Consider the following 144,179-nt stretch of genomic DNA (forward strand, 5'->3'; position numbering starts at 1 on the left):
AAGCAATAAAAAATTCATTACTAAAATATTTAAGCCTCCCCAAACATTGCTGAAATATTCAGGTAACTGAGATGACAAATAGGCCTCTAGTTTGAAATATTTACCTTTCTTTTCCTTTCAAGGAGAAGGTCAGCACCAAATGTCTAAGGTAATTGATTATTTACTTAGAAGTAAAAGAAAAAGAAAACAGAAGGAAGAGGAAAATAACCATTTTTTTGTAACTTCAAAATGAAATCAATAGTAACCTAAAGAAAAATGTACATCAATTGGCAGGGTGTTTCATATTTCAGTCCCTCTTTCTCCTTAGCACAAATGGGAATTGTGATAGTATCTACTTCTTACAATTCACTTCTCTCAAATACTTTTTCATAATACCTGCTATAGCTGTATTTTAAATCAAAGTTTCTCTTTTTTTATGAGTGTGTCATCTCTTCTGTTCTCTTATAAAGAAATTTGTCATTAAGTTTAGGACCCACATGCATAATCGAGGATAATATCACCCTGGAAAATTGACTTGCTAAAAAATTTTCATTTTCCAATGAAGTCACATTCACAGGTTCCAGCTGCTAAGAAGGACATACATTTTTCAAGGGTCACCATCCAACCCACAACACAATGGTTTAGACTCTTCAAATACTTCCAGTCCCATCATTCTCCACCATCTTCACAGCCCGAGTCAGTTCAAGTCACCATGGTTCCTCGTCTAAACTCTCGCAAACATTTAGTGTGTGTGGTGGGGGTCCTCTTTATGTTTCCCTATGGCCGATACTACATAGTAACTAGGCTTGTCTTTCAAAATGTAGATGGAATTGTGTCTCTACCCTCCTAAAACCTGTTCAACATTTTCCCTTCAAATATAAAACCCAAAGTCCCCAGCACAGTCTCCTCTATGGCTTAAGTGTCTCAGAATCCTTGCTCTTCAGTGCTTCAGTATAAAGAGGCACAGGAGGCTTTTCAATCACCAGGGCATTGTCCTCGTGAAAGCAGGGCACCCATTTAGAAGCTGGGCAGATGCTGGTGCTATGGTCTTGAATGTCTAGAGAGCCTTCATCCAGTAACTGATGGAAGCAGATGCAGAGATTCACAGTTGAGCACTAGGCTGAGCTATGGAAATCCTGTTGAAAAGAGGGAGGAAGGATTACAGACAGGATCCAGTGGTGTCATCAATCACAAGGGAACCCACAGAAACAATTGACCTGGGCTCATAGTAGCTCACAGACTCTTGACCCATAGCCAGGGAGCCTGCCTGGGACCAACCTAGGCCCTCCGCATATGTATTACAGTTGTATAGTTTGGTCTGTTTGTAGGGCTCTTAGCAGTAGGATCAGAACCTGTCCCTAATGCTTGAGTTAGCTTTTGGGAACCTATTCCTCATACTGTGTTGTCTCACCCAGCCTTAATGCAAAGGGAGGAGCTTAATCCTACCTCAACTTGATATGCCATGCTTTGTTGACACCCATAGGAGGCCTGCCCCTTTCTGAACAGAACCAGAGGAGGAGTGGATTTGGGGGGTGCAGAGGGTAGGGAGTGGGATGAGAGGAGAAAAGGAAAACTGTGGTTGGGATATAAAATAAATGAAAAAATTTAATTGATAAACATAAAAAAATACTACACATCAGAATGTAGAGAATACCCAAGTTATAAAGGCAAAGCTAGAAATTGAATATATTTTTCCATGAAGAAATGATGAAAATGTAATATGGTTGATATGGTGATTACCAGTTGATCATACTTAATATATATGTGAACAAAAATACCACATTTTACTTCATAAACACATATAAATATGTGTCAATCAGAAATAAATATAAATGAAAATGATTTAAACACCATGAAATAGTACATAAGAGACTATGGTTCAGCATCTCTAGAAATGTGAAATACTGATACACACACACACACACACACACACACACACACAATTCGATGTGTATGGATGCTTTGCCTTCATGTATGGTGTACACCACATGCATGTGTGGACTCTCCATAGGCAGAAGAGGACACCTTCTAGATCTGGAGTCCTAGGTGGTTATTAGCTGGGTGGGGTCTCCTGACTGAGGATTCTTCTGCAAAGAGGTTTAGAAATCTTGGCTGCTGGGCTTATGTGAATGCTCACAGTGTCCTTCCCTGTCTCTTTTGATTGTTTTAGTTTGGAGTCTATTTTTTTTAGACATTAGGATAGCAACACCTGCTTGTTTCTTAGGTCCATTCGATTGAAAAATCTTTTCCCAACCCTTTACTCTGAGGTAATGTCTACCTTTGTGATTGAGTTGTGTTTCTTTCATGTAGCAGAAGGGTGAGTCCTGTTTTTGTATTCATTCTAATAACTTGTGTATTTTTATAGGTAAATTGAGACCATTGATAATAAGAGATATTAATGACCAGTGATTATTAATTCCTGTTATATTTGATTTTGTTGTTGATGGTGGTAGTGTTTGTATTTTTGATGATAGTTATTCTGATTAGAGTGGATGGTATCTCAAAGCAGTTTTACTATGTATGACGATGCCATGCTGAAACCCACTACTCTGTGTGCCAATCTAAAATTTAATTTTAAAAGGAAAAAGCATTCTACAACAATTTGAAAAATACTGATTTTCCAGTCTGGCTGTGTTTAAACATTGAAATGGACTTTTAGAGAAAGCATTTTAAGATCTTCTATGTATAGAAGAACCTTGGTACAATCCTATAATGGGGATGACAAAGGATTCTTCCCTCTTATCTAGTGAATACGGTGGGTACACCTCACTTCAGACTTACGAACACAAATTATAGAAATCTATTTGCTCATTGTCCCACAACTGGACTTTTGGCAGTATTCAATTTCTTGACAAAAAGTTGTTTTTATCCAAAACACTATAAAAGATTTGGTTGCCTACCTTTCTAAACTCAGGGACTGTGATACTGTGGGATTCTACACGGACTACTGTTTCAGGGCTATTTGATGGTGGTGGTCTCTCTGTAATTAGATTCAACTGTGGTAAGGGGAAAAGCATTTTCCTTTCATTCTACAATACAAATATAAGCTATTTAGACTCTAAATGGAGGGTAGACTTGTTGTTTCCTGACATTTAGTATTTTGTGGAAAATGTAGCATTAATAAGTATTTTTGTAGCAGTGCCTCAAAAATGGCAGTTGGGGCAGAATTTCTGGTTAAGCTAATAGTGTGTAGGCTACTAGCTGATATGCCACAGATATCATCAATTATGTGCTACCTTCAGGATAAGCCAACCCAAAGGAATAATAGCAGCTTATGGTTACAATGCCTGCATGAGTATACACGCCATTTTGAAAAGAGCAGGCTTATCCCCTTGTGGTTGCCTTAACAAAGTAGCTGTCCAATGAATCCCTTGAACCTATGCATTGGCTATAATTTATTAATTTAAACAATTCTGTGGTGATTCCCATGGGATGAAAGTCCATCAAACAAGCATTATGGATTCAATTCTATCACATCCTAAATTGAAGTCACAAAGCTGAGTTCTCCCAAATGGTGGTTTATCTGGTTTGTTTGGGAGTCATTAGTGACAGATTAAACCCATCTATGACTTCATTATCCAATTGCCTGTTTAATCAACAATATCCTTTTATTACTAAAATCAAGGGAGTCATTGTTTGTATGAATGATCCTCAAACTTGATTACCCATGGGTCATCAGGGGGAATCTGATGTCCACACTCATCCAATTGGGCACATTAGTATCTCAGAGGGTAGGATGCAGATTAGGAAATGCATTAACAATTCCCTGGTGATTCTATCATGTAGTTGGAGTTGAGAAGTACTAAATACAAAAGCATTGTTAGATAACAATATAATTTAATAATATTGATAATAATAGGGAATACTCACCATATTTCTACTATGTATCAGGCAACAGTCTCCCATTGCCATAAATTATATCAATATTATCTACTTTTTATATCTTTTTATATTGTTATTTTGATGTTGCAATTAATACTGGAATGCCAACATTCCAGTCCTCTTCATGTAATACTGCCATCTTCATTTTGAGCTGCTGAAAGTAAGGCACAGAAAACAGCTTGGTTAAAGTGGGGCACATTTTAAGTGAGTCATGCTTTTTTTGCTCCACCAGTCTGGCTGTGAAGCCCTGTTGTTGCCCCTCTGTTCTTACATCTCCAGGGATGTAGCTTGGCTGCCTTTACAGCAGGCGCTCCTGGAATACTCACATCAAAGGTTCATTCCCTGTGCTTCACATATGGAAATGAGTGGAGGATGAGAGAAGCCATCGGACACATGCCAGCTTTGATTGAAACCTGCCTGGTCTGACGCCATTTATAAATTGTTCTTCCCTGTGAACAAACCTCTTTCCTTCTCACCTACACTCTCAGGGTCATGGAAGCTGAGAATCACTTCCTTGGAAACCTTTTTCACACGACTTGCTTCTTTTTTATACACGAATTGAAAGTTGCCTTTCCCACACCCATGGGCCTCCCATTAGTGTCCTTGACCACTGGGCCTTGAAACACTGAGAAGCGAACTGGCTTTTTATTTAATTTCTCTCACTCTCACTCTCTCTCTCTCTCTCTCTCTCTCTCTCTCTCTCTCTCTCTCTCTCTCTCTCTCTCTCTCAACAATTCTGTTTTACATATCAATCCGCCAACTGTTCCCTCTCCCTCCCATGCCCTCCTGCCCTCCATCGACCCCCCCACATCCATCCACCCACTCCCCAAGGATAGTGAGGTCTTCCACAGGGAATCATCAAAGTCTATCATATCATTTGGGGGAGAGCCTAGGCCCTCCTCCATGTATCTTAGTTGCAATAGTATCCCTCTGTAGGGAATGGGCTCCCAAAGTCCATTTGTTCACTAGGGATAAACACTGGTTCCACTGTTAGAGGCTCCATAGACTGTCCAGGACTCCTAACTGGCACCCACATTCAGAGGACTTGGTTCGGTCCAATGTTGGTTCCCCAACTTTACAACTAGGGTCCGTGTGCTCTCATTAGATCAGGACAGCTGTTTCTGTAGGTTTCTCCATCAAGGTCTTGACTGCTTTGCTCATCCCCCTTCCCTCTCTACAAATTAATTCGAGGAGTATGGCTCACAAACTGGCCTTCTAAAGCACAAGGTGTGGAATGAAGAAGAAAGGAGGTATTCTAGACTTAAGAAGTGGGGACTCTTACTGCCCTTTCTATTTGGGATCTATAGACATCTTCATTTTAGGAAGATGCCATATTCCAATAAGGTCACAACATTGCATTTAACATGCCTGTTAGATGCCACTTGTTAGCAATGCAGTACACTGAAGAGAAGGAACTCTTTATTCTTTATAAAGCTGATGAGCCTCACTTGCTGCACTGCCTGAGATCCTTGGAAGACAGCACCACATACTGCCTGCCTGGGAGCTCAAAGTACTGTCTTGTTTAAGTGGGACTTGCTTTCTCACCATTGTAAGGTCAAAGGAGATCAGTGCAAACATGCACAGGGACTGATATAGTTATATCCACATGTGACATATATGTTCACAATGCCTTGTGAGTGATTGGCTAGCTTTTCTGACATGGGATCCCCTCTGACGATCTTCAGTTAATACCAATGAGCTGCAGCCAAGCTGCTGCCAGCAGAGCTCAGCTGTGATGCCTGGAGTCATGTGGGGACGCCGCCAGACCTTGAGCAGAAACCCACTTCCCCTTCAGCCTGGGAGCAGGCAGCTGTGTAATGTTTACTGAAAACAATTCAGTGCTTTAAAGCTCTTGATAGGTCTCAGATAAGGGCTCACTCACTGAGATACCATGACTTTCACACCCCCTACGGCTAGATGCCTCTTCCTGTCCCCCCTGAGGTGTCTCCCAGATTCTGGGGCCGGAGATTAAACCACCAGCCAGGAGGGTGAGAAGTCTGGAAAGAATTGTATGTAGATGGATGGCAGAAGTCCTTAAAAAGGGAAGCTCTTTTTTCTTGGAGAGACTTCTCCTGAGAGCTCTCTCCTAAGCGGACTGGGGTCTCCTCCTAAGCTGACTTGGGAAGCATAAAGTTTTTCTTAAAGCAACCGACCGGTCTCTGTATCATCTATCCCGACCACCTCGCTACATTCTCGGATGCAGGCCGCACAGCAGGTGCGACAGAGTCAGCCTTCTGCGAGGCAAACAGAACAATTACTCAGTGTAACTTCACACACAGTATGCCATTCATGATTATGGCTTGTCCTTTGGCCTACTCTTAGATGGTCTGTTAACTGGTTTCTTTGCTATGCTTTATATCTCAACTTTAAGAGCTGGGTTTCTATGTCCACTTTCTTAGTACTTACCTTCATAGTCTAGAGTATCTCATAGCCCTAACCCAGACTAATGACCCTTTCCTATTCTCTCAAGACAATTCGGATTCTGTCATCCAAGTCCCTAATTTTAGCTTCCAGACACCTGCTCCCTGAGATCAATGAAAATTATTTTTTTCATGGTCCTTCTCCTGTTGTCATGATATCCATCAGTTCATGGTCCTATGTTGGCCTATTTTCATGGTAGCCATTGTTTCACGGCCCTTCTTCTATTGCTATGGCAGCCATTGTTTTGTGGCCCTACTTCTATTGCCAGGCTGCTGTGGTCATCTGAGATTTTCTGAATTTTTTTTTATTTTATTTTTTCCTACTGTTATTTGTTGCTTTAACTTTGTCTATTGGTGTTCTCTATCCAGACCTACATCATGGCCATTTCAGTCTGAGGTATGGTAGCCTTCTCTCCACTTAAGCTAGGGTTTTTAATAACTTATTTATATCCATATAGAATTTTGTTTTTACTTAGCTGTGTCACATACTTTTGGTTATTTTCCATGCTTCTATGGGGGAAATAGGTGTAGTTGAATTCTTTGCTAAAAGGGGTCAGTTCCTATTTAGTATATTATACAAGCACCTTATTTAAAAAGAAAAAAATTGGGCGGTTGAAACGGCTCAGTGGTTAAAGAACATGCAGAGAAAATATGACAACCTTGAGCTTCACGCCCAGAGTCTGGAAGCCCCAGTGGAAGAACAGAACCGGCTCATGACTCTGACATCTACTTGTTTAGCCTTTGGAATTCTCAACTCCACATTTACATACTAAAGAAAAAGTTAAAGAGAAAATCTGCAGGCATACAATGATTCTTAGGGTACCAATACCACAGAACATCACTGCCCATGCACACTGTACTCCTCATCCTTTCCAGGACCACTGATGAGAGCCTTCAATACAGGCTCATTATTCACTTTACCATGTGACTCTCCTCCTTGTGGCTTTGTCAAGGTCATTTCCCAACTAGTGTTCATTCTTCAGGCTATGACTGAGAACTAGAGTGTCACCGGGTCCGTTCTAAATGAAATCCAAGGGCAGCAGGAGAGATTGAACATTGATGGATTGATTCTAATGAGCCTCTGAGTTCAGCAACCTTGCACTTAAGAACATTCAGGCTTCCCTATTTCACCAGAAAGTGAAAAAGGCTCTGCCACCCAGAATTATCACTTCATCCTTTTATTCCTAATATGTAATATTCCATGTGCCATATTTCATGATACTCGTAGTGGCAGGAAATTACTAACGGTCCATTGAGAGGGGCTTTAACAGGACCAGAGATAGAATGCACTGCTATAAGTATTAAAAGGGAGAAATACATTTTGGCAGGGGAGGAAGGGCTGGGACAAAGAGGGGAAACTGGGAAGGATAAATAGAACTGAGGATATGGGGGAGAGGGCTCTGCAAACACCAGGGCCAGCAGAGTGCTGATCTCCGTGAGGAAAGAAAGAAATTCCATACATCACAACTCAGTAGCTTGAACTGATTCAGACTTCTAGAGTATGCCACCAGATGGTTTATTTTAGGCATATTTAGGCACAGCACATTTCTGGGGAAAAGTTTCCTGATGATAATTCAATACTATTTGTACAGCAAAGCTTGAGACATGTTTGCCTTGAAACTTTTTCATAAAGTACATATAACTTCTTCCATAAAATGGCTCCTATTGACTGAAAACCAAGCTCAAGATAAGGGTCTAGGGAGAATGACTAAGATAAACATAAAAGTCTATGGGGCTCAGGAGTGACTTGTCTCTACTGATAGCATAGAGGTCATCTAGGCTCTCCTCTATTTGTAAAGTACTTGTGACATCTCCCATAAAGATGGGTCCTATTGACTGAGAAATGATGTCAAGATAAAGGTCTAGGATGGAAGAATCTGGGATAAAAATTAAAGTCTGAGGAAGTCAGTTGTTACCTGACCCTGGTCAGAAGGCTATAACATCCATTTCCAACCTTCTAGGTGGAAAATAGGTTATGCATCTCTTCTGTTAAAGAGACACCTTTGTATGTTTAACATTTCTGTTTTTCCCAGTGCTTATTTGTGTGCACAAGGACCTTATGCCCTCTGCATGAAAAATTTCCAAAAAAAGTTATATGGAAACCTACTACCTAAGGAGCTTCCTAAAATATGTCTATATATGTTGGGAGCGATCATTGTTATTTAGAACCTCTTGTAAATATTGTCAGTCTTTTTTAAGAATAGTCCATCCCCTCCCCAGCTTCCTAATGAATAGAACCTGGCCTCACAGGAATAGCTGATAGCAATCTACAGTTAGGTTCCTTAACCCTCCTCCTTGCAATTAGGCTACTTAGCACTAACACCTCTTCATTCCTGCTGCTCAGCCTCAGTGGTGGTCTGCAACTATCAACACTTCTTGGTACTGACCAAGAACACTCCTCAGCTGATTACTAGGCAATGACCCCTTCCTTATTGTCCTACATCCTACATGCCCCTACCTCATTTCCTCTACTTAAGCCTGTACAGAATTCTCATTAAACAACAGCTTGATCGGAAGGTCTGTCTTGCTGTCCATCTCTCTAGTATTTCTTGTCTCATTCATTCCAGGTTCCCGTGGGCTTGAATCCCGCTGTGCCTTGCTGGTCAGGGCACATATACATACAAAAAAAACTAAGAATGGAATTATTCAATAGGGGAGCAATAATGCCTCTACTAGATACCAGAGACTAACAAATGAAAGGACCTGTTCAAGGGATGCATTTCTTCCTTTGGACTTATTGGCCAATAAGATCACACTGACTCCAGAAAATTAGAAGCTATTGTCAATACTCTTGGTTGCCCTGCAGAACACGACAGTAAAATCCTACTACTGAAGATACCACATTCGTAAGTAACAGAACATGGAAAACCAAGCTGCTACTGACATAGAAACTTCATCCTTATTGGCTACCTTTTGTAGTATTAGAAAGTGATGGAGAGAGAGAGAAAGAGAGAGAGAGAGAGAGAAGAGAGAGAGAGAGAGAGAGAGAGAGAGAGGGAGGGAGGGAGGGAGGGAGGGAGGGAGGGAGGGAGGGAGGGAGGGAGAGAGAGAGAGAGAGAGAGAGAGAGAGAGAGAGAGAGAGAGAGAGAGAGAGAGAGAGAGAGAGAGAGAGAGAGAGTCCATTTCTGGGGAAAAAGTCACTTAGTCCTGTTAATATTCTAGACCAATTTATTAGAATTTCTCTCAAAAGTCATGGTTTTAAAACCTCCACTTTCCTTTTGAGGGGAATTGGGAATTTGCACACATCCTGGACTTCAGATTGCCAGAAGATTTTCAGATACACTTCTTTAATTGTGTTGGATATTTTTTCTTATGCTTTATACAAAAGCTATTTCCAGCTCCATGTAGAATCATAGGCCAACCCAACTTAACCATTTAATTCTATAACAAATCTACTCACTGCTGAACATATCTTGTCCAGAATCCAAGGATCTCTTTGTAGTCATCAGCAGAGCTTACTTATCCCAGACAGGACTTCTCCACGACTCTTGTGCCCAAAAGAGGTGAAGACAATTTATATGCAGGGCTGGTAGATTATGAGATGTGAATAGTTACATACTTTCTAAATTTTCTCTAATTGTGTCAAATTGTCTGAAAGCCATTTACCTGGTGCAGTTTGAATGTGAGATGCCTACCTCAGGAGCACACATTTTGGTCTCTGGTTGGTGGCAATTGCTTTAGAAGGTTATGGAACCTTCAGGAGGTAAAGTCTTCCTGGAGGTAGACCTGGATGTTTTACAGCTTGGCCCCATTTCCTATCTACTCTCTGCTCCCTAACTCTGTATGCAATTGACCTTCCACCTCAGGCTCCAATCTGGACTGTATCTTTCCAAAGAAAACCTTCTTCCTTCCAGCTGCTTCTCTGAAGGTATTTGTTCATCTGGCAAGGAACTGACTGTTGCACCTACTTTATCTCATTAAGGCTCCCCATTCAAAAGGGTTTTTTTAGAAGTATGATTTGAATTAGGCCATCAGCTTACAACACAGCATGTTTAGAAATGACTGCTATAGAATGCTCACTCCCATGATATAATTTACAGTTTATTTAATACAAAAACTAACAAGGTAAATTCCTAGAAAAATCTTGACCTCTGCTAGCCTGAGGAGGTAAACAACAGATCACATGTACAGGAGTAGAAAAACTTGGAAGATTCTCAAAGGCTCCTGTCAAATATATGTAAGCTAAATAGTTGCTTGGGGTTAGAGACTCTGACCAGGTGAACTACAGGAAGCAAGAGGTGTTGGCACTGTTGAGCTCCCTGCAAGCTTCTCCAAGGTGGCAGTTCTCAGGCATTCTCACCTGTCATCATGGGCTTTCTGGTGATGAACCTGCTTTTGACTTATCCCTCTTCCTAATGAGTGACCCTTCACCCATACTCCTGTTAGTAATCACATATTAATTCACAAAATTGTACATGAGCAAAATCATTACTTTGGTCTGTTATGGGTTCCCTTTTTGCAGTACAGTTGACTACGTGTTGTGCCATTTCAGGAAAAATCTGTTCCTCAGTTGCTATAGCTTCCCATTGTCTAGATTTACAGGTGGAATTATCTGCTTAGCTTTTGGACCAACCTTATGTCATCTCCCTCTTTTTTCTCTTGTTTTGTTCATTTGTGTTTCTTAGTTAGTAGTCAAGACAGTGTGGGCTGGAATCCTCCCCCCCCCCCCGTGGGCTGGAATCTTAAAAGATGAATTACCTGACCTTCTCTGTGTGACCTGGAATAAATTCCAGTTGAACTCTGTCTTACCTTTTCATCTGTTAGATAAGAATAGCAAAACTTCCGTGGAACATTTTTTTCACACTGCAAATATCCATTACTGTCATTGTTAATAAAGGGCTGTCTGGCTGATGGCTAGACAGGATTTTGGGGCCAGAGAGAATGCTGGGGAGAAGGATAGCAGAGTTAGCAGACACAGAGAGAAGCAAGATGAATATGTTGGTTTGAAAGAAGGTATTGCTACATGAGAGAGGGTAAGTGGAAATGTGGGTTAATTTAAAATGTAAGGACTAGTAACAAGTCAGAGCTATTGGTTGATTAATTATAATTAATATTAAGACTCTTTGGTTATTTGGGAGTGGCTGCTATGGCACAGTGAAATTCCACTTACATAAAATGTTCCCCCCTTTCCTCTCAGTATTTCTTTTTATTGAATTTTTTTCTTATTCACTTCCTTCCTTGGTGTTTATTTGCATCCATTTTTATACAGATTAAATATTTTTAAATTACTCTTTTAAATTCTTTGCCTGGAATTCATTTAACTCACTCTCAATGTAATCAATGTCTATGAAACTAGCATTTGGTGTTTTCTTGTTTCTTTTATCTCTGCATTGGGACTTGCTCATCTGTCATTATATCACTGGGTGGATTTTTTTAAGTACCAACTATTCCATTTCGGTTGAGGTATTCACAATCCTCATTTTAGATTATATTATGGTATGATTGTGGTTTCATTCCTATACAGATCCCCTAGAAAATTGAAGAAAGAAAAGTAGATCAAAGGACAGATTTGGGATATTGTTGGTATTATCAGATATTGAAAAAAATAAAGCTAATAAAGTTATATTTTTGTGGGAAGTGCTCATTTTCATAGGGCTATGGTAGTCTCTATCTGTATTCATGTCCACAGTCTTCACAAAGCTTCAGACCAGGCCAGTTTGGATATAATGATTATGTGGTGGTGGCAGAATTTTGATAAATTCAAGAACTGATTTCTCAGATTCTGCATTGTACTTGTCACTAGCTCAAGCAGTAACAGGGCTTCTTGGGGTATCACTCCAAAGATTGGAAGACTGTTCTAAAAATGTTTGTTTAGACTATTTTTCATATACATGATTTGCCAATCACTACATACTAATATTTATTTCCCTTTCCTACAATAGTCATAATTGGTGGATATTTTTAAATCACAGGTGACATATGCATTTTTTCAAGAAGATAATATCATATATGTTCTCATCTTTTATTAGTTCTTTGAATACTTCATACATAATAAATAAATTTAGATATGATTAGCACGTTTCATCTCTCAGGAGGACTAAGTTCTCCAAAAGGAATGAAGATAATATCTAATTCCTAGAGATTTAGCGTCAGTCTGAGTTATCTGGAAAATCAAGGTAGGACCAATATCACTTTGATGAGATCTTTGGAGTCAAAAATGAAGGAATAGGATATGAAGTATAGCCTGAATAACTTCAGCAGTTAAAAAAACAAACAAAAAGCTAGTGTAATCCTGTATAGTTCTTAGGATTATTTTATGGTACAAAACCTGATAAGATTTCATTTAAGTAGGCTGAAGGATGCATTTTGAAGAGCTGGTTGGTCTGGGAATCTGATTCTGAACAATTTAGGATTGCTAGCTAAGACACCACAGGTACGGCTGGACAATGTAGACATCCATTAGCTATTTTTTTAAATTCTACAATAACTGACATAGTGTTTAGAGTCTGTCATAGTTAGTTTCCAGTTGCTGTGTAGACACCATACCAAAGCAAATTACAGAAGGAAGAGTGTATTGGGACTCAGTTTCAGAGGATTAATTAGAACCCATAACTGTCATGTCAGGAAACATGGCAGCAGCCAGGCAGGCACAACATGGCACTACGGCAGCAGCTGAGAGCATACATCCTGATCCAGGGAGAGACAGCTAACTGGGAAATAGTCTGGGCTTTCAAAATGTCAAAGCCCAAAACCAGTAACACACTCATTCCAACAAAGTCACACCTCCTAATCCTTCCCAAACAGTTCCACCAACTAGGGACTAAGAATTCAGGTACATGAGTCCATGACATCATTCTCGTTCAAACCACTACAGAGTCGTTTTTTAAAATATGGACCAGTTACTTATTTACTTATTTGGCTTTGTATTATTGCCAAGTACTTCATGCTGTGGCTATTGGCTACTATTAGATGTTGGTAACTGGAATTTAGGGATTATGCTTAACTAATTATAAAGAACTTTCTGGGTTCATGTAGGTTTTTTTGCCTACCAGTCTTGTCCTATGTTGTTTAGGGTCATGCAGATCATATGGCTTCACTTGTTAGCACTGAGGACATTTCCCTTTGTAATGACCCCTTTTTGTAAAAATGTAGTCTCATTAGATTCCAACTTTGGGTGACTCCAGGGCCTCTCCTACCCAAAAGATGGTGACTTCTAGAACACTTTAGAAAGCCCAATTATCCTTTAGAACTGGCTACTAGAAGCAGAGTTGAAAACATTGCTTGTTCTGTTAGCCCCTTAGTCTTCAGAGCAGACTTTAACCCTCAAGTATGATGGGTAAACACCCAGAAGGCCTGTTTCTCTAGTTGTGAAGAAGGAACTGTGCCTTTTAATTCCAGTTGTATAGCATTTAACAAAAACTTGACAAAAGTGGCTTTTTCATAACAAGAATTTTAAAAAATTTGTTTTCTATGTATGAGTGTTTTGTCTTCATACACATGTGCGCAGTGCATGCACACCTAGTGTCCAAAGACACAGAAGAGTATCTCCTTGTATTTAACTTAAAGGAGTTGTAAGCCTCCCGTGGGTGCTGGGAACTGAAGGTGGATCCTCTGCAAGGACAGCAAGTGCTCTTGACTGTTGAACCATCTGTTCAGCCGGCAAATAGCTTTTAAAGTACATATTGTCTCTGGTAAGACTCAATTTTCTGGTTGGTAAGGGAACAATGCAACAGGAAAAAAAGGGGGGTCTAAGATACTTTATTAAAGAGAGAAATCACTTACAGGGGAAGCTGGGAAGCACTCTGCTCTCTGAAGCACACCAACATCCAAGAGAGAGTTTTTTCTTTCTTTCTCATCTTGTATCTCTCACCTTTCCCACATCCCTCTGTCTACGCCCCTTAGGACGTGGACAGCATCTCAGGTATGTGAACTCTCCCCTACATCTGGTAGTTAAAAGTCCATCAAACGCAGTAAAAAAAAGTAAGTATTTTCAAAAAGTACAAAATCACTGAGTTGTTTAATGTTGAAGGTTTTTTTTTTTGTTTGGTTGTTGTTTTTGAAAATACCATTAAGAATGGATCAATATTTTAGGAAGCCATTATTACATCTTGATCTGAGGAACTTTTAGCAGACTTATTCACAGTGTTTTTTCCCCCTGTGAAACGGTGTTTCTTTGTGTAAAAGGCCTGAAACTCACTGTGTAGATCAGGCTGGCCTAAAACCCACAGTGATCTGCCTCCTTCTACCTCCTGAGTGCTGGGATTACAGGTGTTTAATTGCCACCACCAAAAGGGGTAAATTGCCATCATGCCTGGCCTCAAACTTTTTAAAAAACATATTTTTTTTAGTTTGATACTATTTAGATTAGAAGTAGCTTTTTACTTTACAATTATCTTTTATTGATTATCTGGGACTCTCACATCGTGTACACCGATCATACTTAACGTCTAGTCTTCCCATATCCATCCCTCACTTCCCCTCTGACTTCCCCACAATTCACTTGGGAATGGTCAAATCCCTGGAAGCCAGCCATCTAAAAGAAGATGAGTCTTTCTCTGCCTGTATCTGTGCCAGAAGCCAAAAGAGCTGTGTAATGGCCTGAGCAGGGTCAGTTCCTCTGTGCCCACACCACAACCTGTACCACAGAGTTGTGGGCCAGCAATGGGTGGAACCAGCTCCCCCACACCAGAGCTTGCACCCCTGGTGAAGCATGGCTTCAGGCGGTAGCCCAAACCACAGATATTCACACGTGGTTCAGTGGTAACACAGATGCAGACAGCGACACTGCACTTGGCCATATAAGGACCACTGACCCACTCATGGTCCTTGGTGGTTGCACAGGCTGTGAGCTGTCGCACCTGCTGTGCGGCCTGCATCCAAGAATGTAGCGAGGTGGTCGGGATAGATGACACAGAGACCGGTCGGTTGCTTTAAGAAAACTTTATGCTTCCCAAGTCAGCTTAGGAGGAGACCCCAGTCCGCTTAGGAGAGCTCTCAGGAGAAGTCTCTGGCGAAATCTCTGGAGAAGTCTCTGGAGAAATCTCTCTAAGAAAAAAGAGCTTCCCTTTTTAAGGACTTTTGCCATCCATTTACATACCATTCTTTTCACTTCTCACCCTCCTGGCTGGTGGTTTAATCTCCGGCCCCAGAATCTGGGAGACACCACAGGGGGCAGGGACAGGAAGAGGCATCTAGCCGTAGGGGGTGTGACAGTCATGGTATTTCAGTGAGCAAGCCCTTATCTGAGCCCTATGAAGCTTTAAAGCACTGAATTGTTTCCAGTAAACATTACACAGATGCCTGCTCCCAGGCCGAAGGGGAAGTGGGTTTCTGCTCAAGGTCTGGTGTCCCCATAATTCACCCCTTTTTATTTTTAAATGAGGCACTCCTGTCTTAGGTTAAGTAGGGTCACCCTCCCTGGCCCGTCTTTGGGGGACCTTGAACCCCTGTTAGGTGGGAGTGGGTCTTCCCCACAAGTTGCCCGTCATAAGAGCGCCCCAACTTTAAAATCATTTGTAATAAGGCTTTATGGCTATCGGGATTGCCATGGGCTAAGGCACTTTAAACTCAGCATGAAGCCAGAACGCCTACTGCCACTGTTACCATTCCTAGGACCCCAACTGACATAGCGCCTCTCTGTCACCTGCCCATCCCCCCCTCCCATCTGGGCCATAGCATTCTACCACCAGCCTTTCTTTGCTACAAGGGTGATTTATAGTTACAATTTGACGGTCAAAACAGTGATAAAGTTTACAATTATTTTAAGATCTACTTAGAAAAGCATTAGAGAGTGCACTTGCACAGATACATTAGGTATAATCATTAATGTTACACATGTAGTATTATAAAAAATATAAACAAGAGGCTTGTTACACTATTTACAGAGTACCAATTTGTTCCTGTGGTGATGTAGTCTGTCGATTTAATGTCAGTAGTATCAGCCGAACATGCAACCCGAGTCAAAGTCTTTTTGTCACACCAGGACAAACCATATTTCTCCAGAAAAACACATTGTGATTTCAAAAACAGGAACTACCGAGTCTGATATTTTAAGTGACCATGTCCTGTTCAAATACTGAAAAAAGGCTTTTGCCATTCATCACAGTCCATACCAATGTCCAAATGTTTTAAATGGGTCTTTTTTCCCCCAAAGGGAAAAGCTGACAAAATGAATTCTGTTGTTTTAAGGTGTATCAAAGGCTAGCTGCTAATCTTTCAGTTTTGTTGGCTTTGGGATAAAAACTCACGGGTCCAGGAGGTTGATGTAGCAAGCCTGATGAGACACTGGAAATCTCAAACTGTTTTATTTCTTTCTCGGGCTGTAGATTTGATGACATCAAGGGTCAGGAACACTGATTTAGGAGATCTCGAACTGGCTTGAGCAGGCTCCCACGGTCTCAGGTCCAGTTTTTTCTGCTCCATGCATCTCACCAGATGTTGTGACCGCTACTGAAGCTTTATTCTTTTCCTGTAAGAAAACACAAACATGCCCTCGACCCCAAATTAGGGTCTTCTCTACTGTCTAGTGTATGGATGTTTCCATTTGGCCTGAGTAATAGTTATTTAACTTTCATTATGTTAGAATCTGTCTGAAGCAGATTCCTCACTGGCATTTATATTTTATAAATATTTAAATGAGGAGTGGATTATTTAATGAATCATGTGGAGACTGGGGACATTACTCCCTTTTATTTTTAAATTTTGTTTGAACTGTTGAAGTTGGACCATAACAGTAGAAGGATTTGTCTACCCTCCTTAGTCAACTATCTAGGTAAATTGGGATCACTATTTAAAGTATTAGTAGATGTCCTTTAAAAGGGACATAACCATTAAGTACCTTTGAGAATCATTTAAGGATTGTAAACTATACTATGTCCCAAATAGTCCTTTTTTTTTTTTTTTTCTAACCTGTAGCTCTCACTAGCTGACAAGGCCTAATTTGCATCTACACAGACACCTTTGGGGGTGGGGGCCTGCCAAAGCGGCAGGACAGTTCCCTGAAAAAACCTCTCTTTCTCTCTCTCTCTCTCTCTCTCTCTGACTGGCTCTGAGGGCTTAACTTGAATTTTTTTGTTAAAATATTAACCGACTGACTGGATGTTTCTTTTGGCTATATCTAAATCGATTTAGGTAGTTTTCAACTGTTTGAAGGGATTTAAGTATCCCTTTAATCATATCCAAGGCAATTAGAACAGTTGCTTTTGTCAACATTCACGCATTTACATTTCACACTTCATACATACTGACGTGGCCACGTCCATACACACAGACCATGCATACATATCTCTCCTTGCCTAGGTTATGATTAGTTTGTTGAACTGAAACTTCTTTAACAGAACAACTCCAGTCAATCTTTTAATTAAAACTAAAGGTTGAAAAAGTCCTGTATGTCCCTCGTCATTTCTTCATTAGAGAAGTTTTGAGCTACACTCAGGGGCTACAGCCATACCCACTCCTTGTAATTCTGTAGATGCAAAGTGGAAAGGCCAGGCTTTTGCCAAAAGTTTTTAGAGATGACTCACAAAATTCAATAACCTACCCTATATAAATGTAACCAAACATTTTTATTTTATATACCTTTGTCTTTTTCTTTACTGAATACTAATACCTCATTTATTAACTTTACCATTTTTTTTTTACCCATCTTTAATCTATCCTCCCATTGAGGATGATCCTCCAATCCACCTTCCAACTGAGGGCAACTTTTCATCTTAGGTTCCCTTGACCTTTGTTAGGTGAGGGCCTAGACATTTAATCTAATCCACCCTTCAACTGAGGGTGATCTCTTAGGTTCCCTTTTTTCCTGACCTTTTTCAGGCAAGGGCCTAGAGATTTAATCCAATACCCCTCCAACTGAGGGCAATCTCTCAGGGTCCCCTTACTTTCCTGACCTTTGTCAGGCGAAGGCCTGGAGATTTCATCCAATCCACCCCCCAACTGAGGGCAATCTCTCAGGGTCCCCTTACTTTCCTGACCTTTGTCAGGCGAAGGCCTGGAGATTTCATCCGGTACCCCCTAGCTTGGTACCCCCTTTTTAATACATACTTACTTATAGCCTTACTTGTTGGCCAGTCTTTTAAATCTCTCAGTTTTCCTTTACTTTCCTGACCTCAGTGGATCAGGTGAAAGACTGGAGATTTCTTATTTTACCCTCCCTTTTTTTTTTTTTTTACTGGGTTTCTCTCTATCCTTTTGGAGGCTGTCCTGGAACTTGCTCTATATACAAGGATGGCCTCCATCCTACCTACCTTTGTCTCTCGAGTGTTGGAATTAAAGGCATATGCCACCAACACCCGACTCTAAAGATCATAGTGAACATCCTTCCAATCTGGGATATTTAAGTCTCCCCCAGTAATGAACCATGGACTCGCACGTTCAATCCATTTTAAAAAGCCTTCCAAGGTTTTAGACTTTACTGTAGTCCCATGTCCTTCAAGTAACTTTTTAATTTGATACTGTAATTTGAGCTTCCCAGAACTATTCCCCATGGTTTCTTTTCTTTTCTTTTTTTTTTCCCCAATCTTTCCCTGGCCAGAAAAAGAGACGAACCCGCTCACTTACCTCGCTTTCATGATCTCGGTGGGATCCTCCAATTGTCGCACCTGCTGTGCGGCCTGCATCCAAGAATGTAGCCAGGTGGTCAGGATAGATGACACAGAGACCGGTCGGTTGCTTTAAGAAAACTTTATGCTTCCCAAGTCAGCTTAGGAGGAGACCCCAGTCCGCTTAGGAGAGCTCTCAGGAGAAGTCTCTGGTGAAATCTCTGGAGAAGTCTCTGGAGAAATCTCTCCAAGAAAAAAGAGCTTCCCTTTTTAAGGACTTTTGCCATCCATTTACATACCATTCTTTCCATTTCTCACCCTCCTGGCTGGTGGTTTAATCTCCGGCCCCAGAATCGGGGAGACACCACAGGGGGCAGGGACAGGAAGAGGCATCTAGCCGTAGGGGGTGTGACAGTCATGGTATTTCAGTGAGCAAGCCCTTATCTGAGCCCTATGAAGCTTTAAAGCACTGAATTGTTTCCAGTAAACATTACACAGATGCCTGCTCCCAGGCCGAAGGGGAAGTGGGTTTCTGCTCAAGGTCTGGTGTCCCCACAGTGAGCCTCGACTTGACCTCAGACGGTTACACATGCCACTCACGTCGGCATGGCACCCTGAAGCCGTAAAGCCTGAGTATGTCACCGAGACCTCAGGCAGCATCACAGATTGCATATGGCCTCAGGTGGCATTGTGGGTTACAGTGGTCCTTCAAGGAGGTCCAATCCAGCAAGTGGACCTTTCCTAATCTTGGGCCTCCATCATTGCCCAGAGCCAGGGTCCCATGGCCAGATGCATCATCTTTCTTTCCCACCTCCCCATGACACATCTATCTGTTCTTTGTAATGTGCCACCGATGCCCTGGGCCACACGACTGGGGTGGAGTTGGCTGTCTTGAACCCAATCTTTGTCGTTCTCTCTGTTTTCATTTTGGAGTAATCCTTAACTTGTAGAACAAAACTATATTTTTGTTTTATCTAAAATATTTGTTAAGGCAAAGAAAAAATTTCCTTTCATCAGAAATGTATCTGTGTAGCTGTGATTATTTAATATCTTTCTAATATTTGTTGGTTTCTTTCTGTCTTTTCTTTACAACAATTTTGGTGTAATCTGAGTTTTTAAAGTCATAATAATCTACACATAGGGCAGGTCTGACGACCTTTTTGTTTTTTTTCCATCTACCTACAGAATCACACTAACATTTAAAATACTAGCTAGCAGGTTTACTCCAACACATAATGGGCATTGCCAAGACAAATTGCACACATCAGGTTCTTCTACCTTACTTGAAATCATTTGTTCAGTAACTTTGAAAAGCAATAAAAATATCAATGTTTCATGTCACTTAACCAGGTTTTCTTTTAAAATTGGGAATAAAAATAAATCCTCATTTTGGAGGATACTTATGAACAGTGAATCAATGGGCATCCAAGGGGACTTTGCAATCTAGGAGAAACAGAAAGAATGGGACGTGCTCCTGTAGAAAGTATGCCTTCTACCTGAGTCTTATAAAAATACTAATGAGGCCTGGAAAGATAACTAAGTGGTTAAGAGCACTGGCTGCTCTTCCAGAAGTTATAAGTTCAAGTCGCAGCACCCACCGGGCACCTCACAACTGTCTTTTACTCCAGTTCTAGGGGATCTGACACCTGTACACAGACATACATGCAGCCAAAACACCAATGCACATAAAATAAAAGTAAATAAAAATTTAAAAATAGAAGTGAATGATTAGGTATCCTTCTGACACTTGGGGTCCTGGGAATCACATGTAATGCATCTTGTGTAATTCTGGAACTTTCTTGACCAATAGAAGCCAACTTCAACAAGCATAGCCCAAGGAATCACATGAAATGTACTTTGCTCAATGCTGAACATTCTTGACTTGTGAGAGCCAAGTTCTGTAAGTAAAACCAATCAAGCATTGTGGCACACCCCTCTCATTCAAAAGTTTCATTTATTCAGAATTGGGTGTTTAGCACGTTGTTTTATTCCAGAAATTTGTTGGCTGTTAGATGCTAAACTCCTTTTTTTTTTATACATGGGAAAAGTATAGCTGAATGATTCAGATGTAATATGAATTTTTCTTGTTAAGCTATGAAGATTTTCTGTTAAGACATGAGGATCATTACTTTCTTCAGAAAGGAAAAACAACAAAACAAAAGCTTGCATGCCTTGGCTGATGATCACAAGAGAATATCTATCTGCTCCCTTTCGGGACCCAGACTCACTCAGCAAGCATTGGATGAGTGTAGCCTCCCTGTTAGAAGGTTAGCATCTGCATTAGGTTAGCATGGAGGTACCAGAAGAGAGAAGTACCAGTGAAGCTGGAGCAGGTGACCTGAAGCTCATCTAAGGCACATAAAGCCAAATATAGGAAAGAAGAAGAAATCTCAAAGGACATCATAAGCATAAAGGGACAGGAAATTCCATGGGTTCACCCTAAAGAACATGATGAATACAGGGTAAAGATAGTCAGGATGGGGCAGAGGGTCTAATGGGTTTTGGTATTTTCTTATTCTGCACTCCCTTTGGCTCCTTCTCTTTAGCTGTTTGTGGAGAGTATGCACACAAGAAACACAGAGTGTAGATGCAAAGATAAGCAGAGTTATTGTAATATAGTGCAGAGTACACATGATATCACATGAGCGCATCAGTGGGTGGCTAGATAATGCCTAAGGAGACATTGTGCTAATCTATGTTCTAGACAATACAGGCAAATTTCTGAATTCTTCAGTTCAAGCAGCCTTTTCTGAGGGACTCTGTCTTGTATAGGTGATTGACAAGCCTATCTGATTTGACTCTTCCAGGAGACATCTTGTAAGCCTCAGGGCTCCTGGAATGAGGTGTAGATAATTTGTTTTTGTTTTTGATTTTGGTTTTCTGTCAATGATCTTCCAGGGATTTCAAGATGTCGCATGTCTTTCCTCGACCAGAAAGGACTAAGGTCCCGTTCCTCTGAGCAGTAATTAGCATTCTGCTGTTTTGGTTCCCCATGCCCTCCAATCGTGATAATATCCAATCAGATAGTAAGCTACGGTTTTGTCACCAATTCTTTTCAATAAATTTTTATTTAAATTAGAAAAGATCTTATTTTACTTATCGATCCACCTTCTCATGCCCCACCACTGACCGCCCCCCCCATCCCATACCCATCCACTCCTTAGGGAGGGTGAAACCCTACATGAGGGATCATCAAAGTCTGTCAAGTTATTTGGGGCAGGGCCTAGAACCTCCCCTGTGTATCTAGGCTAAGAGAGTATCCATCCATGGGGAACGTGGTTCCGAGGTCCGTTCTGTGCACTAGGGATAAATACCTGTTCCTCCACCAGAGACCCTATAGACTGCCCAGGCCTCTTAGCTGACGTTAACGTTCAGGGGACCTGGTTCGGTCCTATATTGGTTACCCAGCTGTCAGACTGGGTCCATGATCTCCCATTTGCTCAGGTCAGCTGTTTCTGTGGGTTTCTGCAACTGGATGCCAGGATTCAGCTCAGTGCTTAGCCGTGTATCTCTGCTTCTGCTTCCATCAGCTACTAAATGCAGGCTCTAGGATGGCATTTAAGGTAGTCATCAACGTCAATAGAGGGGAAAGGTATTTAAGGTACCTGCCCCAACCCGCGGGACCAAGTCAATGTAGGACAGGAGATGCGGAGAATGAGAGCAAGACAAGCTGGCTCATCAAGCTCTGTTTATTGGGAATTTGTACAAGCTTATATAGTGGAACGGGGCATTGGGTGGGGCAGAGGTTGTTAGACAGGAGGTGCTGAGAAGTGGGGCAGGGGGCTGTCAGAAGCAGGAAGCATTTGATAAGTGATGAGCAGAAGATTTCACCAGGGAGTCAGGTGTTAACGACACATTGTTAAGGGATGGGTTATCTTTTTGGCACCAGGCCATCTGTGGGAAGGCACCTGAGTTTTGGGAAGTGCCTTGGGGTGAGAAATAGAGATTTACTGTGACCTGGCACTCAACAGATACCCTCTCCACTATTGTTTAGATTCTTAGTTGGGGTCATTGTGGATCTCTGACATCTCCCTAGCGCCAGATTTCTCTTTAAACCCATAATGGCTCCCTCTATTAAGGAATCTCTTTTCTTGCTCTCCTCTGTTCATCCCTTGACTCAATCTTCCTGATCCCTCATGTTCTCCTTCCCTCTCCTCGTCTTTTCTCTTTCTCCTCCCTCCCTCCTCCCTCACCGTGTGCTCCCAATTTGTTCTGGAGCTCTTGCCCCTTTCCCCTTCTCTCAAGGGACCATGTATATCTCTCTTAGGGTCTTCCTTGTTTCCTAGCTTCTCTGGAGGTGTGGATTGTAGGGTGGTAGGCTGTTAATCCTTTGCTCTATGTTTAATATTCGTATGTGAATGATGAGTACATACCATGTTTGTCTTTCTGTGATTGGGTTACCTCACTCAGGATAGTTTCCTCTAGTTGCATTCATTTGTCTTCGAATTTCAGGATTTTACTGCCCCCCCCCGCTGATAATACTCCATTGTGTAAATGTACCTCATTTTCTTTACCCATTTTTTAGTTGAGGAACATGTAGGTTGCTTCCTTGTCACCAGTTCTTTACATGCTGGTCACCATTCAGAACAGAGAACTGATTCTTCTATGGGAAACAAGCATCCTTTCTCTAACTCAATACAGTCTTCTTTCTAGGACCATTCATACTCTGCTTTCTTTATGACACATTTATGCTTTTGTCTTGGTTAGATTCTCAGAGCACACCTTCTATGCCTATTCATTGAACTATGGATATTGATATGGATATGTAACCATTCTGCCTTACTGAGAGGGTCAGAGGCTGGTAAACATTTTCTGTAAAGCATCAAATAGGAGATATTTTCCATTTCCATTGCTCTTCCACAAATGAGCAATTAATATACAATTATTGTGCAGAAGCAGTGTAGACAATGTGTGAATTAATGGCCAGAGTTTATTCTAATAAAATTCAAAAAAATTTTAGACCCCCATTCCCAAAGTTGGATGGAATCTTAGATACCTCTGGGAATATAACAAGATTTATATCATCATGAGACTAGGTAGGCAAGGAAACTGAAGACGCGTCTTGGCAGCTGTTTCCTGATGGTCATGATGCTCTCTTGTGGGTAGCCTGGGAACTGCAATGAAATCCTAGTCAAAGTGCTAAGAGAACTTCCTCAGTTGCCACATGTGCACACTAAGGAAGGCTTTGCATACTAAGAACTAGCTCTCTCCTTTCCTTTCTCTCTCCCTCCCTCCCTCCTTCTTTCCTTCTTTCCTTTTTTTTTTTTTTTTTTGAGATAGGGTTTCTCTGCACAGCTCTGACTGTTATTGAACTAGCTTTGTAGATCAGGATGAACTTGAACTCAGAGATTCCCCTGCCTCTGCCTCTCTGCCTCTCTGCCTCTCTGCCTCTGCCTCTCTGCCTCTCTGCCTCTCTGCCTCTGCCTCTGCCTCTCTGCCTCTGCCTCTGCCTCTCTGCCTCTGCCTCTGCCTCTGCCTCTGCCTCTGCCTCTGCCTCTGCCTCTGCCTCTGCCTCTGCCTCTGCCTCTGCCTCTGCCTCTGCCTCTGCCTCTGCCTCTGCCTCTGCCTCTGCCTCTGCCTCTGCCTCTGCCTCTGCCTCTGCCTCTGTTCTGGGATCAAAAGCTTTAGCTACCCTGCCTGTTGCTATCTTTATTTAGAATTTCATTTGCATTGTGTGTACTGACTCTTCTATCAGGAAAAAGTACCTTAAAAGGGAGAACTGATCCATGATTTGGGGGTGGGGACAACCTTACTTCCATGAATATACCTTCTCATAAATATTCATCAAAGCCCTCTTTTATAATAGCTATATGAAATTTCTCACTGTTAGCCACTCTGGTTCAGCTGCCTGGAGTATGTTGTCACTTTGCCAAGTGAACTTCTGCTTAAAGTGTATGTTTCTCAACTGATTTTTTTTCCTTAAAGAAGACAAGAAATGAGAGAAAATCGAAGGGACACTAGCCCACTCCAACATGTGGTTCTGGCAGTACTTGCCCTTCTCCTGGGTTTCCTATGTCTTGCTAAAAACTGTTAGATTACATTCCTAAAACTATCCCCAATGGTCTATTCCCTTATCTGACCATTTCCTTCTCTTGAGGCTGACTACCAAGGTCTAACAGAGTATTTAAATCCAGTCATCAGAAGTCCCCTTTGACTCACCTAATTAACACCCCCAATTAAAATTAAACACCTCATCATAACAGGGGGTTTCCCATTTTACCTTAAAAAGAAAAAAACAATTTGCCTAAGTGCCTTATCTGTCTCCTCTCTATCCAGAGGCAGTCTTTTGTCCTCCAGGACAAATACCCCTGCCCTCTTCTCTTGGTTTCCTTTCCCTTCTCTCCCATCCTGTACCTCCTGTCTTTATCTCCTATCCTCTGCTCTTTGTCCCTGTGGGGCAAATAAATTTCATTTGTGCTGAGAAATTGGTCTTGGGGGTCCCCAAGCTGATATTTTCCTTTTGAAAAGTGTGGCCCTTTAGCAATCAAAGTCCAGAAGGGGAGGAGACAGAAGGTAGAGCTTAAAAAAGGAATACAGAGGGCTGGAGAGATGACTCAGCAATTAAAAAACTCATTGCTTTTGCAGAGGACCAGGGTTTGATTGCCAGCACCCATATGGTGGTTCCCAACCATCTTAACTCCAGTGTCACAGGATCCTATTCCTTCTCACCTCCGCAGGCACTAGGCACTCTTATAGCTCACATACACACATGCAGGCAAAGACATTTAAACACATAAAATAAAATTATAAATCTAAAGATTTTTAAAAAAAGAATATAAAGAAATAAATGGTAAAATGCCCAAGATATAGTAACAGATAGTACATTCAGAATTCAAGAGGATCAGAAAATCCAAATAGGATTGCCAAAAGAAGTAAGCATGAATATACATGCCCTGTAACTAGCATAGCAGGGATGTAGATATTTTGGAGATATACCGTGCCCCTAACTCTGGGTTTCAGACTGCTAAAACAATGGGCCTCGAGAAACTATGATCCCCCCAAAAATCTTGTGCTGGGAGAGGAGAAAACCAAAATCCTGGACTAGCCAGAGATTGATAACTGGATGACCACCTTCCACAAGAGACAAAATGGTCAGTGGTGAGCAGGCCCATCTGTGGGCTAGGGGCCACTCAGATATACACTACTCTGTCATCAGTATCATGCCAGGACCCTGAGCACAGACTGGGACCTCAATTTACTTCTTCCCAACTGGATCCAATTGAATAAGTCTTTTTCTCTTTTCACTATTATTGGGCTCATTTAGTTGTTTTGTTTAGAATGGGTGCTTGAACCTAGCTTGTCAGGACATAGGCTATGATCCCAAATCTGGTAACACCAGCAAAACTTCTGAAAGTAAAGGGCAATAAAGTCTTAAAATAATAATAAGAGATGATATCACATCTGCAGGAAGATCAATCCAAGTAGCAATAGGTTTCACCTTAGAGACCACAGAAACCAGAGTGAGGTAAGAAAGTTTTTCAAATGCTAGGGAAAAACTTGAAAAACCTTCCAACCCGGACATAGCCAGTTAAAATGTCTTTCAGAAATAAAGGGAAATTTGGGACATTCCTTAGTAAAGACAAAAGGAATGATTTTGTTTCTAGCTTTCTTAAAACAGACAGCAAAAGAGAGTCTCCTAAACACAAAATAATATAAGAAAGAAAATTATCTAGGGCCAACAGCATGGCTCATTGAATAGAAGCAAATACCTAATGACTTGAATCTGATCCCCAGACTGATCCCACAAGGTGTACAGAGAGACAAGACTCTTGAAAGTTATCCTCTGACCTCCCAGTGCTTTTGTGTGTGTGCACGAGTATGTGTGCATGTGTATATTGTGTGTGTATGTGTGTTTGCATGTGTGGGTGTGCATGTGTACATTGTGTGTGTGTGTGTGTGTGTTGAAAGAAATTATTCAATAGGAAACCCTGGCATGAAAAGAAAGAAGAGTAGACATAATAAGAATGGGAATAAAGTTAGATTTTTCCATTTCCTCTTAAAAGTCTTGAATTTTTTTAATGTATAGGATCAGGTCATTCTAAATGGCTGTAGAAGAAATACTTGACAGTTATATTTATAGAAAGCTAAAGCTAAGATTTTTATATTTGGCTCAAATTGGTACACAGACACCAGCATACTGTGGTAAGTTATAAATAAATAATGTAACTACTGATTACTTTTGGGTTCTCTATATAGTCCCACTGGAAGGGTACCCCAACTTCAACACCCAACTACTCCACTCAGCTTTAAGAAGTCAAATAAATCAACACTCCAATCCCTTAAACGGCAGTTAGGGCCATAGGGGAGAAGGATGAGAGCAGAACATGGAAACCAGATAGGCAGAGACCCAAAAGCAGCAAGGTCAGAAATGTTCTTGGTTCTCTAGTCAGCCATGCCAGTAAGGAGCTTGGATTCCTAATCTTCTGTATGAACATCTTGTCTGGAGGCTTTGCATGAGGGGGCAACTAGAACGTCAGTCCAGATACCAGCCCCTTCTATTGCAAAGCCTTGGAACTAAATCTCTAGGTTTTCATGGAAGAAATAAGTTGCATCCTCCTCAGTTTTGGGCCATTTCTTAAATGATTTTAAGGTGTGGTTTTGTGTGTGTGTGAGTGTGTGTGTGTGTGTGTGTGTGTGTGTGTGTGTGTGTGTTATAGTAGTATGGGTAGCGTTAAAGGTTTTCTTTTACAATTTAAGAGTACCAGAGATTCCTTTTGAGGCTCTTCTTAAATGCCTTTCATTAGGCTAAGAACTCCAAGTGATGACCCTGATTTCACTAAAATGGAATCACCCCAAAATGTATAAGGCATGGTGACCAGAAGTATGTTGGGAAGGAGAGGGCTTTATCTCAGCTTACGGCTCTCAGGTCACACTCCATCACTGAGGGAGGTCAGGACAGGAATCTGAAGGCAGGAACTGATGCAAAGGCATGAGGAGTACTGCTGACTGGCTTGCTCTCGCATGGTTTGCCCAGCTTGCTTTCTTATGCCATCCAGACTTACATGCCTGCGGCGGCGCTGCTCACAGAGAGCTGGGCCCTCCCTTATAAGTCACTAATCAAGACAGTATTCCCCAGACTTGCCTATAGACCAATGAAGGAAGCATTTTCTCAACGGTTGTTTCCTCTTCTCTGGTGACTTTACTTTGTGTCAAGCTGATTAAAAACAAGCAAGCAAGCAAACAAACAACTAGCCGGGACAACCTGACAGATTCGACAAACTTCTCAGTGCTTCCTATAACAGAACTGCAAACTATATCCATTCCATAAGCAGCTTGTGTTTTTTCATAGTGGTTTCATCAGTAATAGGCCAATGCTGGAGACAACCCAACTGTTGTTACAGTAAGTTTCTGGGTTTGTTTGTACTGTAAACCGAAAATTTCTGAGTTTGTATTGTACTATACATAGTTGAGACACGGCAGAGAGAAAAAAATCTGAGCATATGCCCGAGACCCTCTTTTTATTTGTGACTGCAGCCACTATTCTGTAATTATTATTTCAATGCAGAAAATGCTTAACCCCGTTTTTCCATGGGTAGTTATGACCCATCCATGATTGCACAAGAGGAGAGCCAAGAGGCTTTTATAACCTCTACAGCAGGCAGCAGGGTGGCTCTTGACAAGGAAGGATGCTGCATGATAGCTGCTTTGCAAAGGAGACAGCCCTCTAGGGGCTGGGGAGTATGCGGAGGGGCGGGGTTCAGCTCAACTAGGATCCACAAAACTGAGGAGCAAGAGGCGCCAGTTACCAGGCGCCTCACGAGGCTCTGTGAGGTTTCTGCAGTTTCTGAGGACCCCAGCGCCTGGCTGGGAACTTTCTTAGAACTGCCAACTGTTTGGCGGGCAGCGCTGCCTTTGCCTTGGTCACTGCCAGCTTCTCTCGTGCGGCTCGCACCGCGGCATCGCTTCTCTCCTCCTCCTCCCCGGCCTCTGTGGAGCCCAGCATGCAGTGGAACTTGACCTCAGAGCAGCTCTCTGAGCTGCTGCGGCTGCACAACCTGACGCGCGCACAGTTCATCGCGCGCTATGGGCTGCGACCACTGGTGCTCACCCCGCAGCTGCCCGCGAGAGCCAGGCTGGCCCTTCTGCTCGCTGGCCTGCTCATCTTCGCCCTGGCGCTCTTCGGCAACGCCCTGGTGGTCTATGTGGTGACCCGCAGCAAGGCCATGCGCACGGTCACCAACATCTTCATCTGCTCCCTGGCGCTCAGCGACCTGCTCATTGTCTTCTTCTGCATCCCGGTCACCATGCTCCAGAACATCTCTGACACCTGGCTGGGGGGTAAGGAGGTCCCTGCTCCCCTTTCTGGCTGCCTTTTGTTTCTTCACCAAGAAAATCCCTGAATTCTCAGAACTTAACCTGCGGGGCTTACTTGCTGAGGAGGGATTTGTTTCTTCTGTTGGGGCAGCATCCCTTCTTGTCCCGTAGATATATTGTTTGTGGTAAGACTTTAAGTGCAGCCCAAGGGGTGATTCTTCACTCACATCAACTCCCCCTCATAACTACACACGACACCACACACACACACACACTGTTTAAAATAATTAAAATTTTAGAAAAATCTTTCAAATAATTAAAAAATCCCAAAGGTAATTCATTTTTTTCTCCTTTCCCCCAACTTCCGTCCCAGTTGCTTATGTAGTTTCCAGACAGGTTCTTGCATGTATCTGCTAATTCACAGACTTAAAACCATCCACAACAAATATACACTGCAGAAAAAGGCCTTGTCTTAGTTCTTTCTCGAATTTGTATTCATGAATTTATAAAGGGAGAAGGAACAGCACACATGTCCCCTCTTGACTTAAAGGACAGGGGTAAATCAAGGGGTAGAGATGGCACGGAAACGATAAAGACAGGCGTCAAGAGAAGAGCAGTGGTTGGAATCTAAAGACAGTAGGACCGTGGGGCCTCCAAAGACCTTTAGCAATGTTCTCCCCACTGCTTCCAGGCCACCTTGGACAGGAAGTCCTAATTCTGCCTTGCTTTCATGAGTGGCTGTATCCTGAGGGTGCTTTAAAATTCTCAGAAAGTGGTTGTAAATGCATGAGAAATGGATCATTATGACTTCTCATACTGCCATTTCTGCCCCTTTAGAATAAGTTCTTTAAACACAGGGAGCCTCTTTTTTTAATCTCTTCTTATCTACCACTAGGAGATACCAGAGAATGCTTTCATCAGTGCTGATTTTTATTAATTTGAGTTGCATTTATTGTTGGGGATGAGTATACTAAATTGCTGTCATTTCACCTATGATGTATTTTCTAAAAGGCATCAAATAATGAGTACATAGCATTGAGTTAAAAGTATTTCAGGGTCTAGATCTTTGTAAATTTATTATAGATTAAAAACTTTTTGTGCTCTCTGACAAAACAATTGAATTGGGGCATCCTAGAGCTACCCACTACAGCTAATTGCATCAAATTAAAAGGAGAAATCAGGACTGTCGAATTGAATGTGCCTTTTGAGAAGTTACAGAGTTACTACTCTTCCTACTCATATACATAATTAGGAACATATTTGTTCTACGGTGTAGTTATATTGTCATTGTGACCGTGAGCACAAGCAGCAAGCATCTTCACTGACTATTGAAGGACCAGATACTACTTCTGCCTCTAGCATCGGCTAACTGAACATGTCTGTGTCCCAGTTTTTAAATAATATGCTAAAGTAGACTGAGATAGATCCACTTCAAGAACTGTTGAGGGATGATGCTCAGAAAGGTCACAGATCTCCCCTAAGACATCACAGGTAGGCAGAGCTTTCTGCCTCTCGTTCTTCCTACTCTGGGGAGGACATGTCACTTTAGCATCTAAATACTAATCAAAGGTCATATGTTGCACTTATATTTTATAGGGATGGTGGAAGAGTAAACTATGTCAGCAAAAATGGTTTGGAAAGGGTGATTACCCCAGGTGTGGTGTTACACACCTCTAATCCCAAGACTGAAGGAGGTAGAGAGGCAGGGGGATTTTATGTTTCTGGAAGTCTGGGTGGCATGGTTAAACTCTGTCTCAAAAGCAGAAACAAGGTAACCAAGTGGCCATGTCATGGAAGTATGAGTTACTAAGAAGTATTTAATTATGAGTGGCCTCTCCTTATTTATCTAGGACAAGACTTATGGAATAAATAATATTCCATATATTGAGTGACTGACAGCAAAACTTGAGAGTAGAAGAAATGGCCTACAGAGGGACAGGTCCTTGCATGTTATAGGTTAGCACAGTATTGAAAAATTCCTTTGAAAAAATTAACAACAGACAATCAAATGTTATAAGAGTCAAAAGTTAATTCTTAATTTTATTCATTTGATTAAGTTATTGAGAATCTGCTATATGGAAAACTATATTTCCTTGATAATATGAAAATCAAATAAAGCTTTTCCAGACCCTTGTGGGGCCTCAGAGAATAGAATATACCCCAAGTGAGCCAAGACAGTAGTTAGTATTGTGGTGGGAAAAGTAAGAAAAGATCCTAGCTAAACAAGGGACCTCTGACCACAGGCTATGAGACCAGAGACCACAGAGGGCTCCCAGAAAGAAAGGAAACTTGAAACCCACGAGTAACTGTGTCAACAACTGCTCCCTTATCTTGAGAGAACTGGGAGCCAGACAGCCTTTTGCCCTACCAGTTGTAAAACTTTTAGCTCACAAGATGTGACAATTAATTTTGCCTAACCAGGTGACAGTTACTGCCTTCTTCAAGGCCCTTCGTTTCATGATAACCTTGTATGGAAGCCATGTGTACTAAGTAATCTATGTAACCATGGGAACCTTGCAAACTGAGACTCTTCTTCTCCCTTTCCCCTTTAAAAGCTTCTCTTTTTGGCTGGTTGGCATCTCATCTCCCCTCCATGGGGTGAGATCCAAACTGGCAAGGTTGAACAATTAAAAGAAATGTTTTGCTTTTGCATCAGAAGAGTTGACTCCTTGGGTTACTCTCTGGAATTCTGCAAACCTGGCACAACAGTATTTAGAAGAAGACCCAGTCTGCTCTTGGAGCATGGGAGAGTTGAGAAGGCTTTCCTTGGCTATGTTGTTTGAACTGGGTCTTGAAGAATGATTTGGATTGTTTTCCACTGAGAAGGATGGGCTATGCTGTAGGAACATGGTCAATCTAGAATTTGGGGAGAGGATGGTCTGATGTTTTAAGAACTCCATTTAAGGCATTTCAGGAATACACAGCTGATCTGTGGGAAATAAGAAAAGAAGGCTACAGTACCTGGGGAGGAAAATATGTTATGTAAAAGTCTAAAATATAAAAATCTCTCAAATGCCTTTAGAGATGAAGTGTGACAGACAGTGACAGGAGACAGGCTGCTTCCTGGAAGGGCAATATAGCCTCCTCCAGAGCAGTGGGCCACGTTGTCACATTTTCTAGTGTGATCACTATTTCCATTTCTCTTCCTCTCGCCTTCCTCAAGAGAAGCCATGAACATACTGGCATCTCACTCAGATTTAAGGAGTAAAATGCATTTGGGTAAAATAAAACACCTGTATAGCCTTGGCCGTACATAACCCACACGCTTTAAGTTACGAATTTTGTAAGACTCTCTTCTAGACGTTTTTTGACAGCAGTAGCCTGTGAATGACTGTCTGTCCTTCAAGTTTACTGCTCTCCTATCCTAGTTTGCTTTCCATTGCTGGGATAAAACACCATGACCAAAAGCAATTTGGGGAGGAAAGGCTTTGTCTTACATATCTGAGTCACAATCCACCGTCAAGGGGAGTCAGGACGAGAACTCAAGGCAAGAGCTTGGAGGAAGGAACTGACGCACGGAGCATAGAGGACTGCTGTTTGTTTACTAGTAGGTTGCTCTCTGTTTACTTATATGGCCTAAGAACATCTTCTCAGGTGGCACTGCCCCAAGGTTGATCCCTCACATCAGTCTAATCAAGAAGATGCCACAGTCTAATCAAGACTTGCCTGCAGGCAATCCGATAAGAACATTTTCTCAGTCAAGGTTTCTTCATACCAGACAGCCTTTGCTTGCATCAAGGTGACAAAAAACTAAGGAGCACATTTCCCCTTCCAGAGACCACAGTACTTACTAAGTGTTTTACCAAGCCCCTCAGGTGATACGTGTGCCCCTGGAAGTTTAGTAAGCACCCCGATAAGTAGTTATTCTCAGACCGGCCTGCATAGAGACTCTCCTTTCGGGATCCTGGATATTGCCTGTGTCAGACCAAGTCCAGACAGTAACTCTCAACTGAGATCCAGCTTGCTCTGACCTTTGGAGCCTGTGGTACCCAGCAAGTACCCAGGGATTGTGCCAGGATGTCTTGTTGGGGGCCTAAAACTATCCCTAGTGGGAGTATTTACACCATAGAAATCAACAGCTACAAATTAGGCCTGCAAAACAGAGAGTCGAAGAGATGAAAACACTAGACTGTCTCTCCTATCACATCACTGAGCAAAGACACTGTTACCACCAATGGCCACTGAGTCAGTATATTTATAAATATGAGTTTATTTGCCTGAATCTCATTCCTTGGATGATGCACTTGATTTGAAGCAGTTACATTTACTGTTCAGTAGAAGGTGAGCTGGTGTGAAATCCTCTTTATCAATTTGCTTCCTTAGCTGTTGTCTTTGGCTCACTCATCCCCTCCCTAGGAATGCTCAGAGCTAGCAGGAGTGGTGCTTTTCTGCTCTGGGTACCTTCAACAGCATATGCTTATTTCCTTTACATTGACCATAGGACTGGGGTGGACTGAAATGGGCCTGGCAAGGTCTCTGTGCTTTCCTATGGACCAGTTTCGTCAGATGCCAGGGCTGAATTGGCCTGTAACTGTCTCAGGACTTCACATTCACCAATCCTTACCTTGAGACTCTTCATATCATCTCTTCTTTCATTTTCTATCTTTCTTTACACTGTGTTAGAGATCCCTCTACCTTCCTCAACCAAACATGTTTTGTGTCTAGCTAAATTCAGAAGAATTGCTTTTGCGCAGACCAATACTCCAGATCTCCTTTCTCTAGCTTTTATTAACTTCCATATTCCATTTATTCCCTTTGCATTTCAATACCCTTTTATTTTTAATCCCTTTGTCTTAATGCATGGCATGGGAGGAGTGTACCGGCTCTTCTTCAAGATTTATTTCTTTGTAGAGGCTGCTGTCAGGCTTTGTCTCTGGCAGACTGTAGACTCAGTGCTAGTCTTTCCTTGAAGGGGTAGTCTTGCACCTGATCTGCAGCAGAGGCATTTACACCCAGATCTCCTCTCAGCATCCAGAATTCCCCTCCTACTTGTACTTCTGCCCAGTCTCAGCTATAATCACTGCTGCACGGATCACACAGACATTTGGCACTTTGCATGTACACTGTAGGTACGAGGAAGCAATGCTCTTGTGAACTAGTAAGAAGGGGAAGTGTTCAAGAAAGAGAAAGGAGATGGGGCATTTGTGGTGGTCAGGGTTCCCAGGGCACAGTGCTGGAAGGTAAGGAACAGGACTCTGCAGAGAGTATTCAGAGCCTGGTGTGGAGACTGGGGACAAGGGTGGGTCTAGGAGAGAGAGGCCACTAAGGTAAATAAAAGCTTAAGGCACAGTGGGACTGTTCTGAAGATCTTTAAGAAGGAAATCAGTTCTAAATCCAGCTACGTTTTATATTCTAGACATTGACAAGCTGGGTGCAATGCAGACCAGGGCCTGTGCAATCTTTTGAACAGACAGAGATCAATGGCTCCTCCCATAATCTTGTGTGGAAAGTAGCAGCAATTTTTTTATGGTAACTGGAAAACCAACTAAAAGCAATTTCACAAAACAGATAAACAAAAAATAGAGGTTCCAAAAATGTCCTAAGTGATGGTGGCAAGCTCACGGGAGTGCACATCACAGATGGTCTCTATTTGGGAGGTGCTTGTAGGGAAGGAGAGGTAGGATATCGAATTTCCCTTTGGCTGATCTGAGAATCCACACTTAAGGAATGGTCTTAATCTTGACAACACATAGAACTCTTTGAGTTTTACAAGGTAAAGATACCTAGTTCCCACCCCTAAAGATGCTGAATTAATTTGTATGATTGTGAATGCTGCTACCATGCTTTTCAAAGTTCCAGATATCTGAAACCATTATAATTTACAGCTAAGATTGAGAACCATGGAGGTGTGTAGATACCGATGGTACAAACACAGTTAAAATAAAGAAATGATGGCTGCAGTGACTTTAAATGGTCCTGTCCACATGTACCAGCAAGGTTTTGATTTTAATTTACGTAAGGAACAGAACTTAAAACTGCTTGTAAAATTCAGAAAGTACAAAGGAGCCCAGAAAGATTCATGGCAATTGCATTGCATGCAGTTATACCCTTATTGAAGCCCTTAATCTTTTTGTAGTCTTTCAAGATGACTTTGGAATACTCAATTCAGTCTCTGACCTCTCTACACGTGCATACATTGGTGAGCATATGCCTATATACACATGCACACACATACAATACACACCACATGTATATCATATGCACATACCACATGCCATAATCCCCCCTTACACACATACACACATGTAAGCCTGCTCACATAGACAGGTTGGAATTCTAAACACATGAGTAGAATCATTATTTCCCTTTCTGGAGAACATGACTTCATTACAATTGAACACACCTCATACCAACGATTTCCAGTCTATTTTAACCACCACAGCCACAGCTACTGGTGTAGGTGAATGGTGAAGAAGGATGACCCCCAGGCTTCATCAGAACAGCACCTGCCTCTCTTGTTAACAAGCAGAGCCTTGTGGGTGACTTTATGTGAGGTATGTAAAAGGGCTTTCACTAAACGGGAGAGAAAAGGAGAGGGGAAAAGAAAGTGTTAGAGCACAGTGTACTGCATCAGGTTAGTGTTTAGAAGTTGCATGACAATGAATGTTAACATTTGTTTAAAAAGTTAATGCTTATTAAGTAAGTGATATTAATGAAGAACCTATTAAGAGAGAAAGTCTGACACTTTTCTTCCAGCTTTGTTACTGGTTTAGGGATTATAAAGCATCAGTTATATTGGCTACAATTCCTCTCTTTCTGTGATATTTTGGAAGTTTACATGTGGTGAAATTGTTGTAATGTCAGGAGTACTGTAGGTTTTTCTTTTTTAATGTAGTAATGGAAGTGCTGGTAACTGTTGGAAAACAGTCCAGCCTTTTCTTTTTAAGAGAAGTGCTAAAAAATGAAAAAATGAAAAAAATCAAGAGACATTAGGAGTTACTCTGGGTGGGAAGTGAGGATGTGTCATCTCATGAGCCCCTGGGTGCATTTGCTAGCATCAGTCTGGCACACATTTGGAAAGAAAATGGCGTTATCATTCAAGCGCGTCACTAAATTTTCCTGAGAGATGGAAGGGCAGTGGCAGCCACAGGGATTTATTTGGGAGAGCCTCTCAACAAGTTGGATCAATAGTAGTTACAGTTCCCTCATAGGGAAACTCAGCAATGATAACGTCTCAAAGATTTCCTTGTATACTGAACTTGTGCTCCACACTATGGAGCCCTCTTTTCAGACATCACTCCGGTGTTCTCTGATGGTGATGAGCTGGAGGAGGGATAGTGGGGAAGGCTGGTCTCACTCCTACTTGAGAATCTTTGGTAGAATAGATAGAGTAGGCAGGGTATCTTTGTCATGGCACTCTGGATGACTTTATTTATTCAGACTACACAGGCTTTACCATCCAACCTGAGTCTTCACAGAATTCCTAGAGATGCCTCCTGGAGTAAGACACTACCCAAGATGGTTTCTTATCCCTTTCTTGTGGGAAACTGTTTCCAGCCATCTCCCTACTTTGGGTTAAGTTGATCTAAAAACTTCTCCCCTCAGTACAGGCTATACAAGGGTATGGGATGCTTGGCTTCAGTGTGCTCTGCTCCAGCAGAGTGAATCATGGACTATGTTACTGGTCCTCTTGATCTTCAGGTTTGCTGTATTTCTTTGAGATCAGGCACACAAAGAGCTGATACAATGTAGATATTACTTATTCTTTCTGTGTAAGTAATAAACTCTCTGAATCTAGGTGGTTTCATGAATGTGGGTTCATCACATTAAATGACTATATGTATGGCAAGTGTGGCGAGCCAAGCTAACAGCTGCAGTGGAGACATGTGTGACCCCATCAGCTACCAACTTCCTAGAGAGTGCTTGACTGCTGGACAAGAAGTTTTTCTGGAGGAGGAGGATGTGCAGGGCAGTCCAATTGTCACGTGCATCTGTGGGGATGAATTCAGTTGATGGGGCTCTAAGATCTTTGAACATGCATACATTATCTTTATTTTTGATATTCTTCTTCATAGTCCAAGTTCCAAAGTAGGGTATTTGAGGTCAAGATGGGCCCATGTCAACCTCTTCTGGTCTGGGATAGGCATCACTCTCTGTCATTCCTTTTATGTTTATGTCCTCTGTGATGGACAGTTTTCCTGACTGCTTACTCTGCTGAGGCATCATGGTAGATGGTGGATGAAGTTAGGCCCAGTTCCCTTTCAGTTTGTGGTGCCAAGAATGATGCAACAGAAGCTGTGCTCACATCCGTTCACATCTGAAGACCGCTGGTCCCCAGTGACTAGTAGTGAAGTGCTCAGGTACAAGCTTCCTCTTTTATGTGATTTCTCCAAACTAAAATTTAAATAGAATTTGTTCATTCTTACTGCGACTGAGTTTATAAGACATTTTTGCTCATACCAATGAAACTGTAAGACATTGTGTAATGAAAATCTGAAAAGATGGTGTGTCTGTACCTTTCCTGGGAGAAAGACAAAGACAATGTGGTGCAGGAAAACGAATGTGTCCCGTGGAATCACACAGCCTTTGCTGACAATTCTGTTGCCCCATTCGTTAGTTGCTGTATCAACTAGAGTCTATAATAAATGTCTTGCTTTAAGTCATCCCCTATTAGAGGACAAAGCAGAGAAGAGTCATATGATAATGCTTAACACTGCCCCAGCAGTGTTAGATGAAGCTGCAGAAGAATTATATGGCAAAGAAGTAAGTTGTACAACTTGCTGAAATTTAGCAGAACATATTAGTACCGGATTTTAACAAACCGGTAAGAGTTGCACCTTGGAACTGGAGAGATTGCTCAGTTGTTACAGTTTACTTGTTCTTACAGAGGGCAGGAATTGGACTCCTAGCAACCGTGTCAGGCTGCTCACAGTCACCTATAACTCTAGCATCAGGGAATCGAATCCTCTCTTCTGGCCTCTGAGTACCCACACACATGTGGCACATGCATTCATACAAACACACACATACACACGATTAAAAACAGAAAACAAATCTTAAAGGGTTATATGTATTTTTCACCTACAATTCTCTTTCAAAGTCAGGTATGGTGGCTCATGCTTACAATTCAAGCACTTCGGAGCAAAGGCAGAAAGATTGATGCAAATTTGAGGTCATCCTGAGTTATTGGGTGAGACATTATCGAAATAAATAAATAAATAAATAAAGTCTTTAGTATATGTATGAAAATAAATCAATACTTTAAAAATTATTTGAAGGAGTAGTTTTTCACCTGATCTGCAGCAGAGGTATTTACACCCAGATCTCCTCTCAGCATCCAGAATTCCCTCATCATGCCTTGTACTTCTGCCCAGTCTCAACTATAATCACTGCAGCATGGATCAGACAGGCATTTGGCACTTTGCATGTACACTGTAGGTACGAGGAAGCAATGCTCTTGTGAACTAGTAAGAAGGGGAAGTGTTCAAGAAAGAGAAAGGAGATGGGGCATTTGTGGTGGTCAGGGTTCCCAGTGCACAGTGCTGGAAGGTAAGGAGCAGGGCTCTGCAGAGAATATTCAGAGCCTGATGTGGTGAGACTGGGGACAAGGGTGGGTCTAGGAGAGAGAGGTGACTAAGGTAAATAAAAGCTTAAGGCACAGTGGGACTGTTCTGATGATCTTCCAGATGGAAATGGAAAATCAGTTATAATTCTTGCTGCAGTTTAATTTCTAGACATTGATGAACTAAGATGGATCCAGACTTGTTTGTACTGAGAAACGACAGCACAGTGCTGCTGCCATTTGTTGCAGAGGCAGTGGCAGATCCCTAGGGAAGGGTAATGGAGTGGGCTGCGAAGGCTTTGCTGGGGCTGACACCGCTTTGGTAATTAATACCTGCAAGGCTCAGCTCGTGTGATTTTCCAAGTCACCCCAGACTGTAAGGATAATGTTGACACACCAGATCAGCATAAAGAGACCCTGCTGACTTGTTACCCTGGCTTTTAATTCAACTAGTCACTTGTGACAACACTGTCTCTTTTCATTATGAGCACATACCGTTATTTTTCTGTGAACATCCTTGCTGTCTGATTCTTGGCCTGGAAAGGAGACAAGGTCTTCTCACTTTGGCTACCAGGTCCAGGGGTACTGTGACATAATGATGCTGGTCCCGTGGTGTTGACTGCTTTTCTCCATAATGTATGGATTTTTCTCAGTCTGGACAGTCACAGGCCATGCTGTGCACTTCAGAGCAGAGGGACGACAAGAGTGACAAGAACAGTCAGCTCTGCACAGAGAGTTTACCATGTACTAGGTACATTATCTTCATTTCACGGAAGGGAAAAGGATGCTCAAATATACCGTTTTATCAATTATATGTTCTGTGTAATAAACCACTTAGAAATAGGGTGATAAATGAAACCACTGTTCACATTATGCAGGGCAGCACGGTCATCTTGGCTCAAATATGGGTTCTTACACTGGTCTCTCTGGTATCACTCACCAGACTACATTCAAGTAATGACCTGTTAGGCACTTGTTACATTAGATGTCCTAAGCAAGGGACAAACCATCTCTGCTGCAGGCGATTTCCTCCATCAGGAGAGCCCAGAGTTCTTTTCATGGAGATACTTCAAGGAGGCTAGCATAAGGGCTTTCACCACAGGGTCTTTCATTACAGAATTAGAAGTTTCACTGTGTCGTCCTGTGACAAAGAAAGTCATATTTCTGCTGCAGATTCAGAGATCTGAGAAACCTGCCTCTTCATGAGAAAGGTAGTCAAATCTACAGATGGAGGGTGGAATTTGTAGCCTGCTATCCCTCTGTCTTACAGTAAATGGTCTATGTGCCTCCAGAAGGGAAGTACTGATGCCAGGATTTGAACCGCAAGAGTCTGTTTCATTGGGGTTTAACCACAGTGGCTTTATTAGAAAGTTCTCTCATCTCAGTCAACTGTGTTTTGTCAGCTGCTGCAAAGCTGTCTGTAATTGTTCTGCCCTTTGCAGTCAGGTGCTAGCTGTGGACCTAGAGGACAAATTCCTGAAATGAAGAATTTCCACATTCTTAGAAACCTTCATGAAATGGTTTTCTGTTGATGTGCTTCTCTTGACCCTGCTCAGGCAGGGATCCCAGCATTTGCACATGTCTGTATAACTTTGTGCTAATACAGACACAGAGGTAACTATGTGCTAGTCAGTACATGATACTATATACTTGGTTTTTAAGTGTTTCTTTACTGCAGCATCCAGAAATAATGAAGAATTTATTTTTAATGGTGGGTATTTCATTGGATTAAAAGCTAATTTGAGTATCACCACGAGCCTGATTCAAGTAGTGACTTCCTCAGTAGGTTCTGAGGAAGAAACATGAGTAGAGTCTGAGACTTTCTTAACGGTAAAGTAACAAATCCTTGGAAACTAGCAATGGCTACTGTTAAAAAATCAGTATTTAATGAAACAAAATAAAATCTGGTTGAATTTATATTACAATACAAAGTTTAGTAAGTTGGCAAGATGCTGGCAAGGAGCTGGTTGATTTGGTGAACACATTCAAAATTCCAATTAAACTTACATTTTTAGTATTGAGGAAATAACACATCTGGATAATTTTATGACCTTATGATTATTTGCTTCTCTAGTTTGCATTCTACCCCCCAACCCCCGTGTGTAAGTACCTTAAGGTCAGAAGCAGGTCTGTTTAATCTAACAAGCCCATTAAATAGTTCTTAGCATAGACCCTAGAAACTTATTCAAGTAAATTAATGAATATCATTTTCTATTATAATCACATCTGAAGCTCTTGTGGGATCTGTATTCATTTCCGTGATGGCAGATGAAATTACACCTACTTTTCCTATATTTTGTACAGGCTTTATTATGTTGTGAGGAACAAAAATTCAATTTACTTCAAGTAATTGATGTCATGGGATGGCTTATTTTGTGGCAGTCATGAAGGAGGCCAATGTCTTTTGAATATAAGGCGAGAAGCAGATAGCTGTCATGGAAACTGAAGTAGAACTCAAGGTAACAGCTCCATGAAGCTCCGCAGAAAGAATTCACCATCTCTAGGCTCAGCTGTCAATGCAACTTTTGCCCTCCTCTAGAGTGAGCTGAGGGCTACTTATTAAAGTTGATTGCTTTTTATCACCAATTTCTACTCTTTTGATTTATTTGCTTTGTTAAATTTCCTAGCTTCTGTTTTCCCTTTTATTCCTGGAAGGTTAAGTAAATCTGTGCCCTCAAGAATTTGCTAAAGCACACTTTAAATTCAACTAAATGTGGTTCAATGAACAACACTAAGTAAATTAATTGTACTGTTTAATTATTTATTGAAAGGAAATTTACAGGGCTTTCAATTAGTTTCTCACCAAAATATTTTTTTTTATTTTTAACCTTGCTGAAGTCCTTTATTTTCTTATTTTTTTTAATTTTAGAAGCATTCTTATTTACATATCAATCCCCCATTCCCTTACCCTCCCATCCTCCCATGCTCCCCACCGACCCCCCCAACCTACCTCTACTCACTCCCTAGTGACAGTGAAGCCTTCCACTGGGGACCATCAAAGTCTGTCACATCATTTGGGGGAGGACTCAGGTCCCTCCTTCCTGTATCTGAGCCGCAATAGTATCCCTCCATAGGGAATGGGCTCCAAAAGTGCATTTGTGCTCTAGGGATAAACACTGGCTCCACTGTTAGGGGTCCCATAGACCTCCCTGGCATCCTAGCTGGTGCCCACAATCAGAGATCAGAGGGCTTGAATTGGTCCAATGCTAGCTCCCCAGTTTTACAAATAGAGTCTACATGCTCTCACTAGATCAGGTTTCTCCAGCACGGTCTTGGTTCCTTTGCTCATCTCTCATCCCTCCTCCCTCTCCACAACCGGATTCCAGGAGTATGGCTCAGTGTTTAGCTGTGGGTGCCTGTTTCTGCTTTGATTAGCTCCTGGATGAAGGCTCTAGGAATGGCAATCAAGGTCTTTTTATTTTTTTTAATAACACAAATTTTTATTGATTCTTTGGGAATTTCATATTATGCACTCCAATTGTACTCACCTCCCAGTCCCTCCATATCTGCCCCTCAGCCCTGCAGTGTCCCTCTCAAAAGAACCCCCCCCCCCCCAATTACTTAAAAACAAACATTGGTCCTCCATCTTTCCCATCTCTGGAAGCCTTCTTCATTTGTCCTAGTGGAATTGGGAGCTACAGTATATCACAAGGTGCACCATATACCCTTCTGTCCAGGCAGCCCCACCAGCAAATTTTCATTTTAATGAGTCGTTGGTCTGGTTCAAGGCCTTTGATCTGTGGAACACCAGAATCACCAAAACACCCTCACCAAAACTCCTTTAGGATATCCTGCATCAATGATTCCACAGGACCAGTCCCTTCAGGCACTCCAGCAGGTCATAGATGGGATAGATATTAGAGTGGGCCAAGCCAAGGCGCAGCTGTGGGTCTGGGTGGTAGCTGAGCTGCTCGGTTCAGGCCACTGAGACCACACCTCTCAGGTGAGGGGCAGAGCCAGCTCTCCTAGTCCCATGCCATTGGGACCAACGCTCCCATACCTGTGGTGAGGCATAGGGCCATCTCTCCTGCTTGGGGTGGGCCAGCTCTCTCATGATGGACATGACTAGCTCTCCTGCTGTAGTGTGCAGCAAGGGGCAAGGCCAGCTGTCTTAGGACCAGTGAAGGGTGGGGCCAGTTCAGCATAGCCCTTGGATTTCAATGTGCATTGTTCCTATGACCACCTGTATCAATTATAGAAATTTCATAAAACTACTTCCATGTTGGCACATGGAATTTGGTGTAGCTCAAATCTGTGTTCCTAGGGCATGGTCACTCAAAATGACTCCAGAATAAACTCTCTCTTATTTCCTTAAGATGAGAACTATGGTCTTAGCACCAACATAACAAACAGTACCTCATGTCATCAAGTATTAATGCCTATCCAAATTGTGTTTTCTGTGGCCAGTAGTGCCTAGCAAAAGTGCCTAGCTTTTCTAGCTTTTCTAAAGGTTAAGTAAGGCTGTAAGATTGCTGGAGTTCAGGAGGGAGATTTGTACAACACAGTACTGTATACCTCTTTCCATTCTTTGTTTCTCTTGAGAAGAATTGGATTTCTCTTCCTGGGATAACAAGTGTTTGGGGGAGGGAGTCAAAGGAGAAAAGACACTCAGGAAAGGAAGGTTGATGAAAACATAGAGCACATAGATAGTCAAGGCACTGGAACACTACTTTGTATCCGAGTAGCTTTGGTTTTAAAAACACTTGGGCTTAGAAGATGCTTTCTGGGAGCAAGTAAGACATCTCAAGTATATCTTACATTTTCCTTTTATTACATGATGTGGGTTTCATGAGTCAAGAGCTTTGAGACCGTCTTCACCTAGAACATGTTTAAGAACACATTCTCAGACATCATCTACATTTCACCCAATTCCCTGAGTGTACATGGTCAAGTTTTAGAGCAAATGTTTCACTTTGCTTCTGAAGACTAAAGGGCAGGTTGTTTTTCCCAGTGCATAAGTGACCATTAGCTGCTTTCTCCTGGCAGATCAATGTGACTGCATATTTCCTTGGCTACAACACTGTACTGAAGATTGGTTGCTGTAATAATTAGGACTTTTTGCTCTCAATATCTACTGTCCCACATCATTTTGTCAGAGGTTGTTGTAAACTTTAATATATAGTGTGTCTGTGTCTGTCTGTTTTGCTTGTTGTATTGTTAAGTAGTTGTATTGTTAACTTTCAGATTACTGTGACAAATAAGCAAATTAAGGGAGGAAAGGCTGGCTTGTGTTCACAGTTTCGCTCTATCATATCAAGGGAGGGTTGTGTGGTTGGAATGTGCAGAATAGCTTGTTGACATCCATGCATATCATGAAGTAGAGAGTCCAGGGGCTTGGCTACAGCCTTCCAAGCTTACCCTAGTAGATTTTGTCTACCAGTTAGGCCCCCAATCCCAAAAATTCCACAACCTCCTAGAACAGTGCCAGCAGCTTCAGACAACATGCCCACACACAGGAGTCTCTGGAGAACTTTTTCACATTTAAACCCTAGCGATGGGTAAAAATGTTGTCAGCGTAAATGTAGTCTTTATGGAACTCGTCACTCTGGTGCATATGTTCATTGTTCACCACAACAATTAAATGCCTGGGACTGAGTGGTGTTCATAGGAAATCATTTTATTTTACTTGCCATCCTGAAGGCCCAAGGACCTACATTTGGAAATGGTGTTCTTCCTCAGAAATTCTCCAGATGAGGTAGGATGACACTGAAGTGTAGGGGATATTTGTGTATGTGTGCATGCTTGTATCTCTCTCTCTCTCTCTCTCTCTCTCTCTCTCTCTCTCTCTCTCTCTCTCTCTCTGTGTGTGTGTGTGTGTGTCTATTCTGTGACCTGTCTCTCTCCCTCAAGCTCTCTATAGTCAGCCATGGAGACTTCACCCCATGACTTTATGGAATTGCAACCACCTAGGAAGGCCCCACTTTTATATACTATAGTCTGATTTGTTCCACCTTCTCAATACTTCATGATTAATGTGAACTTGAGCATGAGGTTCAGAAGGGACAAATTACAGCTTGTTGTAGAGAATTATCATTTCTCATAATTATAATTAAAGAGATGGAGTGTTTTTTCTCCATTCTATAGCCTTTATGCAGGTGCTCAGATTGGTGTTCAAGAGATATTATCAGAGTATATTCTTCTGAAGATGTTCTGATGGACAACAGTAATCTGGATCAAAGAGTTTAGAGCTAGGAGTTATAATATGTTAAGAAGTTAGGAAGTCTTTTGAGGCGCATTAGCCATTCTAAAAAACAGAAGTGTTCAATAACAGAAACATCAAAGAGCATATTCATGCAAACTTCTAATTATAAATACATATTGCTACATATTTGCTATGATTTGAACTTCAAATATCCCCCAAAACACTGGCTATGTATTAAAACTTGATCATCAGGTTGTCATTCTTGGGAGATATTTGAACCTTTTTGAAGAGGGAGCTAGGGGAAGGTCTTAGGCCACTGAAAGCATGACTTAGAAGGGATAGTGAGAGCCCAGCCCCTTCTTACTCTGTAATTAATTTTTCTGGCACAAGGTAAGTAGATTTGTTTTGCAATATGGGCTTGTTTGCCCCAAAATCAATGTAGGGGAAATTTTTCATGGTCTGGAAGCTTCAAAATGAGCCCAAACAACCCTTTATCTGTTGTCTTAGGCATCTGTTCGACTCTAACAGTTTGGGTGATATAAAGCTGGCTAGCACTCCTGTTTGCTCATATACCATGGTCATATTCAAACCCCAAAAGGGAGTTAGCAGCAAATTAGATGTGTCGGTGATAGTTCAGCAGGAGACACAGCCCAGAATTGCTGGCAGCAGTCTGCAGGAGTTCCTTTGACCTTTATAGACCTCCACTCGGTTGAAGCTGCTTTTTCACTTGACCACAAAAAGTAATTTCAGGACAAGTTAATGTGAAGCAGATTTGGAGTTTATTATGAATAAAATTTAATAAATGATTTTTTATTAAATTAGAAACAAGCTTGTTTTACATGTCAACCACAGTTCTCTCTCCTTTTCCCTTCCTCCCCTGTCCCCCACCAGCTCCCTATTCCATCCCCTTTCTGTTCCCTAGGGAGTGTGAGGACTTCCATGGGGGATCTTCAAAGTTTATTATATCATTTGGAACAGTGCCTAGACCCTCCCTCGTGTGTCTAGGCTGAGAGAGTCTCCTTCTATGTGGAGTGGGCTCCCAAAGTCCATTCGTATACTAGGGATAAATACTGATTCACTACCAGAGACCCCATAGATTAACCAGACCCCCAAACTGACATCCACATTCAGGGGGTCTGGAATAGTCCTATGCTGGTTTCCCAGCTATCAGTCTGGGGTCTACTAGCTCCCCCTTGCTCAGGTCAGCTGTTTCTGTGGGCTTCACCAGCCTGGTGTTGACCCCTTTGCTCATCACTTCTCCCTCTATGCAACTGGATTCCAGAGTTCAGCTCAGTGTTTAGTTGTGGGTGTCTGCTTCTGCTTCCATCAGCTACTGGATGAAGGCTCTAAGATGGCATATAAGGTAGTTATCAATCTCATTATCGGAGAAAGGTATTTAAGGTAGCCTCTCCACTATTGATTAGATTCTTAGTTGGAGTCATCTTTTCCAGACTGCTGTCTTCAGGGCTGTGAATGGAACTGACAGTACAGCCCGGATCGGACTCTGAAGGGCGTGTGTGGACTTTTGGGGAAGCTAATTACCCAATGACTTTAAAGATGAGACAGGAACACCAGGTCGTCTCAGGAGGGCTCCCAGTGAATACTAAGAAGCCAGGTTTATTATTGAAGTATCGCTTTAAGTAGCTTTCCAAAAGCAGGGATAATAGCAGAAGACATCTATTATCATGTATATAGGGTTGACTAGGAAACACTTCCTTTAATCCTAGAGATGGTCCTAGAATTCATGTACAAAAACCCTCAGACATTCCTTAACAAACGTCTCATTGGTTCCCAGGCGCGTCCCAGTAGCCCTCATGATGGGTGTGGGGCTTAGGTCTATTGTCACACAAACCAGAAGCCAGGCCATCAGGAGGTAACCAGCCGACATCTAAATGACAATAGGAGATTCGAGCTCCTGGAATTGAGCTGAGGCCTATAACAGAAATATCATATTCAGGCCCTGACAGTTCCCCCCTCTTAAATTAATAAAATGATACCTGTGCTTCTGCAACAGGACAGATGACTGTGCCTGTCTTAGGCGGACCTCTTCAACCTACCAGAGGTTACCTATCATCGAATCACACATTCCATCATGTGTTTTTTGTCTTAGGCCCCCTGGAGGCTAGAAAACCTTACCGGTCTTTGTCTAAACCAGCCTCTGTAACAAAATATGTTATGGGGGGTGGGGCATAGTTCAATGCCATATGCCTTTAAGCCAGTTTTTCAAAGGGAGCTCACCAGTAGGCTTGATAATGCCAAGCAACATCTATGTTGTCGTGGCTGTAGTGATCTCTTGCAAAAGGGAGTAGATGAACCAAATTAAAATGGCCTTTTGAAACTGGTGTGGGAATGCTTTGAGTGCCTTTTGCTATGTCAAAGTCTAACTCTGCCTTTCTAAACACATTTTACCCAAAGACTTATAAGCTACACATCATATTGCTGTTAGAGTGAGCTCTGACCTTTTGTAACCATAACCAATTGTGTAGTATAGTAAAAGTTGCAAACATCAACAATTCTAGTATGTATATCAACCATGAACATAAATTTAGGTTGGTTACAATTCAATCAAAGGACAATAAAATGTTCTCATGTCGTGTGGAATGCAAACAACTCCACAATTCTAAACTTTTTTCTTTTTCCCTGTCTAGAGTCCAATGTCCTGTGAACCTTTTTCTGTTTCCTTCCTAGAGTCCAATAAACTGGGAGCTTTCTCCTTTTTCTTGTCTAAAGTCCAGTGCTCTGCTGGTTGTAAAATTCTGATATCAGGTTTGTAATATCACAGTCCTTGAATGTTAACTGTAAAACTTTTTGTCCATGTCATGTTCAAATACCGAGAAAGGGCTTTTGACACTCATCATGGTCCACATTTGTGGCCAGTTGTCCTAAATGGGTCCCTTTTCCCCAATGGGAAAAACTGGCAAAGTGAGTTCTATGTCTCCAGTTGTGGCAAAACAACAAGTTGCTAGTCCTCTAGTTCTTTGTCGGCTCCAGGATGAGGACTCACAGGTCTGGGAAAGTCGACCTGTCAAGAAACTGGAGTTCTGGAACTGACTGTCTCCTTTCCTCCTCAGGCTGTAGCTTCGATGACATCAAGAGTCAGGAACACTGGTTCAGTGATGATATCCAGGCTTAGGAACATTGGTTCAGCGGGTTTTACTCAAGCCACTTTGGGCAGTCTCCTGAGGTCTCAGGTCCAGTTTTCCTCTGCTCCACACATCTCACCAAATGCTCTGGCAATTAACATGCTTTATTCTCCTCCTTTGAGAAAACACAAACATGCTCTCCACCCCAGATTATGAGGGGTCCGGTCCCTGCCATTGTCTGGTGCATGGGTCTCCTCATTTGACCTGAGCAAAAGTTGCTCGAGTTCATGTCAGAATTTGTAAGCAAAACATTTTAAACTGACTTATTACATGTTTGGTGACTTCTCTGGTTTGTGGGGTGGCCATCAAGAAACCTGAATATGAGTCAATTGCCACATGTATATATTTTAACTTGTCAAACTCTGCAATGTGAGTCGCATCCATTTGCCATAAATAATTAGGAAGTAGGCCTCAAGGGTTTACTCCTAAATTAGTCACAGGTAATTCGTGGGCACACTTTGCATTGTTTGATGATTTGGCAAGCAGTCTCTCTAGTTAAATTGCTTTCTTAGAGTTTTGCTATTCTGATGATGAAAGTTATGAGACTGCTATGCTCTCTCTACCTTACACAAAGTGACAAATTTTGTTAATCTATCTGCTGATTCGTTCCCTTTGAGTAGTGGGCTGGGAAGGTTTGAATGTGCTCTAATGTGACCCACGAAACATGGCAATTTTTTTAGATGAATTGTATTTTGAATCTGATCAAACAATATTCTAACCTGATCATTACTGGTTCCTATGCACGGAATTGTCTCTATCATTTGAAGAGTCTTAAAGATATAGTGACTACCAGTATACACATTAAATGAATCATTTACTAGGAACAGAAAAACCATTGTGACAGCTGATAATTCAACTATTTGAGCTGAAGCCAGAGTTGTTCGTTCTATGTATTCCTTTCCATCTATAACATAAGCTGCTCTTCCATTGGAAGAACCATCAGTAAAAACTAACATAGCAATTTTTATAGGACTGTTCCTTATAATTTTGGGGAATATAAAAAGATGCATTAGTCTATGAGCTGAAAATTATCAACTCTCCCTGAAAATTGAGCAAAAGCGATTGCCCATGAATCACTGTTCTGAAATAACCAATCAACTTGTTTCTTAGTATAAGGGATATGTATCATACTTGGTTTTCTGACAAAATATCTCCTAGATTCCATATGGCACTTCTGTACCATACAGGCCACAGTTTCAAATAAGGATTTAACACTTTGGCTGGGGAGACAGGTAGGTGCAACCATAGCAATGTTCCCTCCTGCCACAGAACAGAAGTTGGACTATGCTTCATGGGGAACACATAAGCTTCCCATGGTTTTGCATAGTTGATATAACATATCTGTTGATGCTGAATCGTATCCTCTAACTGCAGAAGGGCTTGTCTACCCTCTTCGGTTAACTGTCTAGGTGAACTGGGATCACTGTCTCCCTTTAGAATATCACTCAAAGGCTTCAAATCACCAGTAGGTGCTCTTAAGAAAGGAGTTAACCATTGAATATTTCCCAACGACTTCTGAAAATCATTCAAAGACCATAAGCTCTTTTCTTAATTTATATTTTTTATTTAACTTTTTACACATGTCACTCTCAGTTCCCTCTCCCTCCCCTCCTCCCCATACCCCAATCCTCCCAATCCCTCACTCCCACTCCATCCCCCCTCTGATCCCCAGGGACAGCAAGGGCTTCCATGAGGGATTTTCAAAGTCTGTCACATCATCCCAGGAAGGGCCTAGGTTCTTCCCCATTTGTTCAGGCTGAGAGAACATTCCTCCACATGGTATGGGTTCCCAGAGTCCATCTTTTTTAATTTCTAATTTGTGAGGCCTAATCTCTTTAGGATATAACATATGTCCCAAATATTGGAAAGGTGACTGTCTCTGTACCTTTTTAGGAGCAATTATTAACCCTGCTCTGGCAAGACTCTGCTCCAGTTGTCTATATGTCACAAGCAAAACCTCTTCATACTCATGGGCAAGCAAGATGTCATCCATATAAGGGACAATACAGACCTGTGGAAACTTGTCCCTAACAACCTGTATTGCTTGAGCAACAAACTTCTGACACAATGTCTCACTATTTGCTATCCCCTGTGGCAAAACATTCCAATGTACCTCTTCATGGGTTCCTTAAAATTAACTGATGGAACACTGAATGCAAATCTATGACAGTCTTGAGGAGTCAAGGGATGGTATAAAACAATATTTTAAGCCTACAATAATCTTATAAGTACCCTTTGGTATAGCTTCGGAAATAGCAGTCCTGGCTGCAACATTCCCATTAACTGTATGGTCTCATTAACTTTTCTCAAATCTTGTATCAGTCTCCATTTCCCTGATTTCTTTTTAATCACAAAAAATAGGAGAAGTCCATGGGGAATTAGAAGGTTCAATATGACCACTGACCAGTTGTTCCTGCACTAACTTCTGAGCAGCTTGTATTTTTTCTTCTGATAGAGGCCACTGATCTATGCATACCAATTCATCATTTTTCCACATAATAGGGCCCACAGAAGAGTGTAGGCTTCTCACTGACCTCTGCTAAAAAATGCCCTCATTCCACTCTGGGATATCTCTCACTAGGTAAGATAGGATCAACTCTCCCCTCACTCTCCCTTCCTAGTTCTTGATTGGGCAACAATCTCTGCTGAAACATCTGATTAGTAACAACTGCATTGGGGTTATACAAATAAACTCCCATTCGGGCCATAACATCTCCACCCCTCCTCATCTCTCCAAGAGAGTTCATTGCTACTCTGCTTAGGATTCTCAGTCTGACCAATTAATTACTTGTAGCTGAGTAATAGTCACCGTTTTTTGGCCATGTCAAAGGCTACTGACTGGCTGTAATAACTCACCTGTCATGCCAGTGTCTAAAAGGCCGGAGAAGGTCCTGCCATTTATATATAAAGTAATTTCTGGGTGCTGCGGACCAGTAGCTTGCAACCAATAGGCTTCAGATGAGCCAAACCCTTTCTTATGTCTCTTAGTCTGGTTATTTGTCTTTTCCTGGGGGAGTAAAATCAATTGAGCAAGTCTCTAACCTGACTTTATCACTGAAATTCCATCTGGAGAATGAATCATAACCTTTATTTCCCCCTCAAAGTCAGCATTAATCACTCCTGGAGCAACAGAAATTCCCTGCATTGTTGTGCTACTCCTTCCTAGTAACAATCTGACTTTTCCACTCAGCAAAGGGCCATAAACACCAATGGGCAGCATTAATATCACCATCTCTGGAGTTAAAACCATGTCAGAGGTTGAACAGAGGTCCAGTCTGGCACTTCCTGCCATGGCTCTGTAGAGGTTCTGAATGGACTTCCTTGTGGGGGAAACTGTTGCGAGTTGCCCCATAGATTTGTCTCAGGGACTGAGGTGGGGGAGCGCTTAGGTAGTTTCCCTGCAGGGGCCTCCCCTGGGCATCTCTCTTAGATTTACATTCGTTTGCCCAGTGCTTTCCCCTCCTGCATCTTGGGCACAAACCCAGTTCTCTATTCTCACCTTTGTTATTCCACTCTCTGTTCTGACCACATCCAAGGCAACCTCCAGAAGGATTCATGCCTTTCTTATTCTCTATGACTTTCTATCTCTATAGAAATAACATATCCCTAACTGAAGTCCCTTGCAAAGCAGTCGCCATTGCCAGTCCTTGAGTGTAAACTGGTCCGATATCTGAACAAATCTTAATAAATTCATCTATGTCAACTTTCTTTCTGTAAGGTCTTAGTGCTGCCTGGCATGTTGCATTAGCATTCTCTTAAGCTAGCAGCTTTATTATCAAAAGTCCAGCCTCTGTATCTGCCATTTTTCTGGATGATGCCTGCATTAGCCTAGAGACAAAATTCTGAAACAACTCATCGGGCCCTTGTCTAATCTTAGTTAAGTCTTCTTCAGCCTGTGCCCCCACAGCTGGAAATCTGTTCCAAGCTCTCTTGGCAGCTGCCCCAATCTGCGAATACACTGCTATCTTGAAATTTAACTGCTGATCTATAGGTTTGTATTGCCCTTCATCAGCGAGCATCTCCTAACAAACGGGAAGGTTTTGGGCTCTATTCTTCTCAGCTGTGATCTCACTGCTCTGCAAACTCTGTCTTCCACAACAGATAATCTCCCCCTGACAGGCAGGCTTTGGCTATCTGTTTCCAATCTCCTGGGGGTTGAGTCTCTATGGCAATATTCTCTATCAAGCTCTAGATAAAAACCGCTGTTGGTCCATATTGGATGCAAGCCAATCTTCAGTTCCTTGAGTTACTTAAAGGGCATCAGCACATGCACTCTGCCTATGTTCCCCTGAGCATCCCTATTCTCCAATATAGGAAATGTCTGAAACCCCTGTATATCTTCTCCTTTGGCCGCTGCTTCTCTAACACTGGCCTACACTGGAGACATCCGACCTGCTGTGGTTGCCCGCCTTGACTTGAGGGGTGCTTGCACCTTAGGCTGATTTATGCTTGCTGCTGTCATAGACAAAGGAATATTTCTCTGATCTGAGGAAATCTGCAAGGTCTCACCTCCTGTGAGAGTGATTCCACTAAATTTTTCAAGTCTCTTAGCTCCTGCTGAATTTTACCATTATGTTTTTGTCTATTTGCATTACTAGTCAAAAATGGGGGGGGGGGGGGGTGACAGACAAACACTGAACTGAACTCCTGGAATCCAGTGTCAGAGAGAGAACTTATGGGCAAAGGAGTTAAGACTGGGCTGGTTTAACCCACAGAAACAGTTGACCTGAACAAGGGGGGAGCTCTTGGACTCCAGATTGATGGCTCTGTGGAAAGCATGGGACTGACCCAGACCCCCTGAATGTGGGTGTCAGTGAGGAGGCTTAGGTAATATATGGGGCCTTGGGTAGTATTTATTCCTGGCGTACAAATAGACTTTGAGTGCCCATGCCACAATATGGAAGGCTCTCTCAGCCGGGACTCTTGGGGGAGGGCCTATGCCCTGCCCTGAATGAAATGACAGATACTGGAGATCCACCATGGAGGGCTTTACCCTCCTTGGGGATCAGAGTGGAGATTGGGTGGGAGACTGGGGGACCTGGTGGGGAGGGCGGGGGAGGAGGGGAGGGAGAGAGAACTGGAATTGACACGTGAAACAAGATCGTTTCTAACATAACTCTCTCCTCATGCTCATCCCAATCACACTTTCCTGAGTATGCTTCTTTTTCTGGTCTCTCCTCTGTAGGGATGGAGGGCCCTATCACATTGATAACCGGATGAGGGGCAGATACTCCCTGCTGCCCAGCATCTGATTCTAAACTCTTCTGTATAAGTGTCCATAACCAGAGAGTATCTGTAGATACGCTTTCAGGTCCATGTTCATAATAGTGCTGTTAGATCTTTAATCCAACCTCATTCTCCGTACAATTACCTAGTGCCAGATTTCTCTTTAAATCTATAATGGCTCCTTCTATTATGGTATCTCTTTTCTTGCTCTCCTCTCTTCTTCCCCTGACTCAATCTTCCTGCTCACTCATGTCCTCTTCTCCCCTCCTTTTCTGCCCTTCTCTTTCTCCTAACTCCCTCTCCTCTCCCCAACACTCTCAATTAGCTCAGGAGATCTTTCCCTTTCCTCTTCTCCAGGAGACCATTTATGTCTCACTTAGGGTCCTCCTTGTTTCCTAGCTTCTCTGGCAGTATGGATTGTAGGCTGGTAATCCTTTGCTCTATGTCTAATATTCATGTATGAGTGAGTACATATCATGCTTTTCTTTTTGTGACTGGGTTACCTTACTCAGGGTAGTTTCTTCTAGTTCCATCCATTTGCTTGTGATTTTCAAGATTCCATTGTTTTTTTCTAATGAGTAGTACTCCAATTTCTAAATGTACCACATTCTCTCCATCCACTCTTCAGTTGAGTGGCATCTAGGTTGCTTCCACATTCTGGCAATTACAAATAATGTTACTATGAACATGGTTGAAAAGATGTCCTTGCTGTATGAACATGCATCTTTGGGTATATGCCTAAGAGTGGAATTGCTGGGTCTTGCCATTTTCCTGAGGAAATGCCATATTGATTTCCAAAGTGGGTGTATGAGTTGGCATTCCCACCAGCAGTGGACCCTTTCTCCACATCTTCTCCATCATAAACTATCATTGGAATTTTTGATTTTAGCCATTCTGACAGGAGTAAGATAGTATCTCAGAGTTGTTTCGATTTGCATTTCCCTGATGGCTATGGATGTTGAGCACTTTCTTATGTGTCTTTCAGCCATTTTAGATTCTTCTATTGAGAATTCTTTATTTAGTTCTTTACCCCACTTTTTAATTGGATTATTTGGTGTTTTGGTGATATTTTTGAAATCAGTCCTCTGCCAGATGTGGGGTTAGTGAATATCTTTTCCCATTCGGTAGGCTGTCGTTTTGTCTTGTTGACTATGTTCTTTGCCTTACAGAAGCTTCTCAGTTTCAGGAGGTTTCATTTATTAATTGTTGATCTCAGTGTCTATGCTACTTGTGATGTGTTCAAGAAGCAGTTTCCTGTGCCAATTTGCACCAAATTAAGGGTACCTTCTACTGTCTCTTCTAAGAGTTTCAGTGTAGCTGGATTTATGTTGAGGTCTTTGATCCATTTGGACTTAAGTTATGTGCATGGCAATACATACGGATCTATCTGCAGTCTTCTACATGTCAGCATCTAGTTATGCCAGCACCATTTGTTGAAGATGCTTTCTTTTTTCCACTGTATAATTTTAGCTTCTTTGTCAAAAATCAGGTGTTTGGGTTAAGATCAGGGTGTTTAATTCAATTCCATTGGTCTACCTGTCTATTTTTGTGCCAATACCAAGCTGTTTTCAGGGACTATAGCTCTATAATAGAGCTTGAATTCAGGCATGGTGATGCCTCCTGAAGTTGTTTATTGTACAGGATTGTTGTGGCAAACCTGGGTCTTTTGTTTTTCCACATAACTTTGAGAATTGTGTTTCAAGGTCTGTGAGGAATTGTGCTGGTATTTTAATGGGATTGCACTGAATCTGTAGATTGCTTTTAATCCTACCTATGCAAGAGCATGGGAGATCTTTCTATTTTCTGGTATCTTCTTTAATTTCTTTCTTTAAAGACTCAAAGCTCTTGCTACACAGGTCTTTCACTTGTTTGGTTAGCATTACCCCAAGGTATTTTATGTTGTTTGTAAAGGGTCATGTTTCTCTGATTTCTTTTTCAGCCCATTATTGTCTGCATATAGTAAGGCTACTGAGTTTTATTTTAGTTAATCTTGTGTCCTGTCACTATTTTGAAGGTGTTTACCAGCTAAAGGAGTTCCCTGGTAGTTTTTCGGGTCAGTTATGTAAACTGTCATATCATCTGCAAATAGTGTAAGTTTAATCTCTTCCTTTCCGATTTGTATCCCCTTGATCTCCTTTTGTTGTCTTATTGCTCTGGCTAGAACTTCAAGTACAATATAGAAGAGTTATGGAGAGAGTGGGCAGCCTTGTCTTGTTCCTGATTTTAGAGGAATTGCCTTGAGTTTCTCTTCATTCACTTTGATGTTGATTGTTGGTTTGGTGCATATTGCTTTTATTATGTTTAGGTAAGTTCCTGTTATCCTTGATCTCTCCAGGACCTTTATCTTGAAGTGGTTTTGGATTTTGTAAAAGGCTTTTTCAGCACCTCATGAGATGATCATGTGGTGTTTCTGTTGAAGTTTGTTTATATGATGGATTACAGTGATACATATTCATATGTTAAGCCATCCCTGAATCCCTAGGATGAAGCCTACTTGATCATGGTGAATGATTTTTCTGTTGTGTTCTTGGATTTAATTTGCCAATATTTTATTGAGTATTTTTGCATTAATGTTCACGAGGGATATTGGTCTGTAGTTCTCTTTCTTAGTTGTGTCTTTGTGTAGCTTGGGTACCAAGGTTATTGAAGCCTCATAAAAAGAGTTTGACAATGGCCCTTCTGCTTCTATTGTGTGAAATACTTTGAGGAGTATTGGTATAAGCTGTTCTTTGAATTTCTGATAAAATTCTTCACTGAAACCATCTTTCCTTGGGCTTTATTTTTTTTGGTTGGGAGACTTTTGATGACTGATTTTATTTTGTTAGGGTTTATAAGTCTATTTAAATTGCTTATCTGTTCTTGATTTAAATTTGGTAAGTGATATCGATCCAAAAAATTGTCCATTTTCTTTAGATTTTTTATTTTTGTGGAGTACAGGTTTTCAAAGTATGACCTGAAGGTTCTCTGGATTTCCTCAGTTCTGTTGTTATGTCCCCCTTTTAATTGCTGATTTTGTTAATTTGCATGTTCACTCTCTGCCTTTTGGTAAGTTTGGGTAAAGGTTTGTCTATCTTGTTGATTTTCTCAAAGAACCAACACTTCATTACTTTGATTCTTTGTATCGCTTTCTTTGTTTCTTTTTTGTTGTTTTCAGCCTTCAATTTGATTATTACCTGGCATCTGCTACTCCTGGGTGAGTTTGCTTCTTTTTTCTAGAGCTTTCAGTTAGACTGTTAATTCTCTAGTATAACTATTCTCAAGTTTCTTCATGTGGGCACTTAGTGCTATGAACTTTCCTCTTAGCACTGCTTTTAAAATGTCCCATAAGTTTGGGCGTGTTGTGTCTTCATTCTCATTAAATTCTAGGTAGTCTTTAATTTGTTTTTTTTGTTTCTTCCTTGACCCAGGAATGGTGCAATTGCACATTGTTCAATTTCAATGAGTTTGTAGGGTTTCTGCAGTTTGTGTTGTTGTTGAATTCTAACTTTAAAGCATGGTGGTCTGATAAGATACAGGTGGTTTTTCCAATTTTTTTGTACCTGTTGAGGTTTGCTATGTTGCCAAGTATGTGGTGAAGTTTAGAAAAGGTTTCATGTGGCACTGAGAAGATTATATATTCTTTTGTGTTTGGATGGAATGTTTTATAGATGTCTGTTAAACCCAATTTGGTCATAACTCCTATTAGTTACTTTGTTTGTTAAATTTCTGTCTGGTCACCCTGTCCAGTAGTAATAGTGGGGTGTTGAAGTCTCCCACTATAAGTGTATGAGGTTTTGTGTGTGATGTGAATTTTAGTAATGTGTCTTTTACAAATATGGGTTTCTTTGCATTTGGGGCATACATGTTCAGAATTAAGACTTCAAGTTGATGGATTTCTCCTCTCATGAATATGAAATGACCTCCTCATCTCTTTTGATTGTTTTTTGTTTAAAGTCTATTTTGTTAGATATTAGGATTGCTATACCCACCTGTTTCTTGGGTCCATTGGATTGGAAAATCTTTTCCCAACCCTTAACTTTGAGGTACCATCTTTCTTTGTAGTTGATCTGTGTTTCTTGTATACAGCAGATGTATGGATTCTGTCTTCATGTCCATTCTGTTAGCCTGTGTCTTTTTACAGGCAAGAGAAAAACATTAATATTGAGGAATATTAATGAGCATTAAGATTATCTATTGCCTATGTTTTTGTGGGTGTAGTTAACTTCCTTGGGTTGGAGTTTTCCTTCCAGAACTTCCTGTAGGGCTGGATTAGTATATATGTATTGTTTGTATCTGGTTTTGTCATGGACTATCTTGTTTCCTCCATCTGTAGTAATTGAAAGTTTATAGTAGTCTCTGCTGGCATCTGTGGTCTCTTTGTGTTAGTAGAATATCTATCTAGGACCTTCTGGCTTTCCAAGTTTCCAAGGAGAAGTCAGGTGTAATTCTGATAGGTATGCCTTTATATCTTACTTGGCCTTTTTCCTTTGCTTCTCTGAATACTCTTACTTTTTTCTGTATGTTTTGTGTTTGGGTTATTACACGGCAATGGGCCTTTTTAATGGTCCTTTCCATTTGGTGTTCTGTAAGCTTCTTTTAATTTCATTGGCATGTCTTTCTTTAGGCTTGGAAAGTTTTCTTCTATGACTTTGTTGAATATATTTTCTGCACCTTTGAGGTGGGTTTCTTTACCTTCTTCTATACCTATTATTCTATGTTTGGTCTTTGCACAGTGTGCCATATTTACTGGATATTTTGTGTTAGGGACTTGTTGGACTAAAGATTTTCTTTGGTTGATGGGTCTATTTCTCCTAGTGTATGTTCAATGCCTGAGATCCTCTCTCCCATCTCTTGTGTTCTGTTGGTTATGCTTGCATTTGTAGTTCCTGGTCATTTTCCTAGCTTTTATATTTCCAGCATTCCCTCAGTTTGAGTTTTCTTTATTGTCTCTATTTCAGTTTTCAGGTTTGGAGCTGTTTCCTTCATCTGTGTGATTGTTTTTTCTTGGCTTTCTTTAAGAGATTTGTTGATTTCTTATATTTTTTTGGTTTGTTGTTTCTTCCATTTCTTTAAGGGATTTTCTCATATCCTCTTTGAGGGCCTCTATCATTTTCATGAAGTTGTTTTTAAGGTCATTCTCTTCTGCTTCATCTGCATTGGGATATTCAGGTCTTGCTGATGTAGAGTCCCTAGACTCCAGTGGTGTCATATTGGTTTTTCTGTTGTTGAATGTGTTTTTATATTGTCTCTTTCCCATCCCTTCCTCATCCCCTGATGGAATCTCTTCCTCTCCTGGTGGGTATGCATCCAAAGTTTCCTTCTGGTGGGTGCAAGCAGGTCCAATACTCCAATGGTTCTCTTCTTCCCGTGGGTGGAGGTGGAACTAATACCAGGGCCTTGGCAGCCTCAGGGTGGGCTGAACTGCCAGGATGGGTTCCCCAGTGCTCAGTCTCCAGGCCTCAGGAGGCTCCACCAGGACACCATCAGTGTAGTGAAGAATTATGGATAGAGTGGTTAATAGAAAGAGAGGCTCTTGGAAAGAACAGGACACTCTCAAGAACGTGGTTGTGGGTTCTCAAAGGGCAGTTATACTTGACTGATTTAAAAGTGTTTATTAGTTGGCTTTGGGAATTACATTGTTCAAAGAGTCTCTAAAGGACTCTACCCCACATCTCTCCCCCTTTTCAATAAGCAAAGCTATAGGGTGGCTCTAGTGCTGCCTTAGGAAGGACCGTAATCTTATGACAAAACCATGGATCATAAAGGTTGAGCAGGAGGATTAAGACTTGAATTTTACTACAAATTAATTATTTATGAAATAACAAGAAAATCGGTGGTTCTCAGGTGAAAAATGAGGAAGAGAAAGCCATACAAATTTAATATGCAAGCATAACTTGTTGCTACTTTCAGTCTTATTTTAAATATCTCCTGTCTTTAGACAGCCAAATTTTACAGCAAATGATGTTAATCGTGTTGGAATTCATGACTCTCAGCTGGTTCAGCAGACTCCAGGATAAGGGACTCATTTTCTTGCCATGTCCCTATACCTTTTTCTTTGTAGCATGCCTTGGTTCCTCTTCTGAGATCCTTATCTCTTAATCCTAAAGGTGAATGATTGCTGACAACCATTTTCTATAACTTCTCCATGCTGCTGAGGATTGACCCTGCCTATGCAGGGATTGAAAGTATCAACCTGCTTGGTCTAAGTGGGTACAAGAATGTCTGAGGATCTGGAAATCAGTGGATCATCATTCAACCAAATCTGGAAGACACAATATCATTACTGAAGACATCAAACCACATAAACCATCCATTGTGTAGCAAATTTTTATACCCAATGTTAAGATTACTGTTCAAAATACCAAGATATATTCTACCATGAGATCACTGAAAACTGGAGTGCTAGTAAAAGTCACCGTATCATAATGCAGATGCTGATAAAGTTTTTGAGTTTACAGATCTTGGAGAACTGAGGACATGGTTCTGGAGATGTCAGTTATCTGCACCCAGGTCTTAATAATGTCACAGGTTCCCTCTTATGCTGCTGTCAGTATATCTAGGCATTTTGATCTTGTAGTACAACTGTCTTTGACATTTGTATGTAGGTATAGGATCCCTTGGGCTATAAATAAATGCATTGATGGTTTTGTATTGTGTATTGGGAATGTGCCAATCATAAAAGAATAATTCCAAAAAAAAGCCGACTTAAGGGTGGAATGGACAAAAAGAAATACAGTATGAGGTTATAATTACTGGGCAAATATTATGCCAGTAGTGCTTAAAAGGAAAATAATGAATTAAACAAAAACAAAAATCAAGAATGCTACTGATAAATGTATTAAATGAGGCTTCTGGGATACTACAAATGTTATAGGCAATTGAGCCTGCTGTTGGTTGCCTACCAGAACTAGGTAGTAAGACTCCATTGCTAGAGATACGACATACCCAGGTTGCAGGACATGGAGAGATCAAACTGAAACTGAGCTGGAATTTTTATTCTTTCTTACTAGCCCCCATATTGCCAGAGAGTGCCAAATAGGATAACTGTCATCAGAAGTCTTATTCAGCTGTGGTCTCTGCACACTACACTGGTAACCAGTCAGGCATGATGTGCCCACAGGACAATAGTGACAAACCTTATACAGTAATAAACCACTTTCTAATTGGAAGCAAGACTAATCCAAGGGAGATATTTCATGTCTGGCACTAAAAAGCTAATAAAAAATCCCATAGCTAAGAGATCACAGGCCCTACTGTGGGAGCCATTAGTGCTGATTTGTGAAATTGGCACAATATTTCTGTCAGGTTGCCTTCTAAATTATTAGCTTTATACTCATATACTTTGGTCAGAGAAGCTTAAAGCCTCATGTGTGTTTGGTTTGCTCTGTTTAAAGAAGTGGCTATTCTCTCTGTATAGATCCAAAGCAGTCATTTGTATGGTGTGGATTTTGCATGTTTTGATCAATAAGGACCTTCCTTACTGTAAGTGAAACCACAGAAATGGATCACTCTGTGCACACATATAAAAAAAAGGTCTATTGTAAATACGGAACTGCAGCATGACTATCTGTTAGCTTGTGGAGAGAGAACAGCCAGAGGTGTTTGGGGCATCAAGAGCTGTCTTGGTTACCTCTTGGGGAAAAATTTTGCCTGTTTAAAAGAGAACAGGTAGCGGGAGGAAACTATAATCTGAAACAGCCTGGAGCTAGCATAGTGGGGGAGAGGAGAAGAGCTTGGAAGTGTAGGGGCTTTAATATGTGTGTGGGTACTAATTAATAGGATCCTGGAGGTTAGTGTGGGGCTTTATATGTAACTAGATACCTCATTCCCATGAGGTAGGAAGGTATAAGGGAAGTAGTCCTTCTTGGCAGAGAGAATCTCATTTCACAGGTGCCCGAGGAATGTCGAAGGCAGGCTTTTATTTCTCTACCAACAATCCTGTGTCAGCCTGAGCTGAGCGCAGACTGTCATCTTGAGACCTAGTCAGTGGTACTGACTTTTGGAGTTTGGGATATAACACTTGCTATTTCTGTCATAGAGAAGTTTCTGTTGGTTGTAGTAAATTCTCAGTTTACTCAAAGTTGTATCTCCCAAGGAAAATCCCATTGTTTTTAGACTGATGAAAATAAACAGTTTGTGTTCAGGAACAAATTTGACTCATTAACATTTTAATTTACTTAGCCGTTCTACTTTTGACATGAATTCTGTCAGCACAAAAACCACAGCTTCCTTCTTAAAGAGAATATGAAGTATTTTATTCTGGAGCCATTCTGAGTGACCATGGCCCTAGGTTACCCCAAGTTTATGTTCCAGTGTGGAAGCAGTTTCATGGCGTTTTACAGAATCGAGAAAGTCATGAATAAAGGCAAGTTTAAAATACACTGGTGTACACAGCTGAGTTGTAGACACAGCAAAATGGGGATTTTTTCTAGCTTTCGGGTCAGTGGAAACTAGTAGTCTGCTAAGTTAGTAGATTCTAATTTATTTTTTCGTTTTATTTTGTTTTGTTTCTATTAGTCATAAGATATTAGTTCTGACACAGAAGTGGCAGGGAAAGGATGTTCTGGAGGGCTAAGACTAGCCCAAGATATGGAAATTTGTCTCTGGATCTGCAACTATGATACAGCAGTTCCAATCAGTCTCTGCAAGATAGAGAGTTGTATATTTGGTAAATGTAAATAATGAGTTACATAATATCCCTATGCATTCCTATATTTTAAGGCATTACTGACAGTCACAATACAATACATTTTGTTGACTCAACAAATTCTTTCTAATGCTTACTCTGAGTATTTCTGTTCATTTCCTAGTATACAAAAAGCTAGTTCCCTCCCCATTACTTTGCAATGGGTTACTTTAACATTCCTAACATAATGAAATCATTATGCCTGATTTTTTTTATTGTTGTCCTAATGTTTAACCTGAGCTCATTTTAGTCTGTTATTTTAATGGTCTAATTTTTGGTCATCAGTGGGAAATGGAAAGGCAATTCAGTTATTTTTAATAGCATTTTTAGCTATCGGAATAACAAAATTAGAGGCTACTATTATAGTTTTATTCTGGTGAATTAGTCTTTTGGTACAGATCCATCAGAGACCTTTATTTGTAATCGAAGGAGCACCCTGAGGAGAAATACAGAATTCTTGTGAGCTGCAGGCTCACAAGCTGAAAACCTCCTGGTTTGGAATCCCTGAGGCTCTCAGTGTGTGTCCATCTGCCTAACCTGGCTTCTCAAGCTAGTTCCCACAGGGAAACACTTCTGTGTCCTGCTATTGGACACATGAGTGTTGTAGGTGTGTCAGGATCCAAAGGGGTGAAGTGGGGGTCCTGGAGTGGTGAGTCAAGATCTGTAGTGATCTTTTATGGGTAATCAATGTAGGAAATGCATCTCCTAAGTTCATGTAGCATGAGTTTTTCTGAGCATGTTCCTTTGGTTGAACGAAGCCTAGGTAAGGAAGTGCTTGCAGTCTTTTCCCTGGTGCAACCCTTCACATTTCCTGTTCTGCTGGACATAGAGAGAAACATCATTTCAGAGTAAAAGAGAACAAGACAGACAAATCAAGCCTGGAAAGAAGAGGTGTTGTTTGTTTAGTTTTTACAGAAGGAAATTTAGAGCAAAAATTAATTCATAATTTTAATTTAGTGAGGCTTTTATAGAAGGAAATTTTGAATCAAACATTAATTTGCAATTTTACTTCAGTGAGAAATTTTAATAGATCTTTCCTTAGTTGATATTTTCCCAATGGGATAGTGGAATTATTTTTTTCTGAGATGAATGTGTCATCCAATGTTGATGAGTACATAAGAAAAATATGGGGCCAGCAAGATGACTCAGCAGATAGAGGTTCTCGCTGCCGTGCTTGATGGCACACTAGACAACCACATAGTGAGAGAATGGACTCCCTCCACACACCCACACACACATTTAAAATATTATAATAATAAAGAAAAAGTGCCCTCCAATTTAATAAAACATTCTCTCCAAATTACATATAAGGACATTCTCAAGCTATCTTCCAAATGAAGTTGGAATGGCATTAAGATCATATGTAATTGCTTTGGAAAAGAAGCCTGATGTTCTCAAAGGGAGGTCTGTGCTCAGGGTTAATGATACAAGAGGAGGATGTGCTACTTCACTTGACTCAGTGTGAGACGTTCTTTGCAATTGTTATTTAGTAAAAAAAAAATAGACTGGCTTTAAAGGAGTCAGAAAAAAATTCTAAAGAATGGTTCAGTGTCATGCTGGGAAACGAGATATTCAACTTCCTTTAGAACATCCAGTCTGCAAAAGTTAGGCACAGTAATAACCTGGGATGTATCAAACCAATGGACCTCACCTGTGGGCTACACAGTTAGAGTGACAAATTTGTCCCTGAACTTAGTGGCCTATAATTACTTGATTTTCCTTGTACCAATATGCAGTGAATTCTATAAGCATGAGTTTGAGGCTAAATTAAGAGTAGCTTTTTAGTTTTTCAACCTTAGATGACAATGACTTCTGAAAATTCACCTAGAGGTCTCAGTTATGATGTAAAGCAGGTAAGGGATGCGTGCTTGAGGTTTATTGGTTGAATTTGCTCCATTCTATCCAGTCGCTCATTGCCAGCCTTCACACTTACTACAAAGAGGATGTCTTAGCTTGTCCCTGCTTCCCCTTTCTTTGGCCTTTCAGTTTGCTCTCCTTTACATGAATTATAGATCACCTGCTGCACTGTTTCTACTGAAGATTCACCTGGATCTCATTACATGTTTATTAATTGTTGTGTGCTCACTGCTCTGCCTTGTTGGGAATATGTTACTAATATAGAACTGCTAAGCACAAACTATTTTACATTAAAAAAGAACTTGTAATAATTTTGTAATCAGACAGAACGTTAGGTCCAAAGGAAACTCTAATTCCCCAAACTACAAACGGTTGTCCAAATAGCCAGAAGTGAGCTCAGCCTGGACTGTAGAAGGATTTCTGGCAGTTAGACAAGCCTTGTGAAACTGCGATCTTGTGAAACTGGTTCTCACCTACTGAAAGGAGACATTTCTCTTATCTCTGGCAGAAGAACCATATGGCTACCTGTGGGTCCTCCAGGTACATGCTGGCCTCCAGGCTCCTTCAGTATGACAAGAACTTGCTACACATCTCAAAGTTCATGCTAGCATCCTAGCCCTTCTCACCTCCTTCCCTACCCTAAACTCTCTCCAGCTCTCAAGCTTCATTCTCCCAGTTACTCATTCCCCTTTAGACCTGCTATTCTCACTATGGTCTCATTCTCTCCCTCTTCCTTCCTCCCTTTCCTCTGCTCTGCTCCTGCTTCTCTCACCGCTTCCTCTAGTCTCTATCCTCTGCTATTCTCCCCTATTCCACAGATAACCCTGGCCAGGTCCAGTCTGCTGCACATGTTCATTCTGCTTTCTTTCTCTCTCTTTTCTGGACTTCTGCAGATGCTTCGGGCTGTTCATTCTCTTATTCACACTAAAAACCTTCCTGTAGCCACACCATGTAATCCGCTTATACAGGGAACAATTTTAAGAATCTCACAAATTGAATGTTAGTCTTCCTGTGTTTTGGTTATACTCAATGGAATCTGTAGGGAGTGTGACATTTTTAAGGGATCAGAGCAGATTCTCACATAGACGATGACACTTTCAGAGATGGGTTGCTAAGATGGCATGCTGTTACCTGCCTTAAGAAGATAGTGACTTTGCAAATCAGGAGCAATTTCCTCCAGAAGGATTTTGAAGGGCAAGAGAAGCTGCTTAACAGGGAAAGTGTGGGTGCTGAAAGTGCACACAGAGTGGAAGAATTGTAAGACAAAGGCAGAGCTTTGCCACAAAGGAAGGGATTCATTGAACACAGAAGGATCTGATCAATAGGAATGCCACAAAAAATGTACAGAAAAAAGCCTCCAGATTTAAAAAGAGCACCAGAGCCAAGATGAATGAGGAAACAAACAACAATCCAAAAAGCAAACCAAATTAAAGAGGAATACATGCTTCAACATGCCCTTCTTTCAGAATTCTAATAATAAAAAAATCGATATAGGCCTCCTTGTAATAAACCAGGATATTTATAAAGAAGCGAAAAGCAGAGTGACAGTGCTTACCATTAGCACTGGAAAGAACTCCAGATCCTCTATGTTCTCATCTAAACAGAGGCAATACTGAGTATGCCATTACAGTAGCTATTTTCAAATAGCTTATTTTGCTCAATTTTCAAAAAGTTACTTGGTAAAAGACTTCTTAAAAACAAGAATAAAATACAAGAAATACATCTGCTGATAGGGTTGAAAAGTGGTACAGCCACTCTTGAAATCAATGTAGAGTGTTCTCAAAAAGCTGGAAATGAATCTATCATAAGACAGAAGCATATATGCAGCCAGCAGGTTGCTAAGGGCAATGATACAAAGTTTCAGCTACTCCTCCAGGCCACCCTGTTTCAGGTAGCAAGCAAAATCATGATTGACAAATAGATAGCCCCAGCAGTCAATCACAGAATCAACCAGTCAATCAGTATCTAATAACTGGTCTTTTCTACCTTAGTTTACGTGACCAGCTATACCACTCCTGGGCATATGTCCAAAGGACTTGACATCCTACTCCAGATAAGTGCTCAGCCATGTTCATTGCTGCTCTATTCACAGTAGCCAGGATATCAGGACAACCTGACAATACCTGATACTGCTCATGTAGCTCTGACTTGATGTAAGGCCATGGACCCAGGGAAGAACCAAACCCTACTGTTCTATTGAAGGAACCTAGAAAAAATGACTCCTAACAACATTCTGCTATACCTATAGATTAGTGCTGTGCTCAGGCATCATCACAGAAGTTTTTTCCTGCAGGATATGGGAGCTAATACAGGCACCCACAATGGGACAATGTGCCAAAAGTGGGAGATGTTGAAACATTCAGTCCTAAGTGGGATGTCTTTCTTATCAACTCCCTCCTCTCAGGACTCAGGGAACTCTGTCAAAGAGGACGCACAGAGACTGAAGGAACTAGTAGAGATGGAAGACAACAAGGAAACAGTGCCTTTCAGACACAACAGGGTTGACACACACATGAATTCACAGAGACTGCGGAAATATGCATGGGGTCTGCACATGTCTGAGCCAGTAGGGGTCTGTCTTAATTATTGTTGCAATGAAACATCACGACCAAAAATATCTTGGGATTAAAGGGTTTATTTGCCTTACACTTCCACAGCTCTGTTAATTATCAAAGGAAGTCAGGACAGAAACTCAAACAGGCCAGAAATCCAGAGGCAGGAACTTTTGCAGAGACAATGGAGGGTTGCTGCAGTGCTCCTCATGGCTTGCTTCTCACGGCTTGCCCAGGCTGCATTCCTATACAACTGAGGATTATCAGCCTAGGGACAGCACCCCCGACAATAGGTTGAGCCCTCCCCTATCAATCACTAAGAAAATGCCTTACAGGTTTGCCTACAATCAGATCTTATGGAGACATTTTCTTAATTGAGGTTCCTGAAAGGTTTCTGTATCCAGATATTAAGTCTCTCTGCTTATGCAATAGATCAGATCAGGCCAAATTAGTAAATCCAGGTTTAATCTGGGTAAAGCATTCCTGGGTGGTTCCAGGGAAAGAAGAGAAACCACAAGGGGAAACCATGAGGAGGGAGCTTTAGTTGCCTCCTGTGAGTAGAGCAGCCCATGGTGGGCATTCTCAGGGGAGGGGTCTGGAATGGGAAGAGCAAGACTGGGTGGAGCTTCCCAAGAGTACCCTCCTCTCAGATGACTTTTGCCTGTGTCAAGTTGATATAAAACTATCCAACATAGGGCCCCAGTGCTGAGAGGGGAAGTAGACATATGTCCCAGAAGCTATCTCCAGTTGATAACCACTCACAAAGAAAAACTAGTTTTCTTCAATGAAGACTCACTGGGAATAAAAACCATGCTTAACAGTATGCATCATGACCAGCAATAGCTGATAGACACAAAACAAACTCAGTGGCATGTTTTGAAATGTTTTATCTCATAATGCTTTGTTTGAGTTTATTTTCTTTAACCTTGTCTTTTGCTTATCTATTACGGTTTCCAATTTTCTGTTTTTTTATGGTGTGTGTGTGTGTGTGTGTGTGTTTGTCTACATTTCTTATGACTTTTTGTTTGTTTCTGTTTGCTTTGTTTATTATGATTTGTCTGTTTTTTATTTGCCTGTTTGTTTTTTAAAGGGAGAGATAAAGAAGACATGGGATTTGACGGGTGTGGAGGTGAGGAGGTTCTGGGAGGAGATGAGGAAAGGGAAATCAAGATCACAATATATATTATATTAAAATTATTTTGAATAAAAATATGGTACATATACACAATGGAATACTATTCAGCTATAAAGAGAAATTAAATAACAAAATCTGTATATAATGGACGGAACTAGAAATGAGTGAGGTAACTTAGACCGAGAAGGACAAATGTCTCATGTTCTCTTCAGTCTAAAGTTCCTAGCTACAAATCTTCAGATGTGAGTATATAACTGGAGTAATGGCAGAAACCAGGGAAGTTAAAAGGACCATTGGGTAGTTTGGAGGTGGGGACCAAAAGAGAGGGAAATAGCACAGTGAAAGTGATCAGATTTGGGGAAAAAGGAGGAGACTTTTTAACTACAGAGGTGGGGGAGAGATAAGTACAGAAAAAGGATGAAGGAGGGTAAGATATCAGTGAGGTCATTTAAAAAACTCACAGAGAACCATACTATTAATTATCTATATAAAATATCTACAATACATACAAATTGGTATATATTTATTTTGAATGAAAAGTTCCCATTTGGACTCACAGTGCTACTTCTAATAGCTAAAGGCCATCTAACAAAAGGCTCAAAACAGGCATGAGAAGCCCACTGTTGAGTTGATAGTCAGAGATGTCTAAGAGAATCCCAGTACATCACAAGGTATTGCTATAATCCTTGGTTGCTCCCCAGAGGTAGAAGGTATGTACCTATTGGTAAGGACTTCCTGTACTTCAGAAACAGGGCCCAGAGGCCCCTTTGCTGAAACTGAGCTCAAACCTTCCTCCTTGAGGACTATCTTCAATGGTACTAGAAGGTACCATGCAAAGTTCCAAAGGAGAAAATCAGTCAATAGGTCTTATACAGCTGTAACACCTATGAACCACATCAATAACCAATAACCACCATGGTACAGTAAATCTACAGGTACAAAAGTGGCATACATACCTTGGCAGTAGCCAGCAGCTCTATAATTGCACTTAAGATAAGCTCAGCAAGAGGGATACCATTCATGGTACTGAAAACCTAACAAATCAGTGCTAGTGAGGATAATCTACAACCACTAATTTATTAAATCAGCATAATCCATAACAACAATCTATAAGCATTTGTCCTTATATCCACTGGTAAATGAAGTCTTCACTTTTCATCAAGGAAATTTCTCTTGGCAACACAGGGGAATGACTATAGAAAACCACAACACACACACATATATATATGTATGTATGTGTGTGTGTGTGTAACACACGTATGCATGCAATAATAATTGATGAAAAGAGCAGTCATTAATTTGGAGGAGAGCAGGGAGGAGTGTATGGGAGGGTTTGGAGAGAGAAAAGAGAAGGGAGAAATATTGTAATTAAAATACAGTCTCAAAAATAAACCAAGAAATAAACAAAAGAATGTACAGTGATGTATTTACTGTGAAAAAGATGCAGCAGCTTTTCTTAAAAACCAAATGAACAGTCACTAACAAGGTTATAAATAGATTTGGGATATTGATCTTAAACAAGTTAAAAACTTTTTTCAGGTATACATTTAATACTTTTAATTTTGTGACATTTATGAACCTCTGACATTCAGTACTTAGGGGTTAAACAGTCAGATAAAACCAAAAAAAATGAATGGATTCTTTTTGTAGTTTTCTATTTTTTTCAATTTTTAAATTTACTAACACTTAGTCTGTACCAAAAAGATAGCAATGATAGTAATAATAGTAAAAAATTAATTAAATGACTATTTCAGTCACTAATTCTTTTTTTAGGCATTATGACCTAAAAGAATGCAGATTGAGCACTTTGTAACTGACAGAAGGGGGAGGACTTAGGCCCTGCTCCAAATGATACAACAGACTTTGAAGATCCCTCATGGAAGGCCTCACCCTCCCTGGGAAGCAGAAAGGGGAATGGGATAGGTGGTCAGTGGGGGACAGGGGAGGAGGGGAGGGAGAGGGAATGGGGATTGACCTGTAAAATAAGTTTGTTTCTAATTTAAACAAAAAAAGAAAAAAGAAAAAAAAAAGGTTCAAAGAGTTCAGGAATCGATAAGTATATTTTCAAATGGCAATAAATTAGCTACATTTAAATTTTTTATACATCAACTGTTTTGCCACAGTCAAATGTTGATTCAGTTGAGACAAGAAACAAATAATTTTATCCATCCCTAATGTCATGATGTCCTTGTTCTTAATGAAAGTTGCTGTCAGCAATTACGGCCATGCAAAGAACACACATGTTATTTTATTTTAACTGTGTGGATAGTTTATAGAATGATTATGTAATCGATGTCAATTAGCAGCACTGGCGCTTACACATCATTACCGTCACACCCTTTTCTTTGTCATTGCCTTTAACTATAACACTGTGAGATGAGCGCCCTTCTTCACAAGTGAAAATTTGTATCACTCCCAAAATCTGTGCGAGTTTCAAAAGTGATGTATTTGTAATAAAAGCTGGAGTATTTCCTGATCTCCTTCAGTGACTAGTGTTTCCTAAACTGTGACACTTCATAAACAGATGCACTGTGGAATACTACTCATTAAGGTAAAGGAATGATTTGTTAAAAATTGCAATGACTTCTGTGAGTCTGGGGGACTTTCTGACTGTCATCATTATTAATGACTCTCCACTTATGTGATATATTTATAAGAGCTTTCCATATATATTTTTTACACCTGCATATGAATACTTGTCTCATTTCAAGTAATAAAGAGAAAATAAAAAATAACCCCCAAAACATCTGTCACAGTAATGGTCACATAGCAAACAACTATTTTACTATGCATCATGATACAAATGCAGCCATCTGTGTCTTCTCAATGCCGGCAGAACAGCTTTTGTTTCCTTCCATGAATTCAGGAAACATCACTACTTCTGCAGCTCATTTCCACCTGCAAGTTTTCTGTGGCAGCCTACTATTTCTATTTGTGGTTCTGGGAAACCAGAGGATTTTCTTCGCAGAAGTCCAGGCCCTCTGGCCTCCTCTCATGCCTTCTGCTTTGTCTTTCAGAAAAGTTTTCCTTCCTGTGACAAAGCCCTTCTCCATCTCCTCCTACATCAACAGAACATTAGCAAAAGTTCACAAGTCATGAGACAATTGTATCAAGAAGGTTGAGGCCAAGAAGAGGCAGGCAGTCCATGTTTTTAAATACATTTAATAGTATGCTTGACTTTGCTGTGAATAATCCACAACCTGTGGATTGTGACCCTCTTGGGGTTTGCATATCTGACATTTGCATTATGACTCATAACAGTAGCAAAATTATAGTTACAAAGTAGCAATTAAATAATTTTATGGTATTGGTTGCCACAACATGGTAAACTGTATTAAATGGTAACAGAATTAGGAAGAGATCCATGGGTTAAAACTGTCATGATCTCCCAATGTCTATTGTACAAGTTCACTTTAGGGTTCTATAAAACTCTCTTTCAACTTGCAGCTCACTCACATAATAAAGCCAGCTCAATCAGAATTGTCCCAGTTGAGGCGCTAGAGCTTGGGGCTCCTCTCCCTGTCTGCCTTGGGCTTCACCCCTCTTCCTTCTGGACTGCAGCAACAACCCCCTTGCAGAACACCACACACCTTGGGAAATTAATTAAAAACCACCAGAAGGAATGGTTTCAATGGGGCTTTCCAGTTGAGGAATGTACAGTTAGGTCTCCTTGGCTTTCTGCTACTACAGTTTGCTTTGATAGCAATGCTGATTTTGACTGTATTTTATTTGTTCCCTACTTTCCTTCTTTTTTTTATTTATGGTGACAAAGTGTATATTTGGAATTAGCCAGCTGGACTCAGTTTAGATGATCTCAATTTTGTTGGCAACATCCAGAGCATCATAATCAGAGCCAAGAGAACATATGCCTTCTTCTCTCCCTCCGTCAGGCCTTATGAAGGTGTTGACTTTGGCCACATCAACGTCATAGAGCTTCTTCACAGCCTGTTTGATCTGGTGCTTGTTGGCCTTGACATCCACAGTGAACACAAGCGTGTTGTTGTCTTCTATCTTCTTCATGGCTGACTCAGTGGTCAGGAGGAATTTGATCATGGCATAGTGGTCCAGCTTGTTTCTCCTGGGCATGCTCTTTTGAGGGTATTTGGGCTGTCTCCGGAGCCGCAGGATCTTGGGCCATCAGAAGGTGGGTCACGTGTGGATCTTCTTCTTTTCGTGGCTGTGGACGCCTTTCAGCACTGCCTTCTTGGCTTTCAAGGCCTTTGCTTTGGCTTCGGCTTTGGGAGGGCCAGGAGCTTCCTTCTTCGCTTTTGGCGCCATCTTGGTGAAAAGGCCATGCTTTCCTTCTATAGGACACAATGAGCAGAATGAATAAGCGCAGAATTTGGTAAATTTGAACAAAACTAGGAACTTAAGGGTATAGTTAGACAAAGGTGTGTGGCTTGTGAATATGTTTGCTCATTTGGAATAAGAAAGTAAAGTACCCACCTGCTGGACTATACTATATTCTTCTGAGATGTTAATGTGTACAGAACTGATATAGAGTGGTCTTTGCTTGTTCAAACTGCAAATGTGGGGACTGGAGGCATGGCTCAGCAATTAAATGTACTTGCTACTCCTTCAGAAAGTATAAGTTCAACTCCCAGTCCCCACATCTGGCAGTTCATAACTGCCAGTAACTCCACAACTCCAACTCCAAAGGAACTATCACCTTCTCTGTCTCTGTCTCTGTCTCTCTGTCGCTCTGTCTCTCTCTCTGTCTCTGTCTCTCTGTCTCTCTGTCTCTCTCTCTTTCTCGTCTCTCTGTGTGTGTGTGTGTGATTACCTGTGGATGTTCATGAGTTCATATCTCTATAGCGAAGACTTAACAATACACACACACACACACACACACACACACACAAACATAAAAATTTAAAAGTCCTCAAATGCCTAGTTGAGTGTTTTTCCCCTACATCACAGAAAGGCACAGTGCAATTATGGAGCATTATACCACCTTCTCAATGGTTTGACTCTTGTCTATAGATGGTTACTCTAATTACATCCCTAGTTATCTACATTTAAGAAAATCTGATTGCAGACCAAAAGGTAACACAGATAGCATATCAAGAGGGTTTACTTTATTTAAAACAACATTTGATAACAAAAAAGCTTAAGGGGATATACTAGAAGGTATTTTGGATCAGCATAAAGATAGAGCAGTGAACTTTAAACAGGCAAGGCCCAAGAGTGAGTGGTAACACAAAGTAGAGATCTGCTAGTATGCATGCAACCACACCACTTCAAATCCCCTTCTATCTCTATTACATTCTTTCAAAACACAGCTGAATCTCACTGAGCTTGCCCAGTCTTCCCTGTTAAGGCTTAAAACCCCGTGTGTCCATGGTGCAGAGCTGTAATTCACAAAAGAACACATCCTATACTGGGTGTTCATAGCATTTTATGAAATATATGGTTCAATGGCAGATGAATATTACTAATGCCATTCTATAAAGGATGAAATTTCAAGGTGGCTATTCATTTAAGTTAGGGTCAAAGCTGGGCAGTGGTAGCGCACACCTTTAGTACCAGCCCTTGGTAGGCAGAGGCAGGCAGATCTCTGTGAGTTTGAAACCAGCCTGGTTTACAAGAGATAGTTCCAGGACAGCCTCCAAAGCCACCCCCCCAAAAAAAGTTAGGGTCAGAATACAGAATTAATTGTCAGTTACCCCATCTTAGTGGGATGTATAAAATGAATGTATTTATAATGAGATACACTGCAACTAAGATTCTGCCTTATTTGGGTAGTTACTCCTAAAACATACTGATAATGTGTTTATAAGAAATTTCATCTGGTTGTTCTTCTATCCATGAACTATCTCAACATTTTATTTTCTTTTTTTTGTTTTTCCAGATAGGATTTCTCTGTGCAATAGCTCTAGCTGTCCTGGAACTAGCTCTGTAGACCAGGCTGGCCTTGAACTCAAAGAGATTCACCTGTGTCTACCTCCAAAGTGTTGGGTTTAAAGGCATGCACTACCACCACCATGCATCTCAACATTTTAAATAAACAATTTGATCAAAAGAGTAGAAAAAATTCTAATCACATTATCCTTACAAAGTGGGTTTATAACTGGGCAGTGGTGGCAGTGGTGCATGCCAGGCCAGAGACACAAGAAAGTCTCCCAGTGTCTGTGTTGGTTGTCTCTAACTTGGGTTTACTGGTTTAGGACTTGAAAGGTCTGAAAAGTATATCAAATGAGGAACAATTGAGCCAATTAGAAAAGACAGGAATGACAGAAATATGTGAGGAGCCACATACATGATTTAAGAAGAGGTTCTTGGCTTTTTTGAGACTCTGAAAGCAAACTTTGAAGTGATTAGAACTAAAAAATACATTCTTCAAGCAGAACTTCCCACATTGAATGGGATGTCCTTATGCATTGAGAGCTCCTTGTAAGTCATTGTCTGCAGCTGGAATGCTTATTGAACTGTTCTAAATATTAGAGTACATCAGTGGATAAAAATCAGCAAATATTCTTCTATTAGGAGTAGAGATTTATCAGTAGTTAATGAAACAAACAAATAAATTATACTTGTAACATCCATCTATTCATATACATCTACATAGCATTAAAAGATGAGTGACAAAATATTTTCCTTTTTTAATTTAAATTAGTAACAAGCTTCTTTTACACATCAATCTCCCTCTCTCTCTCCTCCTCCCCTGCCAGCCATCAACCCCCTAACCCATCCCCTTTCTGCTCCCCAGGGAGGGTGAGGCCTTCCATGGGGAATCATCAAAGTCTATTATATCATTTGGAGCAGGGCCTAGATCCTCCCACATGTGTCTAGACTGAGAGAGTATCCCTCTATGTGGACTGGGATCCCAAAGTTGACTCATGTACTAGGGATAAATACTGATCCACTAGCAGAGGCCCCATAGACTAACCAGACCTCCAAACTGACAACCTCTTTCAGGGGGTCTGGAACAGTCCTATGCTGGTTTCCAAGCTATCAGACTAGGGTCCATGAGTAATCCCTTGTTCAGGTCAACTGTTTCTGTGGGTATCTCCAGTCAGGTCTTGACCACTTTGCTCATCACTACTCCCTCTCTATAACTTGATTCCAGAGTTCAGTTCAGTGTTTAGCTGTGGGTGTCTGCTAGGGCTTCCATCATCTACTGGATGAAGGCTCTAGGATGACACACCAGGAACTCATCAATCTCATTATCAGAGAAGGGCTTTTAAGGTAGCCTCTCAGACTATTGCTTAGATTGCTAGTTGGCATCAACCATGTAGATCTCTGGGTGAGTTAAGACCATTAATATTGAGTGATTGCTTATTTTTGTTTGTTTTGGAGTTGTTGTTGTAATTGTGTGTGGATTTTCACTCCTTTTTCCTTTTGGCTGTTGGTAAAGTGGGATTATCTATTGCCTATGCTTTTTTTTTTTTTGGTTGTAGTTAATGTCCTTGGGTTGGAGTTTTCCTTCCAGAACTTTCTGTAGGGCTGGATTAGTGGATATGTATTGTTTGAATTCGGTTTTGTCATGGAATATCTTGTTTGTTCCATCTATAGTGGTTGAAAGCTTTGCTGGGTATAGTAGTCTGGGCTGGCATCCATGGTCTCTTAGTGTTGGTAGAACATCCCTCTAGGACCTTCTGGCTTTCATAGTTTCCATGGAGAAGTCAGGGGTAATTCTGATAGGTTTGCTTTTATATCTTACTTGACCTTTTTCCCTAGCTGCTCCTAATATTCTTTCTTTATTCTGTATGTTTGGGGTTTTGATTATTATGTGGCAACCACTTTATTTGGTGTTCTGTAAGCTTCTTGTAATTTCATTGGCATGTCTTTTTTTTAGGTTAGGAAAGTTTTCTTTTATGATTTTGTCAAATATGTTTTCTGCCCCTTTGAGTTAGGTTTCTTCGCCTTCTTCTATACCTATTATTCTTAGGTTTGGTCTTTTCACAGTGTCCCATATTTCATGGATAGTTTGTGTTAGGGATTTGTTGGACTTAATAATTTCTTTGGTTGATGAATCTATTTCTCCTAGTGTTTGTTTAACACCTGAGATTCTCTCTTTCATCTCTTGTATTCTGTTGGTTATGCTTGCATCTGTAGTTTCTGATCGTTTACCCAGCTTTCCTATTTCCAGCATTCCCTCCGTTTGTGTTTTCTTTATTGTCTCTATTTCAGTTTTCAGGTCTTGAAACCTGAAGGAAAGATGTTTCCTTCATCTGTTTGATTGCTTTTTGTTTTTTTTTTTTTTTTTGGCTTTCTTTAAGAGATTTGTTGATTTCTTGTATTTTTTTTTGGGTTTGTTGTTTCTTCTATTTCTTTAAGGGATTTTCTTATATCCTCTTTGAGGGCCTCTATCATTTTCATGAAGTTGTTTTTAAGGTCATTCTCTTCTGCTTTTTCTGTGTTGGGATATTCAGGTCTTGCTGGTATAGAGTCCCTGGACTCTTGAGGTGTCATATTGGTTTTTCTGTTGTTGAAGGTGCTTTATATTGTCTTGTTCCCATGTCTTCTTCCAGTGGGTGCAGGAGGAGTCTCTTCCTCTCCTGGTGGGTATGGGACCAAGGTTCCCTTCTGGTGGGTACAAGCAGGTCCAGTACTCTTGATGGCTCTCCTCTTCCCGTGGATGGAAGCAGGACTAGTTCTGGGGCCTTGGCAGTCTCTGGGTGGGCTGGGCAGCCAGATAATTTCCCCAGTGCACAGTCCCCAGACCTCAGATGGCTCCCAGCAGGGCACTGGAAGGCAGGCTGGAAACAGGTCCACACTTATCTCACCCCATGGGTGGAGAAAGGTACTAGGAGGCTGGCTGTCTCTGGGTGGACTGGATCCTGCTGGGATTGGATCCACAGTGCGCAGTCCCCAGGCCTCAGGTGTTTCAGAGCAGGGCACCTGAACATGACAAAATATGTTTTAAAGAATGAGAAGAGATGTCACTGGAATGGGACACAGTTTTATTAAAAATTCCTTTGTTAATTATCAGCAGGACAACACATGTCCATGTCCTCAGTAGTAGCACAATTATTATGGAAATAACCCATTGCTTTGTGAAACCTACTGATTTTATTTCTGGTACTATAAATCTGACTAAGAACCCATGGTTGAGGAACTCACAGGGGCCATCCTACCATGTTATTCTGCTAAATGGGTAAAGTATCAAGCTGCCCTCTGAATTCACTTGACCCATATCTTAGTCCAGTTCTGAGATTTCATCAGAGCATTTTCCCTGTACATTGAATGGTGTTTAATTCAGAAACCAGTTAATACAACTGGTCAAAGAATAAAGAAGTGTCAGAGGAGTGGTCCTCACCCTGGAGGCTTTAAAAAGTAGGGGGGAAGAAATGCAGTAAAGAGATCAGGGAGGACTGGGCAGACTCCGTGAGTTTTGGACACAGCAGAACCTCTTCATTCTTGAATTCACAGCCATTGTGTTTATCTTCACAAGATCAATACAATATCAAGCCAATCAACATTCCAGCATGGAGGGAGGAGTTACTGACCTCCACCCCCTTAACTGGGGATTTGTGGACCAGTGTTGGCTTCTGAGGAAAAGAGAGCCAGGTTTCTTTAGAGGTGTAGCCCTGGGTAGGTCAACCATACTCCAGCTGAAGACCACGTACCCAGGAGTGTATGGAAGCACAGATGGTCCCAGTGGGTTCTTTTGAAAAGAGAACATGGAATTTGGGGATGTAGGAAAATGTAGTGGACCCGAAGGAGGAGTAGGGTGGCTATGATTAAAGTAGAGTCTAAGACATTCTCAACAAGTTATGAAATTAAAAGAAAAATATAGTTGTCAAGATGGGTTGGCCTCATTGTGAAGATGAGATACATGAATTCAACGTTATCCAGAGAAACAGAATTAACAGTGAATACAGAGAAACACACAGGGAGTTTTATTTTTGATACTCTTATTTAGGCTAGCGTGTTTCATTATCTGATTTCTTTAAGCTGGGGGGCTCAAGAAACTTGGTGGTGTAGTTACAGTGCAAACCCAAGGACCTTGGATCCTGATGTCCAAGGTCGGGGGATATATATCTCAGGGAGCAGGTTTGCCTTCCTCTAGCTTACTTCTCATTTGAGCACTCACCACATTACATGGCTATCCACACTGGAGAGAGGAGATCTTTATTGGGTTCGTTTATCAGAAGGTTAATTTCTTTCAGAAACACATCCACGGATGCAGTCAGAAATATTGCTGTGCCAGCTATTTAAGACATCCATTATCCCAGTCAACTTGACATACAGAATTAATCATCATAATGACACTTGAACAGAAATTTCTGTGAACTATGTGTGGAAGTTATTTTAGAAGGAACACTTCAAGGAGAAAGACATGCCATGCAAAGGCCTCAGATGGGTGTATACAAGGAAGCTACCACAGAGGTGTTTTGCACAGCTTGGCAAAGTGTGAAAGGTTATGAGAAGAATTTGTAAGAAATTTTCAAAGGACTATGAAAATGTTTTTAAAATACTGTTGTTAAAGTGAGTTGGGCTCATTGTGAAGGTAACTACAGGAATCTAATGTTATCCAGAGAAGCAGAATTACTATGATATGAATTTGGATTACAGAACCTCTCAGGTTCTTATAATTCTCTGATAGCAATGAATAATTAAAAGGAAAGGGCGGGAAGGCCAGATGCTTTATTACTCAAGGTTCTCTAGAGCAACAGAACTTATAGAATGAATTTCTCTATATGTAGGAAGAGGATTTATTAGAAGTGTTTACTGGCTTTGGGACAGCTAATCCAACAATGGCTGGCTGTGAACAAAAAGTTCAAGAAACTAATAATTGCTCAGTGCAGAAGGCTACGGTGTCTCAGCTGGTCTTCAGTATGTGCTGGAAGAATTAGACTAATGCCACTGAAGAAATGGACTCACTAGTGAGGTGAGAGCAGGCAGGCAAAGAGCAAAAGCTTCCCTCTTCTGTGTCCTTATATAGACTTCCAGCAGCAGGTGTGGTCCAAATCGGATCTGGTTTAAAATGTGTCTTTTCCCAGCTCAAAAGCTCTGGATTAGAAGTGGATCTTCCTACTTCAAATTAAGCAAAGGCCTCTTGTTCCTTGATTCCATATAGAGTTAAGCTGCCAAGCAAACATAGCCATCACAGATGTGAAGAGCAACAGACATGGCAGAACAGGGCTTACGATTCAATTGGTAGAGGGCCAGAAAGAGCAGATTAACATCTAACTGTTAGATTCTAAGATATTTAACAACATATTCCATTATTTGGAATTATCACACAAATAAAATGCAGTGTGTTCGCAGTGCAGCATCTTGCCCAGCTACACTAGAGAAAGCACAGTCAGTTAAAAGGATGGTGATAGAACACTTTATATAAAACTTTGAACAGTGATCCAAAGGAAAATAAAAAGTAAAAGCTGACCTTTGGGGGTCCTATGGCAGTTACTTCTTGGTTACGATTATACAGAGGAGCGAAAGGGGAGGAAACAGATGACCCAGCAACTCAGACCATAAGGCCAAATCATACTTTCCCCTCCACTGAGAGTCATGGTGGTATTGTCCTTTGTTTTGTTTTCTTTTTGAGTCAGGGTTTTACTGTATAACCCAGGTTGATTTAGATTTCACTATGTAATCCAGAATGGACTCAAACTCTCTGGATCCTTCTGTGTTTATCTCCAGAGTGCTAGGATGGTAGGCATGTTCCACTATCTCTGCCTACTTACATGGCTTCTTCCTGCCTGGTGTTAGTAGCTAGGTATGAATTTGTCCTCTCATTGTTTTAGTAAACATGCTTGGTTGGCCTTTAGAACATTAAAATCAGTCAGAAAAAACATAAGCCCACACACACTTCTATTATTTTGTGTCTATAATACAGTTATAATCATAAAGCTTTGAGTAGAGGCTCAGAATTAATTAATCATGACAGCTAAAATAAGACAGACTGAATATCACATTGTTTTTCACATACATATTTTTCTTTCCTTGTCATAGGTGCCTTCATTTGCAAGATGGTGCCATTTGTCCAGTGCACTGCCGTTGTAACAGAAATCCTTACTATGACCTGTATTGCTGTGGAGAGGCACCAGGGACTTGTCCACCCTTTTAAAATGAAGCAGCAGTACACCAATCAAAGAGCTTTCAAAATGCTAGGTGTGTTTGTCACTTTGTGGTACTGTGATAAAACATCTGAGTTGAAGAACCCAGACAAATGCTTATCTTTACTCACTGGTTCAGTTGATGGTCCTTAGCTATGTTGTTTCTGGGCCCTTGTGTAGTGAGGCAGAGCACTTGTTGGGGAGCTTGTGCCAGATTGGGTGGCTTACTTCTTGCTAGACAGGAGGCATGGGGACAGAGAATAATGGTCTAGGGACACAAATACCTTTTAAAGTCAAATAATCAGTGACCTATGCCTTCTGTCTGGACCCACCTTCTCATAGACCGTTCTGATTAAATTTATCAATGGAATAATCTGCCTTTAAAGATAAAGCCTTCACTTCTCACATTCGTCACCTAACAACCAAACACTTAACATGGGAATCTTTAATTGGTATTTCAGATTTAAAGTGTAATACTAGTTAAGACCACCAGGTATGCCAACTCTGTGCTAATGCCATTTTTCATAACAGAACAAACCATATCCATGCACTTTCTAAGAGTAGTTTCTCACAATGTGTAAGTATTAGGATGTGATTTGAAGTGTTCAGTCTTTTGCATATACACCTTTGTCCTTTCTGTCTCAATCTTGATACATGTTTTGGGGGCTAAAGAGATTGCTCATCAGATAAGAGAATATACTGCTCTTTGGGAGGACCTGATTTCCATTCTACTTAAGTTGAATGGCTAACTACTGCCTGTAACTCTGGCACCAAAGAATCTGATACCTTCTTCTGGCCTCCATAGGTACATCCACTCACACATACACATAAATAAAGTAATAAAAGTAAATCTTTTAAAATGATGCATACATTTTAGACTTAAAGAAGTGGTCATAGAAGATAGTCTGCAATATATTTAAAAGTTTTTCGTTTCAGGGCTGAAGAGATAGCTCAGTGGTTAAAAGCACTGTCTATTCTTCCAGAGGAGTGAGGTTTGATTCACAAAACTCCCATGGTGGCTCATAACTGACTTCACTGCCAGCATCCATGCAAACAAAATATACGTACACAGAAATAAATATAAATGTGTATGAAATTATTCATTGATCCAACAAACGTGAAACAGCTCCTAAGGGCTGGAAATTTTCCTTAGATTCTCATTTGAAGATATGAAGGATGGATTGTCTCTGCCCTCCAGCATGTCAGGGGAAGTTGAGAAGACATGAACAAGGGTAGGTACAGAACCACTAGAGAAGTAGAATTTGTTTGAAAATGTCAGCAATCTCCATGTCATGTATGAAAGGTGACTTCTGAGTTATCCTGGAAACAAGTCCACAGATGGACAGTGATGACAGAGTGACCCAAATATGATGTGGAGCAGGACAGGGCATTCTGGGATGTAAGAATGGAAATGAGCCAAATACATCCTTCCCTAGTAGGGTTTAGGTGGGAAAACATGCCCTGATAAAAGGAGAAAATGAGAATATATCAGGCCATTGCTATAGATTTTGGATTTTTATCTTCCAGGAAATTCAATCATATAAAAGAGTTTTTAATACTAAAAATATGCAGGGGCTGGGAAGATGGCTCAGTAAGTAAGGGTATTTGTTGTACAAGAATGAGGACCCACATAAAAAGAAAGGCATGACCAGATATGTCTGCAACCCCAGCACTGTGGTTGTTGGCCAGGGAGTCTAGATGAAAATAATGAGCTCCAGTTTCAGTGAGAAACTCTCTCTCAATGCAATAATGTAGAAAGTGCTAGATCATGATACCTGATGTTCTTATCTAGGATCCTCATACCCATGGGAGAGCACATCCATATGTGTGTGGGGACACACACACACACACACACACACACACACACACACACACACACACACACACTTTTAGGAAGACCATTGCAGCACTACTTTCTAAAGCAGTGGAAGAACAGAGACCCTTTGAGGAGGTAATTGCTCTACCCCAATGGAAGAGAAGATAGGAGCAAAAGGGACCAGGCATCATTATAATTAGAGAGTTAAGCGTGCATGTAGTTTTCTGATCTATGCTGTATTTTGATAACTGCCATATTTTTGCAGGTGTGGTGTGGCTGGTGGCTATCATCATAGGATCACCCATGTGGCATGTGCAACGACTTGAGGTAGACTCAGAGCTGAGATATTCTCTCAGTCTCTTTCCTTGGAGAATACTGTGGTGAATATATATGATCTCATCCATTTCACTGAAATTAGATGATGTTTCAAAATTGTCTTCTCTGTTATTTAAATCTACTGGATACTGTACAGTTAATATTTAAAGTTCAGATTTCAAAAAAGTCAAGTTACAAAATGACCTTCGTTCCATATTCTTAACTTAATGTGTTTTTCTTAAAATATTCCAGTCTTGCTACATCAGAGTTCGATGACTTTTGACTTTATTTTATTATTATTATTATTATTTATTATTTTCTGAGACAAGGTTTTTTTCTATGTAGCCCTGTATGTCTTGGAACTGACTCTGTAATCCAGGCTGGCCTCAAATTCAGAGATCTACCTGCCTCTTCCTCCTGAGTTCAGGGATTAAAGATGTGTGCCACCACTGTTTGGCTGACTTTCTTTTATTGTAAGTCACTTAAAACTAACAGATTGTCTCCTTGCTAGCAGATTTTCCTGTTGCCCTATTGATTAAGAAATTGAAATCTGAATTAGAAGCATGTCCAGGTGCTAATTTTTCCCTCTTTCTTCTTTTCCCATACCTTATGTGAGATTATTCTGCCATGTATATGAATTTACAGTAAAAGAACACGTTAGGATAGTGGTTATGGACAGCTTAGCCTGTCTACTTGGGTGTACATTAGCATGGCTTGTAGTGTAGCACAGGCATTAGTCTTCAAAGTCAATAGGGGATCCATCACACAGCTTGGATTCTTAATTTATAAAGCAAAGTGTTCATTCTTTTGTACCCTTAAATAGACAGAGGCAAATCTGAATCCTTCCTGAGCATGCCATATTTTCAAAGAGGATTCCAAATGAGACCTGGAAGAAAGTAAGTACATTAAAGAAAGTACCCAAGGATGAGGGCATTGTCCCAGTGTTACAGAGCTTGCTCAGCTAGTGCACACTCTAATATTAAAATATAAGAATAAATAAAATACAGTGTCCCAATATTTTTTGTGTAAATGATCTATTGAGCAAGCTGACCTCTATGAGAGCAAAAATTAGCTTTATTCTGTTGCGACCTGTGGAAATATCACCTGAGAATGTCATAGTGAAACACGGATGGAGATGATCAGGCCCTGCAACACTTCCAGTCAGACAGATATTTAAATTCTTATGGCCCTGTCAGTCACAAGCACTGTATGTGCTCTGCTATTAGATGCCCAGGACAGTGCCATGGTCACATAAAATCCTAATAATGATCGCTTTAAAATGTGGCGTTTGCTCTAGCAGCACACGCACTAAAACTGGAGTTATTCAAAATCCTGTCTTTCCCTTAGCTTGAGATGCTTTGATGTTTCTCTCCACACTCTTGGCATCTCTCTTTGGAAGCAACAAAGAGAGGAGAGGGGGCTGAGCCAATGTTTTGGTCCTGGGATGGGTGCTGCCCAGGGCTGATTCTTTCTGTCTAGCATTTCTGATGACACCTTTGAGGTTCTGGCTACATTCTCCAATCCATTACTTATTCTAACAGCTGCCATGGCTACCTCCTTCTGCTGACGCCACCCATACCTCACACACCATGTTTTATAAATGACAAAAGCTAATTCTCAATCCTGGAGCTCATTCCCTGCCAGAGAATTCAAACAGATTTATCAATTTAATAAAACACTCATCACATATTCTAAATACATAAATCATTTAATTTGTAGAAAATGGGTCTATCTGGTAGCATAGACAAAGTCATGCTCATTACTAAACTCAGTCAAAACCTATTTGTTTCTTGTCAGGAAAAAGTCCGATTTCAGATTTGAAATAAATATATCAGTGTGCATCCCAGGACCACAATCATGTTGAAACTCCATTAGAGAGAACGTAATTGAATGTGAGAGTCGAGCCTGTTCCTGGGTGATAGACAGCATCAAAGCCATTCTTTGCCTTTAACAATCTTGCTCTTTTGCTCCTTTTTCCTGGGCTCTCTCAGATTGTGAGTTGACTCACAATCTTCAGAGATGGAAATCAGAAGATTCAGTATAAAGTGTTCTTATTTTTCCCCTCAGTGCATAAAAATATAGCTCACAGCACCCCAAACCTCATCAAAGTGCCATGTTTCCCTAATTCTGGACAGCCTTGACCAGAAGTTTACTCAGGACAGGAAAATGCAGAAGATTAGCCCAGTAGATTTGTGATTTCTGGAGGAAGGTACCTTTAGTAACATGAGTCATTTGAATTGTGCTCAATGGCAAGGTTTGTCTTGGATGATGGATATGATTGTCTTTGAGTTGGTGTAGGTGGTGATGGGAATGGAAATATAGATAGAGCTCAACCCCAGCCATAGTTGTAAACAGTTAAAGATTAGAGACACATTTTCTTGAATACAACAGAATCAGGGTAGGGGAGCAACTCAATGGTAGTGCACTTGTCTTGCATGTGTGCAAGGCTCACAGTTTATTCCCTATGGCCATAAGAAATGACAAAGAGAATCTGAACCTGGTTGTCATGAATCCAGCTTAGTATGTATTTGGAGAGCCTTTGTCTGTCTCTGGCATAGTATGAACCAATCTGGAGATTCACAGTTTAGTTCTGAGCTTTTGGCATGTGTCAGTACATGGCCACTATGGTCACTGACCCTTGTGAGCTCTTCCCACAGAAGTCAGAAATAATTTCATTTTCAAATCTGTTTTCATTAAGTGCTATCATTCATAGTCATCATCACCAGTAAAACCTGAACCACAACTCAAATTGTCTTAACTTTTGAACTGACATTGAAAACTGATGATGAGATTTTCTGGGACTATAAGTAGAAATATGTCCTCAAGGAATTCCATAGTGACAGAGATTTAATAAAGTGTCTCCTTTGCATTCCTCTCCCAATGATAAGATTCAGTATATACTTTAGATGTTTACTTTGCCTCTTGAAAGGAGCCTTTTAGCATTTGATGCCATCTATGATGGTTGTAAATTTAGTGAATTTAGAACTCGAAAGGTGAGTCCACGGGACTCAGAATAGCAAATAATTAAACAAATACAATGAAAACATCTATAGATTGACAATAGCTTAAATCCAGCACCTTGTTCATTTGAAAGCTACCAGCTACCTTTCCATATCTTTTATAGTCTGGTGGTTCTGACATGAAATAATGATAGAAATATGGCTAGGTTCCTCTTACTTTGAAGAAAAATCATGCTTGCCAAGTCTGTTTCATCAAAAGTTGAGAAAGAAAATGTATTAGTTGAATGAATATTAAACTGGATAGCTTATGATACACAATATTTTCCCAAGTGTACTCTCTCAGCCAACTGAAAATGTGTGGCCCATGAAGTAGAAATTGAGAAAGGTAAAAGGTGAACATTGGAGACACTGTACTGCATCCCATTTAAAACCGCAAAGAACAAAACCAAAGCCTTAGTGGTCCAGGGAAAACCTACAGTTGACAACAAAATAATCATAAAAGCTGGTCCAAATTCATCAGTGACTGTGTGAGCGGTTTTTAAGATGTCATAGTGGAGTGACACTTAGCTGTGTTCTGCTCTTTGGATGGTGATTATTGTGTTTTATGACTGAACTGTTTTTACTGAAAAGGTTAAGTATGACTTCCTATATGAAAAAGAACACATCTGCTGTTTGGAAGAGTGGAGCAGCCCCATGCATCAGAAAATCTACACTACCTTCATCCTTGTCACCCTCTTCCTGCTGCCTCTCTTGCTGCTGCTTGTCCTGTACAGTAAAATTGGTTATGAGCTTTGGATCAAGAAAAGAGTCGGGGACGGCTCAGTGCTCCAAACTATTCACGGAAAGGAAATGTTCAAAATAGCCAGGTCTGTTTATTAAAGTGTTCACCAGTGTTCAAAATATGTTTTATTAGTTGTACTGGAAGGGACCACGTATCATTTATAATTCACTTTGAGAGCCTGGACTTACTTGAAACCATAACGCTGTGCGGTGATGTCAAGACGCACTGTCCTCCCTCACTGCCAGTGGTGTTAGAAATATGCAGAAAACCTTGCTTCAAAGGACACCACGTTCCCCACACATACAAGGCCATATATTTACATCTGCCCTTAGTCCTTCCCACTTGAGAGTGAGGTTAAAATGCTGACATGGCATGGAAATCCCAGAATGTGGCTTATTTTAAATGACTATAATTGATACTTTGTATTTTAACTCAAAGGGAGTGCTATCTCATATTATTTATTAGCATCAATTTCAAGAAAACTTTACTGCTGTGTTTGTAGTTCCCATGGCATAATCTATGTTGAATGACCCTTAAAACAAGCAAGCAGTACATTGCTTAGATTAGTGAGTTGACTGGATTTCTTGAGTTCTTGAAGTGTGCAGTGACCTCTAGTGACCAGTTAAGAAAACTTTCCTCTGTGTATACACTGGAGCCTGAAGACAGCTGAGCACCCTCAGACTTAGCGGTCCACTTTCCCAGGGGACAACAAAGCACCCTAAGACCTAGCAGTATCGCTTCCCCAGGAGAAACGGTTGCCAGACAGAAATGACGGATGATGAGCCTGAACTTCTGAAACCGAAAGCACTGAGCACACATGTAGATCTGTGTAGATATAAATCTAGTTTAGAGAAATGAAAAAAAGTCAGCTTGAATCCATGGTTGATCACATTATAGTTTTAACTCTATCATTGAGACTTGCTGTATGTTATAAGTATTGCTATTTATTTGCTGGAGGTATGGACTGCTTTACACACATGCTGAGGGAATGGAATCCATGTCACTGAAGAGACACTTGTAAATTTAAAACCAGAGGATATCATTTATTAACCACCCAATTGTGAATTGAACTTCTCTTTTCCCCAGTTTCTGCCTCTGTCCAGTGGCTTATTGGGAAAATGAAACCATACTGTATGTCTGCAGTATAGTAGAGTTCCAGACCTAGGCTGAGCATTTATCACAGGCATGTGTCAGGTATGAAGACTATAAAGACAGGAGAAAGCTGATAATCTGCCCACAGACAGCCTCAAGAAGTTCACCAACACTTGACAAAGTGTGGTTAAGTGACATGGCCTCAAAGAGCAATGGTTTTGCTATCACTCTGACACATTTGCTGAGGCCAAGCTAACCAATGTTTCTTTGTGGGTCTAGGAAGAAGAAGAGAGCCGTGATCATGATGGTGACAGTGGTGGCCCTCTTTGCTGTGTGCTGGGCACCTTTCCACATCGTTCACATGATGATTGAATACAGTGAGTGCTCATCACTCTTCTCTTTTCTTTTTATGGGGGAATTTCTAGTTCATTTACCTCTATAACAGATGAAATCATTGATTTCTCACTGGTTGCTTTTCACTTGGATAATCAAGTGTCAAATACAAACATTTCTTTTTTTGTGTTTCTGGAATGGAAGAGAACATATGAAGGTAACTGTGCTTATGTGAAGCTTGGTGTTACTGAACTGAAAGTCTTCAAATCCTACAGAATATGCCAGACACCAGCCAATGCATGGGTGAACACATTTTACAAAAGTGCTTTTATCCAGACACCGGATACCTCTTTCATGAGTAGTCATGAGAATGCTAGCCACTAGTGCAAGTGCAAATCTTTGTAAATACTTATGACAGAAATGTACAGTTACCTCTTGATCAAGTCAATAAACATTCTAAAGTATTACTTTATTTCAGGTAATTTTGAAAAGGAATATGATGAAGTCACGATCAAGATGATTTTTGCCGTAGTGCAAATAATTGGATTTTTCAACTCCATCTGTAATCCCATTGTCTATGCAATTATGAATGAAAACTTCAAAAAAAATTTTGTGTCTGCAGTTTGCTATTGTGTAGTAAAAGAGACATTCTCTCCAGCATGGAAGCATGGAAGTTCAGGAGCTATGGTGATGCAGAGGAGAGCAAAGTTAGATGGCAGAGAGAATCTTGTAGAGATCAGAGAAGATGCATTTGGGGACAACAACATCAGTGTCAAGTGGTGTGAACAGCCAGAGAAGAAGAAGAAGAAATCACAAGTGGCATCTTGTTCTCTTTAGCTCTGAATTTCTGAGACATCTGCTGTAGGTGTGGACATTAATTGTAACAGTTTCTTCAGAATCAGTATCCATCACATGATAATTGAGAGAAAATTTACATAGAGAAAAGTATAGAGCTTTCATGTTAAAAATGTTGAAAAGCCCCTGAAAGGTAGAGGTGGGGGAATCAGGAATTTAAAAATAATCCTCAGCTGCATAATGAGTTTGAGGATAACCTGGCCTACGAGAGACCCTGTCTCAGAAAGTCAAAACAGTAACAGCCATAGCTGATAGTGACACAACACTTTTCCATTGAAAATACATATGAACTATCATTTAAAAATTTTGATCACTCTTGTAATTGCTAGATAACATTTTATCTTTTTAATTTTTTTTTATTTTGTGTATACGAGTGCATGTATGTCTGTGAACCACGTGCATGCCTGGGTGCCTACAGAGATCAGAAGAGGGTATCCAGTTTCCTGGAAATGGAGTTGCCGGTGGTTGTGTGCTGCTACATGGATCCTGGGAATCAAACCCAGGTATCCTGGAAGCGCAACCATCTCTCCTGTCTTAAAGTGTTGTTTTAAAAATCTTGTATAAAACTTGCCAGTCGGTGGTGGCTCATGCCTTTAATCCCAGCACTGGGGAGGCAAAGGCAGGCAGATCTCTGTAAGTTCAAGGCCAGCCTGGTCTACAAAGAACATTCCAGGACAGTCTCCAAACCCACAGAGAAACCCTGTCTCAAAGCAAAACAAAACCCCTAAACAAAACAAAAAAATCTTGTACTCAAGTGTTCTTGGCTAGTAATTTTTGTCTATGTGGTCAATGTGATATGACTTTCTATGTATTGCTAAATTGAATGAAAACATTAACAATGCATCTTCCTAGAATGTTAATTTAGTAGTTGAGCATCACTTGTGACTGTTAAAGTCATGCTCATTCTTTTGCAAATGAAGACTGTACCAAAGCCAGTGAGTCCAAGAAAATGCAGAAGCAACCAAGTGTCAAGTGCAGCTTAGCAATATAGTACATGGACTGGAGTTTCTTAAAGCCCCAAGTGATCATTTCTGTGGTGACTGACAAGTCTCTTATCCTTTTTTTAGTCTCCATTTGTTCCTGTGTAAACTGAAGTTGATACCTGCTCCACTTCATAGAGTCACCATGAAAACTAAATGTGACACAATTAGAAAAGAAATTTGAATAATAAAGCTGTCTTGTCTTCTGAAGCATTGTCCTGCTCATGTGCCCAGGTTCCCCTCTTCCTGCTCTGAGTCTTGTCTTGACCCTGTCCAACTTGTCCCTCACACTTACATTTGGTTTCTCTACTCAGAATTATAGCTTGAGAGACCTCATGCATCAACAGGACACACTCCTTCCTTTCTTTCTCATACACACGTATGTTTACAATACAAATATTTGTATTGTTAAACTGTTTATTTTCACTAGTGGGATGAACAGTCTTTCCTTATGTAAGTGTAATAGGTAAGTGTATAACTGAATGCTACGTATGAAATTTTCTGTTCCAGGGCTGCCCCCAAGAGATGGATCGGGATACTCAATTGATTTGTCTACCCAGATTTCTTCCCTCCAACCCCCTCTCTTTGGTCTTCTAACTCACACATGTCACAGACTCAGAGGCCGCCATCAGAACACAGGACCATCTCCTTTCCGTCATCTAAGATTTTCAAAGTCCAGTCATAGCCTTGTAGCTTAAATATTTCTTCTGTCTCCAGTTTCCAGTCTTGGTTCTTCTTAGCTGCTAATAAAAATACCAAGAACAATAAGTCTGCTTTGTGGTTTAAGCTTTAAAAACTGGGAACCAAAAAATGTAAGCTACCAACTCCTTGGTCCAGACTGTCAATGTGTCAGTGAAACATTCATGGAAAAGATGAAGATGAAATAATGTGTAGTATTGGGAGAGGGGGAAATGCCAATATGATAGGGAAATTAGCAAATCAAAGAGAGGGAGGCTGGTTTATGTGTTTGGGAATGGATTGTTTGAGTCCTGTCGTGAACTCTCAGCCTGTATGCCTGTGTGCCTAGATATCCTGTTGCTCATTAAACAACAAACATTAACATGAATCTGAATCACTGACTTTGGTTACCTTTATTTGTTGGCTGTATCTGTGTAACTTCTACTCTAAATATGAACACAGAAAACATGCTAAGTTGGCAGTTATTAGCTTCTCCATTACTGAATACTAAAAAATTCTCAAGCAGTACAGAGCTGAGCCTAAAATATTTTAGGTACTGGAAAATAGTGAATATTTAAAATTGTGGCCAGCCTATGAGAATGTCTGATGTCTAAGAATGTTAAGTGCTCTTTCAGATGTTCACTAACCAGAATCTGAATTTCTTCCCTCAACAACCATCTATTCAACCATTAACTCATTTATTAATTGGATATTGGAGATGTTTAATTTGGAAAAATCATCATAGATTCAGGATATTAATGTCATTTTATCAAATGGTGGAAAATTGACTTTAAATTTTGTTCACTCACTACTCCTTCAAATTTTGCTAACATGGAAAGTGTTTCTTAATTTATATGCTTAATTTAAATGTCTATTAAAATACTTTTGTCCTGGGAGCATAATTTTAAAAAATAGGCATCCCATTTAATGGAGATTTAAAAAATAGCGAATAACCATTCCTTTGGCTAAAACACCCAGAATTTTATAAAAAATAAATGCTCACTCTGAAATTTCAGTCTGTGTTGTGAAAAAGGCATTCAGATGAAGTGCACAAGTTAAAAAAATAATTTGGACCTTGAGAGCATTGGCCGTTTTGGAATGGGGATTGTTGGAGATGATGGGGAAGGAAGTCATGCATAAGGAAGAAGATGCAAAGAGTTGGTCATAAACCAGAAGGCAAAAAGGCCTGAGATAAGCAGTGACTTTCTTAAAGCACTAAGCATCCTTAGCCAGAAGCTAGTTTATGAGATACACGTTTCTGTGCTCTGAAGCTTTTCATAGTGTGGGGATATTTCTGCCTTCTGCTATTACTTACTATTCTGGTTCAATTTTTTTTCTGAAATGCTTTCTCCAGTTCTCTTTCCAGTGGCAAAATCCAGATAATACAAGCTTTTTGTTCTTTGAAATGTCTTAAGTGTGAATCTAATGATGTTAAGCACCTCTGACATGCAACGGTATCCACCACCAGTTTTCACGTGTCTTCTAGCTTACAAAAACCGACCTTAAGTGACATCTTATCACTTTCTGTTCTCCTGGCCCAGCAGTCACCTCTCTCATTCCCTCCGTATGTTTCTGATTCCTCTTATTTTCTCTGGGGGAAGGAATCCTGAGAGCATGTTTAAAGAGATGGGTTTACAAATAAACAATCTGAATTTATTTCTCCTCGGGTTGTCTTTTATTTCCCCCTCTGATACAGGTGATACAGCTGTAGGAATTTTTTGGTAAGAACCTGGCAGCACATAGATTATTAGAAGTCTATGTAGTGTCTGCTTTATTCTTAATTTTGGCATTTCTGACATAAATTTATAATTACACACAATTTGTCTGTTTTGTGTGGGTATTTAGTGTACAGTGTCAGTTTAAGACCTTTTAACAGGCATTAAAAGTCCCACAGGGTCCTTGTTTCATGTTACCAGCTGTGTTTGGTAACCCTAGATATTCTTTGAAAAAAAAAAGCTAGAGCCTTCAGCCATTGGGCTGTGTGTGAGGTATTAAGAAGGATAAGAGTTCTGTATATGGTTGTATGTGTCAGCCTCTCAGGATACTTGTGTTGTGGGCTGAGATGTACTTCCCTCTTTAGGGACATGGAAAGGATAGAGCAAAGGGACAACAGTTGGTCAGTGACCTACCCCGTACATGGAATAATGTTCTGGTGATGGATTTTCCCAAAGGGAATCAAATTTCTTAGCATACTGTTTTTCATATTTCAAAATAGTGGTTTGTCTTTTCTCTCTGCCACATGGGGCTTTTTCCTGTCTCTACATTGTGAAGCACTGGGACTTCTTGGAGGTAAAAGCCATAATATCCTGTCCCATCATCAATATTGCAGCAACCAGTGATTTCCCATTCATGTTAATGGCATAAGAACATTTAGCTTGCACACATTTAATGAACAGTAATCCTAAGAGTGATGTCACAGTGTGTTCACAGGGCCACCCATGCTCAAGGGGAGAGAAATGCACAAAAACAAAGCTTACTAAGAACAATATTCACGTTCTGTCTCTGTAACATGACATCTCAGTGAGCTGAGTTGGTGGGGACTCAGATCAGTCTGTGTTCACAGGGAATGGTACTGTATTCTCTTCTCTGAAGTGATTGTCAGAACATAAAACTTTTCTTTTACGAGTCAATTAACCTGTCTGAAATTCATTTTTTTCTTTAATAGCATCATCAAACATTGTTGTTGCAAGGGTTTATATCATGATGTTTATTAAAATCTTATTTGTGAGCCGGGCGTTGGTGGTGCACGCCTTTAATCCCAGCACTCGGGAGGCAGAGACAGGTGGATCTCTGTGAGTTTGAGGCCAGCCTGGTCTACAGAGTGAATTCCAGGACAGCCTCCAAAACAATAAAGAGAAACACTGTCTCAAAAAAACAAACAAACAAAAAATCTTATTTGTGTGGTGCTTGCAAATTATAGATATATCTGAATTATAAGAAGAGTTTTAGTAAAAGTGACTTTGATTTTCTAAGGGATAGGAATGGGCAGACTGAGTCAGGTTCCAAATCCACTAGAAGAAACTATGATGGACTATACTGTTATCATCACAGCAGTAAAAACTGACATGAAACTGAGAGCCCTAACATTGTCTTCTGGCTTTTAAAGGGCCATTACAGTGTGTAATGTGTCTGTCTGTAAGAGAAGATTAATCTTAGGAGTACTTTTTAATGAATTTTAGGAATAACTACTCGAAGAAAAAAATGTTGCCAAAGCCTCATCTTATACAACTACAATAAAACAACAGTTTATTTACATGATTCAACACGACTACTAGTCATACTCTTACTGGGGAAGCCCTTACCCTTGAAAGCCTTCAGATAACTATTTGGTTGGTGACAGTTACTGACTTGTGCTTCTCAAGTGGGTAATGTTTACCAACCAAGTCTGTGCTTCAACTTCTCTCTCTAGTAATAATTCAAAATCACACTCCTTGATCAAAGCATCTACTCACAAGGACTATATTTCTTCCAGGGGCAGAGGCAGGGCCAAGGTAATTTTGGCAGGGAGGGCGACCTAGAAGACCGATTGACTTTCCCTCTAAACTGTCATCTCTAGTGGAACATTGTCAGGAGTTGAGTTTTATTCTGTTCTCATTTTCTTAACTCTAGCCTGTTGGGGAAGTCCTGTGTATATGTCAATAAAGCACTGTTGGCCAATAGGGAAGCAAGATAGGTGAGACTAGGAGTTGAGGAGGATTCTGTGAAAGAGAGACACAGGCAGATATCATGTAGCTGCCATTGAAGTAAGAGGTCCGGACCCTTTCTCCGGTATGATAAATAATTAGATTAACAATTACGGGATTAAATGCTTAAATCAGAGATAGCCAGTAAGAAACCAAGCAAACGGCTAACAGTTTCATAATTAATATAGCCTCCTGTGTGTTTATTTGGGGATTGCAACTGTGGCAGAGCCCAAGCGGCTGGTGGAGGAAAAACCAAAGCAGCTGGCAGAGGCAAACTACACGTTACACTAGCCTAGTATGTGCAAAGGCTCGGTGTTCGATCCTCAGCACCGCCAAAATAAGACAAATGAAAGCAAGAGAGTGAAATAAAATGGAAAAGGTAGATGAAAAGATAAATCATCACTACTAAGTCTCAAAAGGGAACGTTTTCTAATGTTACAAGCAGCACTCCTCACATTCAACACAGCATTGTGTTAGCCATGCAGTGAGGTTATGGCAAAACGCTTGCAAGGTAGGAAGAGAAAAATAAATGTTTCTTTCTACAAATAGCTCTACAGTCTACCAAAAAATTCTCAAGTATACATACACACACACACAGAGGGAAAAAAACCTATAAGTGAATACACAGTGACGAGATAGAGGGTGAGCCCTCAATCAGCTTTATTTTTATGCTAATGAGAGTAACAGACTCATGTACCCACATAAAGAGACTTACTTTAAGGAAGCTCACAAGGCAGAGAGAATTTGTGAAACTAGCATGGGATGGAGTACCTCACAGGCTCAAGACTTGGGGAGGATTTGTGGCTCCCACCCAAAGGCTGTCTTCTGGAAATTTGGGAGAAACACTGGCTAGTAGATTAAATTCAAATCCTATCTACTGAGAAACACCTCGTGCTTGTAGAGGGTCAGGCCATCAGCTAATCATGTGAGACCTACTTGAATTGTGGAATAAAGAATTTAGAAATAGACACATGACTGCTCAGTCAATTTTGACAGAGGTGAGACAATAAGGCCAGAAGGAACTTGTCAGACAGTGGCAGGAATCAGCTAGCAAGTCACCTGCAAAAACACTTGAGCCTCAAGCTGAACCCATCAATGTGTGTGCAGAATTTAGTTTAAAAGGAATTATGAAATTAAATTTAAATTTATAATTATACAACATCTAAGAAAATACATACACACAACTCAACAGTTCTTAGACTGCCTCCCGAACCACTGCATAAAAGGAAAGACTGGGAAATTGACAAGAAGAAGAGACATTTCATTAAAGAGGATGGGGGCTCATAGAGGGAAAATTTGTGCACAAAAAGATGTTTAATGCCCTGAGTATCAGGACAATGCAAATTAAAACCAAAATGAGCTTGCCCTCACATGCATGCCAATGATTAAATACAAAATGCAATGCTGAATGATGAAGAAGACTCTGAGAATGGCATCACCTGTCCACTGCTCTGGAATGTATAGAGCTACAGTCTCTCTGGGAAGTAGGCTGATTGTATCTAGCAAAATTAGGTTTGAATTGAACTCATTGGAATGTTTTTCTAAATCCTTCAAAAACTAGCAAATGTTGGAGAGGGCACAGAGAAATTGGAAGGTTTTATATTGCTGGTAGTTCTTCCAAAAACACACTATAAAACTATCATAGGATTACCGTGTGATAAGCAATTCCCACTTTGGAGTCCATGACATAAAGAAGTGAAAGCAGTGACTCCAACAGATTGCTGTGCACTTTACTCATAGTGCCACATCCACAACAACCAAAACGAGAATATCGCCCAGTTGCCCAACAACAGATACATGAACAAATATATGATATGGATATTGACAACATTTGACACAGAAGCAAAAAGTAAATTACCTCACTAGTAGAAAAAGTTCTTTTTTTATTTTATATATAATGTGTACAATATATCATTAGCTTATACCCAGAAAATCTTCAGGGACCATGAGCAGAATTGATATCTAGGAAATCACTTTAGGAATGATGGGGTTTTGACCATGGGTCCCTGGCAGCTCCCAAGATGTTCTATGTTGATTTTGACACAAGCAATGATGATGAAGCTGCCACAGCAGTAGCACAAGTCAAGACACAACACTGACCACAGCAAATGGTTATCTGGTTCCAATGGCCAGTTCTGAAACACATACAATTGACTATATAGATGAGCAGGATTCATTAGGAATATACAAGTATGTACACATGCACAAATGCATATAACAACATGAAAGAGGCCATGAATTTGAAAGAGAGCAGTCACTGTGCACATTTTGAGGACAGCATTATAGTTGGATTTCTACAGAAATGTTTCAAATATACATCACACAGAACATCAACATAGAACAATTATATTTGGAAAAAATGATAAATGAGTTACGGTTATTCAACTTAGGTATTTGACAAATTTGTTTCTTTGAAACTAAAATAGGTTAGCTTGTCTCCTCAAGGAAAATAGCGTTATGTTTCCAGTGTTTAGAAAAAATGGATTGGCACTCTTCTTTCTCTCTCTACACACACATATACACACTACAGGTTCTGCCCCACTTTTTTAGTAAGAGTTGTGGTATTATTAACAAATGAGAGTTTAGCATTATCTGAAAAACTGATAACACTAAGGAGATCTACATCACATTTTAAATCAGTGCTTTCAACCAAGACACGGTATTTTTTAAATTGTGCATGGATAAAATATGTGCAGAATGGAGGTCCTGTTAGATATTGGTAATAGGGATACAGTTTCAGAATCTTTTTTGAAAATAACCCCCAATAAACTACCAATTGGCCACATGTTTTAAATGCAGCAGCAAAAAATTAATGCATTTTCAGGAAGAGCTGTTAAAACACCCGTCTTTTCCAAATTATATTCATGAGAGCTGAATTTTCTCCTGTGAGTCAAGGAAAGGACCATACAGCAACTGATCGAGCATCAGTGGAGAGATGAAAACCCAATTGTCCTCTACAGAGTGTTTTTTTTTTTTGAGACAGGGTTTCTCTGTGAAGCTTTGGAGCCTGCCCTGGCACTTGCTCTGTAGACCAGGCTGTCCTTGAACTCACAGAGATCCACCTGCTTCTGCCTCTCCAGTGCTGGGATTAAAGGTGTGCACCACCAAACACCCAGCTTCTGAAAGTGTAAAACAATATTTGTCTTCTAAAATTATTTTTGTTTTAAAAGTTTCTATTTTCATTGACAATTATATACATGTCTATAATGCATTTTTCGTCTTTTGTTATCCCCCAGTTACCACCTCTCACACCCATATGGCTCCTGTTTTACTCCTTCTTAAAAAAAGTCTCCCTCTGCTTTACTTTCTTTTGCTTTGTTTTGTTTGTGACCACTGAGTTTAACTAGTGTTGCATGCATGAGCATAGGTGGAGGATTATTTACTGAAGTTGGGCAACTTACCAGGGACTACACCACTGAGGAATATGATTTGACCCAGATCAGCAACCATTAACTGCCAGTAACTTCTCATGGAGATCCTCTTCCCCAACCCATGGTGGAATGTTGGGGAACTCGATCTTGAGCAGGTTTTGTGCAGGCAAGTTCTGTTTAAAAAAACCTTCTTTGACCAGGCTTAGTGCAGCACTAGTGTATTTCTACAAACATGTAGTCTTTTTGACTACATGTCCATTTAGTAAAACATCAGTAGCAAATTCAACCCTAGGACACAAGACCTTTCTCAGCCATAAACTTTTGACCAGTTTATAGTATCAGACATGTATTCCCTTCTGTGAAGGAGGCCACAAATCTAATCAGACATGGTTGTTTCATTCAAGAACATATTTTGAAAATGGTTCAACTTTTGCTTTTTTTGCACCCTGCCTCAATATAGCCACTATTCCACTGGGAAGCCAAATTACCACCTACACAGGATATGCAAAAGCTTTGATGGTCATATAGCCATCCATTTGGGTGATTGCATAGTGGACTTCAGACAACTTGGCCCCAGACTTGAAGTCATGCTTGCAAAGAATCAAATAGATGTCTCCTTGATCAACTTTGAACACCTATTTTTTTTCAGGGAGGGTGTGGCTGGTTATACAACAGTAGAAAATTACATTATACCACCCAACCCTAGATCCAACATAGGTGAATTTCATTTTTGCTGATATTACCAGTAATGCCATAAAGATTTTGCTCATTTACTTCTGCATGAAAAATACACAGCTCTGTTTTACACACACACACACACACACACACACACACACACACACACACACACACACAGCTTCCAAGTTTGTATTTGAGATCAGTTTATTCAGTACTGAGTAGTCCCAGTCTCAGCTATAGACTGATGACTAAGAGCAAAAGTCTTGGGAGATGTCATCTGGAGATGATACAGTTGATTATAATTAATGGCAGGCTTGGCAGGATAGAAAGATGCTGTTTCTGGCAATCATTAGTATCTTGTTATGACTCACTGTGACTTCGGACAGATCTTTAACCTTTAAATATCAGAGACATTTTGTCCTACACTACCACATTTAAAGAACAGGTGACTAAGCAGTGATTCTTCTGGCTGCATGATGAAATCAAACCTTTAATGATCCCCTTTAAATAACAAGTATTTGGTTTCTTTTCTGTGTTAGACACTGTGGTAGGTATGTGACTACCATGAACAAGGCCCAGGCAGAGACACACAATTTCATATGAACGATGAAAGCTGTAGTGAGAAAAAGTTTCTAACCACTTGAGCAGTGCCTGTTTTCAGGAAGAATTTCTGGAGAATATGTGATCTGAGTCCAGACTGAATGGAAGATTAGGAGAGAGGAATGTAACATCAATATAGACTGGGTACAAAGCGAGATAGGAGGAGGAAAAAGGAGGATGAATTACAAACCAATCTTATGGAAGCATTTAAAAAAATTATTGTTCTAGCTTGTGTCAAATTGAAAACCAACCAACCAAACAAACAAACAAACAAAAGAGCCAGGAAATCCACACTCCAGAACCCAATCAACCAGTTCAATGTCTCACTTTCTTAATTTGTCTTTCATTTAATTCTGCTATCTTGAATGAGGAATAAAAATAATTGCCCTGTTTATTTCATAATAACTACTTATGACATAAATACAGATCATAGCACTGGTTCCTTCTGAACACCCCCAGTCCCTTCACAAATGTAACTGTACCTTCGGTGTTCTTTGAAGTACACTGTGCATGAAGCAAAACAAATACTTTGACAACTAACTTCTAAAAGGAGATGATATGCACAATATTAAAAATTAGTGTATACTATTTCTAACAATTAACTTAAAATACCAAAATACCCAACCTATAGTAATTTCTTACCATGATGATTTTAACATTTGCCAAGTAAATATAGGAGCAACAGAAGTTATATGATGCATAAATTAAAAATGGACTGTTTTGTTATTTACTCATGTGTATGTATGTCAGTGTGCGTGTATATGTACATGTGTATGGGTTCTCCCTGGCAGTCAGAATATGGTGCTGTATTTCCAGATCTACAGGCAATTGTGACCTGCCTGCCAACAGTGCTAACAACTGAACTCTGGCCCTCTGGGGCATTATTAACTGCTGAACCTCTCTAGCGCCGTACCCCGTATAATTCTGAAGCCCGTTTACAGCATTTACATTCCTTAATGGGTTCATTGTGTGTGTGTTTCACAAATGCTAATTTAGGAAATGGCAGATTTAGACCTTTCTGAAAATGGGTTTAATGATATTTGTTAGCTTCAGTGGGTGTGAGTCATACACAGTGTGTCCATATTGGAGTTACAGAATGCACCTAAACCTGGTAGGGCTGAGGGGGGATCCACAAGGGTTCATCCTGTTCATTGCTCACTTCTCAGCGGTGATGGGAAACTGTTCCATTGGGCAAGCTGTTTGGACAATTATAAATTTCTGTAGGATGAGCATATGATTTTTATGGCAAAATGGCTTGTGTGCATACAGTCATACACAGTTCATCAAAAGAGTTGTCCAACAGGGAAGAACCACTCGTCCCTTGGGACTTTGCTCATCCTCGTGTCAAATGAGATCAGGCTCAGTGCTACAGAATGGTGAACTCTTCAAGAATAACAAACATGTTCAAGGTAATATGCATGTCACTGGAAATGGGCATGTTTATTACCTATAAAGTCAATCAGATTTTCACCAAGAAATTAGGCATTTTCACCATAGTGCTCACTCAGGGAATGGTTCTCAGTAAATTCCCAGATGCAAGATGTGCTCCTCATATTTCAGCACTTCCTCCATTCCAAAATACAGAAGAAGTATAAGCCCAGTGCAAGGTTAAACACCCTGAATCAGAAATCAGCTATTACTACCTATGCATATGGCACAGCCTGTGCTAATTATTCTCTTGGAATGATAAATGGCTACCCCTTGCATTAGCTTTGGAGATCAATTAAAATTATACATGTAAATTACCTAGTACAGTGCCTGGCCTGAGGTGAGCAGTCAAATGATGTCAGATGTAATCAAGAGTTTTAAATTCTACAAGCAGGGATAGACATAACAGAGAGCAACTTTTCAAGTTAGCAAGTAATGTAACCAGGTTTTCGGGGAGGAATGGGGAAAACTATCTGTCTACTTATTTATTTATTTAGCACCCCAACAAAAATTTCTCCTCTTTGCCCTCATCTCATTGCCCCCTGCCCCTGTGGTATCCATCCACTGCTCCTCTGTTTTTGTGCAGAAAGAGGTAGGCCTCCCATGGGTACCAACAAAGCATGGCATATCAACTTGCAGTAAGGCTAAGCGTCTCTCCTTGTATTGAGGCTGGGCAAGGCAATCCAGCATGAGGAATAGGTTCCTAAGAGTCAGCCAAAGCATCAGGGACAGACCCTGCTCCCATTGTTAGGAGTCCATCAAGTAGACCAACCTACACAACTGTCACATATATGCAGAGGGCCTAGGTTGGTACAATGCAGGCTCTCTTGTTGTTGGTTCAGACTCTGTGAGTTCCTATGAGTGAGGTTAGTTGATCTGTGGGTTTTCTTGTGATGCCCTTGACCACTCTGGCTCCTCCCTCTCTATAGCAGAATTCCCTAAGCTTGGCCTAATGTTTGGCTGTTGGTCTATGTCTCTGTTTCCATCAGTTATTGGATAAAGGCTTTCTGACAGCAATTGGTGTAGTCACCAATGTGATCACAAGAGATGGCCAGTTCAGATTACATATCCACTATTGCTAGGAGTCTTAGCTGGGGACATCCTTGTAGATTCATGGCAGTTTCTCTTGCATCAAGTTTCTCCCTGACCCAGAAATGTATCCCCCTTTCCAGTCATGTCTTTGGGTACCATCCTCCTCCTCCCACTCCTTAACCAGATCCCTCATGTTCCCATTTTCACCTGCCCCCAGTCCACCCAGGAGATCTCTTCTATCTCCCTTTCTGAGGGAGACCCACGCATCCCCCTTGTCTCTCCATGTTACCTAGCCTCTCTGGGTCTGTGGATTATAAACTTTATGGTACACCTAATACCCACATATGAGTGAGTACATATCATGTTTGCCTTTCCGGGTCTGGGTTGCCTGTGTCATTGTTTTTTACTGCTGAGTAGTACTCCATTGTGTAAATGTATCACATTTTCCTTCTCCATTCTTCAGTTGAGGGACATCTAGGTTGTTTTATGGTTCTGGCTATTACAAATAAAGCTGCTATGAACATAGTTGAGCAAGTGTCCTTGTGATATGATTGAGCGTCCTTTGGTTATATACCCAGAGTGGTGTCACTGAGTCTTGAGGTAGTTTCATTCCCAATTTTCTGAGAAACCACCATACTGATTTGCAAAGTAGCTGTAAAAATTTGCACTCCTACCAGCCGTGGAGCAGTGCTCCCCTTGTTCCACATCTTCTCCAGCATAAACTGTCATTTGTGGTTTTGCCCTTAGCTATTCTGGCAGGTCTAAGATGGAATCTCAGAGTCATTTGGATTTGAATTTTCCTGATGGCTAAAGATGTTAAATATATCTTTAAGGGTGTCTCTGCCATTTGAGATTCTTCTATTGAGAATTCTCTATTTAGATCTATAACACAATTTTTATTAATTTATTTTTAATTTAATTTAAATTAGAAACAAGTTTTCTTCACATGTTAATCCTAGCTCCCTCTCCCTCCCTTCCTCTCCCAGTGCCCTTCAGCCCTCCCCCAGCCGCTTCCCCAATCCCCACTCCAATCTCCAAGGAGGGTGAGGCCCTTCATGGGAGATCTCAAAGCCTGTCATATGATTAGGGGCAGGGCCTAATCCCTTCCCCATGTGTCCAGACGGAGATCACATCCCTCCATGTGGAATGGCCTCCCAAAGTCCATCTGGATGACAGGGCTGAGTGCTGATTTATTGCCTGAGGCCCCAAAGGATGCTGAGGCCTCCTTACTGACACCCATGTTCAGGGCATCTGGATCAGTCCCACTCTGACCTCTCAGCTATCAGTCTTGGGTCTATGAACTCCCTTTGTTAAGGTCAGCTGTTTCTGTAGGCTTCCCCTGCCAAGTCATAACCCACAGTGTTTAGCTGTGGGTGTCTGCCTCGGCTTTCTTCAGCCACTGGATGAAGGCTCTAGGATGGCACACAAGGAAGACATCAATCACATTATAGGGAAGGGCATTTAAGGTACCCTCTCCACTATTGGTTAGATTGCCGGTTGGTGTCATCCTTGAGGGCCTCTGGATGTCTCACTAGTACCATATTGCTCTTCAAACCTATAATGGCTCCTTCTATTATAGTATTTCTCATCCTTCTCGCCTCTATTCTTCCCCCTACTCAACTTTCCTGTTCCCCCATGTCCTCCTCTCCCCTCCTCTTCACCCTCTCTCTTTCTCCTTACCCCTTCCCTGGTGCTCCCAATCCCCTCAGAAGATTCTGTCCTGTTTCCCTTCTCTGGGTTACCATGCATATCTCTTTTAGGGTCCTCCCTGTTTCCCAGACTGGGGATCGTAGGCTGGCACTCCTCTGTTTCAGGCCTAAAATCCATATATGAGTCAGTACATACCATGCTTGTGTTTGTGAGACTGGGTTACCTCACTCAGGATGGTTTCTTCTAGTGCCATCCATTTGCCTGCAAATTTCAAGATTCCATTGTTTTTTTCCCACTGAGTAGTACTCCATTGTGTAAATATACCACATTTTCTCTATCCACTCTTCATTTGAGGGACATCTAGGTTGGTTACGGGTTCTGGCTATTACAAATAATACTGCCATGAACACGGCTGAACAGATGTCCTTGTGCGTCTTTTGGGTATATGCCAAAGAGTGGAATTGCCTCCATCAGACTGCCTCTAGGCAATCCTATGGGCCATTTTCTTGATTAATGATTGATGTTAGAGGGCAAAGTCCCTTGTTGGTTGTACCACCCCTGGGCAGGTGGTCTTGGGTGGTATAGGAAAGCAGGCTAAGAAAGATGTGGGGAGCAAGCCCATCATCAGTGTTCCTCTGTGGTCTCTACTTTAAGCTCCTCCCCTGTCTTCCCTCAGTGGCAGACTGTAACTGTAACCAAGATAAACCCTTTCCTCACTGTCTTAGTTAGGGTTTCTATTACTGTGAAGAGATACCATGGCCATGGAAACCCTTTAAAGGAAAACAATTAATTGAGGTGATGGCTGACAGTTCAGAGGTTCAGTCCATTATCATCATGGCAGGGAGCATGGCTTTGTGCAGGCAGATGTGGAGATGGGTACATCTTGAACAGAAGGCAATAGAAAATGGTCTGTGTCACTGGACATGGCCTGGACATATATAAGACCTCAAAACACACCCCCACAGTGACGTACCTCCTCCAACAAGGACATACTGACTTCAACAAAGTCACATTAACAGTGCCACTCCCTATGAGCTTATGAGGGTCAATCACAGTCAAACTACCGCACTCACCATGCTGTTTAGGTGGTGCTCTTTATCTCAGTACTAGTACGTAAACTGGGGCCATGTAGCTAGAACTGGCTATGGGTGTTAGGTGAATCTGTGCCTAGTAAGCTTGAGTGGCACTTGCCGTGCTGTGCTCTCCTCTTGAAATTCTGCTTTTGCAACCAGGATATACCTAGAGGAGCCTGCAAAAGCATGCATAACACAGCCCAGTCACTCTCATTGTGACACCTGAAGCTGGCTAGCAATCCAGGACCCAAAGCCAATTGCCCTTGGATTTCATCCTTCAGAAGTGGGCATGCTTATGGTTGAAAGTCATGAGGTAGTACAGTTTTGTATTACATAATCTGAGTGAAGCAATGTATAAAGTTAAGCAACAACAAATTTTTATTATTGATTTAGAAATGTGCCTAAGGAAAATTATGGTAACATTGGCATTTTTATAATGTCATTGTTAGAAAACTGATGGGATGAAGGAACTAGTTTTGAAGTTTCAAAGAAAAGGAAATTGTGAAGATGAAAAAAAATAAAACTTTCAGCCAAAGTAGTAAGGAATTTTATGATTTCCAGTAAAAATCTATTATTTCAACTCTCAGTAAGTTTAGATTTCTCTGTTGTCCAAAGTTTAAGGCCTTCATCAGAGTCCTTAACTTCTAATCTTACACAAAAGTTACTAAACTCGCAATGGGGTCGCATTTACTTGTCAGTTGAAAACATTGTAAGGCAAAAAATACGTTTAACATAGCTGGCAGACTTAGTTCAGCCCAGACTAGCTTACATAGTCCCGGAATGCTGGTTTGTATTACACTAAGGTTGGGCAAAATATCTGGCAAAAAATGTATTTTATAATCAGTTTTAAATATTTTGTGAAAAGTATTAAAAGATCAAGACTCAAAGTTCAAAGTATGTTTTCATCACGGAGCCATGATGTCATTACATCAAAACTCTCCAGCTGAGCCTTCATGACCTAGTGACATTTTCAGTAATGCTTCCTTCTGAAGAGTCATTAGGTTAAGTTATCTCGTTTTCAGTAATAGCGTCTGTAAATGTACTTATTCATAGTTCTGCAATGATCATCTGGGTAAGGTAAAAAAAAAGGAACAGAACTTCATGCCTGTGAGAAAACCACACTGGGGTGGTTACATTTACTCTACTGTGGAGGACACCACATCCACCCATATCTGATGGTAATTTCAGGATCTGCAAAGCCTTAGCTTCTCATCATCTTCAAAGTCAACACTATCACTGCCCATGAGCCTACACCCATGATTACTAACTGGAGGGCTAACCCAGATACACTTGTCCTCAGGAGACAGTGCCAGGGCACCCTATCTCTATAGTTCACTATAGTAAACTAGATTTGTGTGCTGACATGGCATTTTGTCTTTATTAGTCAAATGGTGAAATGGAGGACCATCTTTTCTTTAGTTGCTTTCTGTTTAGATTGCAACACTATCTTTTATTTTCTCTTAGGTGAAAGACACCTTAGGTTAAATGGAAATTGAGTGTCAGCAGCAGTCTGAGTGACCCCCTCTATCCTTTAGCCTACTTATTAGTCTTGCTGGCCTTGTGTTATGGAGAGAGAGAGAGAGAGAGAGAGAGAGAGAGAGAGAGAGAGAGAGAGAGAGAGAGAGAGAGAGAGCTGTGACCATAGGTTTCATTCCTGAAGCTTTAAGATATTGTTAAATCATAATACAAATGGTGCCATGTTACTGGTCTCCTGAGAAGAATTTCAGCTTATGTCTAAACTTTGAACTGTATTTTCCCAAGAACACTGATCCATGAGATTGTCAGTGGCTTAAAGAATTCAAATCAAACAGTCTTCAGGAAAAATGTCTTCATAACAATTTAGTGCAGGTTGGGTTATGTTCACTAAATTTAGAGACCTAATCAGAGTTGCTTGTGGGGGGGTCTTCTCTGTCTAATAAAATAAAGCAAACCATATTGGAAATAGACGTTTTTAATGCAAAACTACATGTTGAACATTATTCATTTGCAAATAATTTTAAACTTTACAAAATTGGTTCATCAACTAATGTTGGCATGCATTATTGCTAGTCTGTATACAATGAGGTTGAGGATTTGTGTTGTGAATGTCACTTAGGAAAGACCACCTAACTAGTAATATGTAGAGCCCAAGCTTGCTCTCAGGCACCTGTACTTTACCAGTGACTTTATGTAGTAATCCCCTATCCTGTATTTATTATGTTTTATATTTTAAAGACTTGGGATTCTAAAAAGACTGCCTATCTGCCTGCTAGATGATTTCTAGAAAGATAGGAAATAACTTTATTTTGTTATGCCAACAGCAAATCTAAAACTTTACCGCCTCAAGCATCTCCTTTTTTTTTTTTTAACTTACTCTCTCCAGTATTTCCTTTCTTCGAGTCTCATAAACCTGCTCACTATTTTAAAACCCTAAACCACTACAGGGCCAGGTACCTGATAACCAAGGACCATCCTATATCCTGGATCACATCAACATTATTCACACTAAGCAATCCCTAACTGCTCATGTTGCAGTGCTCATGTCTCCCAGAAAGGACAGAAAGAGTCGGATATAAAGGACTAAAGAGAAGGAGGGGAGAGAGAAAGGAAGGGAGGAAGAAAGCCTTCTATTGGCTAGTCAGTGAACTGAAGATTGTGTGTGTTATCCAGATACTGGGTCTATTTTTTATGCTTGTTTTTTATTGTTGTTTTGTTCAACAATAGGTACTTTACGTTTTACAACAGCAATAGGCTATATATCCTGGGAGTCTCTTAGATAGCTCTCACTGATCACTCAAAACACTCAAAAGAGGGTTTTTAAAAACATTTTTAAAATTTATTTTAGAAGCACTCTTATTTACATATCCCTCCCCCCATTCCCTCGACCTCCCATCCTCCCTTGCTTTTCACCAACCCTTCCTAACCATCCTCCCACCCATCCCCCAGGGATAGTGAGGCCCTCCATGGGGGATCATCAAAGTTCATCACAACGTTTGGGGGGAGAGTCCAGGCCCTCCTTCCCATATCTGGGCTGCAATTGTATCCCTCCACAGAGAATGGGCTCCCAAAGTCCATTTGTGATCTAGGAATAAACACTGAGTCCCCTGTTAGAGGTCCCAAAGACTGCCTTGGAATCCTAGCTGGCATCCATATTCAGAGGGTTTGGTTTGGTCCAATGCTGTTTCCCCAGCTTTACAACTATCAGGTCAACTGTTTCTGCAGGTGTCTCCATCAAAGCCTTGGCTCCTTTGCTCATCCCTCCTCCCTCTCCATAACTGGATTCTGAGAGTATGCTCAGTGTTTAGCTGTGGATGCCTGTTTTTGCTTCGATCAGCTATTGGGTGAAGGCTCTAGGAATGGTAGACAAGGTAGTCATCAATCTCATTATATGGGAAGGGCATCAAGGGCATCCTCTCCACCACTGTCTAGATTCTTAGTTGGGGTAATCTCTGTGCATCCTCTAACATTTCCCCTGTGCCAGACCTCTCTCCAAACATGTACTGGCTCCTGCTATCAAGGCATCTTCTTTTTTGCCCTCCTCTATTCCTCCCCTGTCTCAGTCCTCCTGGTATTGAGGTTTTTGTGTAGTGGTCTTCAGCTGTTTGGTCTTTGGAGTGAGAGCTATCAGTCCAGATGATAAAAGTTCATTAAAACTATATATGTGTGTTTATATGCTAAATTACATGTATGATTCTCTGTTAATAGTATAATTCCTTGTGGCTTTTTCATTCAACCCATATTGTTATTTTGTTGTTTATTCCTCCTTCTGCTGTATTTATCTCACACCGTTCCCTAAGGACATCCCTTTCCACATTTCCCCTATCAGATCATTTGTAACCTATCATTTTCTCCCTACTTTCTTCTGTACTTACCTCTCTTCCCCTCCCTAAGTATCTTCCCTTTTTCAGTTTCCCTAGTGATATTATTTGTACCCCACTACTCTCCTCTGTATAGCTCCCCAACTCCCTATTCTGGCAATGGTACTATTTTATGTTCCTGGTTTCTGTAGTTATCACAGGCTATCTATTCACATTTGAAGATCTGAAGTTAGGAACCTACAATGACAGAGAACATGCAATGTTTGTTTTTCCAGTCCTGGCTTCCTTCACTCAGTATGATCTTTTCTGGCTCCATTTATTTGGCTGCAAAGTTCATAATTTCATTTTCTTTATAGCTTAATAGTATTCCATAGTGTATACATACCACATTTCCACTATCTGCTTTGCCATTTGAAGGTCATTTAAGTTGTTTCTGTATACTAGCTATTGTGAATGGAGCAACAGTGAACATGGCAAGTATCTGTGGAGTAGGATATTAATTCCTTTTCGAATATGCCAAGGGCTGGTATAGCTGAGTCATGGTGTAGATTTATTTTCTTTAGCCTTTTGAGAATTGTCTACACTGGTTTTAATAATGGGTGCACAAGTTCACAATTCCACCAACAGTGAAAGATGATTCCCTCAGCCCTGCATCTCCCGCAGCTCGCTCCATTTTCCCCTGTTCCATTCGCCTTTGTCATTCTTAGTAGACAAGATAAAATCTGTTATTCTGACTTGCATTTCCCTAATCACTGAGTCCAATGAATATTTTTTGAGATATTTCTTAGCTATTTTTACTTGTTTTGCTTTTTACATTGTTCTTCAAGTTCTTTATATATTCTGGATATTAATCCTCTGTCAGATGTTTAGCTGGAAAAGATTATTTTCCCATTCTGTTGGTTCCCACTTTAACTTGTATTGTGGGATATTTGTACACTGTTTGAAGATGTATTGCTCTGGTTGGTGTAGTAAGAGTTGAATGGTCAATAGCTAGGAAGGAAGAGGCTAAGTGGGACATCCAGGGACAGACAGGACTCTGGGAAGAAGAAAGGTGGAGTGACCAGCCAGAAAGCAGGATGGGTAGTGCAGAGAAAGGTAACACCACATGGCAGAATGTAGATAAATATAAATAAGTCTCTGTGTCATTATTTGAGAGCTGGCTGGTGGGACAAAGAAAGACTCATTACAAATTTTGGGGGTTTTTTTGGATATACGGAAACTTTTTAGATTTATGAAGTTCCATTTGTCAGTTGTTGGCTTTAATACCAGAGAAAATGGAGTTCTATTCAGGAAATCCTTTGCCATTCTTATAACATGTAGGGAACTATGTTTTTTCCAGCTGTTTCAGTGTCCATTTGGAGTTTTTTTTGTGCAAGTTGATAGATAAGACTCTAATTTAATTCTTCTGCATATGGACATCTAGTTTTCCTAATACTATTTGTTGAAGACACTTCCTTTATTCCCAGCATTCTTGGTGCCTTTTTCAAATATTAAATGGCTGGAGTTAAATGTGCACATGTTTGAATCTTTGATTTTGTTACATTGCCCTACATGTCTGGTCTGTTCTTTTTTTTTTTATAATTGTCACTTTTTAGATATGAAATGGTGATCCCTCCAAACATTGCTCTTTTTGCTCAAGTTTTTTGGGGACAATCTAAAGTCTTTTGTGCTTCCATATGAATTTAGAATAATTTTTTTGTTTCTGTGAAGAATGAGGTAGGGATTTTGACTGTGGTTGCACTGAATTTATAAACTGCTTTGGCAGAATGGTCATTTCCACAACGCAAATTCTACCAAACCATGAGCATGGAATATACCAATTTTCTAGTGTATTTGTTTATTTCTTTCTTCAGAGGCTTACTGTATTCATTGAAGAGATCCTTCACATCATTTTTTAGGTTTATTCCTAGATGTTTTCTTTTCTTTTTGACTCCAGTGCCAATGGGAGTGTGTCCATGATCTCCTTCTTTGTATGTTTGCTATTGTATAGAAAAAATATTGATTTGTGCAAGTTGATTCCATTTCTTACCAAATTGCTGAAATTCCTATCATTTCTAGAAGTTTCCTGATAGAATTTGGGGGATAATTAATGTATACTACCATGTCATATGCAAATAGAAATGCTTTGTCTTTTTCTTCCACTACCTGTATCCCTTTAATTTCTTTCTCTTGTCTTATTGCTCATGAAGGCTTATTGGATTTTGCCAATGGCTTTTTCTGCATCTGTTAAGATGTCCATGTGATTTTTATCTATAAATGTCCTTTTAAACTTATTGGCTTGCATACACTGGATCATTGCTGCATTTCAGGGATTAAGCCAACTTTATCATGGTGTACACTTTTTCAATATATGTCTTCATCCTTTTTGCAATTATATTATTTCGTATCTTTTTTTGCAGGCAAAACAGATGCTGATCAAAGCCTTAAAAGTGGCTATGGTACAGGCAGCAATGGTCAGACTAGGCCTGGGCAAGCAATGTCAGACTTGGGCTAGATCTGTCAGGTGGTCCAGAGTACTCATCAGGGGAGATGGACATCGAAGGAGGATATGGCAATTCTGGGTATGGAGTGGGATGGTGTAGATGAGGAAGAAACTTCTTTTGAAAGATTCTAACAGCAGCTTTGGAAGTTACAGTGTAGGTGAGGTTGGCTGTCCGCTGACCCCAAGGAATGTCAGTCTGTCTTTTTTCTCCTCTGTGGCACTGAGATTACAAGCTTGGAACACAGCACAGACTTATTTGCATGAGTTCTGAGGACTGAATGTTGGCCTTGATGTTTGTAAGACAAGCTGCCTCTTCACCATTAATAGACCTTGACACAGACATAAATTACATTATAAAAATGTCAAAACATAGGCTGAGAAGATGGCCCAGCAATTAAAGTGTATGCCTTAGAAGCATGAGTGCCTGAGTTTGGATCCTCAGTGAGCATAAAAAAAATTCAGGCATCCCTGCACACATCTGTAGCCCAGTTGATGAGAGGTTAATAGAAACAAGTGGTTCTCTGGTGCTTACTGGCCAGGCAGTGTAGCCAGTTGATGAGATCTAAGTTCAGTGAGAAACTCTGAATTAAAGAATAAGGTGGAGAATGAGAGCTGGAGAGATGGCCCAATCAGTAAGAGCATTGTCTGCTCCTCCAAAGGACTGATGTTCAATTCTCAGCATCCACTGTGACTCCAGCTCCAGAGGATATGATGCCATCTTCTGAGGGTACCCAGCAACCACGTGGTGTACAAGCACACGTGCAGGCAAAACACTCAAAAGAGGGAGACATTGATGTCAACCCCTGGCCTCTTCATACATGTACAATCTCACACATACAGGCAATCACATAAACATGTATACACGCACACGCACACTAAAAGCTTTAGAAATATTTTCACAGATGGAAGCCACTTTTCTCCTAAGTATCCAAAATATGATAATTGAAATGAAAAATAGTGCTAAAAATTGAAATAAAACTTTAAGTAAGAATAACAGTTTAATCAGACTTTTTTAACTAAGAAATTCCCATGATTTTAGAGTTCAGTATCCATTTATTTGCCAATATAAGAAGCAATTATTAATTTCACACATTACCCTAGCAGTGTTAACTCTCAACATGACACAGCCTAGACTCATCTAGAAAAGGAGTCATGTACAAAACGAGTTGTATGCACATGATGTCTTTTGGCCAAATCCATCCCCATTTCCTCCTCTCCAATTCCTTTCCCACCTCTGCCAGCAGTGGGCTATAATGCCTGCCTAATGCTGTCTTGTACAGGCAATCACTACGACTGGTTCCTAAAATTTTTCCGGCCCCCTCTGGAGATTATCACTTAACCTTGAGCAGAAGTGTGAAAGGGAGCTTTAGCTAAGTGACTGCCTTTATCAGACTTGCCAGTGGGTATATCTCTAAAGGATTGTCTGGATCGATAATTGATGTAAGAGTGGTCAGCCCTCTACTGTGGGGAGTACAATCCCTAGGCTCCAGTTCCTGGGTTATATAAGACAGCTAGCTAACACGAGTCTGTGTAAGAACCAGATAGTTTGCAAGCAGAATTCCTCCAGGGTCCTGTCTTGAGTCCTACTCTGGCTCCATGAAGTGAGTGACTGTCACTGAGCCGGACAGCCTCTTCCCTCCTCAAGCTGCTTTGCTGCTTTGGCCATGGTGTCTATCATAGCGAGCAAAGATACACACATGGAGTGTTCAATTATTTAATATGAATTACTCACCCACTATATACAACTGCTAAGAATTCCCAGTTAATTTATAAAATATGTTTCGGAAGCACAACACACACACACACACACACACACACACACACACACACACACACACACACGAGAAAATCAACTCTTGATCTCCAAGAAACACTCCTTCACTGCTCACAGTGCCTGACAAATAGTTGGGGAGCTGAAGACTGTAATTATTAGTAGTAACAATAACAAGGGTTATTAGTGGCCATAGCAGTTTAAATTCTGGTTTTATTTTTGGGGTATTATGGTTTTCCTTTGTTTGTTGTTGGAGAGTTATTTTAGGACTAATTTAAATAAATACCTTCTATTCAATTTCTCCTATTAAATTTACTTAATTACATCCTTATTCTAATCCAATTGAAAGACCAAAGAGTTACCAATTGCCTCAATTGCTATCTTGGCTTAGAAGAAAAATAAATTGTATAAAGTATTTTATTGGTATATATATTAAATATGGAAAGAGAGAATGATACAGAGTCAGAGGAAGACCGGAAGACAGTCTCATGTGGCTCAGACTGGTATTGAACTCACTATGTAGCTGAGAATTTGGAGCAGGGCCTAGGCCCTCCCCCATGTGTCTAGACTGAGAGAGTTTCCCTCTACATCCTAACTCTTGAGATTATAGATTATTGCCATGCACAGTCAGCAAAATATTTGATTCTAAAATATTTTGAGACAAACAGTCTATATAACTTGAACACTAAATCATGGCTTCTGATGTCCAAAAGAAAGAAAGGCTGCCTACACAGTAAACTTTATTTCAAACACAAACACATGATCTTTTCCACAAGGTCATTAGTAGATTTAGTTTCTCATCTTTCCTGGGCATGAAGGTACAGACCTGCAGTTCTAGCACACAGGAGGCAAGCAGGAGAATCATTCAAGTTAAAGAGTTCAAAGCCATGTTGGCTAGCACAGAAACCCTTTAAACAATCATTATATTCAGTTGTCTTATGTCAGTTTTCATTTCATTGCTATTTGCCTTTATTAACTGCTGTATTTTTATCATTCTTCTAAAGTCCACTCCCAACAACAACTAAAATAGCCTTATTCCTTTTTTAAACTTTTTTATTACTTTAATTTTAAATAGCTTGCTTCACATGTCAATCCCAGTTCCCTCTCCCTCCCCTCCTCCCACACCCCCTCCCCCTCCCCCCCATAGCCTCCCACCCTATCCCCACTTCCTTCAACATAGGGCATATCCAGAGTCTGTCATTTCGCTCAGGGCAGGGTCCAGGCACTCCCCTAAGAGCCCAGGCTGAGAGAGCATCCCTCTTTGTGTTATGGACACACAAAGTCCATTTGTATGCCAGGGTTAAATACTGATTCCCATAGGTTTCCCAGGCCTCCTCACTGACTCTCACACTAAGGGGGTCTGGATCAGTCCCATGCTGGCCTCCCAGCTGTCAGTCTGGGGTCCCAGAGCTCCCCCTTGTTCAGATCAGCTGTCTCTGCTGTTTTCGCCAGCCCATTCTTTGCCAATTTGCTCATCGCTCCTCTCTCTCTGTCACTGGGTTCCATGGGTTCAGTTCAGTGTTTAAATGTGGGTGTTTGCCTCTGCTTCCATCAGCCACTAGATGAAGTTTTAGGATGGCATATAGAGTAGACATCAAGTTCATTATCAGGAATGGGCATTTAAGTTGGTCTCTCCACTATTGCTTAGCTTGCCAGTTGGTGTCATCCCTTTAGATCACTAGAGGTCTCACTGGTGCCAGATCTCTCTTCTAACCTATGACTCCCTCTATGATGGTATTTCTCATCCTGCTCTTTCCCTATTCTACCCCCCACTCAACCTTCTTGTTCCCCCATGACCTGCTCTCTCTTCCTCTTCTCTCCCTCTCTTCTTCCCAGCTCCCACGCTCCCTGCCACCTCTAGCCATGTTCCCAATCTGTTCAGGAGATCTTGCCTTATTCCTCTTCTTTGAGGTACCATGCATATCTCTCTTAGGTTCTTTCCTGTTTCCCCGACTCTCTGTCAGTGGAAGTGCAGACTGGCACTATCCTGATCCATATCTAAAATCCATATATGAGTGAGTATATACCATGTTTGTCTTTTTGTGACTGGGTTACCTCACTCAGGATGGTTTCTTCCAGTGCTATCCATTTACCTGCGAATTTCAAGATTCCATTTTTTTTTCTGCTGAGTAATACTCCATTGTGTAAATGTACCACATTTTCTCTATCCACTCTTCACTTGAGGGGCATCTAGGTTGCTTCCAGGATCAAGCTATTACAAATAATTCTGCTATGACCATAGTGGAACAGACCTCCTTGTTGTATCAATGGGAATCTTTGGGTATATGCCTAAGAGTGGAATTGCTGGGTCTTGTGGTAGATTGATTCCCATTTTCCTGAGTAATCTCCATACTGATTTCCAAAGTGGCTGTACGAGTTGGCACTCCCACCAGCAGTGGAGGAGTGTTCCCCTTTTTCCACATCCTCTCCAGCATAAAATGTCTTTGGTGTTTTTGATTTTAGCCATTCTGACAGGAGTAATATGGTATCTCAGAGTTGTTCTGATTTGCATTTCCCTGATGGCTAAGGATGTTGACCATTTTCTCAAGTGTCTTTCAGCCATTTTAGACTCCCCTATTGAGAATTCTCTATTTAGTTCTGTACCCCACTTTTTAATTGGATCCATTGGTGTTTTGGAGACTTGCTTCTTGAGTTCTTTGTAAATTTTGGGGATCAGCCCTCTGTCAGATGTGGGGTCAGTGAATATCTTTTCCCATTCTGTGGACTGTCTTTTTGTTTTGTTGACTGTGTCCTTTGCCTTACAGAAGCTTCTTAGTTTCAGGAGGTCCCATTTGTTAATTGTCGATCTCAGTGTCTGTGCTACTAGTGTTATGTTCAGGAAGCGGTCTCCTGTACCAATTCATTGAAGAGTATCTTCTGCTTTCTCTTCTAAGAGTTTCAGTGTGGTTGGATTTATGTTGAGGTCTTTGATCCATTTGGACTTAAGTTTTGTGCAAGGCAATAGACATGGTTCTAGCTGCAGTCTTCTGTATACCAGTACCCAGCTATGCCAACACCATTTGTTGAAGATGCTTTCTTTTTTCCAATGTATAATTTTAGCTTCTTTGTCAAAATCAAGTGTTCATAGGTGTGTGGGTTAAAATCAGGGTTTTCAATTTGGTTCCATTGGTCTACCTGTCTATTTTTTTTTTGCCAATACCAAGCTGTTTTCAGTACTATAGCTCTGTAATAGAGCTTGAAGTCAGTTATGGTGATGCCTCTTGAAGTTTCTTTATTGTATAGGGTTGTTTTGAATATCCTGGGTCTTTTGTTTTTCCATATAAAGTTGATTATTGTTCTTTCAAGGTCTTTGAAGAATTGTGCCGGAATTTTGATGGGATTGCAGTGAATCTGTAGATTGCTTTTGGCAAGATTGCCATTTTTATTATGTTGATCCTACCAATCCAATAGCATGGGAGATCGTTCCATTTTCTGGTATCCTCTTTGATTTCTTTGTTTAGAGACTCAAATTTCTTGATATACAGGTCTTTCACTCCTTTGGTTAACGTTATCCCCAGATAGTTGATGCTGTTTATGGCTATTGTAAAGAGTGATATTTCTCTGATTTCTTTCTCAGCCACTTTATCATCTGTATATAATAGGGCTACTGATTTTTTTGAGTTAACCTTGTATCCTGCTACTTTGCTGAAGGTGTTTATCAGCTCTAGGAGTACCCTTGCGGAGTTTTTCCAGGTCACTTATGTAAACTGTCATATCATCTGCAAATAGTGAAAGCTTGACTTCTTTTCCTATTTGAATCCCCTTGATCTCCTTTTGTTTTCTTATTGCTCTAGCTAGAACTTCAAGTACAATATTGAAGAGATATGGAGAGAGTGGACAGCCTTGTCTTGTTCCTGATTTTAAAGGAATTGCCTTGAGTTTCTCTCCATTTAGTTTGATGTTAGTTGTTGGTTTACTGTATATTACTTTTATTAATCAGGTATGTTCCCGTTATCCCTGATCTGTCTAGGACCTTTATCATGAAGGGTTGCTGGATTTTGTCAAAGGCTTTTTCAGCATCTGGTGGAATGATCATGTGGTTTTTCTTTTTTCAGTTTGTTTATATGGTGGATTACATTGATAGATTTTCTAATGTTGAACCATCCCTGCATTCCTGGGATGAAGCCTACTTGATCATGGTGGATGATTTTTCTGATGTGTTCCTGAATTTGATATGCTAGTATTTTATTGAGTATTTTTACGTCGATGTTCATGAGGGAAATTGGTCTATAGTTCTCTTTCTTTGTTGTGTCTTTGTGTGGCTTGGGTACCAAGGTAATTGCAGCCTCATAAAAAGAGTTTGGCAGTGAGTCTCCCACTTTATTGTATGGAATTCTTTGAGGAGTATTGGCATTAGCTCTTCTTTGTATTTCTGGTAGAATTCTGCACTGAAGCCATCTGGGCCTGGGCTTTTTTTGGGGGGGGAGAGTTTTGATAACTGCTTCTATTTCATTACGGATTATAGATCTGTTTAGATTGTTTATCTGTCCTTGATTTAGTTTTGGCAAGTGATATCTATCCAGGACATTGCCCGTTTCCTTTAAATTTCGAATTTTGTGGAGTATAGATTTTCAAAGTATGCCCTGATGATTCTCTAGATTTCCTCAGTGTCCATGGTTATGTCCCCCTTTTCATTTCTGATTTTGTTAATTAACATGCTCTCTCTCTGTCTTTTGGTTAGTTTAGACAAAGTTTTGTCTATTTCGTTGATTTTCTCAAAGAACCAACTCTTTGTTTCATTGATTCTTCTCAGTGTTTTCCTGGTCTCTACTTGATTGATTTCAGCCCTCAATTTGATTATTTCCTGGTGTTTTCTCCTCCTGGGTGAGTTTGCTTCTTTTTGTTCTAGAGCTATTAATTCTCTAGTGTGACTGTTCTCCAGTTTCTTCATGTGGGCACTTAGTGCTATGAACTTTCATCTCAGCATTGCTTTCAGAGTGTCCCATAAGTTTGGATATGTTGTGTCTTCATTCTCATTGAATTCCAGGAAATCTTTAATTTCTTTTTTTATTTCTTCCTTTATCCAGGCATGGTGCAATTGTGCATCGTTCAGTTTCCATGAGTTTGGAGGGTTTCTGCAATTTGTGTTATCATTGAATTCTAATTTTAATGCATGGTGGTCTGGTAAGATACAGGGAATGCATGAGAAAGCAATGTATGGCAGAAAGGTGAGTGGTTATGAGGAGAGGCATAACTCTGCAAAACTCCAAGGTGGACCTGCTGTTCCAAGAGGGAATAGCAACAGAACTAAGGTTATTCCCATGTTTCCACTTTTTAGCTCAAAGCATCCTATCTATCTTTAAATAAAATAGGACATACAATGCCTGACACATATATATGTTGTGAGCATAGGTGTTCATTTTGGTTTTTTTCTTCTTCTTCTTCTTCTTTTACCATCCAAACGTTTGTGAACTACAGATCCTCACGCAGGGTCCCATTCCTCTGACCTAGAAATCTCTGAGAGCCTTGGGTGGCAGTGACTCATTACTATGGGACTGGAAAGGCAGAGATGGCACAGGGGTGGGAGATCCCTATCAAAGCACAGTAGAGTACAGATGAATAAAAGTTCATACACGCTTCATAGCATCTGCACACAGTGCAGAGGTTACAGGGCTCAGCCACCCTGGCTCTTCTGACTCATAAGCAGCATTAAGTGACTTCCTGCATTCTACCGAAATGAGTTCTCGCTCTGCCCGCCCAGCATCCTGCTGCCTGAGAACCTGCTTCCACTTCAGAAGCTGACTCACTGCCTTCTTCTCTACCAAAAGATTTCTTCATCCAGTTTCAAGGAAGAAGGTAACTAAGAGTATGGGCAATGCCAATGGGATGTCACTGGACAGCAATTCTAAAACTCATAATCCATTATTGGTATTGGGCTTTTTATTTGTTAGCCTGTGGTATCTAACAGGGACATTATTACCGTGCTGTAGAGCAACTCCATTTTAACTGTTTCTGTCTACCTTTGTAGAATTTACCATCTCAGTATCCCAAATGTGTCACAGTCCAGACATCCAGGCAATAGGGAAGAGTCTTAGAAGTCTCTGTTAGACCCTAATGCTGAAGACACCACAAACCTGAGTCATAGAACAAACTGGTACTAACCTGGAAACTTAATCCCTACAGAATAGTTTTCATAGTGCTGGCAAGTGTAATGCATGCTACCAGAGGAGAAACGCAGTCATCAATCTTATTCACTGGGAATCTTGTGAGCTACACTAATGACTGGCTGTGCAATGCAACAGTGGCATCAGCATTATAGGTATAAACAGTCAGAGTCAGTTTTAGAGACTGAAGATCTGGCTTAGCAGTTAAAACTGCTTACTGCTCTTGCAGAAGACCCAGGTTTGGTTCCCAGCACCCACATGGCCACCTGTAACTCCAGTTCCAAGGGATCAGAAGTCCTCTTCTGACCTCCACAGGGTTTGCATGCATATGATATACACACATGCACATAAAATCAATTAGTCAAACAAACAAATAAATAAATAAGTTCAGGTCCACTTTGGTATTCAATTTCATTATGCTTTTAAACTCTAAAATGGAATCAATATATTAAAAATTAGGGTTATAATTATAGGTCCAAGAAAAGGAGAGTCATAAGAAATACTCTTTTGGGGCTGGAGAGATGGCTCAGCCATTAAAGACTAGGCTTACAACCAAAGATATAAGAAATACCCTTTGGTGCATATGGCCATGTCTGATACTTCCTGTTGTGCCTTTAATTCTGGTTTGAAGCAGTCTATACTTATGTCTCCACAAGTACAGCCTGACAGTCTTGCTTACCACATGCCTTAAACCTGCAGGTAGGCATGGGAAGCCCATAGGAACCACCTGGTACTCACAGGTGTGTAAGCTGTGACACATTCTTGGCTGATGAAAGATGTGGCCAATGGAAATGCCTCCTTTTTTTCACTTTACATGATGGTCAGTTCTATGCACAGAATGAGTTTCATCTAAATGTCCTACAAGGAGCATCCGGTGGCCATAGCAATGACCTGTTAACATTTGTGTTGGCATTTCTTCCTCTCTGCTGGAACTTCCTGTATTAGATTAGTTATCTTGGTGTGTGTGTGTGTGTGTGTGTGTGTGTGTGTGTGTGTGTGTGTGTGCGCGCTGTAACAGACTACCTACCACAGGCTCTGCAATTTGTAAAGAAAAGGAATTAGTTAATCGGTTGTGAGACTGAGAAATACAATAATAAGGTGTTAGCACCTAGCAAGAGCTGCTTATGAGTATGTGAACAGGAGCATTCATCTTGGCACTGCCTGGTCTACTGTTTATCTGTTGATTTATTGCCCCAGGATAGCCTTTTACACTCTACACAGTCAAAAGAAACCTTAAATTCCTGACATTTCTCCCTTTACTTTAGTGTAGGGATTATAGGCAGGTGCCACTAATCTTTTAACACCTAGTTTGATAAGCAGGAGCAGGAAAATGGATAAAGGACTTTCATATTTGATGTTATGAGGGGACTTTTATATTACATATTATCAACAGAATCAATATGTCTATGTTGTTACTAGACAGCACATGCACACAGTTAATGGTTTGTTCTGAATTAACTCTTTAGCACAAAGTAAGAGCTCTGAAGAAATACACAGTTGATATCAGTAGACACTCAAATGAACTCAGTAGCCAAAGTGCTTGAGTTCAGACATCCGGAGAATAGGGAAGGTGGAACTAAGAAAGATACAGACATCACACATCTCAGAATATGGCTGATTGCTTGAGAGTAGAAGGGAAGATGAAGCTTTTGTTCCCATCCCTGCAAAGCATAATGATGTTTGCGTGAGATGGAAGGAAATTTCCTGAGGTGAGTGTTAACCCACTGTCTTCTTGGGCCATTAGTTCTCAGAATGAAGCACAACTGAAATTCAGTTGTTGTCTCTATTCATTGGTGTTTATAGTGACCCAGTTATTATTTCAAACACAACATAGCTGAGGATGCTAGGAGTATGGATGCCAGGAAGTGGTGAGTATGGAGTCATTTTGGAGACTAGCCACAAGGCTTCCATAGCACTTCTCTCTGAACCCTTGAGCTCACTTCTGAAAAACTGCTTGGCTATGGATGGAAGGGTTTTGTCTGCCTTAGAAAACTCACATAGTGGCTCTCCAATCAAAGTGATGGCATTTAACAGTGGAACTCTTAATAATCATGGCAAATCTCATTACCTGTCAGTGTCCTGGCAAGAAGAGCCCCCCCCACACACACAGCAAGAAGACAACCTCCCATAAAGCAGGAAGAGGTCTCTGCATCTCTCCTGACCTTTCATCCTCCAGACTGTGAGGAACTTTGTTCATTAAGTCACAGGATTCTTGTCCTTTTTGCCACAGTCAGCTAAGCTGGTTTCATACGGTCTTCCATCACAGGGTCCTTCCGTGAGTTCAAACTGTGCTGGATCAGTTGAGTGATTCTATAATACTTTTAGTGAGGCAAATGAATGCACATCAGTGCTGACAGGGAATGAGTTCCAAAATCTATTATCAGACACAAAAAGCAAGACGCAAGATGGTTCTGTTTTAGCATCTCATAAAACTGACACACTAAAAGGGAAACAAATGATATTTACCAGGAATCATTTCAGGGAAGAAGATGAGTTCATATTCCTAATTGTCATGGTATTCTCAGCACTACTTGAATTTTCAAAGCATAGTCTTGTGTTCCTTTAGAAAATAATTTGATGTAAGAGGTAATGATATTGTGAGTGATTTTTATTTTTCCTGTAATTTTCTGCCTGAAAAATCTCATAGTACTTAAAAAAATAATGGTAGCAGTGATAAACACTGTCTTCTGTCAGTCAGGATATAAAACAAATCAAAACAACAATTAAAATAAGCACAATCCAGGCAGGATGACATTCAGTCTCTCCAGGTGGGAGGTACAGAATTAAACCAGTTACTTCACACAAAGAAAGACATGGAAAGCAATTGTGAGTAGTGGGCACCTGTGCTCATGGACACAGCACATTTCTTCTAAGTCCTGTTTCTGGCTGTGAGTCCATTCTCTAACCACCACAATAAAGCTAGGATGCATGGAAGAATACCCAGAAATCATGCCTGAAAGACAATCTGAATTCTGATTGAGAATCAATTCCTATTATCTTCTTGATGTAAAACAGGTTTAAAAAATCTTGCTTTGAAAAGGTCAAAATGTTTGTCTTAAAAATTAGAAGTTTTGTAGATGAAGCGGGTGGTAAGTAAAGGAAGGTTTTCAGCATAAACACCCTCTCCCCACAAAAGGCAGTAAGATGAGGTTCCACGTAACCAGAGACCTGTGTAGCTAGTCAGGCTGTTGGAGACAGAAGCCACCAGGTGGCGCCAAACTTCAGTTGGGACTCGGGATATTTGTGTTCGCAGATCTCTGTCATGGATAGATTCTGGTGTCTGAAGGCCAGTTCAATAACCTGGAATGAAGCCACCTCATCTTCACCTGTACTTTAAAAACCAGACCTGTGTGATCATGAAAAAATGTTGCTGCCACCGTTGACAGGCAACTCTTACAAATGAGTGATTTCTCACTAATGCTAGCACATTAACACCAGATCAGAATTTTCATTTCTATTCAAAGTGTTTGACTTGCCAGTTCCACTAGGCTGTTGGCATAAGGAAAAGAGGATATGGGAGGATGCTAAGTGTGTTCTTAAAGATAATTCTTAGGACAAAAGGGTAGCATTTTAGAAGGTCAACAGCCTCCCCCCCCCCATTTTCCACTGTCCTTATCACATGATCCATCTTGTGGGCAAGGAAAGGGGTGGTACCTAGCTGAACCAATGTAACTTTAGAATGCCCGAGCTCTGAGAGTTATTGTGTATCCATTCTGATGGGGGTGGAATATTAGCAAATCCCACCAATACAGTCAGCAAGGGCTTTTGAACACATTTGATATTATATCAAGTCAATAAACTGATTTATACCTATTCTATAGAGCCAAACTTCCTTTATCCCCACATAATCTACACTCCTGACTCACTTTCATTTATAGCAGATGCAAACATGAAATTAGATTAGAGTCTTGTTACTATCAGGGAAACGGCCAAAGTATAATTTAAATAGGGGCGAAAATGAAAAGCAAAAAGTCTCACTGCTTAAAAAAAAAAACCCCGCAGGTCCTCTGAGAGAAGCTGTGTTTCCTCAGGCCTGGTATCTACTGTTGGGTTTTTATTTCTGCATTGTAGAGGACATACAGTATGTGACTTTCTAAACAGAACTCACTGGCTGTAGCAAGTATAAGATTGAATATGCTTACCAACACCATTGCCAGCCACAGAAGAACAGAATTCACAGGGTTAAAAATCAATGCATGCCAGTTCATTCTGCTCACGAACTCTCAACTCTTTCTATAATGTTAAACTAAAAGTAAACGATACCAAAATATGCCAGTCTGTGTAACTTGTGTTCCGCCTTTCTCTTGTGGTAGGAAGACTTCCTCTCATTCTGTACCTTACACTCTTGTGGGTAGGAGTGGTCCTGCACTTAATTTTAATACCAAAACCATATATTCATTGCATATTCATCTTCTACCCAATTAATTATTTTTACAATCATAATAAAAGTTACCCATAAAACTCTTTTCTCCATCTCATTTTGTTCCTGAAGTAAAAGTAGAAAACCCTTGTTTGTATGACTTCCCTCGTGGCCCTGATTCAGAGTGACCATTTCTCAGATTTTGCTTTGTATTGTTAAGATTTTGTTTTTATTTTATGTGAGGGTATGCTGTGTGTGTGCTTGAAGGATGCTGTACCCTTTAAAGTTAGAGCTACAGCTGTGAACTGCGTGCTGGCAACAGAGGCAAAAATGCACTTAACCACTGAACCATCATCTCTCCAGCTTGCAAACATTCTTGCCTATTGAAGGATAGGAGTGGTCTAACTGACTGTGGTTACCACTCTACTCTAAAGTCATAGCCATGAAAATAAATGTTTATACTGGTTTTACCTAGGGAAATAAAAGTATACTATTGAAAAGTGACCTGTAAACAGCAACATTACATGTAAATAACACAGAAAACTTTTTTTCTTAACATCATCCAAACATTTCCCATAGGGATCACTGAGTGGTGGAATTGAGGCTTAACAAGCTTGAGCTATCAGTTGTTGGCATAGGAAACACACTGGGAAGAATGTGATAGAGTTCTATTCTCTGCTTACAGGGGTGTGGCGGGGGAGAGGGTGGGAGAAATAGACAATTAACAAGGACATGATTGTTAAAGATCGCAAAGCCTTGGAATAGGCAGAAGAGACTATGAAAAAGGAATTGTGAAATGTCACCTAACATACAGTAGACATTCCCACTTGGTGCTGTCTGAAAATTCATTAGTAAATTTGTATTGCTCAACTATGCTTTATGGAAATGAGTTCCTGGTAGAGGAAAAGAAAGATAGATTGAATGCCTATTAGACCAAGCCATCTACAGAAGACAAGTTAGGGATGAGACTGTTTACATGCCCACCTCCTTACCTAAGACCTCATTGTGGATCATAATTTGCATCAACAGACAGGTTAGATTTCCTAGCAATCAATCGTTCTATGCTTTTATTTAAAAAGAATAGCCATGCTTAGTCATTACCATGTTGAGCTGAGTGGGAGCAAGGATTTGAAGACAGTAATATTTAATTATAGAATCTGGAGTACTTAGAATAATAAATTACATAAATCAATGTTTTTTATTTAAGTTGGTTTAATTTTAATTTCGCAGATGTGAATTTTGTTTGTTTGTTTGTTTGATTGTTTTTTGAGACAGGGTCTCTCTAAGTAACCCAGGATGTCCTGGAACTCTTCATGTAGATCAGGCTAGCCCTTCTGCCTCTGCCTCCCAAGTACTGGGATCAAAGCCATGAGACACCACACTCTGCTTTCTCTCAGTGTTTTTTTCCCATTGAAATCTCTGCCTCTGATGAAAAGGCATACCTCTGTAAGAATCACCACATCTGCCTTCCTTTCATCTGACCTGCCTTCCTTTCAGAGTAGCACCTGTTACTACCTATGCTTTTGCTTTCCCTGGCAGAGCTCACGATGTTCCCTCTGCATTGTTCTGCCAGAGCACGGACTTGACCTTTTGGGCTCTTTGATACCATGTACCACCCTGAGAGTTACCTACATATGAATGTTACTTGTGATAGTGTGAGCTGAACACGGGTTTGGGAACCATTATACTAAGAGCACTGATGCTCTTGTTGTTTATCCTTTGTCTATTCAAACATTCTCTTGTAACTTCTCACATCTCCCAAGATGATCATGATTTGCCAGTGGTTCAGAAATCTCACATGCTGGCCTCTAATCTTAGGGCTTTGGGTGAGGGTATGAGGGCTTCAGTCAGAGGTTTCCTTACCAGCAAAATGCCAGATTCATACCAAGCCTGGTAATGATACCCAAATTGTTTATCTCTATTGGCTCCTTCCAGGGTAGCCTTCATCTTAGACCCCCTAACAACACAATTTTTATTGAGTTTCCAGATGGAGCTCACACTTTAGAGACTAGAGGGCAATTTTCAAGTCACTTACACTCTAAAGGGACACAAGCCCACTTGGGCACATGGCTCTGGCAGACCTTGCCTTTCTCTGCCATTCCCTCTGCCTTGCTAAAAGATTAAATTCCTAGAGCTGGTTATCTCCCGAGGTCTGTTCCCTTATTTTGCCACTTCTGCCTCCCGGGGCTGAATACCAAGGTTCAGCTATCAAAAGTCACCTTTGGCTCACCTAAATAACATGCCCAACTAAAATTAAACACCTCATCCTAACACGGTGTTTCCCATTGTACCTTTTTTAAATTAACATATTTTTGTTGATTCTTTGGGAATATTATATTTTGCACCCCAATCCCATCCATTTCCAAGTCCCTCTGTATTTGCCCCTCACCCATGTAGCTCCCTCCCAAAGGGGAAAAAAGAATAATAAAAATAAGATAAAAATAAAATGCAAATAGTATTAAAGAATTAACACAATACTTCATCTGTCTTTCCCTGCCTCTCTATTACCTCTTCACTCATCTTGGTGGCATTGGGAGCTGCTGTGTATCATGCAGTATATCCCCTTGTTCAAACAACTTCACTTGCAAATGTTCATTGTTCAATATGTTGTTGGACAGGTTCAAGGCCTCTGGCTTCTAGTACATCATCAAGGCTAGACGCCCACCAAAAGTCCTCTTGGTTAGTCTGCTGTTCCTGTAGGTATGGTTCCATAGAACCAGTCTCTTCCCCGGCTCCAGCAGGTCATAGATGAGGTAGATTTGGGGGAGTGCTAACTCAAAACCCTGGATGTGTGTACTAGTGGTAGCTGGGTTGTTCTGACTGGGCTGCTGGGATGCCCCACCCCTGCCTCTGATGAGGGGAGAAGCCAGCTCTTCCATAGCCCTGGTGAGGGATGGGTGGGGCCAGTTTTCCCAAGTGTGCAGGTACTTCAGCACATGGTTCAACACATAGTTTGTGTGGGTCCCTGTGGTAACACAAGCAATGGACATTAACACAGGCCCCAGATGCTGCCGGACTACCGACCCAGACATGACCAGCAGCAGCTTGAGTTCGGATGTCAACATGGGCCGGGTAGCAGCGTGGACTTCTCAGATCAGCAGCAGAGTGGTCCCCGGACTCGTACATGGTCCCAGGTGGCAGTGCAGGTCACCCCGATTTGTATGGCCCTGGAGATAGCATGACCCTCCAGTACCAACAGCCTCGTACCTTTACAAACTGCTGTTTCCTATGTGTCGCATCTGTCTCCTACCCTCCCCCTTCCCAAGACAAATACCCGGCTCCCTTTCCTTTGTTTTCTCCTTCTCCCTCGTCCTCTAGCTCCTGCATTTGTCTCTTCTTCCCTGCCCTCTGTCCCTCTGGGGCAAATAAGTCTCCTTGGAGCAAGAACTTGGTCTTGGGGGTCCTGAGCCGATACTTTTTTTTCACATTTGTGGAGCATTTGCACAGACCTTCCCTACTCCTCTTTGTATGCATTCTGGGGCACCAGCCTTGTTTCCCCCAGCTAAGTACATAATTCTTTCTACTCTTCCATTTATTTACTAATTACTTCCTAACCTTTCCTTTCCTTTTCCTCCCTCCCTCCCTCCCTCCCTCCCTCCCTCCCTCCCTCCCTCCCTCCCTCCCTCCCTCCCTCCCTCCCTCCCTTCTTTCTTTCTTTCTTTCTTTCTTTCTTTCTTTCTTTCTTTCTTTCTTTCTCTCTTTCTTTCTTTCTAAACATTGGAGCAGCCCAGAGCTCACTTTAGAGCTGTCTTCTTTTTCCTGGATGATGGTCTGCACTCTGACCTCAGGACTTTTAAGTCATCAAATGTGTATTCAATCTCCTGCCGGGAACTTTTTGTGTCACATACACACTTCGCTATAGAGGACTGTAAACTGATCTTCTTCTTTAATCCTTATGTTCCTCACACAGACCTTCTCATCAGTAGGGGACAACACCCTCATCCATCTACATGAGCAAAGCCTTGCGGGTCATCCTCCAGCCCTCCTCTCACAGTGCTCTGACTTCAGATAACACCCTACTGCATCACCAGGCCATCAAATTCAGGAGTCTGAAGTAGCCTAGCCTGGTTTGTATCTCTGCTTCTCTAAAGGATCCTTTGGGAAACTAAGTGATATCACATCATTCTCTCACTAAAATCCTTCCTGGCCCAATGTCTGCCAGGGAAACAAAGACCCATGAAGGCTCCTGGGTCCAGTATAACCTACCATTTCTTATTCTTTGTTGTATGACTAGACTTCTCACAGGGTGATGCAATACATATATCAACTAATTCTACATACAGAGCCCATGACAATCCCAAGTATAGATAACACCAAAGTCCAACTTGGTGAACCAATGAGTTGTATTGGTATGACAGGAATATATCTAAGGGGTTACTTCCAGGAGCAGAAATGACTCAAAGACAGCTGCATCACTAAAGCCCATCCCAGCATGAGTGACAACTCACAAAAGCTGGGAACCTAAAGTATACTGACCAGACTGCAGGCCACTCAAAAGATTGGTTGGTGTCCTTTCCAAGTAACTCAGTTGGCCTAAACCTTTCCCAGACTGCTAAGCTGGCCTTTGCATCTTCCAGGTAGCTGGTATGGTCCCAGAGTCCTCTTTGCAGCTTGACTTGTCTAAGAGTGACCATCAGCCATCTTTGTTTATTCCGGGAAGGGTGGGTCTAGTGAGTCTGGTCAGTTTCAGAGTTCCTGATTCTATTTTGTGTTGTTTTGCTTCTGCCTTAAGAAGCTTCCCTGGGAGACAGAAGGTTTCACACTAGAAAAACCTGATATATACCATCCTCTAGTTGCCTCTTCTTAGCAGAGTCCTTCTCCAGCGTCTTTCCTGGTATTGCACCCTTTGCCTGGAAGACCATACCCCCAGAAACACAGGTACTCTCCATCATCTGGCCTCCCTTCCAGAGAGTTGCCTGTTGTGATCCCCAGACCCCACACCCATCACTCAGTTTCAGGGTTCTGAGTCTTATTTATTACCACGTGACATGGTCTGCCTTTCACTTGCTGTTGCCTCTCTGTCTCTTCCGTTCATTTTATGTTCCACCATGGCATGGAGCTTTGCAACTTCTGGTCCCACCAAGAACAATGCTTGGCACATAGGAGGCATTTCACAGGTATCTGCTGAGGAAATGAATAAGAAACAGTAGATACTTCTATCTGAGTAAAGCCACCCCTGCACTCCCAGAGAGACAGTGTCATTCACTGATGCAACTTTCTACAAGTGACTTTTAAAGATAATTTTCTCTTTTTAATGTGCGCATGTCAAGTATTAAAACTCAAGCTGATATATGTGAGAAAAAACTACAAAAAGCCAAATTCTCCAGAAAATCAAATGTGCATAAAAGTTTGGAACAATATAATATTTGAAAAAGATTTGAGGAGAGGCCACATTTGTAGGTTTAAAAACCAGTGTGTGTGTGTGTGTGTGTGTGTGTGTGTGTGTGTGTACTTAATTTGAAAAGTTGAAGCCAGAAAAGAAATTTTCTTGTTTACTTACCTGCTGTGAAACATTTTGATTTGAGAAAAAATGGTCACCTGAAGCTAGGAGAGGCTTTATGCCCCACATAGTGATGTGTGGAAAGTACTGAGAAAATCAAAGCAGTCTCTTATCAACCTTAAAAATGTGTAAAGGACGTGCCTGGCCCTTCCATTATTCTGCTAAAGCATTCATATTCTCTCTCTCTCTCTCTCTCTCTCTCTCTCTCTCTCTCTCTCTCTCTCTCTCTCTCTCTGTCTCTCTCTCTCTTTCTCCCTCCCTCCCTCTTCCTCTCTTCCTCTCCCTCTCCTTCTCTCTCTCCCTCCTCCCTCTCTCTCTCCCTCTCCCCCTCTCTCTCTGTCTCTGTCACACACACACACACACACACACACACACACACACAACACAACACACGCACACCAGAGGAAAAAGTTCAGTGTTAAATGAGAAAAGTTGAGTAAAATATCATCCCCATCCTAGAATACAGCATATCTTATATAATATATATCATGTCATATCTGTATCTTACATACATATACATACACACACACAGGTTTAGGGCCTATACTTTTTCTGTCAAAGTGAAATTTCAAAGTGAATTAAATTGCCGGATTTTCAAAAGTGTTTTTCACAAATACATCTTTAACAGAGGATTTTATGAGACTAACCTTGAAGGACAGGCTTTCTGGTTTAATGATGCTGAGTATCTCAGAAGCTGATCTGGTCCCATGGAGAGATGCTGATACTGAGCAGGAACACCTGTGGAGGAAGCCAAATAAACAGAAGGGGAACATCCTCAGGTAGCCCTTATTGCTACATCTGCTGCTGCTAGTGATGCTCCTAGAACCATGTCTAGGTGCTGAAAACCACCTATAACTCAGGGGGATCCAACACCCTCTTCTGACCTACGCTGATGTTACAGGTACACACACACACACACACACACACACACACACACACACACACACGGAGACAGAAACAAAGAGAGACAGAGACAGAGAGAGACAGACACACAGACAGAGACAGAGAAAAAAAGCAGATGACCCTAGGGGGTCCTGACAAGATGTAGGTAGGTAAAGACACCTGCCACCAAGTCTTAGAACCTGAGTTCCATCTCAGGTTCCCCCATGCTGGAAGGAGAGAACTGACTCTCGTTAGCTGTTCTCTGACCTACATGCATGTGCTGAGGTGCCTTTCTCCATAAAACAAACAAACTAACTAACTTACAGCTTTTTATTCCTAGTCTCTTAAACTGCGGGTCATGAAATTTAATGTGGAGATTAGAACACTCTGGCACCAGTAAAAGGTTCTGAATGTGCAATAACAAACTATTAATTCAAAATCCAACATGCCACGATCTGAGGTGTTTCTTGCTGTGTGTGCCCATGGTCTATCACACAGCTTCATTAACACCTGATAATGACACACAACAAGCCACACCCTGGCGACTAGCAGTGCCTGCAGCAGCTCAGCTCAGGCTAGTGGGGGCCAGTGTGTGTTGCGCACTAGTGTTTTCTCTGCTGGCACAGTCTTTGGCTCCTATGCAGGCCCCGTGGTTAATTACAGACACAAAGCCTTTTCATGTGTCCTGCAGCCATTCCTCAGCACCTACCTATCAAATGAGAGCATCTCTCCATGGCACTGGCTTAGAATGTTTGCTTTTGAGAGCTGCTGTCCTGGGTTTCATTAGAAAACTGCCAAGCAAATTTGGGCTTGGGATCAGGGCAGGAATTCTGGTTCCTGAAATGGATGTAAACACACTCGTGCTGTTTGCAGTATTTATTTATCTGTGTGAAGCAGTGTGCTTGGCACTGGTGACTACAACACCAGCTTTGAAAGTTTTGAAGATGCTGTCTGTATCAAATTCTCAGCAAGGACTGCATCCTTTATGGAAAACAAATAGTACTTCTGCCTCATTAGTGCACAGTTTTGTTTCCATTCTGAATAAATGGCAGCATGATATGCATGATTAAAATTGCCTTAGCTGGCAGTGGAGGAGCACACCTTTAATCCCAGCACTTGGGACACAGAGGCAGGTGGATCTCTGTGAGTATCAGTCCAGCCTGGTCTACAAAGGCAGTTCCAGGACAGCCAGGGCTATTACACAAAGAAACCCTGTCTCGAAAAAACAAAACAAAACAAGCCTTAAAATACACTTTATCATGGTTTATTATAAACAAACCCTTGATTTGTTTAAGTATTTTATGTATCCATATACCGGGGGTCATAAAAATGTCTTTATCAAGAAGAGATCATAAGATGAAGACGTTAAAGGGGCAATTGCCCACAGAGTGTCTCGTCGCTGAAACCTTTTCAAATGCTTTGAAGTGTTTTGTACAACCGCCAGTTTTGAGACTCTTGAGGAACAAACTTTGAAGGGGAATTTAATGAAATGATCATAAGACTTCTCTTTCAACTGCAAGGGCTCAATCCAGAGCTTAAGGGAAAGAACTTCACCTGGAAAGTACTGTGGCAATGTGGATGAGAGGAACCCAAAGCAATCTGTACAATGGGAAAAGTTAGCCCCGGAGAAACCTTACAAATACTTACTAGCTACGTCTTTAAACTATGAGTCATGGGTCATGATCAGTCAAGTATTACTACTCTTCAGCTTTCAGTAACCAAGAAAGCAGTTTTTACTCTACCCGTGGTGACAGCTAGAAAAGATAAACTCCCACGCGAGAGGCAGTGGGAGTGCCAGGGAAGGCGATTACGGGCTGTGTGGGAAGCTGTAGGCTGCTGCGCACTTCATGGTCCCTGGCTTGACCCCTACTCACTTAGCCGTCGCATTACCACTTGGGATAATTTCTTACTCAATGTGGTCTTCCACTCCTTACATGTGGCCCATGCTTTCACAGGCCAGCTTAGCTTTTAAAATGAAAATTTGGGGGTTCATGTCAACTTGTATAGGAGATAGATTATGAACCACTCTCCTACATGTTTTAGTATTCAGAATGTATGTCTATGTTTAACTATATCGTTGTGTTGTCCCCTTTAAAATAAAGATGCCATGGACGAATATTTTACATTGGGCATTTCACTGGAAACTCCCTAAGGTTTTGGTTCACAGTGCCAAGGAAATGGAGACCTATATTTCATTGTTAGACACTGTTTCAGAACATTCTTAGAAGACAATGTCTTCCTTAACAGAAACACCAAATAAAAAAGGCTACTCTGAGTTTCATCTTAAGGTTAAGCAAATTTTTTTTACACATGCAAAAAAAATCACTTAATTACCTTAAAACCCAAATCATTTTAAACTTCCAATATGATATGTATATATATATATATACCTTTCATATATGTATTCATGCATACAAATATTCATGCATTTATATTTCTCTATAAGTGTATAAAAACATACATTCATATAGAATGATTAAAAGAATAATGAAGTCACTGCCGTTCCCAGTTATTTTTACTATTTCATGGATACCCAAGGAGGACTCTGATGCACCAGTTTGGCTGCAGATCTGATCCTAAGCATCCATAGCCTCCGTGAGTTGATGGGAGGCTGGGGCATCACCTGTCTTTTCTGTTTGGTTTCGTTCTTGTTGCTCCTGGTTTGTACAGGGTAACTAAATTGAAGGTAGTGCTATTTTACCAACAGTTCATCCCTACAACATGGAGAGACTTCTTGTTTATCCACAATTTTGGCACAAGCCCCTTTGCCCTTCTTTTCTAGAACTTAGCTTCTTTCAATACATCACTAAAGTGGTTTCTGAGAACATGAAGGAATTGTAGCACATGTCTCCACCTCCCTCAAGAGAGACTGAGGCCGTGGGTCTTCAGAGGGGGAGGCAGAGGCATAGCAGGATTTCACAAAGCTGTGGTATGGGAACGTCAGGCCTCCAGGGTGACTTCCTGGTGCTCCCTTCAAGGTGTCAGAAACCAAGTAGTCTTTCTGTAGCAGAGCTAAGAGCAGGCTAAAATTTTCATGAAGTGCTTTCTGAAGAGTTAGAATTCAAAGAGGCATGTCTTAGAAAGCAGCATACAGATGCTTCTCAAACTCCTAAATGGGCAATTACAGCTGGAGTAGCAGTGAGTCACACATTGCTCAGACAACATTGCTCAGAGGAATAACAATAAAATACCTCCCACTTCTTGAGACAGGCACCAGGAGCAGTGAGGAATGAGCCAGGCAGGGGAAAGCAGTCACCAGTATCCTATTTTGAGGTTGGTTTGGTTTGGGAGAGGTTTGTTGTTGTTTTGAGACAAGGTCTACCTCTATGTGCCAAGCTGACCTTGAACTCACAAGGATTCTCCTATCTTGAAACTATAGACATTAACCACCAGACCCAGCTACAACACATGTCCTGGACAGGCTGCGAAACCTGGAGGATCGACTCTATTGGCCTTCAGGCTTCCAACAGAGTAAAGTCTGTGTGCTCTGAATCCTCTGCAATCAAATGGGAATTTCCTTATCCTCTTGTGCAGCAAGAATTCCAGTAGGTGCTTACACTATCCTCCTAGAACATGCATAGGCAATAAAGGAGAGGAAGCCTGCACAGGACTGTGGGAGGTGTCCCTGGCACCTAAGGACCTCTTTCATTCACTGAGTCACAGAACACAGCTAGTCTGACAGCAGCTATTGTGTATGAATGGAGGAGGGATGCCTCAAATTTTTGAAATGATTAAAAATGAAAAAGGAGGCACTTTTATATTTCTCTTTTCTGTATTCCATGATTTTGAGTTGTTTACATGTTACATTGATCTTACGCTTGGCACATATAATTTAAAAGTTGAAAAAAGAACATTATTTCAGGTTTTGGGCTACTCTTGATTCTCTGGAACACTAGCATATTGTAAAATAGAGAAAATTCTCTTTTCAACTGAATACTTCATACATATCAGATATTCTTATAGCATACATAGTAAAATATACAATCACATTTTCCCCCAAGACCTATTTGCTTTATTACTCAAGTGTGCAAATTTTAATTGTACTAGTCATCCAACATTAGGTCTTTGATACTCTAGTTTCATATTTGGAAAAGTTTGAATTCCATAATTAAGATTATGTTAGACTACAATCAAGACTTAGTAGAAAAATGCAAGAGTCATATTTGTAGGATCTTCCCCTGTTATACATCGACATTAAAACAGACTATTGGGAGCAGGAGAGATGGCTCAGCAATTAAGAGAATCCAGCGCTATTCTAGAGGACCCTGGCTTAGTTCCTGTGCCAAAGTGGGAGCTAATAACCATCTGTAACTGCAGTTTCATTCTCGACACCCTCTTTACTCATACACATAAGATTACAAAGAAATAAATCTTTAAAGAATACCTGGCTTTAAAAATGGACTAATGATTTTGTGCCATAATACTGAGCTAAATAAAAATTTGCTATGTGATATTTGCAATAAAAACAGTAGATTATTTGACCTGAAGGGATATGCAGGTACAGTCTATGCCAATCTCATTTTCAAAAAAAAAAAACTGAAATAATCAGTGTTTTAATAGTTCTACTATTTAACAAGACTGTTAGATCAAATGCCACTTGAGAGTAATGCATTGGTTTAAATTAAACTTCTATAAATAGACTTTTCTCCTTGGTGTATAAAATAACTTCCAATGCAGGCTTTAATATTATTTTATGAGTTTCAAAGTGCTGAGGGGAAAAATTTACATTTACAATATATTTTCTGAGTCCCTTGGGACAAAACATTGAGGTCATTGCCTAACTTCTACTTAGTAAATAGATTTACTTTAAAATATCCATAAACATACCCATAAGCCATCTGTATACATCTAAGGTTTCTTCTATTCCCTGGTGCATGACTTTTGCAAAAGTTGGAGTTAAGATCTGAGGATCATGGGAAATGAGGGTCACAGACAGTAGGTGGAACTCACAACTTAACATCAGGAATTACTTTTCTCCTTTTATTTTTCAACTGAAAACAAAATATGTTATAAGAAAAATATTTCTTCAAATGGGATGTATATCATTTTCAATACCTACTAGCCATTCCATGAATGGGGGCTACAGACATTAGTCAATTGTAAAATTTAATGGATTTGGTCCAAATCCCTGATCTCTAAGTTAATACTCTCTGGGTGGTACGGAAAGAATGATCAAAGACAACGTTGATGTTGGAAACAGGCAGGGGTCCTGGATCTGAATGAGAAAATATATCCATGAGCACTGGAAACAGGAAAGGATACAATGGTGAGGGTAAAAGTCACAGGTGCTGAGTGCCAGAGCTCTCCAGGGGCTGATCTGAACCGTCAACACCTAGGATCCCTTTAAAAGCTACAGTGTCTTTGCAGTTGGCTTGCAGTGATAACTGGACATTGGTCCCAGACAGCTGTGATTCCCATTTACCCCCATCTCTAGTTCATCTCCATCATTTCTGCCATTGCAGTAAGAACATGTATGCCCATCTCCTGCCTCACATCTTTGTATGATAGATCCCCCTTTGGGGCAGAATAAGACAGAACAGAGGTTGGTTCCAAATACTAAATGTGATGTTTTAGAGAATCAACTCATGTGTTCTCAAATTCCATGTGTTCTACCCTGAACTGTCTTTTAAAAGCACATTTACAGGGCAATGGCTGAGGGCTGGGGCAGTTGCAAAAAATACATTAAACTGCTTTTTTCTTTGAAATGACCATCACCAAAACTTTAAAGTTAGCTAGGCCCACTTATCATTCCAGGTGCCTGAATATGATAGAAAATGACATTCCTTTTTATGCATCTGGAGGCTTCAAACTAACAATGAGATTTACTCAAAGCATCTTGGCCTAGGAGACAGTTGAACACAAGCCTACAGTATGATCTTACCAGTTTGATACTCGGTCCAGCCAGGGCTCCTCGTACAGCTGTTTCTGTCCTTAAGTCATATTACAGGTGACATCCTGAGGTTGTGAGAAAATTATAATAAATCTCTGGTTTGAATCTCTTGTGGAAACCATAAGCACCAAAATGTGGAGAGAGTCGTGGCCTCCTTCATGGGAGATACTAGAAGGTTGTCTGGTATTCCAGTTCTCAGACATCTGTCACCTAACAAATAGAATGTATTAGGACAATTGGGAAGGCAGGGCTTATGTCACATAAGTGTTGCTAAATTGGTCCTACCACTTTTTTAGAGAAACTTGATGTTGGTGAAATCTTTGCAAGTAGAATCTGCAATGGTATCTACTACCTACTAAACTTCAAATTCCTCTCTGTGATGTGGACGCTGGATGCTGTGAGGTCAAGAGGAGAAAGAGCCTGAGTCCATGGCACACAGGAAGAGAAAACAGTGTTTGGAATCTCTTCAGAAGGCACAGGAAGTAGAATGACACAGCTGTACAAGTCACACCTGTGCATAGTATGCACTTGAGACAGGCCCATTTATGGGAGTTCATTAATGTATGGCACAGGCAGTGTGTCTTTGGAGACAGGCAAGGCTGACTTCTCTCAAGCCTGAAGCCTAGAAGCTGCTAACCTGAGACCTTACTACTCTTTGTTTGGAAGAAGATGTGTCGGGGCTAAAGCTTTTGTTTCTCTAGTGCCAGCACTAATGTGTCTTGTCTTACTTCTTCAGTCTCAGTGTCTCCCTTTTCTCACCCTTGTCCTGACACTTGTGCCCTCAAGGCGTGTAAGTTTCATTTTTCATCAGTCACTTTAGACATAAGTCTTCAAGTTTTATTAAAAAATGTTAACTCATTTCCTTGTTTTTCCCCAAAGACAAATCACTGGACAGAATGATCCTTTGTGAACAGCACTGGTCACTTAGCTGGCAGATGGCTAGCCTATGCTGTTGTTGATGTTCAGAGACTTGGATGCACCGAAGAGATTATTCGAAGCTTCAGGGACCTGTCCTAACACTAATCTACCACAGCATTCTGTGAAGAGTCCAGGCTCCTTCTCCAGACCAAAGGGTGAAAAAAGTGGTAACTCCTAACACACACTCTTCTCCACCATCAGGAGCATTTCCATGAAGCTTACTTATTTCTGGTTTATAATGGAAAAACATTTCCTCTTGGATTGACAGATTTGAAATATGCTCCTACCACAGATGCTCATGTAATTTAATTTATGTGGTTGGTCATCCAATGAAAAGGCACATGGCTTGAGACACACTGATTCTTCCCCAAACTTGGGGAACTCTTCCGAGTTTGAGTACTAATGTTTAGGGCATGCCTCAGTGCAGCCTTCTGCCATGTTAACAGTGCTAACAACAAGGGAAGTTACATGTCAAGGTGCCACTATGCAAGGACAGCTTAATGCCAGCCTTCCTGCTGCTAGAGGCTGCGTTTTTTATTGCTGTTATGACATCACACTAAATGTCAGATTATTATAAAACAAGGTAAATAAATGTCATTTTATGTTAGTCAAAAGGCTTTTCAAAGGACATTCAAAACACTTTATGTCTTGAAACAATGGTGCTTCATCATTATGTTTAATAACTCAGATTAAGGGCAGTTTATTTCCTGTGTCCTGTTTTATTTTGGGAGAGGGGTTACTTGACTGCCTATGAAAACTACATGAATCATTTTTTGAATTATATTTTGGAAAATATAGAAAAACATAAAATTGTAAAAGCTCCTATGACTTTGACCCCCTAGAATTGATACTTACAAACCCTGTAATTTTAAATATATGACTGTAGGAATGACTAGTTAACTAACTTTCTAGTAAGTGCTCATGGAAGCGGAGTTACAGATGTGGCATCTTTTGAACTGGTCTCGATCACCTACTGTGCTGAGAGCTGGATTGGTGGAGTCAAACTCACGCAGCAATATCTGCCATTATTTACTCAACTTCATCCACTTAAAGAGTGAATCCACCGTAGAGAAATGGTATTGATGGCCAGTACTGATTACATTAGGTACTTTATCAGCAAACATTTCATTCCCAAAATGGTGGGAATGTCTATATATTTGTCTGACTCTGGAGAGTCATGTCATTGCTTAGGACAACTGTTTCCAGGGTGGCAATGCATCTAATTGTGACTCCTATAATACTAGTTAGGCAACATGGGGATTAACATTCAAGTGTCCTCAACCTAAGAAAATACTCAGCCATTGCTTTGCTTTATAAAGGTAATGGGCTTTTTTTCTAAATGACTTTAAAGGCTATTTAGATATTAGCCTAGGTGCTGGTTGCTGGTTCTCTCAGGGAAAGAAATGGTAAGATGAAAGAGAGGAACATTCCTAGAAATGAGTATTCAACCTGTGTGGTCCTTACAGTAAATTTTACTAATTCTAAACTTCTGTTTATGTGTGGTAGTTCTTTAAAGCTGATAGAATGTTTCCACTCAGTGGGCAGGTGGATTTCCTGCAGGACCCCAATTGCCTGAAGAGGTATGTTGTTTTCTTGTGTTTCCATTGCAACATTAGAGACTAAGAGGGAATCCTCTGTGGTATTTCACATAGACCGTGGACCTTTTATCTATAGGTTGTGTTTGTACTGAGAGGTAAATATTAATAGCAACTGGTAACAGAGCTACAATGGGGGAGTTCCCTGTGCATGGGCGGATTAACCTTTCAAAATACATGTTTCTATTTAAACCACTTAGTTACTTTTTGATTGGAGCCTTGAAGACAAGGACTCCATGTTACAACCTCCTGTGCCCTACCTAGAACTGAGAGGAACTTTCATATAGAGTATGGTGAGTAACACGACGTGTGCCTTTGCTTTCATTTTGCTTGAGTATACTCTAACTTTTCTTCTTAAAGTACTTGAACTTTGCTCTTGAAAATACTGTGTGATTATGATCCTGGGACCCTTAGCAACCAGAACACGGATCTATGTGTTCCAGTTGGGAAATGGCACAGAACTTGTCCCAAGTGTAGTTATGTGTGGTATTTTCCTTTAAGGTATTCATTTTAGAGCTTTTTGCCAGTTAGGTGTTTCTCCCACATGATGTAAGTTACTGAAATGAATGCCCTACTGCGTGAGTGCAATTTAGATCAGTTCTGTGAATGATAACCAATTTAAGTAAGCATATGAATAATTTTACTCCACTCACTTCCTTAGGGTATTACAGACTTTAGCAATACTGGTTAAATAGAGATCAATTAATTGATCCTTAAATGTGCTCCATGGCTGGAGAGCTTTTCCGTTACATTCTTCATGCTACCATGTAATCACGTTAACAGGGTTTTCTAAAATAATGTATTTTTTTTAAAGAATAAAGCTAATAGGTTTATTTAGTTAGTTTTTCCAAAGGAGATTAGAAAACAAATTTTCTAAGGATAGTTTAAATATGAACGGTCAATTGTTTTCAGAGGAAAATTATTTTTGTGTGGACAGAAGCAAGCTAGCTGTTGTGGGCATTGGGATAGAAAGTGTTTGTGGAGTGGATCAATTTTCACAAAATATTTTCAGATATATTATCCTCAGTATTTGGAAACATCAAGCATTATACACAGCAATATATTTTATAGCTAATCCTCCCATGTCCTTCTTCCCTTTCTGTCACCTCTGTGTCTGTATGACTGGCCCTATCTTTCTGTCTCTACCACAGATTGCTCATGCTTTGTCTCCATGAAGCATGCATTTAATCAATACAGTGTAGGCTCTCATTATGACTCTCCCATTAGGATGGCAGCCATTGTCTCAGTTTCCATGGCACGAGTGAGGCACAAGAAGAAAAAACTTTCAATCCCGAGAAGCTGAGTGTTGGGTTCAAGGAATCTAGCTCCCACAGTATACAAGGAAATGCTTGGACTAGAGTAGAGGAAACAAAGTTGTATCGCACTGGCCATGTCCCTGAGAAATGGGTCTCTCTCCAGGGATGGAGGAGGTGAGATGTGAGGAGGAAAAGACAGAGCTGCTTGGGTTTTGTCACCTGAACCCTTCCTACTAAAGATAACTTGATCCCCATTTTAACTAGTTTAAAATGTTGTTCTTTAGTGCTCTGTCGTTTAGCTCTTTATTAACTTATAATAATTACCTGTTTGTAATTGAGACGGTTCTGAATTTTTAAAATATTTTATGAAGGATGTTTCTTCTTATCATGGAAGAAACTCACTTTTTATACATATGTCTTTAGCCTTAAATAAAAAGACAAAAATAAAAGTAGGTTTCCTGGAAATTACACAGAACATGAGAAAAATCTATTTTATTTGAATTAAAATAGGCCCAAGATAAAATATCTCCATGGTTTTAAGATAAAAGCAACATGAGGGTGAACAGGCCTGTAGTGGACAAGAAGCCCAGTCTAAATGAATGAATCCCTTGGTGGATCTGAGCCCTTGGGTGACAGAGGACTATCACAGGTGTGCCTGTAGTTAGTGGCTTATCTTGGAAAGCACTCAAGGCTATGCATTCTTTTCCCCGGCTGATCTGAAATGTATAAAGTCTATAGGAAAAGACTTGGTCTCTAATGCAGATACTGGAGCAGGGTAGTAAGAAGATGCATCTGAAGGGAACTTGCCTCTTGCATTCTTTTGAATTTTGCCTCAAACTGAAAATAGGGAGGAGAGCTTCCTTTGGATGTAAATAAACATAGATAAGTTCAGTGGGTTATGTCCAGGTGACTCTCAGAGGGATGGCACCCTTGCCACTGTGCTCAGCAGCGTCTTTGGAGTGTAGTTATAGTCTTTTTCTCCAAGTTTTGTCCTTTTTCACAAATTCTCACTTGGAAAGTGCAAATTTTCTTGGAGAAAGTACCTTGTTTTGTTGATTTTCTAAACAAAACAGGTAAATTGGGTACGACAACCCATGAATACAATCCCAGCAATCAGGAGGTAGAAGGCTAGAAATTCATCCTCCATAGTGTAACAAATTCTAAGCTATCTTGGGATACATGAAACTTTGTCAAAAAAAAACCAAAACCTGTGGATTGCATCACACCTGCACATCAAACCCTCCCATATACCACTCCCCACTCTGCTTCAAATTCATGGCCTCTATTTTCACTAATTGTTATCACACACATACATACAGAGTCCTAAATATAACCTGCTCAGCCTGTATTCTGTTACTCATATGTTTTCAGCAATGATGGTTGAGCACTGGACAACTGACTGGTATGCTCCCCTCTAGGGAGGAATGCCTCTCTCATCTCCAGCTTTCCTTAGTTGCCTGTAGTTCTTTGCGTAGGATCGAGAGACCTCATGGACTTTTCCTCACCCACTATGGCTTGTCCATTGGTGTTGACCTTGTTCAGCTCCTGTCTGGGTGGTTATGTTGGCGAGATATTATGGCTCTAGCTTCTGATATTACTAAGAGACAAAAATCTCACAGCAAACTTCCTGATGCTTTGCTTCTTACAACCTTTTAACTCCCCTCTTCAGCAATGTTCCCTGAACCTTAGGTGCAAGAGTGTGTTCTAGATATATCCATTGTGTTCTCCAAAGAAAAGTTTCCTCAATGAGGGGTGAAGACTTATCTGTGGTAGGACAAATATTCATAGATTACTGTGAGAGAGTATGCTGGTTTAGTGAAGCAGTGGTTGTAGATTCTACTCCAGTAAGCATGACTTCACTAGCACTCAATAGTTAGTTAGGTTTCTAGTACTAGGCAAGGTTTCCTTCTTCCTGAATTCATCTTAAGTCCCATTAGAGAGCTATTGGTTACCACCAATGCATGTTTGCCACTACTGCACCTGAAAGCTTTTTGGGCCAAGATATCATTTATTGGCATCGTAATTGGATAGGACTGTTAGTTGCTTCCCTCCTTTGGAAGCTTGCATGGCACCTTCTGGTACCAAGAAAGCTAATCCTTAGGGATGGGACATTCAGGTCAGCTCTAGCTCAGGGGCTTCAGGGCCCTGTTTCTAAAGTCCATGATATCTTCAGCAATAGAAACTTACCTTCCATCTCTGGGGAGATAACCAAGGGCAACAGCAATAGACTGTTTGCTTTGGGAAACTCTTAGACAGCCCTAGCCAAAAATTCTAAAGAGGGCTTCTCATATCTGGTATTAGTGTTTTTGTTAGGTGATCTCTGGTCTACTGGGAGGAAGCACCATCAGCCCAACTGATAAAAGTTCTTTAAAACTGTGTATGTCTATTTATACACTAAATTATATGCATTACGGGGCTTTGTGGGTAAATAGTTAATAAAATAATTGCTTGTGAATTTTCTCAGACATCCATATTTTCTCTGCTGTATTTATCCCCTCCTTTTCCCCCAAGGAGAACCCCTTTTCCAACTTACCGTATCATATCACTTATACCTTGTTATTCCCCTTTGCCCCCCCACTTTCTTCAGTATTTAACCCTCCCCATTCCTAAAGTTCCCCCTTTTTCCATTTCCCAATTATGATTACTTGAACTCTACTATTCTCTATTTATTATTCTTCAGTCTCCCATCCTAGCAATGGTCCTGTGTTATTCTCCTGAGTTTGTAGTTGAATAATATTCCGTAGACATTTTCATCATCCATTTATCAGTTGAAAGACATTTAGATTGCTTTCATTTCCTAGCTATTGTAAATAGAGCATCAATAAACATGTTAAGTATCTATGGAGTAGGATATTGATTCCTTTGGTCATATGTCATGGTAGATTTGTTTTTTAGCTTTTTGAGAATTCTCCACATTGATTTTCTTAATAGTTGTACCAGTTTGCAATCCCACCAACAGAACAGGGCGTTACCCTTTCCCAATGCCCTCTCTAGCACTTGTTGTCAATTGTTTATTGAGTTTTGCCATTCTGACTGTACTATGATGAAATATTAGACCTTTTACTTCTTATTTTTAAAACTCTCTATTCATGTCCCAGGCCCTCTTTTTTGAATGAGTCATTTGTTTTGTTTTCTTCACTCTATTTTTTTTAGTTCTTCTTATATTCTGGGTATTAATCCTCTATCAGAAATATAGGTAGAAAAGAATATTTCCCATTCTTGGACTTTCACTTACCTGCTTGATAGTTTATTTAGCTGTGCAAGAAGTTTTTTTAATTTCATGAAGCCTGGCTTATCCATTGTTGGCATTAATTCTTGGGCAAATTGAGTCCTATTCAGGAAACCCTTCCCTATACCTATGTCATATCTAGCACTATTTTTGGAATACATGACACCCAGTTCGAAAAACCAAAGCAACAGATTGCCCTACATCCACACACATTCTGGTAGTACTAAGTGTATTCAATGGGTTTTTTAAGCACATAATGTGGTGGGGAATGATGTGGAGAGGTGAAACAGAGTAATTTCAGGAGAAAGAAAAAGGCTAGATTTGGCCAATAAACAATATATGCATGTATGAAATTCTCAGATAATAAAAACTCTACTGTAGTTTATTAAAGTTAGAGAAAGATTGTTCAATTTTAATGGAAAATGTGCATCCTCTTGAAATATGCCTTGTAGAGTGAAATATAAAACATATAAGTAGTATCAAAACCAATTCTTTGATTTATCATAAAAAGATGCATAGGATGTCTAATGTAGACAAATTAAATTTTGCCCAAGTATGAGTTAATATAGGAAAATAAATTTGTAATTAGAATATCTGCTGCTTGTATAAAGACATGAAATAATATTTTTAAATAATGACAAATATGAAGGCAAAACTTGTCTGAGAAGATCTTGCTTCTAAAAGCTGAAGAATGGATTCTCAACTGGCATCTATCCTGACCCTTATCAGAAGCATATGACTTTCATCAGTTCTGCCTGTCAGCAGTATCTGAATTGTTATTTGAATCTGAGAGATACTCTTCAATGCTGTGTGTAGAACCAAGACCTTGTGCTCTCAGCTTCATTCAGTTCTTCGTATTTATTTCTGTCACTCTGTCACCTGAGTACTGATCTGCAAGGCAGTTTCTTTGTAGCCCTGGTAAAAACACATAAAGCTCTTTACTGAAAACATGGCGGGGGTTAGAGTATTAGGGCTATACAGCAAAACCTTGTCTTGGAGAAACAGAATCCAAACATACCAACAGAGGGGATGTTGCAGCAGAGTGATGGACTGCTTTTCCAACACAAAGGATCCGTGGACCAATCTACAGGTTCATAAACAAACAAACAAACACCAGCCTGGTCTCTACCAACTTCCCTTGTAAGTGGATGAGAGTGCTTCTGGAGGAATTGGTACTATTAGCAAGGAGCCCAAGGATGGAGGTGGGTTTGGCTTACCTGTCATGAATATGAAAACTACGCATCTCAGGTTTTACCTTAGGCATACTTTCATAAAAAAGACCCATATTTAGTCTATTTCTAAACTTCAGCACAAAAATCTACGTTCATCAATAATTACATGCATAATAACATTTGTGTATCTTAAAACACACCTTCTCTACAGGCTTTTTAGTGAGCTTCAATGCATCAAATATGGTTTAAGTCCTACCATAGGTAGAGCTTTCAGTTAGCCAGTAAACACTAATGAAATCATGTGGTGGTGAGAGGAACTGAAGCTGTTTTAGACTGAACCATCATGCTTCAATAGCAGGATCTTCCTTTTGAGAAAGGCAAGCATTATATCTGTTTCACAGATGGAGGTTAGTGTAAATGGAAGCTTGCTTGTTGACTGTGAGAGACAAGGTGATATCCATAATCAGCCTTCAAATTAAAATGCTTAAAATCTAAATTTGTAATTTGAGGCTCTTTAACTAAAATTGTTCAGTATAAATCTACAGTGCAAGAGTATCTCCCAGAAGAGAGCAAAATAAAGACTAAGAATATGGGAACACTTACCTTGCTGTAAGACGAGGGATCATTCCACACACAAGACCTACTTTATAGGGTAGAAGTTGGTCATTTATGTGCTTTCATCAAGCTCATGTGCACAACAGCAGGATTTCAATAATCCTTGGTTCTCCAATTTTCATGACTTACAGTACTGGAATGAGTTTTTGATACTGTCTATAGATAGCAGTTTTTAGTAGATCAGGTAAGAGACTCTGTGTTTCCTGCTTCCTGACCCCTGGCTCATGGGCTTGGAAACATTTGGAATTGCAGTCTCTCATGTGTCAGTTTTACAGGTGAAAGAAATGCAGGTACCCTGATGTGACTGAGTTGTGGAGAATCTATGGAGCAAAACTTGACTGCTACAAAGCAAAAAGATTTCTTAGAAGGAAACAGGGTAATAAAAGTCCCCTGTTTTAACACCTTTCTCAGAAATATGAAATGGAAAAACTACCTCAAACCATAGCTCTTTGGTTATTTCTTTTGATTTATCCAAATGATGTGCAGCCAAAGGTCTCTCATTCTTAATTTCTCTTGAGCCATTACTGTAAATGAGACTGGTGTCTCAATTTCCTTCCCGCCAATTTGTTCCACACGATGAGCAACTTTGGTGTTAGGTAAGCATGAGACTCCTGTTGGCTAGAAAAGATACACTCTTTGGTTGCTCTTGTTGACTGACATTGTCATATTCTTAAAGCCCTGAGCAAGGTATGGTGATGTCCACCTGCAATCCTAGTACTCCAGGAAGGCAAGAGTTCTGGGGCAATGTGAGCCACATAGAGAGCCTGAGACTATGCTGAGCTACACAGGGAGACACAGTTTACAAACTAGCAAAGCTGAGCATCTGATTTTGCTCCCATTGAAATTATCTGAGATATTCTAAAACATTATACTGGTGCCTTACCTTTGTGCTTGTAAATTTAGGTAAGTTTCATAGTTAACTGATAGGATTTACTTTTCTAAGCAAGTGTACTACTTTTTCACGCGCACGCATGTGTGTGTGTGTGTGTGTGTGTGTGTGTGTGTGTACAACTACTGTGGGGCTTTAGGTATAAGGTCTCTTGAACATACAAACAGGATTTTTAAGTATGAAAAGTGATTTAAACTAAACATATTAATTTAAGGCATTATTAGGGAACTGTCTTCTACATTCTGTACCAGATGTGATGCAATTCCCTATAGATCCATCTCCTGCCATACTTGGTATTCAGTTCATTTATTCCATGTTTCTGAGACACTTATGTATCCTAAGCACTGGGCTGCATGTTGTTGGGCATTCATTTGTTACAGAACAACCAGCTCATAGAATACAAAGTCTGTTGTGGAAGAATAATTTAGAATGAACAACCATACATTCCAAAAATAGTAAGATCACAATAAATGCTGCCAAGAGGACTGAGAAAGTTGCAAAGTTGCACATTAAAGGACTTACAGAGACCTGGAAACAAATGCTTTTGTGTGGGGAAAATGAGTGTAGGGGGAATAGGGAGCACTGCACCTTGGAGGGACTTGTCACCATGGTGACTGGGGAGGAAAAAAACCCAGAAAGATTATAGCAACTCATTTGAAGGATTCTGAACCTTTCCAATGTGTTAGCTTCTGTCTCTGTGATGTAAGATCATAAAGATTTTTTATTATGTGTGCAGGAAAAGGACTGATGACAAGATCAAATGTGTTTTGAGAAGACAGCTGTAACATAAGACAGGAAATGGGCAGAGCAATCAGGATGTCACCATCGTGGCAAGTGTGGACTGTATTGTCAGTGGCTTGTACACATTGGAGAGACATTGTTTCTTATCAGCCAGCTTGACAAAGTATTAAATACACATAAATGTTTGACATATTAGATTGCAGTTTTCAGATGATACAAGTCCCCTGTTCTGCTTTGAAGGACCCACAGTCCTTGGTTCCAACCTTCGGTTCTTGGATGTGTTAGTTGTAGAGTTTTATATTTCTAGCTACCTTAGAAATGATACAGTCAGTCTGTGACTCTCTTGAAAACTCACACCAAGAGAGTAAAAGAATTAAGAGTTTGCATTTAATTAATTTAAGAGTCA

The 144,179-nt window shown here is 40.6% G+C and overlaps 2 protein-coding genes across 2 annotated transcripts; one reads left to right on the plus strand and one right to left on the minus strand.

The window, feature by feature from the left end:
• The first annotated feature begins 28,566 nt into the window (after positions 1-28,566).
• On the plus strand, positions 28,567-88,017 carry LOC101827852 (pyroglutamylated RF-amide peptide receptor). Its single transcript, XM_005076108.4, has 6 exons — positions 28,567-29,041; positions 79,144-79,302; positions 81,329-81,390; positions 84,969-85,204; positions 86,491-86,588; positions 87,023-88,017. Exons 1-6 carry the CDS (start codon positions 28,705-28,707, stop codon positions 87,379-87,381), a joined length of 1,251 nt encoding a protein of 416 aa, XP_005076165.1. The 5' UTR covers positions 28,567-28,704; the 3' UTR covers positions 87,382-88,017.
• LOC106021605 (60S ribosomal protein L23a-like) lies at positions 71,044-71,517 on the minus strand. The gene is given in 1 exon segment (XM_040739127.1): positions 71,044-71,517. A coding segment is annotated over 1 exon segment (474 nt).
• Positions 88,018-144,179: the final 56,162 nt, after the last annotated feature.

The sequence above is a fragment of the Mesocricetus auratus genome, unplaced genomic scaffold (genome assembly GCF_017639785.1).
Source record: "Mesocricetus auratus isolate SY011 unplaced genomic scaffold, BCM_Maur_2.0 Super-Scaffold_100676, whole genome shotgun sequence".
In the NCBI taxonomy this organism is placed as follows: domain Eukaryota; kingdom Metazoa; phylum Chordata; class Mammalia; order Rodentia; family Cricetidae; genus Mesocricetus; species Mesocricetus auratus.

Excerpts from the sequence above, each read along its gene's own strand:
- LOC101827852 (XM_005076108.4), top strand. The coding sequence starts at position 28,705 with ATGCAGTGGAACTTGACCTCAGAGCAGCTCTCTGAGCTGCTGCGGCTG. Across the intron at positions 79,303-81,328 it reads AAGAGCTTTCAAAATGCTAG|GTGTGGTGTGGCTGGTGGCT; the intron begins GTGTGTTTGTCA and ends ATATTTTTGCAG. Across the intron at positions 86,589-87,022 it reads TCACATGATGATTGAATACA|GTAATTTTGAAAAGGAATAT; the intron begins GTGAGTGCTCAT and ends ACTTTATTTCAG.